Source organism: Chelonia mydas, chromosome 2, assembly GCF_015237465.2.
Source record: "Chelonia mydas isolate rCheMyd1 chromosome 2, rCheMyd1.pri.v2, whole genome shotgun sequence".
Lineage (NCBI taxonomy): Eukaryota > Metazoa > Chordata > Testudines > Cheloniidae > Chelonia > Chelonia mydas.
In genome coordinates, this window is record NC_057850.1 from 82411512 (window position 1) to 82549401 (window position 137890).

Consider the following 137890-nt stretch of genomic DNA (forward strand, 5'->3'; position numbering starts at 1 on the left):
AATGCCACAACAACACATACCTAATTACATTTTAATACAGTGTATCCCAAAGGTATTAACCCTAATTCAACAAGTTTTAACTTAATTCTATAACGTTTATCTTAATTCCATAAGGTCCATTCGGGATATTACAGAATATTGTCAGTCTGTCACAGTGACAGCCATTGAAATGATATCTTGCATGTAGGAATAGATCTAACAGTCTACAGTAAAAAGGATACATGTATAATGACAATATGTAATGCATGGCGTTAACATTCTTTTAAAATATTCCTTGTTAATGGTCTTTAATCTGTGTCTATTTAATTAGCTAAAATTCTGCTTCCTGGGTATCTGACACCGTTTCAGAAGTGAGACAAGAAAAGCAAGTGGTAGCAGGGCATTTCATCTTGATGCGTTCATGTTCTGCCTATTCAAGGGCTTGTCACTTCAAGGTCCTGAGCTGAAGTCACTGAGAGTTGAAAGACCCAGGCGTCTCTCAGTACCTTGCAGGATCAGACCCCAAATGAGCAAAAATGAATTTAGAGGAGAATAAAATAAGCAAATGCAGGTGATCTGATGTTTGAAATTCATGTCCTTTTGAAGCTCCAGTTCAACGACACACTTATAGTAATAACTTAATGTTAATCCTTTGGATTAGCTCATCTGTGCAACCAAAAAAGGGTTAGAAATAAAAATGGATTTCAGCCATTATTCCAAATGCTAACACCAAAAATGTCAGAGGTTCAAAATTCCGATATATATTCAGCCCTAGATTTTGCTGCTTGAATTACAAATAGATACTGATGTTTAGTTATAAACTGTCACTTGTAACTAGTTTATAAGTATCTACTCATTTTTCTCTAGTTGAGAGCTCTTCTTTAAAAAGTCCAAGTTAAAAGAAAAAAAATTTCTTCAGATTTCTTCTACTCTTTACAACATCAGACTTTATGGCCATTTCATTCTTTTTTCTTTTAAGCACTTTTCTGAACTTTTTTGAAAATCTTCTAAGAGGATGGAGTGCTTTTTAAAATATTTATTTGCTTCAAAGAATTCTGCTGGAAGGAATCATTGCCATTCTCATGCTGTAAATCTTTATACTTACAAGTATTTATTGGATTGTTATAGTAGTTTTATGTTTTGCAGGAAAAACTTGTGACAGAAAGAATGCCTGTATCTTTTGGATAACATGAGAAACAGGTTAGGAAGCTTAAGATTGGAAATAAAAATAAAAATCAAGCTGCTTTAAACAAAAGAAATCATAAGTAGTTGTCCACTTCTATGATAGTAATTTGTTTCCACTGTGAGAGTTAAGCAAATTGTTGTTAGTTTGCAGCACGAGGATATAATATTGAATCTGAAGGAGTGTGTCATCTGTGACGCAACATAACATTTTCAATTTCCTGGGGGACAACATTTCCTGGGGTAACTGACAGGTCCTTTGGTTCTTCATTAATGCCTGATTTTGGGGGCCCTAATCTGATTAGCACTTTTGAATGTCAGGCCATCAACTTTTTACTAAAACACTACTGGATATCTAGGTCTATCTGAACAGCTGTGTCAGTGATACAATATAATATGTCTATCTAGGGCAGTGGTTCTCAACCCATAGTCCCTGGGCCACTTGCAGCCCGATCAGCACACAGATGCAGCCCATGTGACATCCTTAGGGTCATAAACGTAGTATTTATATTGTTTGGAGGCAGCCCTCATAACACATAGAGAGCTGCATATGTGGCCTACAATGGTAAATAGGTGGAGAACCACTAACCTAGAGAGACTATAGTGTAGGCATGGGGCAATGGATAAGAGAGCCATTGTGTATACCAATTGTTAGCTGCACCCCAACCCATCATACCAACAGATCTAAGACTCCAAAAAGGTAATCCTGCTAGATAGCAACGAGACCTGATGTTGTATATATTTCTGAGAGACAGAAAGAATACATCAGGGTGGGGTATGATAGAAAGGCTTTATTGTTGTGAGTTTGGAATGGCCACTTTAGTCATGAATGGCTCCGCCATTCCTTCCTTATGCAGTCATCTCAAACAAGTACCAATAAAACAAACATACCAATAACATACCATGCATCATGGATAGGTATACATCACATATTAGTATTGTTTATATCTAATAACTTTGAAAATGTACATGGAATGCTCCACTGGTAATGTCTTAGACATAATTTCCAAATCAACATAACTTTATTAATTAACATATTTATTTAAACACTGGTGCCTTGCTAAGAACTGATCATCTTACCAAACATGGCTAGACAAAACAGGCATTTAGAGGCTAAATTTTCAAACACAAGCAAGCAAAAATGCACATGAACACAGCCATGCGCAATTAAATGCACAGTACATTTTTGTGTGCTCAAACACAGAGGTGTTTTGTTTGTCTGTTCGCAGAAGCAACTTAAGTCAAAACCATCTGATCAAATGTATTGAAGCATAAATCACGGGAGAGAGCATAGCTCTCTAGCTGGAACCAAATGTGATAGGCCACAATGAAAAATTATCTTAAAGTTCAAAAGTAAGTGATTCTTGAGGTTTGTAGTTAAAGTGCTATCATGAGCTGGAAAGGAGCACTATCCACTGGTTAAAGAACGTGACTGAGAGTCAGAATTTAGGGGTTCTATCCCTTCCTCTGCTACTAACTCATTCTGTGGCCTTATCCAAATCACTAATCTCTCTGTACCTCAGTAAACTGAGGACTTACCATGCTATTGGCAAAACTGGCATGATAATATTTGCCTCACTAGAGTGTTTAGGCTTACTACTCTAATAATATTTGTAAAACACTTTACAATCCTCGGAGGACAGGTGCTACATAAAGGTCAGGTTCTGATATTTTTATGTTGAATAGTACCTGACTGTACAAGTAGGCCCTTGAAAGTCAATGGAACTCCTAATAGAGTAAGGGTATCAAAATCTGGTGATGATTGCAAAATATTCTATAAGCAAGTTCCATTTTGATGCATGTATGTGCTTGTGATGGGGTGTGTTCCCCTCACAAGTGATGAAGAGATTAATGGCAGTCAGAGAACTTAAGTAGCCCACATGGCTGCACCTGGAGAGTGGTCCAGCCCAGCACTAATTAAAGATGAAGCCCAGATGGGGAGGAACGGGGCAGTGGTTATAAAGACAGGAAGTTTGGAGCAGAAAGAGGTGGTAGGAAGATAGGTAAGAATTCTGCAGTCACTCTCTTGTCACATTCTGGGGAACAATCCAGACCAGTGAGAGGTTGTATCACTGCCTGCCTCATAACCCGGGGTGCCTCACAATGCTTTGCTGATGTAACTCCCAACCTGGGCTGCTCACAAACAGCCCACCAGCATGCAGGTCATACCCTGAGTGTCTGTGTACAGCTGCAGCCCTGGTCTAGTAGCTCTGATCCCAGCAGCCAACTAGCAACACTCCAGCCACACTCTGGCTTCCACCAACCTTGCTTACTACTTGCAGGGTGACCCCAACACACTCCCGGTCCTGAATATTCCCAAAAATGTGTGTTCTACACTGTCCAGCCTTCTCCTGGACAGTTCAGATATTAAATGTCCATTGCCCCTGTAAAGGGTCAATATTCAACGGTTTGCCCCTTTAACTGGAGTTACCAAATAGTTCACACAACACTGGATTTGTTTAGATTAAAAATAAAATAAATTTATTTAACTACAAAGATATTTTAAGTGAATACAGTATAAGGTAGCTAAAACTTAACAAGCTAGACTTGGTTCAAGATTCCCTTACCACATGTTCCCAGCAACACAGCTGACCAAATCCTCAGGCCAGGATCTCCCCCCAAAATCAAAGGGCTGCTTCCTGTGACTTCTTAAGTGAAAGAGAGAGAGAGAACCTGGGGTATTTTTGCCGCTCACTTCTATAATCCAGTCACCCTTTGAAATACATTTTCCTGAGGGTTACCCTAGATAAAGTTCATTCCAACTGTGAGGATGGAGACATGATGTCTCATGGTGAAAGAGGTTCCATGTTGTTGTTTACTAACATGCAGATCCATCTATTCCTGCCCCCCTTTGTTGACAAAGAATGGCCACTTGATAGGTGATTAACAATCAACTTTGATGATATCTGGCTAAGATGTAAGCATGTCCTTTGTCTTTGAGAAACCAGTTTACCCCCTCCCCAGACTTGTCTGGTAAACACATTATAGTCAGAATTTCAGCTTATGTTCATAACTCTTAATACGCAGTTTGTACATACATTAAACAAGAATATTGCTGACCCTTGTGGTATTTAGTTTTTAAGTGGTACCTCACATGAGGCATATTTTGCAAAAAGAGTTTTGCAATAGCGTGTAGGTTGTGAATACAGGGGTGCTTTCAGTACAGAGTGAGAAACCTGTGGGGAAAAGGAAGGCTCCCACAGGACAAGGAGGAGCCCAGGGATAGACAATACCTGGGAGACACTGGACTGGAGTAACCTCCTATAGCTGACCCTGACACAAAGTTAGGAACTGGACTTCTGGGGAGAAGCCCTGGTTGGTATTGCTCATTACAAAGAGCCCAAGAAGGGGCTGGGGGAAAAGTCTGAGGAAAGACTATGGTAGGAAGGAGTCCAAGGAGGTAGCAGTGGCAAGGTATCTGGCAGAGCACACCTTGGCTGCTCATCCCAGAGTCCCTGGACTGGAACCCAGTGTAGAGGATGAGCTTAGGTTCCCCTACCAGAGAAGGTGGCAAGAAGCTAGGGTTGCCAGGTGTCCGGTTTTCGACCGGAACACCCAGTAGATAAGGGACCCTGGCGGCTCCTGTCAGCACTACGGACTGGGCCATTAGAAGTCCAGTTGGTGACGCAGCAGGGCTAAGGCAGGCTTCCAGCCTGCCGTGGCTCCGCACAACTCCTGGAGCAGCGGCTTGTCCACCACTCTGGCTCCTACACATAAGGGCAGCCAGGAGGGTCTGCAAACTACCACCGCCCCAAGCTCCAGCTCCACAGCTCTCAGTGGCCGGAAACCATGGCCAAAGGGAGCTGTGGGGGTGGCACCTATGGACGGGGCACTGTGCAGAGCCACCTGGCCACACTTCTGCATAGGAGTTGGAGGTGTACATGCCACTGCTTCTGAGAGCTGCTTGAGGTAAGTGCCGCCTGGAGCCTGCACTCCTCACCCCCCTTCCATGCCCAACCCCCTGCCCTAGCCCTGATCCCCCTCCCACCCTCTGAACCCCTCAGTCCCAGCCTGGAGCCCCCTCCTGCACCCCAAATTCCTCATCCCTGCCCCACCCCAGAATCTGCACTCCCAGCTGGAGCCCTCACACACCCCACACACACACCCCCTAGCCCCCTGCCACAGCCCAGAGCCCATACTCCAAACCCCTCAACCATCCCCCAGCCCAGAGCCCCCTCCCGCACTCTGAACTCTTCATTTCTGGCCCCACCCCGGATTTGGCCTGAACCCCCAGCTGGAGCCTTCACTCCCTCCTGCATCCCAACCCCCTGAGCCAGCCCAGTGAAAATGAGTGAGTGAGTTAGGATGGGGAGAGCGAGCGACAGAGAGAGGGTGGGATGGAGTGAGCCGGGGTGGGCCTTGGAGAAGGGGTGGGATGGGGGCAGGGCCTCAGAAGAGGGGCAGGGCAGCAGGTGGGGCAAGGGTGTTCGGTTTTGTGCGAGTAGAAAGTTGGCAACCCTACAAGAAGCCCCCTGACAAAGGGGTAGAAGGACAATTCAGAGTCTGAAGAGAGGGGCGTAAGGCTCACTGTCCCAGAGTCAGGCCCAAGGACATTAGACTGTTATTTGTTGGACTTTTTCTTACCCCAGAAGGGATGGACTTAAATATGACTTGGCTGGAGGGCCAAGCGATATGAAGAGAGATCACCGAAAGGCTAGCACAGTGGTTAGTAGGGGGCACTAGGTGACAAAAGAGCTGCTACACCATGCCTAGCTATGAGGGGGCATACCTGCCGTGAGTGCACTCTTTCCCAATGCTGCTTCTGGGTTATGCTCTCTGCTAGATAAGACAGGAGCTGTACAAATTAACTGTTCATATGGAAAAACAATAGAACCCTTGACATAGGAATTTGAAGATGAAACCTGGCTGTGTGACGAAAGAATCCACAAATCGTTTCTCAAGTGAGTCAATGTAGTAATGATGCAAACTTCTTATATGGCAAAAATAACTACAGTCAATGAGTTAAATGCCAACAGTCAAAAAGACTGTGCATAAGTTAATACTATATTCCTCCCTTTTTTCCATCACTTCAAAAAGACACAGCATTGCCTGATAAAATCAATGACGTGGCATTTCATGTGGTCATATAACGTGAAGCTTCATTTGACATTGCATATCATGTCACTTCCTGTCAGGTGATGAGCAAACTAATACTGAAAATTAAGAAAGAAATGTCTTTTGTTCAAATCAATCATTGTCACTTGGAGATTAATGGATTGTAACCTGACCTATTTTATAAACTGCTGTCATACCAATGGATAATGGAAACTGGTCACTGATATCTCAGAAGAAAACGGTCTCAAATGCTTATAGATCAGTGTCCTAACAGATAAAGCACAAGATGGGGTATTATTTATTGGTCTGTTCTACAGAAAACCAAATTACACTAGGGAGCAGGATATGACTGCCTTCTTACACACCTATGTATAATGTGTAGGAAAAATACACTGTGTGATCATGGGGGGCCTTCAGTTTGAGTGGCATATACTGGAGGTCTCATGCTGCCAATACTAAAACATCCTTGGAATTTCTAAATGTTGTAGATGATAATTTCTTATTTTCCTATTTTCATAGCTGCCTTTGCTTTCCTTCCATTCCACTAGTATCTCAGGAGAATGTTAAACAGCAGCTACTAAAGTTACCTTTTTAAGTCAGCAGGTCCAGATAACTTGCATCCAAGAGTTTAAAAGAGCTGGCTGAGAAGTAACCTGGATCATTACATTGATTTTTAATACATCTTTGTACACTGTTCTAGAAGACTGGAAGAAAGCTAATGTGCCAGTATTTAAAAAGGGTAAACAGCATGACTCAGGAAATTATAGGCCTCTCAATCTGATATTAATCCTGGGCAAGATAATAGAGTGGCTGATATAGGACTAGATTACTAAAGAATTAAAGGACAGTAATATAATTAATGCCAATCAACATGGGTTTATTGAAAATAGATTGTAAAATAACTTTATCTTTTTTTTATAAGATTACAAATTTGGTTAAGAACATAAAAATGGCCATACTGTGTCAGACCAAAGGTCCATCTAACCCAGTATCCTGTCTTCCAACGGTGGCCAATGCCACGTGCATCAGAAAGAATGAAAAGAACAGGGAATCAAGGGATCCATCCCCTGTTGATGGTATTTTATGACTTAATCTCATTTGTTAAGTGCAAACGGAATAAGTCTCACCCAGTAATATATATATATATACTTGGTACTTTAAAAGGGCCAATTTCACATAGTTGAAAACAATTATGAACCAGTTGATAAAGTAAATAGTGTTGATGTAATATACTTAGATTTCTGTAAAGCATTTGACTTGGAAGGGCATGGGATCCTGATCTGACCCAGAGTCAGAAGAAAACCATGGAAAAAACTGAGGGAGTACTGGGTGATGCTAGAAATGTACTGAAATAAAATAGCTGCCAATGCAGGAAAGGTGAGGGTCTATTGCACCTATCTTTAGACCCTGCATAGATTTCTGGGAATGGCAGTGACCAAAACTCTATATGAACAATCCACTTGCACACTGAGGCAATAAGGGACAGGAGCTTTTGAAGAAAAAAAGTTCCCGTCACACATTAGCTGAGCTGGTATAGCCGGTGTCAGAGGAAATACAGACCCTACAAAGGAAGTGCAGTACAAATGGGAAGTTGCAGGAGGGCATAGGCTGTAGTAGTCAGTTGGAATATTTCATCAAAGATTATTTGAGGCACCATTTGCCTGTAGGCTACAAAAAAAAGGCTAAAATAGTATGAGATCTGGAAAACTATTGGTTACTTTTTAAGGAAGGGCATTTTGCTGTAGATATTTGAAGTGCAGTTAACTATGGGTGAGTTGATTCAGTATTTCAGGGGTTCTCTTGGTAGTAGCGCTGTGTAAAATAAAAGCACTTCAGAAGCATGATTAGCATCAGGGCTTTTAGGAATAGTCTAAGTCTTCTGAAAAAAATTAAATTATAGAAAATATTAGATTGGAGACCTTTGAAAAATGTTTCTCTAAAATGGCATCTTTATTTTATTAGAGAAAGAAGATGTTGAGAGATCATCATTCTAACTTCTTCTACACATGCTTTTAAAACAAAGACAGATGTTACTGAATATCAGACACTTCAAAATGACTAATGCACCACTCGGACTTCTGTCCACACATCCTTTAGATAGAAATAAATCTATGTATTCAGCCTGTCTATCAGGCTACACTGTAGGCTGGATTTTCTGTTCAGCTGGAGAAGAACAGATCTGTACACTTGACTTTAAATAGTCAGTTAATATAAGATACTAGAATTCCAGTAGCATCCTTCTTTCAGATATAAGCCATGCTACATCCTCATTAAGACAGAGTCAGATAATGCTATATATAAAAACTGGATATTTTTCATTTATTTAAGCCTGAAAAAATGAATAATATTTTAAAGTCTACTTAGGATCACTGGCATAGGCATACCAGAATAGACCAATGATCCATAGCACCCCGGGTAATAGTGGGAAAGACTGGGACAGACAACAGTAAAAAGGAGCCGGGGGGAGAAAACATGACAAGTAAAAATAGACATAAGAAGAAAGGGCAGAAAAAGAAAAGTGACTTTGAATGGAAAGGTTTGTAGGGAAAGGGGTGAAATGAATGAGAAAAATTAGACTGTGGGAAAATAGAGACACTGAAGAAAACTGGGGAAAAATACCTCAAGACATTGTAGAGAGAGGGAAGAGGAAATAAGACAAGAGAGATAAGGAAAAATCAGCACCGAGAGTCAGATTTTACCACACTCACTCTTGTTGAGATTCACCTTGCTTCACAAGTAATTCCATTGATTTCAGTAGGACTGCTTGTGAAATAGGGTGCTAGTCCCTCTGAGTCAGGGTATCAGAATCTGGCCCTTAGATACTGTAGGACCAGAGTGTGAGCCCTATACTCCCTCTGTTGAAGAGTTACTTGCCCAGAGAGCACAACAGGAGTGACTGGGGCTAAAGCAAATAAGGGGTTCACAATCGGGTCCTATCCAACAGGCACTATAGATAAAGATAGAGAGATTGAAAACTGGGACTTGCACCCACACTATACTGTTCTTGAAGTGTAACGGGTCCTTAAGGAAGCCCTTACTATCATTGAGATTCAGGCCCATGGAGGATAAATCCCCAGGTGGACTGGTGTAAGTAACCCCATTATCCTAGTGTCATTTAACTGAGAATAGAATTCTACCCATTGTCATTTATGAAAACATTGTTTTGTACACAGGCTCATTTGCACAATATTTTGACTCTGGCTTCATGGTGTCCTGGTTATTTCTAGGGGGAGGCAAATAAAACAATTCTAAAACATTTCCCAGCTTTGTACTCATAGTGGGTGGCACTGTACAGAAGACCAAAACAAATGAGCCCTACACATGGAGTCCTCCTCAAAAGATAAAACAAATCTCTCTGTCAAAGATTTTCCTTTTCAGGCCTTCTATATTGTTGCATGGATTGGCTACATAGTTCTCCTCCTCTAAACAAAAATGTGTACATTAGACAAGTATACCAAACAAACCAGGTTATGCCCCCTTCTTCTAGGAGATAAGTGGATTCCTGAAACTCTTTTCACTTCTCAGGATAAGGAGCACTTTTCATACCCTTTCCCATTCCCAACATGCCTTGCCAGACTCTAAACTATAGTTCCTAGCTGCCCTGGGAAATACATATTAATCCTTTCACGCCCATAGTGCTTTGCAAAGAAGGGAGCTCCAACCCACCTTGAACTTTGGAACTCCAGCCTTGGGCCCTGAATAGAGACAGCAGTCTGCAGTTCTTCCTAATCTGCCAAGTGCCCTCTCAAAACCACTTCTCCCCTCTCTCAGAAACCATATTCTCTGACCACAAGTGCTTCTTCTAGAAACTCAAGTGAAAAACAGATGAAATGGAGAGCTGAATATATATATAAACTGATAGTTATGAGTCTTCCAAAAGTTCAGACATGCCATAAAACCACTTACTGGCTCAATCTGCATTCTCAGAATAAATCTGAAAAACATAACTGTTTAGTAATAACTAAATTTTGTTCAGCCCACCAAACTGCACAGTAAGAAAGCAGTCTTCTTGTTGATTTTTTTCAGCCATACAAGTCTCTGAATAGTGGTGAGAAAGCAGAGTTCCGAGCAATATACCTGGTGGTGGAGCAGTTTTTTGAAAGCACGGAGGGGGATCTTAAATAATAGAAATATATCATAGACCTTTTGTTTATTCAAATAAGCTTGTTTTCTCAAGAGGTAAGAATCCTCTCAAATGTAGCTCTATTTTGGCATTTCCCAGGCATTTGGGGAAAACCCTTTCCTTTAATCTCAAAGATGTGCAAAAGGGCTGCAGCTGACTCACTTCTGAATTTTGAACAATGCAGACTGATCAGTGTTGAACCAAAAAATGCCCACTAGTTTTGGCTGCTTATCCAAAGCAAACTTTTTCTAATTCCATATGGAACTGCCTTTTTTGAGTGAAAGATATTCTGGGGGGCAGAAGGGGAAGTTATATCAGCATCCAAAATTCTCTAGATGTTTAGTGGTATTGATATTCGGTGGTTTGTCAGCAAATGGCCTCAGGCAGTTCTCAGTTAGAAAGTAAATAATAAGACTGACATAGTCTGAGAGTTATAGGAGATGGAGCAATACCTTATGCACTTCCAGGAATAAAAAAAGTTACTATTGCACACAGCAAATTTTTAGAAAGCAGAACATACACTGTACTTCGATTTGATTTAATTGTGCAGCCTTTCTTTCAATGTGGGTTGAACAAATTCTTGCTGGGGCCCCATTTCTGTCTTTTCTTCATTATGTAACAGGCAAATCATGTTTGTTTGACCCCTTTACAATTCATTTTTCTTTCTTATTAATAACATCAAAGGAAAGAAGAAACACATCGCTGAAATATTTGTTCCATGCTGTCCAAGAAGAGGGCCTCTGCCCTCTCCTTTCAATGGAAAATGGCCTCACAAGCACACATACAATCTAGGTTTGAACTGAGTAATTTTCAGAAAGGATGATAAAGCCCTTATAGTAGACTCCAGGGATACTTCCCATGGGAAATTGTTGTGAAACTACCTGCCATTTCATGCAATCAGATTCATTCCAAAGGCAAAAAAGAGAGAGAGAGCTTTTTAAGGAGTATCTCTATCAGCTAAGTATAAAAGTCATCCTTAGTAGGGATGGTTTGACAATAGCCAGAGAGTGATATGATAGGTTAAGGGCCTTGGGGTAGTCCTATGCATATTGGTGAATTGGATCCATTGAGAGTACCCGAAAGTAAATACAAATCCTAGGAACTAATCCCTGTAAATTTCTAATAGATGTATGACATTCTGGGGTGCAATCCAGATCTGTGAGGGGCTGTTAGCCCTGCCCTGCCAGCTGTGGTGCCTCACAATGCTTTGCAGCTTTAGGTCTTGACCTGGGCTCCTCACAGACAGCCAAAGAGCCTGTAGGTTACACCTGCGTGTCTGTGTAAAATCACAGCCCTGATCCAGCAACTCTGACCCCAGTAGCCTGTTAGCAAACACCACCCACACTCTGGCTTCCAGCAACTATGGTTACTACTTGCAGGGTGACCCCAACACTCTCCCAGTCCCAGATTTTCCCAAAAAAGGGTGTTCTGAATTGTCCAGCCCTCTCTTGGACTGTCCAGATATTTTAGGTCCATTGTCCCTCTAAAGGAAACAATATACAAGAGTCTGCTACCCTAAATGGAGTTACCCACACTGTTCACGACACTGGATTAGTTTTCATTAAAGAATAAAATAAGTTTATTTAACTACTAGGAGATAGATCTTAAGTGAGTCCAAGGGATAAGGTGGCATTAAAGTCAGAAATTGCTACTAGAGAAATAAAGAGAAAACACTTTCTAAACTTAACAAACTAGACTTGGTTCAAGACTTGATTCTTCCCACATGGTCCCAGCAACAGGGCTGACCAAATTTCGGGTCAGGATCTTCTCCCAAAGTCTACAGGCTGTTTCTTTTGTCGTTTTAGGTGGAAAGGGGAGAGATAACTTGGGGTGTTTTTGCTCCTCACTTTTATATACCTTTCCCTTTCCCTGAAGGTTACCCCCAGACAGAGTTCTTTCCAGCTGTGAGTATGCAGACATAGGGGCTGGTAGTGAAAAAGATGGCACGCTGTTTCTTCTCACCTCTGTTTGCTGAATGCAGATTTTCCTTGTCTCCTGTCTTCCCCCTCTCACTGTCCAAGGACCCTGCTTACAACTTATATGTAAATTGAGGTAAACACACATTCCTTTGTTTAAGAGCTGTTTGACCAGTCCTGCCTAATCAGGGCTAAGTGAGTTTGAACATGTGCCCAACATCATTCTGATGGGAATTCATAACTTTACATACAGTGCTGTTATATACATTTCACCAGGATATTGTTGACCAGCAAGTTATTAGTTTTCAAACGATACCTCACAGGGCATGTTCTGTACACAGATTACTACAATAGTGTATAGAGTGTGGTTACAGGCCTGCATGCCATCACAAGATGTCTGGGTGCTTACTTGTCATCAGGACCATTTTATTATTATTTGTTATTATTTTGCAGAGAATTCTTAAAAGATAGATAATGTAATTTCTGATTTTTTTGTTAATGTAAATGGTCAGGCCATGTTGTGTTGTGCAGCTACACAGTTACCAATGAACAACTTCCCCTAAGAGTCTCCACATGGCAGCAGTTTACAATTTTAGTCCTTGTATCCCCTTGAGCACAAGGAATACTCTTAGAGACGGCCTCTAGTGGTATTAATTATCGCAAGGAAGCACATGATTCTGCACCCTCTCAATACTGCCTGGCTGCAGAGAGGAACTTACCTTGCATCTCCTTAAAGTAACACTTCTCCAGCAGGCGTGCTTCCCCTGGGCACCTGGCAGTTTAAGGAGCCATTGTTGTACATTGCCTCCTGAACAGTTCCACATCATCCCAAATGCAGATCAGTCCCTTATGGTATGATTAAGCTCTCATGTAGCAGAATATTCCTTTTGCCAACATGTAACAATGCTACCAGCATTTTGACCACATTGATCTTTGTCAACATGGAACAGACACAATGAAAGTCACACACTTCACTTTAAACAATACTGAAAACATTATTACCATGGAGATGAAAAATGTATCATTAGTAGTGAAGTGTCATTGAAGGTAGTATTGCTTTAATTTCTGCCTTTTAAAGTCGGCTCTTTTTCTTTATTTAAGAAAAGCATGCAAAAAGAACTGTATACACACCTACAGAAACAGTTCAGAAACATTTTTAAATGTGTGAAAGGAAGATAAAACAGAGCAGAAGTAACTTTAATCCTTGCTAATATATATGGTGTTACTCCACCATTTAACACCGCTCATAAAAAGTGTATTGTTGCCATAACAACTGCCACATCACATGCCAAACTGTCTGAGATACTGTACCCTTAACAAATAAGATGCATGCACACACACATCTTAAAGTATCTCATACACTACCAACTCTGTTTTCTGGTAAATTGTATCCCCATGTGAACTTAAATTCCCCCTGCCCCTCTTTTATAATCATTACTTTTAAAAAATGAATCTACAGTCTACATATTTTAATGATCTTTCTTTTTACTACTGGACAATTTAACAATTATACCAAAAATAACCTCAAAGAATAGAGAACTCCTTTAAGCTAAATGGGAGATCTGAGTGTATGCAATGTACATTCACTTCATTTTCATCATTTTGCTGAGGTTTAGCAAAAAGTAACAAATGGCTAGTTCCACTCATCATTTGTGTAACACTCAACACAAATCCCAGATAGTGACCCTGACTACAAACTGGATCCAGATGGGCAGGTCTCTGCACCCACACAGGGACCCACTGAAGTTGAGGGGACTACTTCTCTGAGAACTGCACACAAGTGGGAGCAAGAGGAATGCAGTCTGGCTTTATATGACAAAAGCCTTACTATAATGTTGCCACACATCCCAGTCCTGAAACACTGCTACAATGTAGGTCCCAACAGAGCTACCATTTTTTCTCTCTGTCTTTGCATGGCCATGGTGTCCAATGTCCATTGGCTCTATTTGTAACCCACTTCTTCTTGCAGTAGAGATATTGCTTTAGTACCTAGCTTCTTTTCAGTCTTTAAGATGACCACCTTGGTTTGTAACTTTCGGCAAGTCACTTAATTTTTTTTTGCTCCACTTTCCCCTTCTTATGAAAAGTGCTCTGAGATTTAGAGGTGGAAATGGTTTGTATAAACATAAAGTACGTTTCCATGTTTCATTCTCCAAAATGGAGCTTCTGATTTTGGGTGGCTTGTTTTGTTTTGCTTTAGAGAGTGGCCATATTTCTGCTTATATAATCATTCTTAGGTAGGTGTCCAAACTCATTTTTTATTTATAAGGAATGTTGATTACAATCCATTACACTGTTCAGCCTTCAGCAGAGGTCCCATTTATTTATTTTATTGATTGATTGAGATGGAATGGTCCAGAAATCTGTTCCTACTTCACCTGAAATGCCTCAGGTATTCTGCCGCTGCATACAGATATTCGTACTTCTACTGCTTATGCAAAGGCCATACCTGGAGTCTACTACAAGGTGAAGAATTTAGCAAGATTCTGAGTGGGACTGGACATTTATATGAATAACAAGAATATCCAGAATGCAAATATTTTGGAAGCGACATAAGACCTTATGCTTCGAGGTTTAAGACCATAACTAGCTATTAAGGATTAGGGTGAGACCTTCATAGGGAGCAGATTTCCTGCATCTGCTTACTGTGGGGTTTCTTGCACCTTCTTCTGAAGTGTCTGATATTGGCTACTGTTGGAGATAAGAACTGGACTAGAAGAACTACCAGTCTGATCCATTTTGATAATTCCTGTGTTGTCTGTGTTACTCTACATGAAGCACATGGGCTTGTAGTAGGACACCAACTGGAAGAGTGTTCCCTGTCCTGCTTCAGGCATTAGAGTAATCCTGTGAACCACACTCCACTCACTGATTTGACTGCATGTTTCCAGGCAGAGCAAGAAATGGAACAGAGCTGGTTATGTGGTAACTTCCTGTGCAGTGCTCCTAACAAGAGAGAGGGGATGAGAAAGGAAGGGAAAAACAAAGAATGGAATGTGGAGACGTGGTCAGAAAGGAAGAGTTGAAAGTGGTCAGAGAGGGAGTGATTCCATCATGGGTGTTTATGGAATACAAGGACACAAAACAAAAAGTGGCAAGCAAGATTCTAATTTAGCTACTAATAAACAGACTGCTTCTCTCATGAATAATTGCCAGAATACATGTCCTGTGTCACTGGTACTATAACCAATCATTATAGAGTACTGACCTGTTCTGTTTATAACCCCGGGACAGGTCTATAAAGCCACTTGTTTGTTGCTGAAAATGTTTTCAGTCATAAAGGGGGAAAATACACACACACACAATCCAGACCTCAAAAAACTCTCAAAATATAAACGGCTTCCTTCCCTTGTACTGTAAATGTTATGTGTTAAAGTCAGTGCTAATTAAAGAAAAAAATAGTGGTGTTCACCCAAAAAGAACTCCCTCGAGAGCTCTTTGATGTAAGTGTCCAGATCTTTATGCAAATGTATTTCAGATTTACACACGGGCATATTGTAGTCTCATATTTAAATTTGTTTTCCAATACAAAACCTGCTTTCTGTCTTACAGACTAAATCACCAGTTCGAACGTCCCTCCTGGCCATTTTAAAACCTTTATTATAATTCTTGATAAAACAGAGAAGTGAACATTCATTTTATTTAATCATAATCGATTAAATTAATGAGCTTCCCTGACAAGTCTATTCATTTTCCTATGGACATAACTCTGTTAGTTGATCATATATAAACAGAGTAAGAAAATTTCTTATATAAAGAAGTTTAACATTTCTAATGATAAATGTTCCAGTTACTATAGAACATATATTTTCCTGAGGAAGGTTGAGTGAGTTTGTGTACTGTTTCTTTACGTTTGTAGCTGGAGGTCAGAAAAGAGTTGGACTGGGAGAGGTTCTGTGCCAAAATTCCATAAAGAATCAGAAAGATCTAGATTAGCTTTAGCAATAACGTTGTTGTTCTCATAACATTCCTTGTTCAGCGTTAGAAGGAAGCAACTTTATGAAGGACAAATTTATGAGTGCAGTTGTCTGACAGGGTTGCTTGTGATGGAAGGGGGACAGGGCTCAACTGCCCTGGGACTCCCTTCTAGTTTATGTCTGATGTTCCTAAAGTTCATGCTTCAGGGTTCAGCCGACCAACAGCAGAATTCAGGAAGGGATTTTTCCCCCCAGTGTATTCTGGGAGAAGTTTTAAACAATCTCTTTCCTCTGAAGCCTCAGGGATGGCCACAGCTGGAGATGGGACATTGGGAGGGGTGCCAGCACGGTGAGGTGGCACTGAGCATGCGCTCTCTCTTAGGTAGTTGGCTGGCTGGTTCTTGCTCACATGTTCAGGGTCTAACTGATCTCCATATGTGGGGCCATGAAGGAATTTTCCCATAGGTCAGAGTAGCAGTGACGTTGGGGATTTTTTGCCTTCTGCAGCATGTGGGTGTGGGTCACTTGCCACAATTATCTGGGTGTATCTGACTAAATTATTTTTCTGCCATTGCAGGACCCTCAAGCACTGGTGCATGTCAATCCCTCCTTTTCTCTACCCGAGACACATCATAGTCTACTCTCCTGTGGGCTGTAATACTTTGGTCTCATTTCAGTGGTTGGGTTAGTGTGCAGGTCCTGGGTGGTGCTGATGTCCTGCAATATACAGGAGGTCAGACTAGATGATCTGAGGGGGAAGGGGTCCCTTCATTGCCTTAAACTCTGACTCTTCTTGTGATTATTGATCGTTGTCACATGACAGGATGTTCTTGTGGCTAAGGCACAGGACTGGGAGCTGGCAGATTTGGGTTCTATTCTTCACTCTTACATGGATTTTCTGTGTCACCTTCAGTGAGTAATTCAATATCTCTGTGGTTGTAAATGCACACCTAATGAAGGATTCACTGTGCACACAGGCAGGGTGGCACAGTGACAGATGTGGAGCCAGGAGACTGACCCTCACTCTGATTTACTTTGTGAGCTCCACTGCTGGGGAGAGTGCAAAGAAGTCATGGAACAAGATCATGACTTAACACTGTGGGAAGAGTAGGCTGATGGTGGAAAAGACAGCAGGTATTTGCCAATGTGAAGTGACTGTCCCAATGGGAGAGATGTGACCATTCGAGGACTGCCTCAGCCTTCAGCCAGCAGTAGGCCAAGGGAGGGACTGAAGAGGGTGAAAGAATTAAATACAAACAAGAGTTGGAGCTGCTGAGAACATGTGGAAATCCCTACACTTGGGATTCAAAACCTCCAGCAGATTTAGCTTTTCTCCTTTGCCATCTTTTCTCTCCATCCCACCATTTTCCCCCAAGCAGCTGAGTGTTCTGACTGCCCGTAGTTCTTTGCTGGGAGTTTGCCCCCTCCCCTTTGCAGACCTAAGCAGCCTAACAACATCCTTATGCTCACTATACGTTCCTGGGTTTCCATTCAGATTCACGGACCAGAGCACTTGCACTTCCATAATTCACCATTGCTGCTCTCCCTCTTCCCTCCCCACTTTATCCACCTTCAAAAACAAAAGCTTTTGGAAATAACCAGAGCAAAAGAGTGACCAGACAGTGAGAGTTACTGTGACCAACTCATTTAAGCCCAAACAAATTCCCTACCAAGTGACAGAGACAAGAATCACATCCCATCGTGACTCAGACTCAGGGTCGTGGTGGGAAGGGGAGTGGGAGGCATGCCCCCTCCAGTAATAGAAGAAGAGATTAACTGTACACTCATGCTCTCTTTGCAACTCTTAAAAAGGAAAATAAAACTGCCTGCAGCTGGGTAAGAATCACAACACCAAATCAAATGCCGCATGCACACATGCTGCTACAGATCCTGTACGCACCACATGCTAGCTTCTTCATGCTGCTTGTTGAGGCCAGTAGTTCAAAACAAGAGACCCTACAACTTCGGTTCTAAAATACCCTGGCCACTGGTGTGTTTTTAACCATTTCATTCTCAGATTCCTGCTTTGTATTAACGATTTCATCCCTGATCACATTATTAAATTCTAATCATTCATACATAGTCCAGCTCTGGCCAGTCATTTTAGACTGAATAATGCAGGTTTCAAAAATGTCATTTACATTTCTTTTCATAGGTATTTTGTGGAGCAGGCACCTCATTAGAGGAAGCAGGTAACTTTGTTTTCTACCTGCAGCCAGCAGAAGTTGTTCCAGTTCCTCATCTGTGAATTCACTCAGAGGGCTTCCTATGGCATGGCGCCATTGAAGTTTTGATGAATAAATCAACTGGATGCTAGTTTGGGAGTGGAGTCTTTCTTTATTTTTTCTTAATTTTTCTTACCTGTTGAGTTATAGGTAAAAGAAAAGTCTTTCATCCAGTAGTAAACCAAGGAACTCAGGGACTACAGTGAGTAAGAACCTAGACAGATAGGTTAGACTAGTAATATAAAAACGTGATTTTGTAGTAGTGGAGCTCAAACTATGACTATTTAAATTCATTAGGTTTCACACACCAGTTTTCTAGCTTGCTAAGCCTCTGTTCAGACTCCTATTTAAATTCTACTTGAGAGCTAGAAATGGTGTGCTATCAGTCTATTTACTGACGCCAAACACATTATCAGAAACAAAGTGTAAGTAGGGGCAATCATGTGGAAGTCAATGGTATACTCTGAATGTGGCTCATTCTGTGTTTAGTATAAGGGCTAATGCAGATTATAACTATAATTTTAAAAAAAATACAGCATTTAAAATGAACCAGTACAAGAAAAATTCCCACTAACATAACACGCATCCTGAATCCCTTTTCTTAGAGCTTTACTTTTTGATTACTGAATGAAGTAAAGTTAGCAAGAAAATAAATCATAATTGTCTCAAGTTCTGTTTAATTCTTGCTGGTAAATATTGTGCCCTTAAGATGGTTAATAATTCAACTTTAGTACTTTGAAATAATTTCATTAGTGTATAAAAGGTTACCTTCGGGGCATATTCTAACTACAGAATACATCCTGCATAAAAATATGCAGAATTATTTCAAAATGTTTACTATCCAAAGCCCCAAAGCTGTTGCTCATTTTGCAAGGATGGTTTAATTGCAACGTATTCATCTACCCTTGTTTAGTTTTCAGATGTTAACATTAGGTTATTTCATCTGTAGATTTTCTAGAAAGGAGGTCCCTACCAGGTGGCTGTTAGACTAAGTTCTGCTTGAGAGGATAGTATTAATCAGTATATTGCAAAACACTTAAGAACTGAGTCCCATTAAATCCATGCTTAGTCTCATAAGACACTAATTATGAAAATGCATTCATATATTTCAATGATATTAGTTACACATCCAAAGCTGCCTCAGACAATTGAAACATTAAAAGAAGTCTTAACTGAAAGACAATTAAAGATGCATGTTAAATCTATGGCTTCTGCTGGTTTGTGAAATAGATGCAACATTGCAGGCTTGCAATAAATATAATGGATAGTTGTAATAAAACCATAATTTTCCTGCAGCTGATCCACAAGAATGCAAACAGATACTAGCCAGGTTTCAGCAGTAGTTCTCTAGGAAAATAATCTCACTAACAGTATTTTTTCAGATGATTTTTACCCTATTTAGAGTTTTACGGTAGACCCACCATTGTCCTAGCTGCTGTTTGTTTTTGCGATTAACAGTCTAGCAAGCACAGTTCACTGGCAAAATAAAGATACTTAAAATTCAATTATAACATTCCTTTATATTATATAAGTAGGTCCTATTATATATCATTAGCATACTATAATATATCATTCTCTTTGTATAGATTTGAAATCACTTGCTGATTTAGTGAAGAATCAGGTAAGTTAATAAATTATGGCATAGTTAGTTTGATGATGATCAGCAGAATCTTCTGGAGCCCTGCCTCATCTATACATACCTTCCCTTATCATAGTCACATGTTAAAGGGTCAGTTTGATACCCAATACAGTCAGTGGAAAGACCCACATTGATTTTAATTGGTATTGGATCAGGCCCAGAAAATGAAATTCCACTCAATTAATATGCTCAGAACCCAGGGAATGCTGGCAGATCATTAGTTTAAAAGAAGAAAAATCAGCTATATTGCAGATTATTATATTGTTGCTATTATTATAGGGGGTTGATATGAACACATTTAGCACAAAATTGAGATATTCAGAAAAAAAATTAAAGAAGCAAAGAAGGTGAAGAGAAGAAAGTTTGTAATTGCCTATACACCATTGCTGGGGAGCATGGGTAACAAACAAGAGGAATTGGAATTGCTCATTTATGAGCATATATTCAATCTAGTTGGTATTACTGAAACCTGGTTGGATGAGCAGCATGACTGTAATGTTAAAATCAATAGTTATAACCTACTGTATTTAGGAAGGAAAAAGTGGGCAAAAGAGGAGCAGGAGTGCCACTCTGCCAAAAATGGTATTACTATTTCTGAGTCACTGATAAGTCACAAAAATATGGTTTTAAATGCTTATGAATCAATGTGCTAACAGGTAAAGCACAAGATGGGGTATTATTCTTTGGTGTCTAAGGAACAGGATGACCGACTCCTTAAGCCCCTATCTGTAATGTGTAGGGGGAAAAAGCTATGTGATCATGGGGGACTTCAATCGGAGTGACATATGCTGAAGGTCTCCTGCTGCCATACTAAAACGTCCTTGGAATTTCTAAATGTTGTAAATGACAATTTCCGAACTTAGAAAGCGTTGCATCCAACATGGGGGAATTCTATAGACTCTGTCTTGACAGATAAAGAGGAACTGATCACAACTAAAATGTAATGGTAGCTTAGGTACAAGTGATTCATAGATTCATAGATATTTAGGTCAGAAGGGACCATTATGATCATCTAGTCTGACCTCCTACACAACGCAGACCACAGAATTTCACCCACCACTCCTGCAAAAACCTCTCACCTATGTCTGAGCTATTGAAGTCCTCAAATCGTGGTTTAAAGACTTCAAGGAGCAGAGAATCCTCCAGCAAGTGACCCGTGCCCCATGCTACACAGGAAGGCGAAAAACCTCCAGGGCCTCTTCCAATCTGCCCTGGAGGAAAATTCCTTCCCGACCCCAAATATGGAGATCAGCTAAACCCTGAGCAAGATTCACCAGCCAGATACTACAGAAAATTCTTCCTGGGTAACTCAGATCCCACCCCATCTAATATCCCATCAGAGGCCATTGGGCCTATTTACCATGAATATTTAATTACCAAAACGATGTGACCTGATCACACTTGTTATGTGCAAACAGAATAAACTCCAACCCAGTAGTATATTTACTTGCTTTAAAAAGGCCAATTTCACAATGCTGAAAACAATTATGAACTAGAAGGAAGAATTTAATCAGAAAAATGTGAATGATAATTATAAATTGTTTAACACGTTACTGGGTGTCCAAAAAGCAACAATTGAAGAAGGACATATTGGTTAAAAAACTGACCTGGTTTAGAAGGGTAGTGATGGCACCTGTAAAAAATAATATATATATATAACAAATGAAAGAAAGGGGAATTTGATAGTAATGAATATAAATTGGAAGCTAGGAATTGTAGAAAATTAATGAGGGAAGCAAAGGGACAAAAGGAGAAATCTATGGCCAACAGTGTTAAGGACAATAAGGGATTTTAGTTAACTAATTAGGAACAAAAAGAATCCTGACAATGGTACTGGTCTATTACTACATGGAAATAATACAATTATCATTCTGGACCACGAATGTTGATTTTCAGAAAGTCTTTGGAAAACCGGAAGAAAGCTAATTTTGTGCCAATAGTTTAAAAGGATAAATGGGATGATCCGGGTAACTATAGGCCTGTCAATGTGATATTGATCCCAGGCAAAATGGGGGAGTGGCTGATAGGGGACTCGATGAATAAAGAATGAAAGGAAGGTACGATATAATGCCAACTGACGTGTTTATGGAAAATAAACCCTGTCAAACTAACTTAGTTTTTTAAATGAGATTACAAGTTCATTTGATCACAGTGATAGTGTTGATGTGCTATACTTAGACTTCTGTAAGGCATTTGAGCTTGTACTGCCCTGAAGTTTGATTAAAAAACTAGAATGATATTAATTTAATATGGCACACAAGCGGAGTAACTGATAGGTCTCAAAATGTAAATGCAAGCTTGGAATCATCGTCATCAAGCAAATGTGTTATACAGGAAATTATTAGACGAGATATTCAGTCCCTTCTGGCCTGGGAATATGTGAAAAATTGCTGAGGTGCTACAACTATCTTAAACTAAAGAGGCAATTTTTTTTTTTAATAACAAAAGTGGTTTTGTCTGTTTGTTTTTTTCTTCAGATTTCAAAATGTCTGATCCACTTTTGCTCAAACCTAAAAAAAAAAAGTAATCTTGGCTGAGATCAAGTATGTTCAACTTCAGCCTGAAAGGTGAATGTTTGACAAAGTTGTAAGCAACTGAAAAAGACCCTTTCAAATGACATCGCTATGACTGTAATTACTTTACATCCACCCAGTTGTTTAGCCTCATTAGCAGGAGTGAACTAGAGGGCTGTGGAGCATGGGCAAGGGTCCGATCTGCAGCTAATTTCAGAATTTTCAGGCCTAAAACATTTTTGTAACAAAGATAGAAGGAGTTCAAATGTATGAACTAGAATGGAATCAGCCTGTTCAACCTCACCATTGTCATGACTTTCTAATAAGACACATACTATGTCAGGAGCTGCGGAGCTTTTCCCTGGTCCAGACTGTGCCAGCACAGTGAGAGCTATTCCACCTTCATCCATCTATTGCTATGCTCTACGTCACTTCTTCTTGCCAGGCAAGTGACTCTAAAGTTGTGGTGCACAAACTGCAGCCCACTACTGTCTCCTGTGGTCTACTCATAATGACAGGTTTCAGAGTAGCAGCCGTGTTAGTCTGTATCCGCAAAAAGAACAGGAGGACTTGTGGCACCTTAGAGACTAACCAATTTATTTGAGCATAAGCTTTCGTGAGCTACAGCTCACTTCATCGGATGCATTCAGTGGAAAATGCAGTGGGGAGATTTATATACAGAGAACATGAAACAGTGGGTGTTACCATACACACTGTAACGAGAGTGATCACGTAAGGTGAGCTATTACCAGCTATTACCAGCAGGAGGGGGGCGACCTTTTGTAGTGATAATCAAGGTGGGCCATTTCCAGCAGTTGACAAGAACATCTGAGGAACAGTGGGGGTGGGGGGAAGTGGGGGAATAAGCATGGGGAAATAGTTTTACTTTGTGTAATGACCCATCCACTCCCAGTCTTTATTCAAACCTAAGTTAAATGTATCTAGCTTGCAAACTAATTCCAATTCAGCAGTGTCTTCTTGGAGTCTGTTTTTGAAATTTTTTTGTTGAAGAATTGCCACTTTTAGGTCTGTAATCAAGTGACCAAAGAGATTGAAGTGTTCTCCGACTGGTTTTTGAACCAGTTAAATTGGTTAGTCTCTAAGGTGCCACAAGTACTCCTTTTCTTTTTGCAAATACAGACTAACACGGCTGTTACTCTTAAACCTGGTTTTTGAATGTTATAATTCTTGACGTCTGATTCGTGTCCATTTATTCTTTTACATAGAGACTGTCCAGTTTGGCCAATGTACATGGCAGAGGGGCATTGCTGGTACATGATGGCATATATCACATTGGTAGATGTGCAGGTGAACGAGCCTCTGATAGTGTGGCTGATGTGACCACACACCACACAACAAAACCACTAACCCAGGAACCTATCCTTGCAACTAAGCCCGTTGCCAACTGTGTCCACCTATCTATTCAGGGGACACCATCATAGGGCCTAATCACATCAGCCACAGTATCAGAGGCTCGTTCACTCTTGTTACGGTGTGTATGGTAACACCCATTGTTTCATGTTCTCTGTGTGTATAAATCTCCCCACTGTATTTTCCACTGCATGCATCCGATGAAGTGAGCTGTAGCTCACGAAAGCTTATGCTCAGATAAATTGGTTAGTCTCTAAGGTGCCACAAGTCCTCCTTTTCTTTTTGTGGTCTACTCATGACTCCATTAGCGACACAGAATTAAGTTTTCATTTTAAAAAGAAATCGTTTCGCCTTAGCTAACCTTCCTAACATGACTTGCTGCCCCACGCCTGCCTGAGTAAAGAATACCCTTTCTCGGAGATATATTTAGGATCCAATTCTGAGCTCTTCAGAACTGAACTCAGAGAAGTTTGGGGTGGGGAAGGACAGCTCTAAATTAAGGGTTGTTCTGATCTGTGGTCACCTGTAATGGCCTGGAATAGCTTGCTTGCCGTGTGTTCTGGTCACATCTGCTCCCTCCCCGATACATCCTCTCCCTTCCTCCTTGTGATATCATTGAGGCCTAAGTGTTCTCAGCATTGCAGAAACCTGCATTGTGGCCTACATCATCACCAGCTTAAGGCCTGCCTGAGGAAATCAAGCTGAATACAGTGACTCGCTTTACTACCCTGCAGTTTAATGGCTCTGCAGATGGAACATTTTGGAAGAGATCAAGGCTTGTATGATAAAGAAGAGCCAATTTGTGCATATGCCTGAACACTGCAAGCAGCTCTGGGCTCCTTTATTTCACACTGACATGACGTTACACCTAAATGACTTGAATCTCCAACTTCAGGGCAAAAATCATCTAGTTTCTGATCTTTTTTGTCTTCCAAACAGAGCTTTAGCTTGCTCCTGGGCAGATTCAGTGTAATGAGTATTGGCAGAATAAAGGGTGTTAAACAAAGCACAAAGATGGAGATGGACATCAAGAAGAAGTCAATACACTCTTTTCCCCTCCAGCCTTTGGAACATATTTTATGTGTGTCATCTACAAAGCACATACTTCTCTGGATCGAGAGGAGCCAGTTGAGGTGGTTCAGGCACCTGATAAGGATGCCCCCTGGTAGGCTTCCTTTGGAACTCTACTGGGCACGTCCCACTGGAAGAAGGCCCTGAGGCTGACCCAGGATGTGCTGGAGGAATTATATCTCCGGCTGACCTGGGAATGCTGGGGAATCCCCCAGAAGGAGCTGGAACCTGTTGCGGAGGAAAGGGAGGTCTGGTCCTCCCTATGCTGCATGCTGCCGCCACGACCCTCACCAGGAAGAGTGGCATAAAAGAAGAAGAAGAATGCATAAATAAAGAAGAACCACATGCATTTATTGCTGATGAAATACAATGTAAATTCCTATGCAAAGTAGGAGTAACCCTCACCCCAGGTACATTCCCTGCACAGTCTTCAGTGTCTGTAAAGATTGTGTTTGAGTGTTCTAAAGAAAACTTGTCCTCATTGGCTACATCATTACGATATTCCTAGTGACCCCTTGAACTAAAGGCAGGAATGAAATTAAATGAAACAAACAAAGGCAATTTATTACAGATTCACCATATCTGTTACACCAAAACAAGAACATAAAAGCCCTCTACTAGGATGTAGTAGTTCCAGATCCCCCTCTCTAGACTGGGATTTTAGCAATTCCCAGCACATTGCTGCTCTCATTATGACTCTCTCCCTTTAAAATGTCAAGTGCAGGGAGTGCTCTTAAGACTGTAGTGTAATTATTACAGGGAGGTATTTTAAAAAATAGGTTCAGTGTGCATAATACACATGTGAGAATATTTTGTAATATTTTAATGAGGCCTATTTGTGCCTCAGTTTCCCCATATGTTGCATTGTTCCCGGGCGGGGAGGAAAGGACTGTTTGCCCTTGGGGCAGGCTAAGAGAGAGAAGTGTGGGTGTTGCCTAGCTTTCTGGGCCTTAATCCTCATGTCAGTGGAGCATCTGAGAAGATAATGGAAAATCCAATCGCCAGGACGTTGACACCTAGCAACCAGTGACCCAGAAGGATAGGGAATTCCCTGCCTCTCCTTAGGGAAGCTGAACAATAATTCCCCAGCTCGACGTCAAAGGACTGGGAATGTGGGAGTTGGGGGATAAGAGTTGGCTGCTGGAAGAAGTCAGGGCTCTCACATCGAGACAAAGGAGGTCAGATAGAGAGAGAGAGACAGAACTTTGAACCAGAGGGTTCACTGCAGCTTGGCTAGGCTATGGGTTAACCAGAATGGACAATGCTTTAACCTTCATTTCTCCAGACCACCCTAAGGACTTTGTATGCTGTGTTCCAGTTAACAAACAAACCCTACTGTTTTAACAATGCTGTGTGAGTGTCACTGCAAATGCTTGGTGAGGTGCATTGATCCCTGGAGAGTCTCCATCAGGGTTGTGTCGCAGTTGGACTCGCTGAATGCAGCTTATGGTGTGAAGGAGGAGTGCTGCAGGCCCAGAGGACAAGTCTAAGGAGGCAGTGAAGCTGCATGATTTACCCTGGAGGAAAAGTGAGACCCCAGGGCTCCGACACACACCATTCCAAAGCTTGGACTAGAGCACTAATCCTGTGGCTCTGTGACAACACATTATTTCAGATACATAAATTTCCATTGTTCTGCTGGGGTTAAATCGTGATAAAAAATATAGGGGGACAGATTCATTTTGGGGAAATCTTTTTCAATAATCCGATGTCCTAAATTCAGAAGTACCAAATATTTAGCCCCACTTATAAAGGGGTATATTTATTTCTAATTTTTATTTTGCGAAGTTTGACACAATGTTACTTTATAGGTCGGTGTCTTGCTGCCTGATGGGTACCATACGAATAATAAAATATTAATAATTATTAGTTTAAATTATATTTTATGCACATGTATGTCCCATTCTCAGGAGCCCAATTCTCCCTCACTTACAAAAGAGTTACTCCATTAACTTCAGTTGATTTATTCATAATGCTATTGTAAAGGAGTGGAGAATCAGACACAGAGATGTTTGTAAGTTTACTGTAAGCCAATTCTTTATTTCCTTATTAATATTGTAAGCAACTTGGAATGCTGGGACTTGAATTGCAGTGTCCAGACTGGTTATGTGGTGGTTTTTATCTGACAGTTTAGTCTTCACTTCGGGCATTTAATTACACCTGTCAATGGACTGGAAAAGAACTTCTCCATCCAGCCTTATCTTTTAACACAATATCAGTTTGCTTTCAACTATAGTCTGTCCATGTTCCCAGTGTCTGACCCTCATGTTCTTTCGCTCCCTATTTCTAACGTGAGCATTACTGTGGTATGTGAGCACCTTTGCCGGAGGAAAAATAACATGGTATATTTTGAACAAGAAAATACATATTACTGTTTCTTTAACCTTACATAAAATTTGTGATTCTATGGATGTTGGTAAGGGCATGGAGGCCGTGTCTTTAAAATATTCACTCTGGGCATGATCTAAAGCTCACTGAAATCAATGGAAAGACTCCCACTGACTTTCCTGGGCTTTCGATCAGGCCCTAGATTAAGGGTTGCCAACACTCCAGGATGGTATTGGAGTGTCCAGGAATTAAAGATTAATCTTTAATTAAAGATTATGTCATGTGATGAAACCTCCAGGAATAAGTCCAACCAAAATTGGCAGCCCTACCTAAATGCCTTCCAGCCATCATTTTCCATCATGTTTTTGTACTTTCATGCTAACTGAAGATGTGTGCTTACCGGAGGAATATAAGTCTGTGTCAGTGTAGAGCAGGAAAAAAAAATACATTTTCAAAGAATAGCTACTACTAAAAAAAAAAGTGCTCTATTAATATTTTACCATTAAACTGCGACACTGTAGAAAACAGCTTATGGAAACCTTGAACAGTGACGTAAGAAATCCATTAAAATTAAATTGCATTTTGCATTACAGCAAGCCTTGGTGATGGAAGTAATCTACCAAATACTATTAAATGCATTTGAGAATTGGGAGGTAAATTTGTAGTCCTTAAAAAAATCAGAATATAATTTAATTCATGAGGGAAAGAAAATTAACAGCATTTGACTCACCCAGTATTTTAAGTTTGACTGAAATTATGCATTCGTTGCATAAGCAGACGCTTACTACAATTATTATTTCTACTGTAATAGTGCCCAAAGTCTCCAATAAGGCTTGGAGCCACAGTGTGCTCAGCACTGTACAAACATATGGGAAGACATGATCCCTTCCTTGAAGAGGTTACAGTCTAAGGCCCTGAACCTCAAAGCCCAAGCCCTGGTCTACACTTGAATAACGTAGCTGAAGTTGATGTACTTAGATCAACTTACCGTGGTGTCTTCACCACAGTGAGTTGACTGCTGCTGCTCCCCCGTCAACTCTACCTGCGCCTCTCGCGGCAGTAGAGTACAGGAGTTGACAGGAGTTGATTTATCGCGTCTAGACTAGAATTAATGGGACATGTGCCTTTTAAAAAAATATATAAACTAGACCCAGTTACATTAAAAAAATTAACTAACAATAACTTAATATATGAGTATCTGCTTTTCTTTGGCTGTTTTTAAAAAACAGATTCCAAACATTACACATCTGCCTTTTTGTTTATTTTTGGAGGTTTGACAGGGTTTTTTTTTTTAATGGAAAAAATAGTAAATTTCCTTCCAATGCCAAAGTCTCCTCTCTCAAGACTCTGCTCAATGTCCACTGAAGCAGCAAATCTTCTCCTCTCTAAGGGTCGTTGATAAGCCTCCAGGTCAGCAGCAACACCATTCCCTCCACATAATGGCCTGGGCATTTCTGATGTCCAAGGGGGAACTCCGAGGATTAGGACAGCGTGTTCTTGCTCCACATCCTGCTTCTCTAGCAACCACCTGAGTCAATCTCTGGCTTGCCAGGGGGCCTGGGCTTCAGCGCAGAGGGCTGGTGGGAATTCCTAGTGCACATGGTTATCCTGGAGGAGATTGAGCATCTAAGGTCTATGTCTAGGATTCAGGAATGGCTTAGAAAACTGCTCATAACTGAGCTAGCACATCACAGTCACACATAGGCAAAAGAGAACACTGTTTACTTCTTTTTAAAAAGGGTTACTGTATCCTTGTGAAGAAACGTTATGAACAAGGAGATATGTAAGTACTCTGCCAGAGTCAACACTTGTTTCTAAATCCTGAGCCTTTGAAGATAGCAAGTGTCATAAATATAAAGGGAAGGATAACCACCTTTAATCCCTCCTGGCCAGAGGCAAAACCCTTTCACCTGTAAAGGGTTAAGAAGCTACAATAACCTCGCTGGCACCTGACCAAAATGACCAATGAGGAGACAAGATACTTTCAAAGCTGGAAGGGGAGAACAAAGGTTCTGTCTGTCTGTGTGATGCTTTTGCCAGGAGCAGATCAGGAATGCAGCTCAGAACTCCTGTAAAAAGTTAGTAATTAATCTAGCTAGAAATGCGTTAGATTTCCTTTTGTTTAATGGCTGGTAAAATAGGCTGTGCTGAATGGAATGTATATTCCTGTTTTTGTGTCTTTTTGTAACTTAAGGTTTTGCCTAGAGGGAGTCTCTATGTTTTGAATCTGATTACCCTGTAAGGTATTTACCATCCTGATTTTACAGAGGTGATTCTTTTACTTTCTCTTTAATTAAAATTCTTCTTTTAAGAACCTGATTGCTTTTTCATTGTCCTTAAGATCCAAGGGTTTGGGTCTGTGTTCACCTGTGCAAATTGGTGAGGATTTTTATCAAGCCTTCCCCAGGAAAGGGGGTGTAGGGCTTGGGGGGATATTTTGGGGGGGAAGACATCTCCAAGTGGGCTCTTTCCCTGTTCTTTGTTTAACACGCGTGGTGGTGGCAGCATAGGGTTCAAGGACAAGGGAAAGTTTGTACCTTGAGGAAGTTTTTAACCTAAGCTGGAAAGAATAAGCTTTGGGGGTCTTTCATGCAGGTCCCCACATCTGTACCCTAGAGTTCAGAATGGGGAAGGAACCTTGACAGCAAGTATGATCATAATTTTCCTTTGGCTATAAAAATCAATGCACTTAGGGGGTGGCAAGATAGCACATCATATATCACGGCTAGAGAAGAATTCCTTTATTTCAAAACATTCAGTCAAACCTTTGACAAGCTGAGAAAGAACAGCTTCCAGAAAGGCTGTGAATTCAGCAAATTACCCCGAGCCCAAGAAGAAGAGAGCTGAAAAAGACATCAGCAGGATTTCATGACAGTGCTAACTTTAAGGCCCGCGTTTTCAAAAGTTTCAATGTACATCCATAGACAGTGGCGCACAGGCTAAAATCTGCCTGTGCACCTATTAACCGATCCGGGGGGGAGGGGTTCAAAAAGTTGGAGTGTAAAAACATTTAATAGTTAGAGAAAATACAGCCATAGGAAAAATGGAAAGGCCTCCTTTTACTTGATTAAGCACCTGCCCAAGTGACATAGCTGGCCTGACACAGTCATATTTGAAAATACCCTGTGGAATTGCAAATTGTACCTTTAAATGGGTTTTCTTCTCAGACAGAAATCTGGAGGAGGGGTGCTACAGAAGCCCCTTGGGCTCAAAGTGGTTACTGACCACCATACCCCAGGTAACTTGACATGGTGGAACAAGGGAAAAGGCCATAGAAGTTTCAATTCAGAGCAGCAGAGTTAGGTTATTAAATCTTAAACTGTGGTGCTGCCAGGGGGTGTCACTGTGATGCTTTCAGATTCAACCCAGACCAGTAAGGGATACACTTCCTGTACTGTAGCTCTGGACATTTTTAATGCTCTGCTGCTGTGGTTTATAGCCTTGACACCAACAGCAAACAAGTGTGCAGATCACATCCTGCCTTCCACTGCCTAGTTACTTTATGTAGGGAAACCTCAACACTCTCTGTCCCAAGTTTCCCCCAAACTGCCTGCCTTCTCACTGAACACTTACACAAGTTATAAAGTTTGCTGCTCCCCTTAAGAGACAGTACCCAGCAGCTTATTACCGTAACTGGGGTTAACACTGGGAGTTTCTTTCAAAGCACTTAATTGGTTTACAGTAAAAGAAGAACAACTTTATTTAATAAAGAGTCACATTCTATCAAACGCTGATTTAAGAAACCAGAGTCTTTTGTTCAAAGGAGAGTTACTCACCAACTCTCTTTTCCAGCATCGCTGGCCAGGCACTCTGGCCAGGACCCTTCACAGAGCTCAAAGTGCTCCGGTCCTTTGTCTCCTCAGGTGAAGAATAATTGTGGGGTTCTCTCCCTGTAAAACTAGAAACGTATTCTTTGAAAAATAAGCCCAAAGCTTCTTTCTTTGTTTATATGATATGTAAAGTGACCTTCGTTGTCTCCACCTGAAGACCAGGCTGCTCAGAAAAGCAAATACATATTCCTTTAGCTAGGGCAGAGTGTCTTTATGCATTGTTTGCCAAACACATCAAGAACATAAATTTCAGCACATGTTTATAATTCTTTGTACACTACCCATATATACATCATGCAAGAATATTAATGATCAGTGAGTTATTAGTTTTCTAATAATATATTACATGCCACCTTTTGGGTATATATCATGACAACAGTGTGTCAGATGTAGTGAGTTTGTCAGGCCTGACAGAAGTTGCTGACACAGAATAGTGAACTATTAATGGGCCTCTGTGTTACAATCACCCCAGGCATGACCAAGTAATAATTTCCAACCAAGGTCTTATTTTCTGCTGCTTTCTTCCAAGTGTTGTCATTGGCACCTGTGCAAAGTTAGTGTAAAATGTCACCAACTCAGAATTGCTGTTGGAGACTGATTCCAGGCACCTGAACCAATCACTGAAAGGCCAACACTATCTACTGTAGACCAGCCCCTATATTAGTTTCTGGGTTAACAGGGAACTGAGTAATGTTGAAAAAAAAAAACCCACAAGAAGGTAGGATTAAATGAGGTAGGTAGATAATTTAATTAAGTGTGGACATCTTGGATTTGATATACTGTGGTCTTATTAAATAATGTATATTCGGGATCTGAACTGCTTTCTACTTTACTTTTCAGACTCTTTCTACAGATCCCAGTCTCAATTCTACTTCATGATGTAGCAACGTTTATACTGCCACCACAGAATATGCCTCTCTAAAGAAGGCTCTCTAGCCAGTGGGGAGATAGCATAATAGCTCAACATCCACCACCCTCCCAGTTTTAGGAGCCTGTGAGGACAAGCTGGAACCAGAACTGGGGGGGGACCAAGGGACCATGCCCCCCCCCCATATTTTAACATGGGTGTAGCTTGGAGGTGGTAGAGCGACACTGGGGAGAAGGGGCACAGGAGTGCAGGGGTTAGGGGAGAAGGGGCACAGGAATCCACTTTGGCCTTGGCCCTCCCCGACCCACATCTACAAAGGTTCCAGTACCCTTGAGGAAGTGTGGTCAGCTAGCAGCACGCTCCAGCTATTCTGCACCAGTATAATGCGCTATGGTGGGCTCTAAAAAGCCAGCACAATTTAGAACAGCCCCAGATATGGTGCAGAATTAGGTTTGCTCATTTTGTGGGCCTCAGTATCTTTCAAAAGATATTGGGGTGGGTTTCCTGTTAAGGTCTTTTTTTAACCATTACACAATAATCTAGCTGAAAGAGTACATGCATTTCAATACATCCTTTGGTTTTCTCCAGATGCTCTTCATACAGATGGCAATGTTTTATCTATTTTTATACATGTATTTTACTTTGAGGTGGTAAGAAATTGTCACTAATACTATAAAAAATATTTCTTTTGGTATGCAAAGTTATTTTTAATCCTCTGATTGGTTTGGATGCTTACATATGTCTTCTTAGAGCATTGTTTTTGCAGGCCTAATGGAGAAAAGATATGCATTTGGGCAAACTAATTGGATTCTAGCTAAGAAGCAACATTTCTGAATACAATCAGTAAAGATTTTTGTCATCTAATATTTTAAGTTTTGTATATTGTGCATACTGTAGGTCAGTGTACAATTATTAAAAGTTGATGGAATGCCTCTTGAATGCATTGGGATATCCTGGGATGACATGGAAGACATTGCCTAGGAAACCAGAGATGAACCTTTGAGCATCTTTTAGGTGTTTTAAATTAATAGCTATGTTCTATTGAGATTATCAGACATTGTAATACAAGAAGTTGTCATGGAAATGAAGTTCAGTAAGTAGTTAGTGAATAGCCAAGTTAGACGATTACTGGAAGTGGCAATGTCAAAATCAGTACAGAATTAAATAACCCTGAAAAATTTCAACCCAAAACTGTGTGGTGTTTTTCCCCCTATGCAAGAAGGATCACTGCATGGTAACAGACATCTTAGGAAAACAGTCAATAAGTAAATTTCTTTTTAATCTAGATGATAATTTTCCTGCACCAAAACTCCTTGACTGACATCTGGAAACTTCTCAATAGCCTGTTTTGATTATTTCAGGTTCTAAATATACCTCTGTTCTGTCATTGCTGTTATATTGAGCACAATGTTTGGTGTGTGATATTTTTAAAACTAGATTTCTTTTCTTGATTGGTCTCTTCTATCTGCCAAGGTTTGTTTTGTTGTTGTTGGGGTTTGGTAATTCCCTGTCTCCCCCTGCCCCTTAATAATGTTTTCCTGTTGCAGTTACTTTAATCCCTGTAGCTCCTGTGGCAGAGCATATTGATTGTTTCCCATCACCACCCTGCATAGAGAGTTAGCATTTTATCTCCCTTTGTTGTTATATTTGAATGCCTCCATTTTTCTTTGCATCTTTTCCTCCCTCTTTATTAGGAATCATCTGTTTCTTAGGTCTACTCACACTGCTATGAGGCTCTGTTATAACTCGATACTTTTATAATTGTAGCTATCAAATTCAAAAAATCTGCAATCTCTCTTCTTCATAATTTAAATGAATCCCTGGCATTGACACACTCAGGGAGGCTGGCTGACATAAATACCACAGCTGTAGGGGTACAGAGCACACATTAATTCTGTCAGAGACAAATAGGGTAACATTTCCACTTGGAAATTCTTTTCCCAAAGCTGCCCACGATTTACAGTAATTGTTGTTTCTCAACAAACAAAATAAATTAATCTCTTCTTTAGCCCTCTAATATTAGTCTGCTAGCAAGTTTTCCTCTCAGATCAACTGTTTCAGAAAGACACAGTATCCCAGTTTCCATAAAAATCGCTGATTGCTACCGTTTAGAATTAGCACTGTTATGTTAGTTGACAAATACAACAATTTACTGAAAAAAAATTTGTTATTTTCATGTGCCTACTAATACCAATAATTTTAATTCACTTATATTTAAAACCATACACTCTTTTCCCTTGACCTTGGAGGCTCCAGGCAAGATGCATCCCTGCACAGGGATGGAGGAGGTACAGTTTACTATATAGAGGGCTGCAAGAGACCCTATAGGGCATTAATGGGTAAAGGTTTTCCCTGACCATGCTTCCACCCCCACCACAGAACACTGCTGTGCTGCTGGAGAAACAGCTTAGAGTTGGTGGAGCTTCACCTGCACCTCTTAGGGAGCCAGACTAGGCCATCTGGCCCCTTTCCCTTTACTGCACCAGCTGAATTGATGCTTGCTGGTGCAAAGTGACCACAAAGCAGAGGTGAATTCCTCCCTCCCTGTATCCCACCTATCTGTTGCAGTCACAGCCTCCTGTAAATTCCCTCATCCTACCTTTCACTGATCAGAAGATGCGATAATGTAAAACTGGTCTATTAAAGTAGAGAATCAGGTCCAAAGGTTGCAAAGTGTTTTAACAAGACAGCGTGTGGTTCTCCAGCCATGTGTATTCTTTTACACCTGTGTAAAATGCTAGGAAATTAGTTGCAGCTTTCTATACCCTCCTCACACTCACTTTGCACAGGTGTAAAAAAGGCTACACAATTGTAAGGCATCCCCAGTGTTGGTAACTCTGGTTATATTTAGTCTTTCCTCAGCTCCTGGAATCATATTACTTCATAAGGCCTGGTCTACACTACAAATTTGTCGGATTTAGTAGGGTTCAAGCGAATTAATCCTGCACCCGTCCACACAACAAAGCTGTTTTTTTCGACATAAAGGGCTCTTAAAACTGATTTCTGTACTCCTCCCCAATGAGGGGATTAGCACTGAAATCGACATAGCCGTTTCGAATTAGGGTTAGTGTGGATGCAATTCGAAGGTATTGGCCTCCAGGAGCTATCCCACAGTGCACCATTATGACCGCTCTGGACAGCACTCTGAACTTGGATTAGCTGGCCAGGTGTACAGGAAAAGCCCCGGGAACTTTTGAATCTCATTTCCTGTTTTGCCAGGCGAGCTCATCAGCACAGGTGACCATGCAGTCCCAGAATCGAAAAAGAGCTCCAGCATGGACCAAACGGGAGGTACTGGATCTGATCACTGTATGGGGAGAGGAATCCATGCTATCAGAACTACGTTCCAAAAGACGAAATGCCAAAACATTTCAAAAAATCTCCTAGGCCATGAGGGACAGAGGCTACAGCAGGGACGCAACACAGTGCAGCATGAAACTTAAGGAGCTCAGACAAGTGTACCAGAAAACCAAAAAATCAAATGGACGCTCCGGGACAGAGCCCTAGACATGCCACTTCTACGCTGAGCTGCATGCAATTCTGGGGGGCCGCCACCACTACCCCACCCCTGTCCATGGACTCCGATGATGGGGTATTCTCCGCCATGCCTGAGGATTTTGTGGACGGGGAAGATGAGGAGGAGGATGAGCTTGAGGAGCGCACACAGCACACTGTTCTCCCCGACAGCCAGGATCTTTTTATCACCCTGACTGAAATACCCTCCCAACCCAACGAAGCCGGAGAAGGGACCTCTGGTGAGTGTACCTTTTTAAATATAATACATGTTATAAAATTAAGTGTTTTTAATGATTAAGTATCCCTGAGGACTTGGGATGCATTCGTGGCCAGTACAGCTACTGGAAAAGTCTGTTAACGTGTCTGGGGATGGAGCAGAAATCCTCTAGGGACATCTCCATGAAGCTCTCCTGGAGGTACTCTAAAAGCCTTTGCAGAAGGTTTCTGGGGAGAGCAGCCTTATTCCGTCCTCCATGGTCGGACACTTTACCATGCCATGCTAGTAGCAAGTAATCTGATATCATTGCATGACAAAGCCTGGCAGTGCATGGTCCCGGTGTTTGCTGGCATTCAAGCAACATCCGTTCTTTATCTCTCTGTGTTATCCTCAGGAGAGTGATATCGTTTATGGTAACCTGGTTGAAATAGGGGAATTTGATTCAGGGGACATTCAGAGGTGCCCGTTCCTACTGGGCTGTTTGCCTGTGGCTGAAAAGAAATCCTCCCCGCAGTTAGCCATGCGGTGGGAGGGGGGACCCATTGGTGCTGAGCTGTTCACGTTTGGCTAGCAGGGATCTTCCCTGATACTAGCCACATGGTGGGGTGAGGTGTAAAGCAATCATCCAAGAGAATTGGGTGGGGGGTGGGGGTTAGTTTGGTTTCTGCTGCTGCACGTTAATAGGAAAACCGCAGCACTAAATGGCCAACTCAACGTGCTTTGCTTGGTATGGGAGAGGAGGGCGCTGCTGTTATGAAGGTTGCAGAAGCCAAAAGACTATGGCTTACCATGGCCACCTGCAAGCCGAATTCTGTTGCCCGGCACTGCGTGTGTGATCTCTTAACACCAAAGCCGCAGGCGCTCAATATAAGATACAAAATGCGACCTTGTACCAAAATCACATGTGCTATGTAATGTGAATAGTGTTGTTCACTGTGAAAGAGTATAGCCATTGTTCTGTAAAATGTATCTTTTTAAATACTTCACTCCCTTTTTTTCCTCCTGCAGCTGCAAATGTTTCAAGCCTCCCTCCTCCGTTCCAAAGGCTATCTCAGATAAGGCGGAAAAAAAAAAAACCACACGCACAGTGGAATGTTCTCTGAGCTCATGCAGTCGTCCGGCACTGACAGAGCTCAGCAGAAAGTGTGGAGGGACACAACAGCAGCAGAGTACAGGAAAGTGGCTGATGAACATGAGGAGAGGTGTTGGCAGGAAGATCAGAGGATGCATGAGGCAATGCTGGGGCTACTGCGGGATCAAATGGACATGCTCCAGCATCTGGTGGAGGTTCATGAATGGCAGCAAGCTCACAGACTGCCACTGCAGCCCCTATTTAACCACCCTCCCTTCTCCCCAAGTTCCATAGGCTCCTCACCCAAGAACACAGGGCCGGGGGGAGGCTCCGGGCACCCAACCACTCCACCCCAGTGGACACCCCAAGCAACAGAAGGCTGTCATTCAATAAGTTTTAAGGTGGCCTTTCTTTCCCTCCTCCCCTCCTCCCACACCCCACCCAGGCTACCTTGTGAGTTATCTCCCTATTTTTATAATTAATTAATAAAGAATATATTTTTTAAAATGATAGTGACTTTATTTCCTTTGCAAGCAAGCTGTGATCGAGGGGAGAGGGCGGGTGGCTTACAGGGAATTTAGAGTCAACCAAGGGGGCGGGTTTTCATCAAGAGAAACAAACAGTGTCACACAGTACCCTGGCCAGTCATGAAACTGGTTTTAAAAGCTTCTCTGATGTGCAGCACTTCCTGCTGTGCTCTTCTAACTGCCCTTGTGTCTGGCTGCACGTATTCAGTGGCCAGGCAATTTGCCTCAGCCTCCCACCCAGCCATACACGTCTCCCCCTTACTCTCACAGAGATTGTGGCACACACAGCAAGCAACAACAATGGGAATATTGGTTTCTCTGAGGTCTGAGTCAGTCAGTAAACTGCGCCAGCAACCCTTTAAATGTCCAAATGCACACTCTACCACCATTCTGCACTTGCTCAGCCTATAGTTGAACAGCGCCTTACTACTGTCCAGGGTGCCTGTGTATGGCTTCATGAGCCAGGGCATTAAGGGATAGGCTGGGTCCCCAAGGATAACTATAGGCATTTCAACATCCCCAACAGTTATTTTCTGCTCTGGGAAGTAAATCCCTTCCTGCAGCTGTTTAAACAGAACAGAGTTCCTGAAGATGCGAGAGTCATGAACCTTTCCTGGCCATCCCATGTTGATGTTGGTGAAACATCCCTTGTGATCCACCAGTGCTTGCAGCACCGTTGAAAAGTACCCCTTGCGGTTTATGTACTGGCTGCCCTGGTGGTCTGGTCCCAAGATAGGGATATGCGTTCCGTCTATAGCCCCACCCCAGTTAGGGAATCCCATGGCAGCAAAGCCATCCACTATGACCTGCACATTTCCCAGACTCAATGATTGCGCTGGCTACTTGCATCACAGCAACCCCCACAGTAGATTTGCCCACTCAAAATTGATTACCGACTGACTGGAAGCTGTCTGGCATTGCAAGCTTCCACAGGGCTATTGCCACTCACTTGTGAACTGTGAGGGCTGCTCTCATCTTGGTATTCATGCGCTTCAGGGCAGGGGAAAACAAGTCACAAAGTTCCATGAAAGTGCCCTTATGCATGCGAAAGTTTCGGAGCCACTGGGAATCATCCCAAACCTGCAACACTTTGTGGTCCCACTACTCTGTGCTTGTTTCCTGGGCCCAGAATCAGCGTTCCACAGCATGAGCCTGCCCCAGTAACACCATGATCTCCAAATTGCTGGGGACCGCAGTTTTAGAGAAATCTGTGCTCATGTCCTCATCACAGCGCTGCTGTCGCCTCCTTGCCTGGTTTTTCAGGTGCTGGTTCTGCATAAACTGCACAATAATGCGTGAGGTGTTTACAACGGTCATAACTGCTGCGGTGAGCTGACCAGGCTCCATGCTTGCCATGCTATGGTGTCTGCTTGGGCAATCCAGGGAAAAGGGCGCAAAATGATTGTCTGCTGTTGCTTTCACGGAGGGAGCTAGGGTGGACTGACGACATTTACCCATAACCACCCACAAATTTTTGGCCCCATCAGGCATTGGGAGATCAGCCCAGAATTCCAATGGGCAGCTGGGACTGCGGGATAGCTACCCACAGTGCACCGCTTGGAATGTCGACGCTTGCCACGTTACTGTGGACACACACCGAATTAATGTGCTTAATGTGGACGCCTGCACTTGACTTTATACAATCTGTTCCCAAAAATTTACTTCTGTAAAATCGGCGTAATTTCGTAGTGTAGACATGGCCTAAGACTCTCAGCTTTCATTTCAAAAGTGTCTAGCCCACATAGTTGTGGAGAAAAGTTTAAGAACATAACCCAAATGCATCCTAAAGCTTCAAAATCCAGAAAGAAAAAAAATACAAATTGTATTATTTTAAAAAATATTTCATGATGTTGTGGGGGCCTGACTTATGATTTTTTGAATGGTTGGGTTTGGCAATTTTGAAAATCAGGCCTATAAATGTTGCACATTTTTGGCATGAATGTATGCACTTGGACAAGACACTTGACTTCCTTTTGCCTCGTTCATCCCAGCAGAAAAATGGAATAAAATGGGGACAATACTGAGTATCTGATGCCATACCTGCGCTGTGTAGGCTAAAATAAGTTAGAAAAAAAATCACTCATTGTCATTACAATGCCATGGTTAAGACTACTTTGTCATCTTGAATGTATTTTGCAACTTGCATAATTCTGTAATCGCACAGCTTTGTGTTAAGCATAATAGAACAACCTTGAATCATGATGTCTGACAACAGCCAGTTAACTATTTACATGTGGACAAATGCTTGACTATTTTCTATTGCCTCTTGATGGTACCTTAAGCTCCTTTTGCACATTGCATTCAATGAATTCAAGGCTGTTGATTGTTCCAATGCATACATGAAGTTAAAGTGCTTTTGAGGAAGGGCACTTGCCTCTTATGCATCAACATTTTCAAGCTCTCTGACCCTGAACACTGTGGAGATTTACTTTTAACTTTAACTTTTAACATCACATTTAAAGCTGAGAAGCTTGGGGTTTTTTAATGTTAAACTTTAGTTTGAGACACTGAGGAAGGGCAGCAAACCAGTGTTCAGGATTCAAGGGAGGTTCAGTCATAGCCAGACAGAGACACATAAGCCTGTGGACAAAAAAGGTTCAAATGGACTTTGAAGCTTTTTCCTGTTTGCTTTTACCTTGGAAACATCAGAACTGTTGGGTCTTCCTTGGTTTTGCTTGCATCCTTACAAATATCCATTGTGAGCTTTCCATCCCCTTTAATTAAGGTCTCAAGATGTGTGGAATCTTAAACAAAGTGAGTCTTTCTCCGCAGGGTTTCTCAGATGTTAAAATTAAATGGGTGTTAACAAAAAGCAAAAGGTCCAGTTGGGAAAACTTTATTCACGCCGGTGGTGAGCACTTACACAAGCAAGGAGTCCTAATGATATCAATGACACTACTTACATGAGTAGCTGTCACCAATGTGAGTAAAAGTAGCACAGCTTGGCCAAAGCATTCTTAACACTCTGTATGAAAACCACTTGTCCTCTTAGTTATTCAGGTTTCAGTTCCTTGGTACTCATAATGTAATTATGCTATCAGTTTCCAGTCCCTTTTAGGGTAGATAAGACCTGATTTTCTATATAAAAAGAATGGGGGGAACTTTTTAATAATAGGAAAATGGTTAGTCCTTCCTCATGTATCACACAGAGACCAAGAAGGATACACCCCATTTCTTTCATATTTGTGGGTTACATTGAGCCCAGGGTTTGAGGTGCACAGGGTCTGTACATTGGGGTGAATTTCACCTTTAAGTTGTCTCTATTTCAGCTTGCAAAGCCTGAATAAGGAGTGGTGTTGAGGAAATTCTATTCATAGAATGGCTAAAGAGCTGCCAGTTTGGTCTCAGATTAATCAGCACAGTCTTTAGCTGAGAATCAGGTTTGGGGTTTGTTTGGTTTTTAAATAAAATTCAAAGCACAATCCAAAGACACACACAGCTGCTTCTGCAACTTGAAAAATAAGCAAAGAAAACAATGCACGATCAGTTCCCCCATTCTCCACCCACCCTAAGGATATGATACATTCCATACCATACCAGTGAGCAGTGCAGAATTCACATTAATGCACTGTGTAATAATCAAAACAGACATTAAAATCATTTTGCTGTTAGCATTCCAATGGTTGCTTGCAGTAATGTGGAGGAGTTGTCCCTGTGCAGTCTGAATTTCAGAGTGAAATGAAAAGTCTCTAAGATGATTGATGTCTTGGTGACCTTTTCATAAGGATTCGTTCTTGAGAACAGATTAACAGCACCAAAGCCTGTCTTCACTGCCCTTTGCAGGGATGTGGAATGCCTAAAAGGCAGCAGAATCACCAAGGTTCAGTAGAATGAGGAAGCCCAATAGGAAGATTCTACATGTCCCTGAGCACCTGGGTCTACTGCACAGGGCAGAGGCTGTCTGCACCTGCATGCAGGAAAGTTAGAAACAGGATGAGATGGTAGAGTAGACACAGTAACACTACTCCGATGATCCTAGTTGCCAGAACTTATACTTGGCGGTTGGGAAGTTCCTCTTCACAAGAGTCCCATGGTTAGACTGTCATGAAAAACTATGGAGAGACTACTCATAATCAAGTGAAATAGTTTTAACTGTTATTGCACAGGATTTTCTCAAGTGTCACAGAGATCTGCTAATTTCTATTAGATTAACATCACAGCTAGAGCAAATACTGCAAACAAAAATTGCAGCTATTCATTTGAATTTTTAACCCAATTTGCTTTATCTTTGTTTGTATTTGTCACCGGGTAAGATGTCCCTTTAAGGTTTAGGGCTCAGCTTTACCTGTAACAGGTTTGGCCAGCCTCCCCAGGTGAAGGGAATGGCACCAAGGGTCATGTGATGGTAGCAGGTGACTAGAATCCAGGCTTTCTGGAGACTATAAGTGTGGCTTGCATTCCACTAGATAGTTTGAGGGTAGGGGCTTGGTGATAGCTCCTTAGAGCTGCCAAGCAGATTTGCAAGGAAGCCTGTTGAGTGATAAGCCTTAGCTGAATAGCCTGCAGGGTGAGAAACTACAGATAGGAGGGCTCTAAAGGACCATGCACCTGGAGGGAGGACTATAATGAAGGGGAGGACTTTATAAAGAACTGACCAGTGTTTTGAACTAGGGGAACAGCTATATGAATGCTAAAGGCAGTTGTTTCAATTTATAACAGACTGTGCTAGGGGAAGAGGTTTGGAAGGGTCTGAGTGTTCTATTATGGTAATAAACCAGACCTAGTGTTCTCCAAGTAATAGCCCCCTCCTAAGTGTAGTGGTTTGTGTAATGTAAAATGGAAGGTAAACTGAGGCAGTAGCATAGCCTAAAGCCCTGTGACAGTACCCCTCTTGTGTTCACTTTCCATAAATATTCTAAGGAACAGACTTCACTTCTGTGAATACTAAGAAAAAGTGAATTTTAAATCTAAATGGTTGAATAATCACTGAAAGCAAATATCTGATTGTATAACTAAATGGGAAGAGTTCAAATTTTACTCTTGAATATGCATTTTAGAACTGCTACTATTCTTGGTCTTTAGATAAATCATCCTGTCATGGAACTAGAAGTAATACCCCAGGCTTTTGTGTAACTAACTAATACAGTATGAATTTCAGATTTTGAATATTCACAGTGAACTGTCTGCAAACTTCTGTGGGCCAAGAATTATTCACTGAAGAAATACATGAAGAAATCTAAGAAGATTGCAACTTGTTTGTGCACAAAAAGGCAAAATTCCTCAAATTATTCATTATGAATTATCCATCCAGCTCTAATCAGGATAACTGAACATTTAAAAATATCAACAATGCAAATTTCAGTTAGCATAATTCTCCAAGTGTGATCATTCATGTGTTTTTATTCTTGACACATAGTCTGAGTGTTCAGAACAGTGCTACCTTCCCAGGAGGTATGTGTTAAATGATAAACATAAAACCAATCACTTCCAGGCTCTTCAAACCAGGAGCAAAATAGAGGAAACTTGCAGTTGTTAATCAGTACATTGGAATTGGTACTTCAGCCCATTAATATTCACTTGTGCAATTTCAGGTGTTTTGTTTTCTGTGTTATGTGTCATTCAAAGACTCCATAAAGGAGGAGAAGTCTAAAATAGTTCATATGTAACACCCCATTAGAAAGAGTATGTTTAGACAGACAGTCTTGGTAAATAAAAAAAGGAACATTGAGGTTGTGCACCAACCCATGAAAGAAAGGGAATTCTTCACAATGAAACAGGAATTTATCACACGTTTCCACAACATAGAGGCAAATCTTACCATTACTTCCATACCCCTAGAAAAGCAGTGTGATTCTGCAGCAAAAGGGAAAGGTTTAGGTTTAGTGAGTAGGCGTGCAAATTATTGTACTCCTTGCACTGTGTGGAGCCCTGCTCTGCAGGAGATCTTTCTGCAAGGGGCTAGGAGAACCAAGCCCAGCAAAAGGTCTGGGTGGGGCCAGAGGATTTGCTGATAAGAAGATTCCTCCAGTCCTCCCCTGATTCTCCCTACAGGACAGACCTGTAAGGGGTGTCATTGGCTACCCCAGCCACTGGGTTACAGTAGGCTCCATTGTCACTCTGCCCTCTGAACCTGCTTCCTACTTGTTTCCTGTCTCATCAACAAAGAAGGACATCCCCTGTGCCAGCTCAGCTGCATTGGCACAGTGGTTTGGGAGCAGGACCACAGCTCTGTACATTCCCTCACCCACTTGCTCCAGAGTTAGTAAATAGGCATGTAGTGCCCTCTATCCAGAATGCCTAGATCCGAGGTCTGAGTAGCTCATCTAGTATGTTCTTATGGCCCTGCAAGAGCATGTGATCCATGATATAGGCCTAGCCATAAGCCATTTAGCCAATGCCATCTGGTATCTAGGATTTGAAGATATAGCTTGTTTTTCACTATGTGTTGCTTACTTTTAATGGATTGCATCAATACCGTTTCTTCCAATGTAGTGTGTGTATGAATACTTTCAAGAGATAGGTCTGTATTGAATTATATGACTCGTCTGGCTCGCTGGGGCTATTTGAAAAATGTAGGCGGATGTAACGGGCCGCAGACTCACCCAGTGGCGCCTCCTGCTGGCTGGCTGGGAATTAGCTCTTTTTACCAGCTCTGGAGCACTCTCTGCCAAGGTCTTGCTGTTGCTAGCCCCTGTGTCCCTCCCAGACCCCAGTGCCCTTTTACCTGGGGTGCTGCCCCTCCAGGCAATACCCCACAGATCTGGGTCTCCCCTCCCCTCCCCTCCCCTCCCCAGGGAACCCCCCACCCTCTATCCCCACCTTGCCTCAGCCTATGGGCTACTGCCAGTCACCATCTTTCACTGGGGCTGACTGCAGTCTGTATAAGCCAGACATCATAGGCAAGGGGGGTTTGGACCTGCTGCCTCTGCCGACCCTTGGGCTGCCCTGTTGCAACCCCAGTACCCCATCTTAGGCCATCTGCCAGGCCTGCAGCCTGGGGCTTTTCCAGTCCAGAGCCTCCCAGCACCTGTAGCCTTCCCCAGCCCTGCTTCACCCCTGGTACCCTCCCCAGCACCCAAGCCCATCTCCCTCCACCACTAGAGGAGACTCTGTGTGCTCCTGGCCCACTGCCCTCTTATAAGGGCCAGATGGGCCCTGATTAAGCCAGCCACAGCCTGATTGGGGCATGGCCCCCAGCTGAGGCTGCTTCTCCCAGTCAGCCCTGCTTTTCCTTCCCTGCCACAGCCCTCTCCCTGGGCTGTTTTAACCATTTTAAGGCAGGAGCAGGTGACCAACCCGCTACAGTGGGTAACAAGGTAACTTCATCTAGCTTGTCCCTGGAAAACTGCAGGTTTAATGTGCAGCATACAAATTTGGTGTAGTACCATATTTTTATTGTTCTAATTTACAGTCGCTAGCATCAAAGGAGGGAAAGAGTGAAACAGAGAAAGGAGATGAAAAAAGAGAAATGTGCATTTTCTTTCTTCCTCCTGATAATCCTTGTGTCAAAAAACACATGATATTTTTGGAGGCTGGATCAGCAGTTCACACATGAAATACAAGGTCCCTGTTTCTTGTACATGCCATACATGTTCAAGATTGTAGTTTTCAGCTAACCAGTTGACAGTGTTGGGTGGAGGGAACAGGAAAGGGGTGTCAAAATCACCCAGTTTGTTTATGAAGGAGAAAGTACTGGCCCTGTTCAAAGTCACTAATTATAATAATAACTTAAAGCAGGCTGAGGAGTGAGCTTGAGACACTTTTCTCAATTCCCTTTCCACTCTCTTCTCATTCCTCAGTGTCAGGTTCTTTAACTTTTGCCACAACTTGCTGGTAACTAGTCTGGGCTGAAATTAGGTGTTACCATCTGCTCTGTGTCACTAGTTCTTGATGGCCCAACAAAAGTGATTTTTGAGGCTGTTTGTTAATTTCCAGGGGATGAGGATGAAGGGCCTGCCGTGCCACCATCAGTAGTTTTCAATATTTGCTACCTTTTCTTAGGTTGGCAGTGAGCATTGCCATAATGCTGTTTTTTACAAGGACAGTAGCCCAGAGATGCGCGTCTCAAGCACCAATAGTCGAAGAAGAGGCAGTAAAATACCAATCGAGTTTAGGTTTGTTTTATGACCAGTGTGTCTCCCTTCAATATAGCTGTGGATAATTTTCTCCTTTGTGATTCTTCCTTCTCTCTCTTTCATTATGTTTGGCACTTGAATCAGAGCGTGGCTGGTGAGATGAAATATCACTCAGACATGAAGCAAAAATATATGCCAGTTGCAACTACAAACTTAGGCTGACAGCAAGTTGTTGATGTATGATAGCCTAGGTAGCTTGTTGCATGCTAGAAAAGATAGCACATTCAAGCAAAATAATAGTTGTTCTGTTATATTAATTGTGAGGGTCCCTAGATCTTTTTTGTTCTGGTATTTTTATTGTTTAAATATAAAGAAATAAAATAAGTAAAGTATTCTTATTAACACAGGCTACATTTTCAAAGGAGTTTGAAGGAATTAGATGCCCAAATCCTATTGAAATTGAATGGGATTTAGACACTTAAATCCTTTATGCTCCTTTGAAAATCTCAGCCTCAGTGATTTGATCTCTAGCATGAAGTGGTAACGAGATCAGCTGCTATGCCCAGTGCAGCATGTTGCATGTTTTCGGAATGTTTCATTAATATCTAATGTAATGTAATCTCTTTCAGTTACTTTTAGGGTATCCATCATTGTAGCATCTAGGTACAATCATCCATGCTTTTTGTCATCCTCATGCTCACCAGCATTAAACTTAGGGTCACAGGATATTTTAATTGACATCTGACTTGGACGCTCTATTTTCATTCTCCCATTAAAAGCATCTCCAGTAAGGATGGAGCAGGTAAATCGTATGAGTTGCTCAGCATATCTGATTATAATCCAGCTAATTGGCTCTGATAATGTAGGAGGAATTCCTTTAAAAATGTCAGCTGGAGCCCTGAGTTACCTTTCTGACATCTTCCATCACACATGGTTGAGCATGTTCTACCACACATGATTGAGCATGCTGCCCACTTAAGCTGGTGAGACATTCATCTACAAATGAATTAAAATTGTATAAGTTAGGGTAAAATTTTCATTAGAAGTGAACCTTTTCCAGAAATGTATGAAAGGTTCACTAAGGTCAGCAATTAAACGAGTTGGAGAAAGTCTATATCTATTGTGTTACAGTCAAACTTCTAGTTATTCAACTACCATTAAATTCAGGATTCTTGTCCACACCTTGAAGCCCTACGCAAGTCTGCCCCTCTTTATATGTCTTGTCACACAGCATCCCCCACACCTTTGTTCTGTGACTGATGCCTTCTTTGATTCCTCATTGGTCTGCTCTTCCTAAACCTACCTGTCTGCATGCTTATGGTTAGAATGCTCTTCCTGGACCTATCTGTAGGGCAAATACCCTCTCCTACAAAGTTCTCCAAAAGACTTCTTCCATTGCATCTACATGAAATATGCAGCTCATAAGGGACTGGTTGCGGGGGTAGTCAAGTACAGCTGTCTACAATCTCTCCATTAATGACCCAGTGAAAAAGCTGTGCTTCTCTTGGATACTGAAGTTAACAGTGCCCTTCACAAAGAGATAAGGCATTCTAATACTATAGAGGACAACCTCCCAGAGCAGATAGCAACAACAGTAAATGTGAAAAACCAACAACACTAAAATAATAAAGATACCAAACCAGGGAGAGGCAAAAAGGAAAGAGTCAACTATTGAGTCCTCTGTTAACACCTCTGTGCAAAGGTAAATTAATATGATACTTAGAGTATTATACTAATGGCTTTCCTAGAAACACCTAAGCTAGATATGAAATATCTGCAACCACAATAAACTTGTGTTTCAGATAGATAGGTAAGACACTTTTATTTATATGGATTTCTAAAAACTATGTTCATCCTTGAAAACTAGGCATACATAAATTAAATGTGAATAAATCACATTAAGACAGATGAGAGAAAATTAAGTGGAAACCGTTCATAGGCCATACAGCTGCAGTGAGAGACAGGTGGACATGCCCAGTCTATGCTGCAATTCACAGGCCTGCGACACTGCATGCTTTAGCCTTACACAAAAGGTCATCCTTTCTCAAGAATAGACTGGCTTGCTAAGGAGCTTTCCATAGCCTTCTACAGCCTGAATAGCTCAGAAGGCCATAGAAGCACATGGAAAAGGGAAACATTAACATGTACCAAATTGGAGGCCACATCCTCAACTGGTGCAAACGAGCATAGCATTATTAATTTAAATGGAGATCCCTTGATTTAAACAAACTCAGGATCTGGCCCCAAGAACTGTTACTACATTAAACCCAGAAAGACTAAGGGTGTCACAAAAGTGTAATCTCTACATACAGTAGCTACTGAAAGAGAGGAAAATAACTACCAATATCCATCAGTCACACACACACAAAGTACGCAAAATGATAAGCTCTGTTTGCTAATCCCTGACTATTGCAAATGAAGATAAGTAATCTTCTCTAATCAGATCTGTATGAGGTTTCTATTTTTTCATAATAAAGCATTTATGTTACAGATGCCCTGACAGATTTTACCATCTTGCCATTTTATTGATTCTTAAATAGGAAAGCTATCATAGTTCTGACTGCTTCTCATGAGGAGACTAATTAGATTATTTGATTGTCTGGTTCATCAAAGCAGGAAATACTTAAGTGTCACAGCTGGTCTCAGACTAAATAGCTTGTACCAAGATTTTAAATGAAAACAATTCTATCTTCACTGGGTAAGCATTTCATAAATGACTAGACAGTAAAAATTATCAAGACAACAACAGATATCATCAGATGACTGCAAAGGAAGTCTAAACAGCACCAGAGCTCATGGATTTATTTTCACTTGCTCTTCTTATTACTATCATGCAAAAAGATTTTGTATAATAAACAGCCTTTAAAATATTCAGACAGCTATTTATATTTCCAGTAAAGACTTAAGATTAACTTTTAAAGACTCAGAAAGAGGCAATTTCTACATTTTAACTGATTCACCAACTCGTTTTACTGTTGCAACCTTTGCAAATTGTGTCTGTTACTACACAAGGCCCTGCTTTAATGAAAATGAAACAACCTCCACAGACTGAACCCAACTCCATCATCTCTGCTTCTCACCTCCCATCTTTCTCTCTCCAAATTTGCAGATCTGGATGGATCTCGTTCGCTCTTTAGCATACACACATCTCTATTGGCTCACAGTATAAAAATCAAACCATGGTGAAAAGAAGAAAAATCTAAATACTTACATTGCGCACCCTAACCCAGCTAAAACACGCCTTGTCTTACACCTACACATGTGATGCCAATGGGAAATTTGTTCATTTAAAGGAAAAGTTGATCCCATTGGCTCATCTCAGCTATCAGCTCATCTCAGCATTGGCAACTTTTCCTTTAATATGGAATGAAATGCCCTTCCTCTTCTTCCCCCAGGGCCAACACAAAGTCTGTGCACTCATGATCCACTTTAGGCCTCAAAATAGCTGTGTGACCTTGGACACATCATTTCTCATTTCTATGCCTCATTTCCCCCCACATGGGGATAATGGTTTGCATCTTCCTTTGTAAAGTACTTTGAAATCCATAGACAAAAAGTGTTATGTAAGAGCTAAGTATTATTATTATGTAATAACTATGCTATGGAATGATGATACAACCCTAGTCTTTACAGTGCTATAACATAGTTCTGTAATATGTTTACAGATGACATCAAATTATGTGGTAATGCTGTTCCCTCATAGTAATTGTTACTGTTCATATGGGCCCTGCAGCACTGCAAGAATTGAAAGGTTGCTCCATTGACCTTTTTTCTTTAACTTGTTGATTCTACCCTCTCTTAATTGTTTTGGTTTTTGTTGTTTGCCTAGAGAAGAAAATATAATAAAGGTTCACCATGCAATGCAATTTATAGCTGTATTTAGATTGGTGTTCTGTTCTTCCTCTCTTTGTCCTTATCAAAATCCAGACATCCTTGTAACTTTGCTCATCAGTTTGCAAAAATTGCCCTTTCTAATCTAATCCAATCCAATTTATTTGTCTTTAATGAGTTTGGCTATAGACCTCACAGCTTTTGGGATAGAAAGCTAGAGCTGGTCACTTTGATGTGGGAAAGTATCATTTTTTATTGCAGAATTGTCTCTTTGAAGTGAAAGGAATCAGTAGATGAGTTATGAACTATAAAAAAACAGCTACTTTCTTTCTGAATTTGGCCTAGCATCAGGAGTATTGTAGTGTAAAGCAGGGGTTCTCAAACTGGGGGTCGTGAGGTTATTACCTGGGGGTTGTGAGCTCTCAGCCTCCACCCCCAAACCCTGCTTCACCTCCAGCATTTATAATAGTGTTAAATATTTTAAAATGTGTTTTTCATTTATAAGGGGGCGAGGAGATCGCACTCAGAGGCTTGCTGTGTGAAAGGGGTCACCAATACAAAAGTTTGAGAAAGTGTGTATAGAATAACAAAGGATACAAAGTTACATAGGTAAAATGATACATGTAATACTTTGAGGGGATTAGCATTGTCATAATGTTATTTTCAATGAACTACTTCTTGCAATAATAGTAATTATTTACCCTAGTATAAATATTTACTATGTATCTATTCAGCATCTCTGAAAATAAGCCAATTCTTAGATGCTTAAATAAAGACTTAAGTGGCTACCTTTAGACACCAAACTTTGAACATTATGATCCATATGTCTGGCTGATTTTTTTTAACTAATGGTCGTTATAAACAACACTTAACATGACTATACCTGAAAGAAATTTGAGACAAAACACTTCATGATTTTGATGTCATTTATTTCCTCTACATTTGAGAGTAGTTTGTCAGTTTCCTGTTTTGGCCACAATCCTACAATCACTATGCAGTTCACATGAATAACATTACTCACACACATTAGTGTTTGCAGATCGAGGCCTTTCTTTTATGCAGGCCTTTCACTCAACCAAATATGTTTTTTTAAAAAAGGAGGGGGTGGAATATGATTGAAAAACCACACGAATTAGCAGGGGTACTCAGAGGTCAATTTGTACCTAAATCTTTTTTGACTAGATTTTCAAATTGAGGGTGTCCCTTGAATTGGCAGAATATCACAATGTGCTGGGGTGGGTTGTTGGCAGCAGTGACTGAACTTAGGATCCGTGGATCTAAAACCAGAAGCTTTTGTTAAAAGACAAGCCTCTGAAGTCTGTAATGACTCAACCCTGCATGTGGTGCAGCCATTAGTGGGGGCTGGAGAGCCACACTCGGTAAATAGGTTGCAGTAGCACTTCCTGTATTCTGAAGTGTAACCTTTGTTATTCCTCAGCATGCTGGATCTCTGCTTCCAGCTTCACCTTTTGTTTCCTGCTGTATATTCTCCTTTTCTTCTATATTCACTTTAATGGAAGAACTCCCTAGGCCAGAGGTGGGCAAACTACAGCCCATGGGACCATTCTGCCCAGCCCCTGAGCTCCTGGCCAGGGAGGCTTGCCCCTGGTCCTTCCCCTGCTGTCCCCCCTCCCCCATAGCCATGCCGCCATGCAGGAAGCATGTCTTGCACCCACCCACCTCCCAGGCTTTCCAGTAAGCCTGTCCTGCCGCTCTAAGTGGCATGGTAGGGGGAGGGAGGGTTAGATAAGGAGCAGGAGGTCCCGGGGGCAGTCAGGGGACAGGGGGCAGTTGGATGGGGCGGAGGTTCGAGTGTGATGGCATGTACAAATCATGCACTGGAAAGGGAAGAGTTAAAGAGCTATGTTGGTCCCTGGCAGCTCTCATGCTGCCACACCTGCAGGAGGAGCTTAAAAGGGAGCTGAGTAACCCAGTAATAGGCGGAAAGTGGAGATGAGTTGACCTATGCTCTGAGTTTCTGGAAAGGAGCACAGCACAGCACGAGCACCTACTGCCTGGCTGTGACAGCTTGGTCAAACTCACAGAGAAGGGACTTGAGACTCTCAGGTCTGAGATTTTACCTTTGATTTCAGTTATTTATAGTCTTTACTTTAGCCACTGGGAAAAAGAGGATACTAGCAGGAAGTGATCCAGGAGGCAGCAATATTGCACTTTGGGGCGAGGGATTTAGCTGTTTTCCACTGGACCCTGGATTGGAAAGTGGAGAAGAGGGTGGGCCAGGTTCATTTACCAACCCCTAGGCAGTGCTGGAGACAGTAGCCTGCCCCTGCTATGGGGAATCCCGTTGAGACAAGATGCTGCAGGAAGAAGTATCAAGATCATGAGCTCTTGATCCACTGGCAACCCAGAACTCCTTGCTTAACCCAGAAGCCTAAGTGCATTGCTGGACTCGTTATATTTCCCCAAAAGGGGTGGACATAAATATGCCAGATGAATGAGTCACCGAAGGGCAGACCACTGAAGGGTGCAAGTAGCTATGAACATGGGTACCAGGAAAGGCTCCGATCTTGCCTGACCAATAGGCAGTACCTGTGGTGAGTGATCTGATCCAAAGGAGATTCTTTTTGAATGTATGACACTGTCTCATAAATGGTCGGAATAGCCCATCAGTCCAGTGTGATTACAGAATTTGCCATTTCCACCAGCTTCATTGTGGTGCAAAAGAGAAATTGATTACAGCACAAAATAACTTGTCTTTCCCTCCCTCATCTGAAAATTCTCTCTCTTCTCATGAAAAAGAGCTGAAGAAAAGGTGAATTATATTTTTACCAGTGGTGTAGAAGGATTATTATTAGTTTTATATTGGTTGGTTGTGCATAAAAAAATAACTATAAGATGAGTTGCACAAAGAAAAATAAAAATATCTACTAAAAATCACTACCATGGGTCTGAGTAACAATAGCAAGTTAAACATGAAGATCATGTTCTTAGATGATTTGAAATAAATGATCTGTTTGCAGTGTCTTGCTCATCATATTCCTTGTGGTCCCTGGATGATACCTTGCTTTGTTCTTCTGTTATCACAGAGCATTGCTCCTGATATTTCATAAATTAATTCCACCTCATTGCATGCATTCATGTCCTATTTCCATTGAAGTTTTTCTACTCATGTCTTAATTACTGGTGGTACTTTTCAATTTCTATTATTTCACTCACATGGAGATGGTAATACATAGCAAAAATTCAAAGGCAGAAGAAACATATGGCTGAAGTATTATTAAGCATTGTGGTAGTATTTAGAAGCCCAGAATTGATACAGGTCCCACTGTGTTTTGGCACTGTATAGCACAGAAAGAGACAGCCCTTTACTACCATGAGTAGTCCAACTGAAATGGCAATAAAATTAATGTGGATATTTTCAGTATCCATGCCTTAATAACAGTTTGTCCTCTACAGGAGAGATTTTTACTTTCAAAGAAAGTCGGGTACCTATCTGTCCTTGGAGCCTTTGAAAATCTCCCCCAGATAAACTCTTACAATCCTTACACTCCCTCAGTAACCCCTTGGGGCCAGGATTATACCCCAACTGTGAAGTTAACAATATGTATAACTCAGTGGTTCTGAATACCTTTACAATTATTTTCTATTACACAGATAAACATTGAGTGAGAAAAACTGCAGGGGGAAGGTATTCATCTGGTTAAGGAGGAGGAAGGAATGGAGGACAATGCTTATAGAAAGCTATAATTTATTTCCAGATCAAGTCTTTTTTGCACTACTCCAGTGGTGCAAAGGGGATTTAAATCTGCCCTAATGGGATCACTGGGTATTCCTTTGATGGGGTTGGAAGGAAACCACCTGGTTGCCTAGTTACTGATATACCACCTGCTCTCCCATGGGACAAGGGGACGATGGGGACAAGGCCACATGAAGGAACCACAATGCAATGATGATGTCTGTGTTGCTCTTTACATTACAAAATATCAATACCAGACAGATTAATAAGACTGGGAATTTTCTGCTTGGAAAAGAGATGACTATGGGGGGATATGATAGAGGTCTATAAAATCATGACTGGTGTGGAGAAAGTAAATAAGGAAGAGTTATTTACTCCTTCTCATAACACAAGAACTAGGGGTCACCAAATTAAATTAATAGGCAGCAAGTTTAAAACAAACAAAAGGAAGTATTTCTTCGCACAACCTGTGGAACTCATTGCCAGAAGATGTGGTGAAGGCCAAGACTATAACAGGGTTCTAAAAAGAACTAGATAAATTCATGGAGGATAGGTCCATCAATGGCTATTAGCCAGGATGGGCAGGGAAGGTGTCCCTAGCCTTTATTTGCCAGAAACTGATAATGGGCGACAGGGAACGGATCACTTGATGACTACCTGTTCTGTTCATTCCCTCTGGGTAAGGCTGCGTGTCTGTCATGGAGGTCACGGAGTCCATGACTTTCTGCGACCTCCGTGACTTCTGCAGCAGCCAATGCGGCTAGCTCCGGGGCTGCTCAAGCAGATCAGGCAGCCCCGGGGCCAGCCGCTGCTGGGGCAGTTTGAGTGTGGGAGGGGACACAGGGCTGGGGCAGAGAGTTGGGGTGTGGTGTGGCACTTACCTGGGTGGGTCTCCCCAGAAGTGGCAGGCATGACTCTGCAGCTCACAGGTGCCACCCCACAGCTCCCCTGGGTCTCCCCAGAAGCAGCAGGCATGACCCTGCAGGGGGGCCAAAGGGCTTTGAGCGCTGCCTCTGCCCACAGGTGCCACCCCCACAGCTCCCATTGGCTATAGTTCACGGCCAATGGGAGTTGTGGAGCCAGATCTTGTGGCAGGGGCAGTGCGCAGAGCCCCCTTGGCCTTCCGTCCCGCTAGGAGCTACAGGGACATGAGGAACTGGGTAGGGAATCCGCCAGCCACACCACTCTTCCCCCATCCCCGCCCCCCCCCCGCCCCCCAGCACCAGCAAGAGACCCGGGCCACCCCACCCCATCCCCCAACCCCTGAGCACCAGTGGGGGTCCCTGGCCACGCACAGACACCTGGCCCCTCCTCTCAGCACCAGCGGAGGTCCCGGGCCACCCCCCAACACCCACAGGGCCTCTGAGTGCCGCCCCAGAGCACTTGTAGCCCCCCAGACCAAGTTTTAGTTAGGCGTATATAATACAAGTCATGGACAAGGCATGGCCCATGAATTTTTGTTTACTGCCCATGACCTTTACTAAAAATACCCGTGAGTAAAACATAGTCTTACCTCTGGGGCACCTGGCATCGGCCACTGTCGAAAGACAGTATCCTGGGCTAGATGGACCTCTCGTCTGACCCAGTATGGCCATTCTTATGTTCCCATTGGTTTAAAAAAGTACTATGTGAAACATTATACCCATATCTTATAGTCTAGTCAAGAATATAGACTAGGTTTGCTTTCAGGATACGGCTAATCAAATAAATGCTTGTTTCCTTTCAAATGTTACACATTAAAAACACTGGAAAAAACACCTTCAAAAGGATCCGATTTTAAATAGTGCAAAGCACTTTTGGCTGCACCTGATTTAAACAATGTAAACTGAACTATAATGTTCCTCTCTAAACCCAGATTTTCATGCACAAATAATTCTCTGTATGCGCAAAGCAGGGGTTGTACGCTGTCATAGATACAGGGCTAGCTAGGATCCTCCTCTGGATCCTCCAAGTGCCCCCCTCCAGATGACAGGGCCCCTGCCTTTGCCTCCCGCAGGGTGGAATCTCACAATTCGCCCACTCTTGTACAGGATTCCCAGGCTGCAGCCTCCTGCTTATTTCCTGTGATTACTCAGCAGGCCTGACTCCTGGTTTCTCCTGTGGGACTATGACCAGCTGTTAACAGGCAGTGCCCAGGCAGCCTTCTCCAAAACAAGTATTGCTTACTGATCAATAGTAGGAACACAGTTTTGCACAAGAGTGGAGTTTTATGTACTGTGCCGTACATACACACACCTAGCTTAGTCTTGCTCTCCTTCTCTCCCTGCAATCCTCCATAGCAGCCGTGAAGGCCCAAGTTAGCCAGATCCACCCACGAGATCTGTCTCTCTAGCAGGTCACTTTTTAACTGTTTAGTGTCCATTTGATCTTTAGGTTCCAGCCTTGGCAGGACATAGGGGTAGCTGTAAGTGGGCCATTTACAGTTAATTGCTCAGCCTTGTTTGTTGGAGAAGTAGTTTAGCTGCACCCATTGTCTGGCATTCTTGGTTGTTTTTTCTAACCCTCTGCTCTTAAAGTGAACTAACCTAAGTATCTAGTTTCCACTCCACCAATATAGCTACTTCCCCTACCCCCAACTGGACCATCACAGAAAATATATAGTACTTAGGGCTGTCGATTAATTGCAGTTAACTCACGCATTTAACTCAAAAAAATTTAATCGCCATTAATCACAGTTTTAATTGCACTGTTAAACAATAGAATACGAATTGAAATTTATTAAATAGTTGAGATGTTTTTCTACATTTTCATATACATTGATTTCAATTACAACATGTAATACAAAGTGTATATTATTTTTATTACAAATATTTGCACTGTAAAAATGATAGAATAGTATTTTTCAATTCACCTCATATGAGTACCGTAGTGCAATCTCTTTGTTGTGAAAGTACAATTTACAAATGCAGATTTGTTACATAACTGTACTCAAAAACAAAACAATGTAAAACTTCAGAGCCTACAAGTCCACTCAGTCCTACTTCTTATTCTGCCAATCACTAAGACAAACAAGTTTGTTTACATTTACAGGAGATAATGCTGCCCTCTTATTTACAATGTCAACAGAAAGTGAAAACGGGCATTTGCACGGCATTTTTGTAGTTGGCGCTGCAAGGTATTTACGTGCCAGATATGCTGAACAATCATATGGCACTTCATGCTTTGGCCACCATTCCAGAGGACAGCCTTCCATGCTGACGACACTCGTTTAAAAAAAAAAAAAAAGTGTTAATTAAATTTGTGACTGAACTCCTTGGGGGAGAATTGTATGTCCCCTGCTCTCTTTTACCTGCATTCTGCCATATATTTCATGTTATAGCAGTCTCGGATGATGACCCAGCACATGCTCATTTTAAGAACACTTTCACTGTAGATTTCACAAAATGCAAAGAAGGTACTAATGTGAGATTTCTAACCGACCCAAGATTTAAGAATCTGAAGTGTCTTCCAAAATCTGAGAGGGACGAAGCGTGGAGCATGCTTTCAGAAGTCTTAAAAGAGCAACACTCAGATGCAATTACAGAACCCAAACCACCAAAAAAGAAAAATTAATCTTCTGCTGGTGGGATCTGACTCAGATGATTAAAATGAACATGCATTGGTCTGCACTGCTTTGGATTGTTATGTAGCAGAACCCGTCATCAGCATGGATGCATGTCCACTGGAATGGCGGTTGAAGCATGAAGGGACATGAATCTTTAGCGCATCTAGCACATAAATATTTTGTGACGCTGGCTACAACAGTGCTATGTGAACACCTGTTCTCACTTTCAGGTGACATTGTAAACAAGAAGCAGGCAGCATTAGCTCCTGAAAATGTAAACAGACTGGTTTGTCTTAGTGATTGGCTGAATAAGAAGAAGGACTAAGTGGACTTGCAGGCTCTAAAATTTTACATTGTTTTATTTTTGAATACAGCTATTTTGTACATAATTCTACATTTGTAAGTTCAATTTTCATGATAGAGATTGCACTACAGTACTTGTATTAGGTGAATTGAAAAATACTATTTCTTTTGTTTTTTTACAGGGCAAATACTTATAATCAAAAATATAAAGTGAGCACTGTACACTTTTTGTTGTGTTGTAATTGAAATAAATATATTTGAAAATGTAGAAAACATCCAAAAATATTTAAATAAATGGTATTCTATTGTTTAACAATGTGATCAAAAATAATTTTTTAAATTGCTTGACAGTCCTAATAGTACTCACAGATTAATGCAGAGCACCTCCATATCCCATACCCACCCACTTGCAGTGGAGTTGATGTACATGGAAAGATATAAAAGTAGCTTAATTTGGGAAATTTTGGTAATCAGGGCCCAGATGTAACCTCCTGACACAAGGTCTTACAGAGAGTCAAGCAAGGCTCTGCCACTCAATAAGGATCTGCCAATTGAGTCATCATGACTCTTATAACAGCTTGGATAAATATGATCTCAGATCTTGCCCACCTCTATCAATTTAAATTCAGGTGTAAAATAGTAAGTAGTCTTAAATGATGTGTTAAGGTTGATGAACACAATACCCAGAGCATATTTGCAGCTGTCATCCTTGTATCTCCTGAATTATCACAATGTCTTGGAAGCAATTTTTCATAGCTTGTTCTTTACTGTCCTTGCCATTTACATAGACTGAAAACTTATGGAAAGAAAAGCACATTAGACTGCTACTTCACTTCTAAAGTTTTATCTTCTCATAACAGAAGCTTTGTAGTGTTAGTGGATAATTTCAAAAGGAGCTCATATCACAATCAACACCTAGAAATATAACTATTCCAGAAAGTATCCTAACAGTATAAAATATTTTTATTTATTAGATTTTAAAAATAAGTAAAGGTCATATGATAATTTGACATTTCCAAATCATACTCAACCCTTCAGCTTGATAAATTCTAAATACGAAGATAGCTTTAAACGACTTAATATTGCCTTTATGAGCTAATATTTTAATGTAATTATATAATTCTCTAAGGATCTTAAGCATTGAGCTTCTGCAATTCTTCGTCCAATAAACCTTCATATTTTGATAAAAGGATATGCCAATTTAAAAATCTCACTTGTGTCTGAAAATGACCTACCAGACTTCTAAAGACCTAATATTGCAAAAAGTGAAAATTAGAAACACTGAAGAATATTTTTCTATGTTTTGTTCATTAGACAGCACTCTGCATAAAGTCAATGTTCCTTGTTGCTGCGTTAAGAGACCCACGCAAACAACAAGAAAGAGGAAAACCTTTTAAAAATAGGAAAATGATGACAAAACAGAATTTGTCAGGAAAACTAAGGGGCACACATAATACATAGGCAGCTGCTGTGTATCACACTGATCTGAATTAAACTCATATCATCTTGTGCTCCTTTATGTATTTCCAACTGTTCTGTCATTTTATGCCTACGTTGCAAAGTCTTTGGGCCAGGGATTGTCTTTTTATTCCATGTTTGTACAGGCCCTGGCACAATAGGCTGGGGTTCCTTTCGCTATGACCACAATACATAATAAGTACCTGTAATTTTTTTTAAAGAGATTAACTAGATTTCAGGCAGAAAGGGGTCCACTTAAGTTCATTTGATTTTACTCTGCCCTGAATTTTCAATGTGCATCAGATATTTGTATGGACAACACAACTGGCATTATAGAAAGATTTGGCAGCTGGTAAGAGACAGATGGAAACTTTTTGCAGCCAGGAAAGTGTTGGAAGCAGTTTGGGATTATGGGACAGACATAATAGCTGGCTATTTCTGCTAAAATAATCACTGACAATATCAGTGTCATTAGGTTTCAGAGTTAACTGTTCATTGAAAAAATGAGGGCAACTCTTGTTAATGCCATTGTTTTAGATTGGCTGCAGACTCAGAGGACAATACATCTGTTTACACTGCTTCATGTTTGGAAGTATTTCTCCACAGTCATAAGGACCAGGAATGTAGTAGTTTTTTAAATAAATTTTTGACTCTGCCACATAAGATCTGATCATGGATAAGTCACTTAAGCCTAATCTTTCAACTTTTGGCAGACTTGGTTTTCAAAGATGAGCTCATGGTGCATCTGCTGAGTTTACCTGGAACTCTGGATCCTCATCTTCTAAAGATCAGGTCCCAACTCTCTTCAGATGGAACCTTGAAACTGAGACACCTAGAACTAGTTGACATTTTAAAAATGAAGGTGCCAACTCTATGCAGGTGGACTGTGGCACCCATGTGGACTCCACAGGTTTCAGTGGTGTCCCTGCTGGCCCAGAGCTCTGCCTGCCTGGAGCCAATAGGAGGATTAGGCCCTCAGACTGTAATCTCTATGGGTGAAAATATGTGCTGTGTCTACAAGAGGTGCAGCACAAAATTCAACCTCTGTGGGACCTATGGGGGCTTTACGCTACTTCTGACTTCTCCATATTCTGGACTGCTATGGCACCCAAAATAAGTCATACAGCCCTGGAAGGCAGCCTAAGTTATAGCAGCCGGTTGCCAGCTGCCTATGGGTGGTAGCAGCACCTCAAATCCCCAAAATACTAAGTGCTGTAGCCCTTCCCCCAACACACCCTTCTCTCTGCTAACTCCATGGCACTACACCCCCTTGCTGGCACTTGCAGTAGAGGCTTTTTAGAGCTGCACAAGATGTGTTAAAGCCCAGAATAAGTCACACAGTCCTGGTATTGTGAAGCTTATGTAATTACATGTTTATAAAAAAGTGTAGTGAGATCCTCAGTTTGGGAGCTGCTCTAGACATTCTGAGTTTTATATGGTATTTATTTTCCTCTTGCAGTCCTTGACATTCAACTATCTTAAAACCATATTCTACACTTACTCTGTAAGCAAAGCTCCCATGATATCAATAAAAGTTTTGCATAAACATTTTTCCCCTTTATGATTGTTCTGTGTTAATGTTTTTTAACTACGAGTTTAGCTTCCTAAGGGAAGCCTAAACAAACCCAGGGAAAACGTAATATATACACCCAGACATATTAAAAGCAAATTATATATATTGTACATACTTAGCTTTTCCCCCCTTACACTTTGGGCAATTCAAAAACCCATAACTGTTATTTAATACTATAGCCAACAGGAGGTTTTTGCCCACTGGTACGATTATAACAGCTTGCACTTCATTGTTGAAATATTTGTGTACATTTTTTGTTTTGAAAATGACCTATCTAGCATAAAAACAACCATTATTTCAGCTTTGCTAATTCTACTGCCCAAATAAAGAAAAAAAAGTGAAATTGAACCACAATATAAACTATAACAGAGAAATTGAAAACCCGTGCATAATACACTGACAAAAAAAATTAAATTTAAAAAATTTGTGTTAAAGTTACAAAAGAGAGAACTTGTAAACATCAGGCTTTGGTTAAAAACAATCAAAAGTTTATTTAATTTGAGGTGTATGATTTATTTTGCTTCTTGTTATCAATAATGGCAATGTATCTTCTGAAGGATCTCTTTGCCTCTAATGTTGCATACAAATAGCAATGTTTCATTAAACAGTTATCTTTTTCATAGTAAAACCTAAGGGAAGCAAAGGACATATGCAGTATATCATTCTAAAAATAATTTAATTATTGCAGAAACAGTTATCAGTTCAAAAGAAAAAAAAGACATAAAACTTTAAATAAATATTTTTCAAGAACATTACAAGAAAGAGGAGCTAAAAAAAGTAAGTCAGGTATAAATTGAAACATGAAGCATAGCTTCGTTTTTAAAATGTTTTAAAGAATGAGGAAACAGTTTATAAAATATTTATATTCTGCTAAACTTTTGCAATATATATATGCCTTAATATGCAGAATTTGTAAGATGTTGAGACCATACTCAAAGTATTAACAGCATTTAAAAAAAGACGGAATTGTTGACTCTTTTAAAAGTGTAATTTTTAGAAATATAGACTATGTACCAGTCAACGTACCTTCTTCTCAGCGGATAGAAGGGCACATGACTATGTGGTAAGATATACTGTATTTATACTTATTTACTTCAGTTTCCCTTGTTTTCTGATTTCTCACAGATCCAAAGTAGTATTTTCTTTCAGAAAAATCAATCTGATTCAGAAGCATGTACTTCAAGTGATCTGCCCTGCTTCTCAAGGGGAATCAAAATACAGGAACACCTTGTGAAACTGAAGACACCACCATAATCTAATCAGAAGGCTAAGCACTACAAGGATTGCAATTTAAGTGTCTGTTTCATTTACATTGTCTTCTGAGTGCACCCCTCATAATAAAATCGTGTTCTAGAACTATGGGGAGTGGGGCAGTTTTCAAGTTAAGCTAAAAGATCCTACTTCATTTTCGTTGTGCAGAGCAATGAAATAATCAATGTGTTGGAATTTAAGAACCTCATTTCCCCAACTGGTCCAACCAGGCTGCAGGCAGCGAGCAAACAACTCCAAACATTCCGCATCAGGTTTGATATATTCTGTCAGAATCTCTGTGCAAAAGAAAAAAAAAAAAAAAAAGAAACAAAGATGATGATAAAAAAGGAGAAAAAAAAAATCAATTTCCTCTGAGCTGTTGGGAGATGAAAAAAGGAATGTTGCATTAAAAAAAAAAAAAAAGACAGCAAATTAATTTCAAGGATTTCATCAACCAGCTTGACTATTTATAGTCAGAAAGTCATTTGAAATAAGTGCCCTTGAGATTTTGAACAATACTGTCAAAGCCTTCAATAGCCCTGATTTATTGGTTTTCATTTGGAGTCAGGGAATGAGGATTTCACTGCCTACACTGGTGACTTTTCAATTTTTCAATATTGTCATCGTAACATCTCCTGAGTACTGACTTGACTCTCTTTTTAAATACATGGACATTCAAAAAAATATATATAGTTTTCCTTCTTAAAGAGCAATTGCTTCTGATTATTTATTAGGGCTGCAGTACCCCCCACCTTTCGCAACACAAAAAGGACAGAGCAATTCGTGATGACATCCTATAAAAAGGTGAAGGAGAAACACCAGTTCAAGCATCTAGGAGGTAGTTAATACAGAGACTTCTTCATAAAACTAGAACCATTCTATCCTGGAAGCATTAGGAGAAAGATCTATTAAAGTGTTCTTTCCTTTAGTGATACAAATATAATCATATTTCTCTTACAATTTAGTATTTTTTAAATGTTTAAATCTAAATAAATAGATATTTTCTGTTAAAATACCAATTACTTCACTGATTATGAGGAATATTTGGTAAGGGGGGGCAGGTAAGGTATCCTGATTGATTGATTTTATCTGAAAGGTATTATTTCAAATATTTCTTACATTTTTGAATGGGGTACTTGTCAGACAGATCAATATAGCTCGCTGCTGGGTCAAAGGGATTCTTAATTGTTATGTTTCAGGGAGGTTTAAAGTACAAAAAAAAAGCTTACTAAGTAAAAGGTTTTAAAAAGTGACACAGTATGTAGGAGTGGGAAAGCCTGAAAAATACCTCTAGAACAAAAATATGTCCCAGCACTGTAATTTCTACTTCTAACTCTGACTAACTACAGAATTGAAAAAACTCCCCCTTTCTCAACTTTCCTCGAGAACTCATTCAGAATATTCACTATTCCTCATGAAACATGAGGTATAGAAAACAGTTCATTATTATATCAGGCATTTTGTTACCTGAACTGATCTCTCCGTCTCACTATCATTTCAGAAAGCAGAAACACATCTAATCAGCATACATCAGAGCAAGGGTGGGAACATTTATGGCTAGAATCCATTGTTTGATTTTCAGATCAGAGTTGCCCATCAAAGAATTACACTGTTCTATCTCATCTGTTCAAGCGCACATCATGAAATGCTCCTGCTGCTGGAAGATGAATATTCTCCCAAAGATCTACTGTGTGGCAATCTTACCACATGCTTTTTCTACCCAAACATTTTCCCTCCTCTGAAACCTGAAACCCACTTTAAACTCATTCTAATATTGTATTTTTAAAGTTTTTTTCCCCGTTAAAGTTTCCATACTTCTCACATTTTGGTACAAGCACAGGGCATGTAAACCTGCCCCAACTCTTTTAAAAACAAAAAAACAAAAATTCTGTAGATGATTTATTCACATTGGGTTTTTTTGCCACATAATACTGCTATTACTAATAATCTCATATCGGAAAATCTATTCCTTTTAATAAGCAGGCTAGAAAACCTAATCCAATCTAACATTTGCATAAGCGTCTGGCAGGTTTAGAACAAAATGTGCATTCTGACAGCAAGCCTGCTACACTGAACAGTGCTTTTTGGTCTCTCAAGAATTTCCCTCCCTCCACCTAATTAGACAGCTAGATAGTACTCCTTGAAAAATGTGCCTGTACCATTTTGCAAAGCCATCACCTAACAAAACAAAAAAACAAACAAAAAAAGTAAAACCTGTCATTCTTTTCCATGGTTTCTTTAGTTAATGATTGTTTGTGTACAGATATGTTGTCAGTATTTTAACAAACATCTCCCAAAAAATCTATTCCCCCAATGTAAGAAAGCCCATCTAGTAGGGGTATGTGCCCTTCCAAAAGAGGGAAACTCTAAAGCCTCAAGCTTTCAATAAATTTGCCTGGGAAGAATTCTGCTCTTTTGACTTCAACAGGGACCAGCACATGCAGCGCTTATTGAAACATCAGAGCTTTAGTTTCTTTTCCCCATTTAGAAATAAAACCCACTTTTCATAACCAAAAAATCCAAATAAGGAGACAATACCATTTGACCAACAAGGTTTTATTAAATATAAATTTTGGAGTACTTGTATTTTGTTTATATATATAATATGTATATATAGAAATGAGAGAGAGAGAGAATGAATATTGTTGCCGCAACAGGAAGTCCAGCGGCACTAGTATTACTAATTATTGAGCACCAAAACTTCCATCTTCTGAAAATAATTTTAAAATACCTACTATCTGACACAGCACAAGGGAGAAATTACTTCTGATAGGGATTACTTAGCTGTAACCAGAGGTGTGATGCCAACCTTTCCCTCAATTTTGGTGACAGAATTTAACCAGGGGTTCCTAAGAGTCTCTCCCACTTTCCCTTCCCCTACAGACCCTAAAGATCCCACTCTAGTACATGATGACTGTATGCACAGATGCAGCCAGATTATATTTACAATAATTCAAGCTATCACAATATAATTTTTCATAGCTTGGATTGGGTATTTACATAATCACATCAGGCAGTAACCCTCAGTGCAATGAAAATTAACATATATAGAGGGCAATAACATGGCCATATTTTGTTGGTATAAAATCTAATGCCACCAGTTTACTTGAACATTAACTTATAGCTTAAAATAGAATGTTATAGTAGTATCTTTGTTAGGGTCCTATGGCATTCCTACCTTCACAAGTATATGTTAACATACACTTGGGGACTGATCTTCAGACGTTAAGCAAAACTAAGTTTTTCAACTAAGTAAGGACTGAAGGGTCAGGCCTTTGATACCAAAAGATAAAAATATTATTTTCTCTAACAGCCACACATTAAAAATACTTTTACTTTTTCAGTTCTATTCACTATAAACACAAATGTCACTGAAAATCAATATTATTTTAACTTAAAAAGCCACTATCAACTTGCACATTTTGGGCCAAGTGTATTTTAGAACAACACTTATTTTAAATAAGAATTCAAAGAAAGGGTCGGTTTTGAAACAAGCAACCATTCCCCTGTAGTGTTTGAAACTCAAATACTGAAGTAGTAGGAACCTAGACAGGAAATGGTCTATATAAATGCAAGTGAAAAAACTTCATTGATTCATGGTCTGAAATGTAAACATAAAACAAACAGTGAAAGGAAATCAAATGACTGAAATTCTCTCATGTTTAGTAATATATTAGGAATATTGTTCACAACATGTGGGCCAGATTATCTGTGCAGACTGATTTGTGCTTAGCACAGGACCAGAAAAGGGTGGCAAGGGAGTGTTAGAGGTTGGGCAAAGATGGCATTATGCCACCTAGCCTTTGTCTAAGCCTCCAGTTGGCTGAGTTCCAATTTATGCCGGGCTGCCAACAGCCCCACAGACTACTGCATAGCACGGTACCACATGGGACATAAGGACTCCCTGTACATGCCTTCTTTAATTCCCTCTCAGACATGTCTCTACAACATGGCTCAAGGGGCACAGAGCTGCTACAGGAAGCAGGTTTTCTCTGGGCTTCCAACTGTTTTGCTCTGCTAGAGCAGGGTAAAGTGGCTGGGGCAGACCCAAGAATAAGGCCCAGGATTTTTAAGTTGGCTGTCTCTTCATAATTAATAGCTTCTTTACAAACTGAGGAAGAAATATGAAATCTCAAGAGCCAGTATATGAACCCGTACAGAACAGTTAAAAAAAAAATCACATTATTTGAAATTCAACATTGCTCAGTGTCCTCCACGTAAGAGAGCCACCCTTTACATATCCTAGCAGCAACAATGAATTGGACTAGAAGGAAAACCTGCTGTTATTTGAATCAAAATCATAAGTGATAAAATTTCATTTTAAAGTATTTGCATAAAGCAGTTTAAGTACATTTATAATGACATATTAAAACTGTGAGCACTAAACACAGAACATGTATCACCAGAAACCCCTACAGTCATGATTTCATAGTTAAATGCACTGCAGGAACCTGAATGTCTCCTTTTGATGGCTTGCTTTAATTTGCATCTTCCTCTTCCCCCAGAGAAATAAATTGTTATAATCAGTCATTAAATGGCTACATATGTACCAACATAAAACTTTACAATAGTAACAAGAAATCAAGTGCCAGACAGTAGCAATAAATACTAATATTTTTGGCTTTGTTGCTACTTAAACAAAAACACAAAGAATGTGTGTGTGAGTCATCAAGTTTCCTTCTCCCCATCCCCAAACTTCAGCTTCTGTTCATGTTGTTCTAAATAATCTAGGAATGTGGATCAGCTGCTCTCTACTGGCAAATCTAGAATACTGCCTTTAAAAAAAAACAAAAAAAAAACACAACCACCACCCTGGGTAATACTACTACTAAGAACATTTGCAATATCTTTAGACAGAGGCAACACCTTTATTCTTTAATTTTTGCTGTTCTAAGAGTAACCTTTACTTATTGAAAATATACATGTACATTAGAAAAAAAAAGTGTAAATCACTGGCCAGATGATCTGTACTCAATGGCAAATTTCTTCTTTCAGCAATAAAAATGAATAAAGTACAACAGGCATGCAGCAATTCTCCAAAAGAATTTTTGGCATGTAATGTACACACATCTACATCAGATATTATGTGAAAGCTTATTTTATGTACCTTTATAGGAATATGATGTGGAGCTGTCAAGTGGTGCGGTAAGGCTGAAGGACACAGTGAAGCAATGGTATCCAAAATGAGTGTGTCTTTTTTTTGCAGTTCTGGAAACACTACAATATGACTGACTATAGTTTTTACTGTTCATGTTAATGTCAACACCTTAATGTGGTGTTTTATTGGTCAAAACTACCAAACATCAATGTATTAAAGTATTTTTAATGGTTCTGCATGGGCAAATATTTTTTCCAGCAATGATTAAGCTATTTCGCACCTGGCAAAAATGGTAAATATCAACATTTTGCAATATACTAACGTGAAATGTTTTCACATCATTCTTCATTGTCAAAGTATCTCATGAGTGATAACAGTTTTCTATACTTTCAGTTGAAATTTGCTAAACTGATCAGTCTCACACTGAAGATTGTGCACTGGTAACAGTAGATTGTGTGCCTATAGTTTGTACTACATAGTGGGCAGATATAAATGTACATGAATTTTTAACATAATACTTCTCCATTTGTAAGCTTTTGTACATACAATGTAGCCTCTAGTCTGCCTGGTAGACTGTTTTAATTTGTAATTGCCTATGCATGCAGTACTAACCTTTGAAATACACTAGAAACTAGCTTTTTAATTCAGTGACACACATGCACAAGTGAGTGTTAGTGATCATAATACACAGCTTCATATTATGAAAATGCAAAAGCTATGAGAGAAAGCAGCGGCCTAATGAAATAGTGAAGACAAAGTCCACAAACAAGTCCTTGCCTCTAAACTGCAGATAAAGAGCATCATACAAGAGTCTCAACTGAAAACAGCAGATGCTGAAGTATAAATGGAAAGATCTCTGTAAGGTGCATTTGATTTTCATGGGACATGTAGCTTCTTCAGCCCTGTCAAGAAATTTGCCATCAAAACATATGCTGACATGATGAAAAAGACCAAATTTAAGTCTGGCAAGGGAGGGACAATCACAGCAGCTATCAGTCTTGAAATTGTTTTCTGCAGAGCCCAATCCTTAGCAAGATACAGAGATGATGTTTCAATACCAGCTATTCTTAGTCTCCCATGGGTACCTGAGTCTATGTCCCTCTTACATGCTGATGTAACAATAAGAAGCACAGACAAAGCTGAATTAGGGAAGCTGAAAGAATCCATGAGCTAAGAGCATGCAACAAAGAAATGACAGTGTATAGCAAAGACACCATGGCTGTCATACAAATAATGGCTGGACACAAATTCCAAACATTTGATGAACTGGCTCCTGAGTACTTCAGGCAGGTCCTAAAAGCTAATTCTATATCTGAAGTCTTTGACAGAAAACTGCAGAAAGACAGCATCAGACAGGATCTAAGGTTAGATGCAAGAAATACCAGGGGACTGGTGGACACTCCATGCTTCCATGGAAAGAGTTTTTAAACATGGCATCCAAGAAGCAGTCACTTGTAAAATTTCTCTGTGAATATACAGTTCAAAATGCACCTGAGTGCGTAGGAGCACGCCAGCACAAACACTCCTTCTTGCTCGATGCATTTTCAATAATGAAGTAACAAAGTCCATCACCACTAAGTGTGTTGAAGAAGTCCAATGGCAGGTCTACACTATGGGAGAAAGTCGATCTAAGCTACACAATTTGAGTTACATTTGTAGCATAACTCAAGTCAACATAGTTTAGATTTACTTACAGTGGGGTCAACACTACGCAATGTCGATGGGAGATGCTCTCCCGTCAACTCCCCTTATTCTTCTCGTTCCAGTGGAGTATCAGAGTTGACAGGAGAGCGATCTACAGTCAACTTAGCGGCTCTTCACTAAACCTGCTAAATTGACCCCTGGTGGATCGACAGCCGCAGTATCAATCCACTTGTAAGTGAAGACAAGCCCCAACACTTGAACAGTACTCAAAAGGAAGTGGACACAAAGATGCTTCTGCACGCTGTATGTGCCAGAGTGGCTTTTGGGTTTCTTGGGTGTCAAAGGAACTATAACAATTAGGTCATCTGACACACATGCTTTGGATGTGCTGTTCACTACTTTCCAAAAATGGAATATGCAGATAACATGTGGCCTAAAACAGGCACCACTACAAGCACAACTAACAAGCATTGTTTCATACTTGTAAAAACAATTTGTGGCACACTCACTCCTGACTTCTGCAACATACCTCTTGCTATACATGCATTAAGAGATATAACTGTCTCATCCCTATTTGATACTGGGGGGAAAAATCTGTGTTTAATGTTGTCAAAACAAAGGGAGCTTACCACTTCAGAGATCTTGCCAAGTTTGAAGAGTCTGACAGACAAGCTTCAATTTCTGGAGCAAAGCAGTACTCTATGACCAGAGCAAGAAAAGGAAACCCACAGAGACCTGAATTGTTTGCACCTCAATCTATTCATCAAAAAAGACAAGTCACTGGCCAAATTCCCCTCACATGAGGACAGTTTTGAATAGCATGTCAAAAGAGAATCTTGCCAAACAAAGATTTGGATGTCTTTGCATATAGGTAAACCAGATATTGGATCACCATTGCAACATATATGGAAAAATGTGTATGATCTACTTCCTATATTCTTCACGGGACCAATGGCATCTCAGCTCCTGGCAAGACCATTTTTATGCCTGTACCAGTAGGCACTGCTCTACAGTTAACTGCGTCTATAGTCAGAACAATCTTTACTTCATAGAACTATGGACATGCCAAGGCAAGGAAGACCGTGGTAACGCACACTCTCAATAGAGATCAGGAAGATGATGATAATTATGTTGACTAGAAATGTCACCAGTCATGTTTCAATGATACCAGTACAAAATGTATTAGATTTTGTTTTACCCTTTAGATTGTTGCTGTGATGCTTTAAAGTCACAAAGAAATTCAATTTTGTTTCTTGAAATAATACATAGAGCAATTACACTAACAAACAAAGGCAAATATTTCAAAGTGGTCATTTTAATGTGTTGATAGTGTCACTATTTATTCCTGTTTCTATGGTAATAGCACCACTTGACAGCTCTACATCATCTCTCATCTTAAAGTAGACATAATAAGCTTTCAAAATGACGTATGTGTGCATGCACATAGTGAGGGTACATTAAGTCTACCAAATCGTGGTGCCTACCACTCGCCTACAATGGCATTAGTACCAGATATTTGAGTGACAAGCAAGAAGCACACAAATGAAAGATGAATTCTGATCATATTTACTTGACTATAATTAATTTTGCCAAATCCCTGGCTTTAAATACTTTTGCTAATCCACAAAGTACAATATTTTGTTTTTAAGCCAGTTTCAGACCTGAATTCATATACAAGAATTCACTGTCATTTCTATAGTTTGTATCAGACACATACAGTATGAAGGAACTACTCTAGTACAGGATTCCTATACTAATCTATACATAATAGTGTCACCATCCTGCGCAGTGTGGATATAAGGCACTAATGCAGTGGTTCTCAAACTTTTGTACTGGTGAGCCCTTTCACACAGCAAGTTTCTTGAGTGCGGCCCCCTTCCCTTATTAATTAAAAAAAACAACACAAATTTTTATATTAAAAACTATTATAAATGCTGGAGATAAAGTAGGATTTGGGGGTGGAGGCTGAGAGCTCACAACCCCCCATGTAATAACCTCGCGACCTCCCTGAGGGGTCACAACCCCCAGTCTGAGAACCCCTGTACTAAGGGAAATCAGACATTTTGAGATGCAAGATCACCAGTGACCTAAGTCACTTTTGTCAGAATTGGATGGCAGTCTCCCTAGTACCTGACCAATGTCCAACACGGATGCAAGATAGTTGGCTGAAGTTCAATCCAAATAAGAAACTGGTAGGTAGGGAGAAGCCTCTGGAGGGTCTGGTAGTGGTGGGGGTTGCAGCTATTCCCTTGGGGGTTCTGTCTGCTCCCCTGATTCCCACATCACCCATTTCAAGATGGCCTACTCTCCCTCCACAATACTAGGGGCTTTGTGCATCCATTTTCCCATGCCAGGGTCTCTGCCCCCCATTTCCCCTTCAGCACTGTCTCTGTCTTCCCTCCATCCCCCACCCCTCCAAGCAGGATCTCCCATTCTCAGCACAAGGCCAGGGGCTCTGTTCCCCTATTCCTCTCTTCCCCCACTATATGGGTCCTGTTCCAACCCATTCCTCCTATGCCACAGGCTGTGTGACTCCCCTCCCACAAATCATACTCACAGAATCATACAATGTCAGGCTGGAAGGGACCTCGAGAGGCCAAGTCCAGCCCCCTGCACTGAGGCAGGAGCAAGTAAATCTAGACCATCCCTGACAGGTTTTTGTCCATCCTGTTCTTAACCTCCAGCCTCCTTTGGATACCTATTCCAGAGTTTAACTACTCTTAGAGTTAGAAAATAGTTCCTAAAAATCTAACCTAAATCTCCTCTACTTCAGATTAAGTCCATTACTTCTTGTCTGACCTTCGATGGACATGGAGAACAATTGATCACCATCTTCTTTATACCAGCCCCTAACATGTTTGAAGACTTTTTTTAACCTTTCATCTTTGGCCAGCTTTTCTATACGATTTGCTATTTTTGTCGCTCTCCTCTAGACTATGTCCAGAATACCTTTTTCCCCCCAGGATTGAAAGGAAGGGGAGCACTTCTGCCTCCCTCCCCACCACAGAGCAGGAGTTGTGGAGGCAGGACACTAGAAGGGAGGAATGAAGCCTTCTTCTCTCCCTCTGTCTGCCCCTACTGGCTGAGCATCTATAACACAGCTTTCATCAGGAAGAGAAATTATTTCTCTTCTGTCTGTCTGGAAGATAAATCAGTCAGGGTGTCAACCACATTAAATTCTATTGGGAGGATGAGCAGGGGTTATGCTGGAAGGCATTAAGGGGTACCATCAACAAGTTGCAAAAAGAAAAGGAGTACTTGTGGCACCTTAGAGACTAACCAATTTATTTGAGCGTAAGCTTTCGTGAACTACAGCTCACTTCATCGGATGCTCAAATAAATTGGTTAGTCTCTAAGATGCCACAAGTACTCCTTTTCTTTTTGCGAATACAGACTAACACGGCTGTTACTCTGAAACTCATCAACAAGTTGTTTGAACTGCAAACAAAGTGCAGAGGTACATGAAACTGTGGCTGCACTGAACAGATGACAGCAACTCCATATATTCCCCATTTCCCCCCGTCAATAGGATTCTGCCCACTGATAACTAGATCACTTCCTGAAATTTTGGAATTGATCTAATGTACCATTCAAAAGTTATCACATTACATACACTCAACTCGACTGCATTTCTGTTTGTCTGTAAAGCCGTTCCAAACTTGGCCAGTAAAGTCTTAAGAGGTCTGAGCCCCAGCTGCCTCAGTGACCACGAATCTTGCAATCATATAGATCAGTCTAGGCACTCCCATTAATCAACCAGAAAGACTTAAATTCTACAGCTTATTGCAGGACATTGCTGATAGATGGTCAAGGATTCAAGCTTGCTTATATTTCAGATTACTAAATTGTGCCCAATTACTTGTCTCCAGACACATGTATATTAACACCCACTATTAACAAAACAAAAAAACCCCCAAAAATAAACACTTCAAAAACTCCCTCTCAGACAAGAGTGAAAAGGAGTTGAGACTAGTACCCTATCCACAGACAACTCTGCTCCTCGGACACAATGCAACTTTCTACCATAAGAGTAAATCTTGTCAGTGCAGGAGACAGAGCTTCTTGGGGGTTGGACCAAGAATGTGGAACAGGAACCAAGAATCACCTCCAATCTCATCACCTTCTACTCCAAGTGCAAGGCACACTTCTTCAACCTGACTTCTACACCAGAAATACATAGCATTATATGCATATGATTTTTAAACCTGCAATAACCAACACTACACTGCACACACAATTTCCCCCCTTGGGAGAGGATGACCTGAAGAACGAACCACACATGACAAATGTTAGTCATGTCATTTAATGGACCACTGGAAGGCGCTCAGATACTACAGTGATGAGGTCAGTATAATTACCTATATAGAAGAGTAATCAAACTAGGATTTTGTCAGAAGTGTGTATGGAGAGAAGCGTGGGCTACATTAAAGTTGAAAGACTTCTACTTTGCACACCCTGTCCCCAAGCTCTCACACATTTAAATCCAGTAATTTAACTCAAACTGATCTCATTTATGGTAGTTCAAGATGAGAGACGCAGTCTCTTCAACAGCCAAGACCCAAACCAGTTAGAGCTTTATAAAAGTCAGTCAGTGCCTGGATTTACACCCAAAACCTAATATGGATTCGGTGCAGTGGCCAGAGAACAAGTCTAACAGGTTCCCTGTGGTTACTGGCACCTTCTGCAGATGGAACATGAAGAGTCTTCAAGTATAGCATATTTCAATGATACAATCTATAAGTTCATAGATTCCAAGGCCAGAAGGGCCACTGTGATCACCTAGTGCAGTAATATAGGTCAACATTAGATTTGGGTGAACCACAGTTTTAAATTAAGTTGGGATATTAGCATGAGCAATGGGCTCAAAGCATGTGACCAAAAAGAATCAGTTCATGTGAAAGAAGAGTTGTGTTAAACTTGTAGTGACCCTTCAAAATATCAGTGTTATCTTGAAGTATGGGCTGAAGTAAGAGAAATAAAACACAGTTAATTGGATACCAAGTGCAGTAAGTAATTTGCTATATAAGAAACTGTTTCATCTGGCCTTAACTGAGGTCTGATAATTGGCAATGCCATCGCTTGTTTGTTAAAAAGAGTATAAAGTCAACTCTTAAAGCGTTCACGGTTAATACCTGCCTGACCAAGCTGAAGCCAACCAATATGGGTCTAAGCACTCCTGGAGTTTAGCCTATTTATAAGTATCTTGATCAAATGCTTAGAAGTGTTTTGTTACTGTTTGGATGTACTAAATTGCTTATTATTTAGGCAGGTTTAGAGCAATTATAAATAGCATTTGGCCTTTCATTTTACCCAGCATAAATAATAATACTTCCAAAACACTTAGTGTGACCTCCTGTATAACACAGGCCACAGAACTTCCAAAAAATAAATTCCTAGAGCATATCTTTTTGAAAAAATCCAATCTTGATTTGAAAATTCATCATTGATCCGCCAGAGCCCCAGTTTGCAGACCCTCATGGCACTGTGCACAGGTCAAGAAATTCTTCAGACCTAGCATGAGCAAGGGCTTGGATGAGAGGCACCTTTAGTCTAACTGATTGGCTGGAGATCAACTCCTGTAATGTATAATGGTTATTGGTAATTAATATGGGTATGGTCTACTTGCTGTCAATTACTGTCATTTTGTTAAAAGTTATTTTAATTAAATCTGTGGTTTTAAAAAGATATATAACATACCCAAGGTTTTGTGCTATATGTGCATATTCTGTGTATGAAAAAATAAATAAATCTCTTCCACAATTAGGTGTCCCAGAAAGAAGACACTGGTGGTTTTAATTAAGTAAGCAATAATCAGTCTATTTTATGTATTCCCAGCCAGGGAAATGCTGCTCACCACACAAAGGAAAGAACTCAGGTCATCTGGAACTATTTCATACAGAATGCAGGAACAGAGCAATTTTGAAGTAGTTATAAAACTAGAAAACAAATGCAACAATTTTTTTTTATTTAAATTTAAGACCTCTGTCCAAAAATTTCAAACAGAGATGCCCAAACTTTGGTGCCTAACACCCATATTTAAGGAACTAAACGTGGCAGGATTTTCAGAGGTGTTGAACACTTGTCATTCCTATTGACTGCATTTGCTTGACATCTCTGAAAATCAGGCCACTTATTTGGCACCTATATATGGATTTAGGTGCCTAACTTCAGACATTCAAGTTTGAAAAATCCTGGTCTATACAAACACTATATTGTAGAGAGGTGTTCAAAGAACATACCAGTAAGAGGAGGTTTGTGTGAATGAAGAGTGCAGGGTACGCTGACAATTAATTTGTGGTCTGGAATTGGAAGTACTTCCACGTCTGATTTCCTGTTGTATAAAATCAGAAGAAAATAAATGAGATTGCTCAATCAATACTGTGATACAGGTACGCGTTTTCATGGGGTTTTGTCCCCAATGGGATATAAAAAATACAGAATACTCATTCACTATCAGACTTCACCGCAAGCCTTGGGGAAGCTAAATGTCTAAATGTTGAGTATATTTGTTTTCCTGAAAGATAAAGGGCAGTTTATGACATTTCAGAGGCTTTGGAGAAAATATAGGTAATAAAGGGATAAAACAAGAGGGGGAAAAAATCCAAACTAATCAATAGCTCTGTCACTTTTCAACTGCAGAATATCACCGACTTTAATCAAAAGAACCCAAACCACACCCCTACATTATGTGCATACACAAATACATACACACTGGCCCTCTGCTATGGTGAGGAATGCACAGCACAACCCCACCCACTTGTTCCTCCTGATTGGGGCCACCTGTTCATTTGACTGGTCCCCCAGTGAGAGAGAGAACAGACAAAAGACTGCTCTAACTTCTGATGGCAGTCAACAGCCCCCAGGCAGGTAGGACTGCAGCTGAGAAGTGTCAGCAAGGGGAAGCCATGTCCCCTTTCCCAGAGCCATGCACCATACACTGGCAGCTGGGAGAGACAGGAGTTGCTTTGGTCACTCTGTGCCACTGGAGAATTCCCCTTTCACTGGGATGATGCTCCCAAGGGTGACTGTGCCAACTTTAGGAGCAGTTTGCACCAGGTGAGGGGCAAAAAGTGACTGGTATGGCATAGATACATGCCTTAGTGTACAGGTACAGTATCACAAGTGTAATTTGTAGAGTCAAAATGACTAAGAACTTAAAAACTGGATTGTAACACATCACAAATCCCACTGATGATTACACCTGGTGATATTCTGAACAAAAAAGAGCTCTCAACCTTGCTTATAGCTGTTTCCATCGCTTCACACTGACTAAACAGAGATTCTAGGCTCCAGAGTGACACATAGTGACAACCCTGAAAGCTTATTATATAGCTTATATAAGAATGACACATGCAAAAAGAACAACCACTTAGAAAAATACTTACTAAAAATAGTCTCTCCTACCTTAATGGAAAATCTGTAATTCCTTGAACTCTCCCCAACACAAGGACTTCATAGGGTTTCTTATGGGAAGAATCTAATGGAAATACAAATTCTCCAGATCTGGTAATCTGACAAAAAGAAATGAGAAATAAATTTTGCATGCGACTTGGTATACAACAGGTATATTTTTTTCTATTAGTAATTATTAATCTCTTTCCCCCCTCCCCAAAATGAAGATATAAAATTTCTGCCTGCCAGTGAAGAAATAATGACCTTTAAATACAAAAACCACTAAGGGACAGAAAAATTATAGAAATATGCAGAAAAGCACCATGTTGCTTGCCCCACCCACCAAAAGCAAACAGATTCAGAACTTACTTTCACCCAGTGCCACTCAGCAAGAGTCTTCACAGACCAATGAGGATAAAGTTCATCCCTAACAAAACGTAGGTGCTTCTGTCTATTGGTCACCCATGTGACCACAAGACAATTTGGAGCAGCTAGTGATGGTATGGGAATTTGCTTGATTTGCCAGGAAGACAAGTGGTTGTATCTGTACCTCGGTATATTTCAGAAAGTGTATTAGCAAATACAAAACTAGTATAAAAAACAACAGTGAAAGGTGCTATATAAAGCCCCAACTCTGACATTCTTCTTTAAGAAACATTTCCTGAATACAAATAAAACCCCACAGTTAAATAAACTTAAATACGAGTCAAGAGTGACATCCAGTGGCCAAATATTTTATATATATATATATATATAGGTTGTAATTTTTATCTAAATATTTCTCCCATTCCCAAAATAGATCAGCTCTGTAAGAATTCTACTTTTGAAAAAGGCTGAGTTCCAGTCTTAATTTTGATAAAGATTACTGCTTTTAATCCAATACTCTCATTTGTACACCAGAATAAACTATTTGATGACACAATAGTTTCTGTTTATATTGTCGTTTCCACTCAAGTCAATACCATTCACTCTCGAATAAGAAATCTCCCATCTGAATGAAAAGCAAACGGAGTAACTTACAAGCGCAACAGTAAGACTGTTACAGTAATCCAGGAGTTCATACTTGTTACTGGGTTGGTGAAATCTAATTATAGAACATATTGCCAGTTTGGGGCGTCTGCCATGAGGCACTCATGGTTGTGAGCCACTCCAGACAACGTGACATTACATACAATTTTTTTTTTTTTTTTTTTTTAAAAAGAGAGTAGCTCCTGTTTCCCTCCATTTCCCAATGTCGTACAACCTTAACTGACTACACCAACATGTCTTACTGACAGACATACTTCACTTTAAAAGTCTATAATGTGTTATTACTATTTAAGAACACATGAAGAGAGTTAATGTTGTGCATATGAGTGTGACTTTCAGGATTGCATTGGTATGTATTGTCTGTGGCTGAATGCTAAAGCAGTTTATTTCAGAAGAGGCGTCTGGAACTCTATTTGGATTTTATGATTAAGAGACAAGGCATGGGGTGTGGATATTAATGTTTTAAGTAACAAATTATTTTAAAAAAAAATTGCAGACAGGATAGAATTGAAGTTAAGTATTTCCTGAGTTGGCAATTTTTTTGGTCTGGGTTTCAAAATTAAAAAGACCAGACTAATCCTGTGACATTAGAAGTCTGATTTTTTTTTTAATTGCAAGCTTCCAGAACTACAGGAGAGAAACTATATCAATACTCACTTTGGAAAGTTATAGGTCCAAATTCTCCACCATTTTCACCACTTCTACATGGTGGTGAGTATATGTAACAAACTGAGTCCTGGTGGAATAAAATTTATGTAGCTCACTTAAGAAATAGGGCCATAAATTCTAATGTAATGACTTTGCAAACTAGAGTTCTCAGTAGCTGACCCCATTATGCCTGAGAATTTCAGTACTGTATTATTAAATTTTCTACTTCTACCAATCAAGCAGAAAATCAAACCCACAACAAAAAAATTCTGAAGTTTCTAAATTAGGCCCCAGTCCCACAAACACTTATGTAATGCACTTAACTTTGAAATCAACAGTAGTACTCAGGGTAATAAAACTGAGCACATGCGTAAGTATTTGCAGGATTGGGGTTTTGCTATAAAATTGGCTTCAAGTTCTCCTGGAAAGTAATTTAAGTGCCAGTACTGTCAACCCTTTGGCACATGCTTAATTTGAAGCATTTGACTAGTCTCAATGAAATCCATGAGATTACTCACATGCTTCAAGTTAGGCAGATGTCAAAAAAAGTGTTTGATAACTGCTAGCTTAGGCCCTGATCTTGCAATGTTTTGGATTGCATTATCATATTATAATCAACTGTATCTGTGTGGAGGTAAAAAACCAAAAATAAAACACATAATCAGAACTTTGCAGGAACACTGCAATAGCACATGAACAAAATCAAAATGTGGGGTTTGGTGGGGGTTTTTTTTTGTTTTTAAAAAAAACAGTATATATATACATATAAATTTACAAAAAAGTTACCGGTTACTTCTTTTAACAGACTTGTTCTGCCATGGTGGATCTATCACAATTACATCATATTTATTCTTATCTAGAAAGAAAGTAAAATTGAAAGACTAGTTTTAAAACAAAAGCTAAAATTGTTCCCCAAAGTTTAAGCAACCTAATTACAAAGACCAGAAGACTAGACTGTGCAGAAGAGGGGCCATATCCTATTTTGCTTTTAAAAATAAAAAAAATGCTTCTAACTACTTTAACTTACTGCACTATAATTATCATTTTGAGGACATTGTGTCAGACTAAGATATTTTTCTGTTTTGATGGGTCACTGGGTCAGATATTAATGATTTTTAAATGGCTGATCAGTTAGAGCTATGGTTTTAGGCCACACAGACTCTGCTATGTTTTGTCACGTTGACTACTTATGTATTAATGTTTCAGCTATTATCCTGCCAGTACTGCAACCACCACTTTAATGGTCATAAGAGGAAAAAACCCTTAAAATTCTTTATCTAAATTCAGATTTCTGACAGAATTTGGCTTAGATTACAATTTTATTCAGTTAAAAATACTGACTGAGATACCCAGTGTATTTAAAAGGCACAAACATTAATTATTCACCGTGGAAGAGTATGTGTAAAGAATGATGCAACAACCCGTCATTCTAAGTTTTTAAGAACAGATTAGACCAGGCATGGGCAAACTATGGCCAGTGAGCCTTGTATGGCCTTTCAGACCTTTCAGTCCAGCCCTCGAGCTCCCAGTTATCTTGCCCCACTCCGATGCTCCAGCCGGGGAGTGGGATCCGGAGTTTGCCCCGCTCCGCGCCATGACTTCCAGAAGCAGCGACATGTCCCCCCACTCCAGCTCCTACATGCAGGGGCAGCCAAAGGGCTCTTGCACGTCTTTATCAAAACATGGGTGATTTCTTTTTAATTTTAAGATGGAATATTGGAGAGTGGGAAATAAAAGTAACTACCAAGTCACAGGTTATTGGTTACAGCCTAAGTAATTTATTCTTTTGGTAGTACACATGAAGGAATTAATGCTGGGGGGAAAAAATTCTCTCTCTTCTTAAATACCTTGTCATATTGTAGTTATAAATTATTCAAATGAGTAAACACCACATTCACTTAATGGATTATTGGGGGAAGCACAGAAATAAAGTGCTTAGCTAATTAAAGGAGCATTAGTCTGTTGAGTTTCACACAATACACTGCAGATGAGATTTTCAAAGGAGCCTAAGGGATTTAGACACCTTTCAAAAAGTTGGGCAACTAACTCCCATATGCATCTTTGAAAATCCCAGCCAATCTGCATGAAGATTAGCTCATTCTCAAACTTCCAATGGTAGCAGCTTGCTAATGTGTTCCCTACTACCAATACTTCAATCCACATTGAAGTCTAATGTCAAGATGATTACTTGAGAAGTGGCTCTGTGGCTTAACAGACAACATATTCCAACAGTGAGCAGATTGATGGGCTACTGACAAAAAGAGAAAATTTTAATGAGTAAAGATACTTACAATTCATAAGTGGTTGCATGCAGGAAATATCAGATAAAAGGAAACTGCTTTTTGGCGGCACCAGGTACTTCTGCCCCATTAAATTTATTATCTTTGCATAGTCTGTATCGTTCTCTGTAACGCATGAAAGCAGATCCTGCTCTGGAATGGATGTTTCCTCATCTATAATTTGTGCAGATCTATGGTCATTTTCATGCACAGAAGGAAAATCTTTTGCCATTTCACATAATTCAGCCATCCCACAGCCAACATGTCCTGTAACAACATTCTTGATGCTACTTTGTTTTGCAGAAATGGGGTGAAGAAAACCACTTTTGAATCCTTCTTCGATTAAACACCTGGTTCCTTCCAATAACAGCCCCCTAATCTGTACAGTAATAAGAGATACAAAGCAGAGGGAAAGGATCTTTGAAATGTCTGGTTGATATCTCTGGAGAATTAAACAGAAATTTCATACCATATTTGCTACATTGCAAATCTGCAGATCATCATCAGGACCCGTACTGAGACAAACAAATTTACAATCAGGAAAACTGAGGATGTCAGTATCCAGAAATTTTAATATGATATCTTTCCAGAACCTTAAACTCACTTTAAACACAACAGGTTTTATGCATTAAACTAAGAATGATAAAAAAAAAAAGAGTTAGTGAGTCAAATTATTATAACTTGTTTTTAGTGACCATCTAAATGACACCCTCTTAGGCCCTGATCCTGAAAGTCATTCATGCAGGCAGATCCTTGAACTTGCACAGAATCCCAGTGACTTTAATTGAGAATCTGGTTATGCACCTCTCATTGACGATTCCGAGCCTCAAATTACTACCTGCATCCATCATCATCAAGACCCCAATATTTTTAATTACAGTATATACTCGTTCATTAGCCCATTTGTTTATAAGCCGACCCAAGATGGATAGGTAAAAACCGTAAAAACTGTATGACTCTTTCATAAGTCGACCCTATATTTCAGAGGTTGGCAAATTTTGGCTCCCAGCCTGTCAGAGTAAGCCACTGGTGGGTTGGGACGTTTTGTTTACCTGGAGCGTTCACAGGCACGGAGCCCCTCAGCTCCCTGTGGCTGCTGTTCACCGCTCCCATGGGCTGGGAACGGCGAACTGCGGCCACAGGGAACTGAGGTGCTCTATGCCTGCAGACGCTCCAGGTAAACAAAACGAAAATGTATTAGATATTCAATTCAATGATTTCACAGAGTTTAAAATCATCAAATTTTGGTGTAGACCGTTTATAAGCCGACCCCCGCTCTTTGATGAGTCACTTTTTTACCAAAAATATTTGGCTTCTGAACAAGTATATACGGTATAAACCAAAGAATACTGTCCATTTATCAGTGTTGCCAACTATCATGAATCTTACAATATTTATTATTGTTTTAAAGTCCCAGCTCCTGGAATCATGAGATTATGTGGGAATCTTAACTTTTAAGTAAATTTCTAGCCTTTATGGTTACAATGAACTTTTAAAGGATCAAACATGAGAAGGCAAATAACAAGAACCCCATATTTATTACTTTTAAAGTCTCACAAGTAAGCCAATCTGAATATTTTTGAATACTTGGGGTTGGCAATATTGGAATATAATTATAGTCTTAGCATACACACACATTCAGGAATACCAATGAATGAATAAGGGGTCCCTAAAAAAAAAACCAACCAAACAAAAAAACACCTTAAAAAAATGCAGTTGCTCTGTTCCTACAACAGCTATTAATAAATGCTAAAACAATTTGAACTTACTTATCCTACGGAGAGGAACAACCTGGGGAGGTTAGCTTTTACTGCTCTAAATGCAAAGTTTAATTTTCTAATGGTTTAAAAAGAGGCTAGTAGAGATGACTAGTGTTTCATTAATGGCTACTGTTTGATTACACCTTCATTAAAAAAAAAACCAAAGTTGTGCACATAGCTAGTATCGGCAACCAAGAGATTTTTATCACTTGTCCGTCTTTCTCACTCCCTCATGCACTGTTTTTATTTTGCCCCAATTTTGCAAAGTGCTAAGCACACATTTAACTTCACAAACAGTGATCTCATTGGATTCAGTTCATGAAGTATGTGCATAAGTCTTTTCAGAATCAGGGTCTTAAACTGTAAGCAATTTGGAGCAATGCAGTTGTATAGCACCTACCATACTGAACCCCTAATTGGACTCAGACCCCTGGATCACATTATATTATAAATAATTTTAAGTTTAAAGCATTTTGAGATCTGTAGATAAGTGATGTTACCTGCATAAACAGATCACAATGTTTGGTTGGAGTATACAATGGGGATCCTATACATATATTGTGATGTAATATAAAAATTATGTATCTTAATATTTTAAAATACAATTTCAAGAGAAAAATAAAAATTAATATAGTGATCATCACCAATTTCAGGAGAAAGGAATGCAAATACGCCTTTCAACTGAGGAAAGTATTACTATTCAGGAAACACATAAGCATGTGCATAAGTGCTTTCCTGAATTGATGCCTTAAAAATCTATTGCTTTATGCATCTGGCTTATTTTTTTTTTTAATTATGTCATATGAAAGCGCCAATGTTTAACCACAGAATCAGTGTATACTCGTTACAAATATAATCTAAAAAAAACCATGTATTTCTAGTAACATGATCATGTATAAGAAATATGTCACAACGGTGTTAATGAATCCATCTGACACCAAATATTAATGTCTTCACCCCATCAAAACTGTGTTTGATAATTCTTTCAATATATTTTATCTATTTTTAAAAACTACACAAACTAATGTTCTACAACTTTGATGTATTTTTTTTGTTAGTAATAAATTATTTTGACAGTCTATATGTGATATAGATCTTGTTTGCAATCAAACAGAACTGAGGAAACTACCATTTATATAACATTTTCTTGCTTTTTACAATCAAATTTTTACATGAATTAGATTCAGTGTTGGACAGAACACAAATCATCACTTTACTGTGCATTTCTACTCTTATAAATGAAATGTCAAGACTAAAGATTCCTACTCAAAAAAGAAATTAAACTCTCACACACCCTCCCAAGTCAACTCACCTTCAAAGATGAGCACAACTTTTTTTTTTTTTTTTTAATAAGCCACATTTAAGTAACTTCACATTTCTACAATTATAATTTTCCATTTACCTGACTGACATGTTTAAGCGCAAATCATTTTACAAATGTTAAAAAAATTAAATACAAACTATAAAGCTTCAAAAACTAAAAGGAAGGAAAATTTTGGAAACATCATGGGCCAAACAGGATACTATATAAGATGTTAAAGAATGGGTAATTCTGCCCCTCTCCAGTGGATGTGACACATCAGAGCATCTTTGTACGGAGTTGGGGAATAATCTCAGTTCAGCATCCAATATACACATCATTAGAACTGTTTATACTGCCCAGGCTCAAAACCAGCATCTGTAGCATTTTCTTGCGGACATTACCTAGCTAGCTAACTCAGTGCTTACTCCAGGAGGTTCAGCGACCTAGAATATCAAAGGTGTTATGTGAAACCAGTTTCTAGCTCTTTGAAATTTCTCAGCTGCAGTTTGATTTTTATACAAACACACACACACACACACACACACACACACACACACTTAAAATAGTCCCAGTATTGAGTTCTCCACTTGGGGACTGGTGAGACCAAATATTGCTTTAGCTGTAACAAACTGAAATTACAAGACTCATGCTCCATATATTTTGGAATAGTTTCAGAGGGTTTATATTCAATAAATTACCTATAGATACATACTGTACACTTGTCATTGTTACTATTGCTCAGGCTTACCTTTGTATGGTATTCTAAAGCATCCAGTTCACCTTGATTGAACACACTAATCTTTCTTTTATGTTTCTGCAGTGAAAAAAATATGGCAAAAAGAAAAAAAAAGAGTCAGCTGTACTACTACATGGCAAAAATGCTAGAGAAACACACACATGCCTTCAGAGCTTGTAACAATTTGCCATACCCTTCTTTATTATGAACTTAAGTCCTTTATCAAAGTCATCTTCTGTTGGTGCAAGAGTAATTTTAAAATCTAGGCTGATACAGATACAGTAATAAAATAATCTTACCTCACATGTTTGCCAATGCTATTCAATGATAACTATGCCACCTCACAGCTCATATTAACTCCAATCTTCACTGCTTAGTTTTTCTGTCTCCCTTGGGATAATGCTATGAAATCTTTGTTTGGTTGCCAAGCCCAGGGTATTGGCAACAAGAAAGTGTAACCTAACTCCAGAAAGCTACAATTATTGATTTACCCCAGATATCATATACGCAAAATTTAAAGGGAACAGACACACCTCATATTTCTGTATTTCAATGAACACTACATGAAGCACGTCAGCAAAACTGTCAAAAAAACTTCAAGCCCATGCACAAAATATATTTATCCACCCTTACCATGTTAATTAAAAAAAAATAACCCTCAAAACGACTTAATCATCCTTGGCAAATAAATTTTCTTTAAATACAGCCTTGCGAAAAGTGTAAGTATAGTCCTGCAGTTGTAAAACAGTATTTGCAATTAAAGTAAAAAGAAAAAAAAAAGTTGGGTTTTGTTTGGTCAATAAATGAAGTGCAATAACAATTGGCAAAGTCCAGAGATCCATCATTTTGCCCATCTTCATTAAATTTTCAATAATACAGCATGAAGGGTATTTAATATACACAGTAGAACCTCAGAGTTATGAATACCTCGGGAATGGAGGTTGGTCGTAACTCTGAAATGTTCGTAACTCTGAACAAAATGTTAAAGGTTGTTCTTTCAAAAGCTTACAACTGAACATTGACTTAATACAGCTTTGAAACTTTACTATGCAGGAAAAAATTCTGGTTTTAACCATCTTAATTTAAATGAAAAACAGAACTTTCCCTTTTTTTTTTTAAGTCGTTTACGTTTAACACAGTACGGTACTGTTTTTGCCTTTTGTTTTTGGTCTCTGCTGCTGCCTGATTGCACACTTCTAGTTCCAAGCGAGGTGTGTAGTTGACTGGTCAGTTCATAACTCTAGTGTTCATAACTCAGATTCTACTGTATACACCCTAAACCTATTCAGTTACTCCAATGGACATACACTCTTCTGAGTGTGCCTGGATATGCAGTAACAGCTTCAATATAGAATAGCAAACATGCCAACAAATGCTGTAAAAGTTGTAGTAGGGTCAGAAAACAGTGTGTAAATGAAAGGTGCTTTCTTAACAACATATCTGCACCAACAGCATTTTCAGAGATATAGCTGTTTCTTTGACTAACAATGAGTTGTTATTAATTTAAAATCAGTAGTGAGTTGCATTCTTTTCAGTCTTACATATAAATCAACAAAATTGCGAAGTTTCATTTGCAGCTTTGTTACTGATGGTTAGGCGTTAGCCAAAACACAAACAAACAAACCCCCAACAACTTGACTCTCAGATCTGAGACTGAGTTTGTAAAAAATAGTTGTTAAAAAAAATATATATGCCAGTTATTTATAAATTGAGCAAGTTTAACCAAGGAGTCATTCAAAGTTACTTTTTACAAAATATAACTACTGTAAGGTTATCTAAGCATCTGAAGTTCCATTACAAATCTTTGTTTTCAGTCTTTCCTTCCTAACATTGCTCTTTTGGGCTGAAATGGCTGACGATGGATTTCAGCCAAAGGTACTCTTTTTAAAAAGTTTGAGTAGAAACTACCCAGCCATTTTAGAAATGCTATTTACAAGAAAAAAAATAGATGAGCATATCCTCAGATATCAACAGAGCTCCACTGAAATCAGTGAATTTACACCATCTAAACACCTGGCCACAGATTTATTTTAGAACGGAATAATTATGGGGGGGAGGGGAGGGTTAAAATAATTTTAAAATAGCAGAACACAAAAATTCAAGCTCTTCTTGACCTGCTGCTCACAAACCGGGAAGAATTAGTAGGGGAAGCAAAAGTGGATGGGAACCTGGGAGGCAGTGACCATGAGATGGTCGAGTTCAGGATCCTGAGACAAGGAGGAAAGGAAAGGAGCAGAATATAGACCCTGGACTTCAGAAAAGCAGACTCTGACTCCCTCAGAGAACTGACGGGCAAGATCCCCTGGGGGAATAACATGAGGCGGAAAGGAGTCCAGGAGAGCTGGCTGTATTTTAAAGAATCCTTATTGAGGCTACAGGGACAAACCATCCCGATGTGTAGAAAGAATAGTAAATATGGCAGGCGACCAGCTTGGCTTAACAGTGAAATCCTTGCTGATCTTAAACACAAAAAAGAAGCTTACAAGAAGTAGAAGATTGGACAAATGACTAGGGAGGAGTATAAAAATATTGCTCGGGCATGCAGGAGTGAAATCAGGAAGGCCAAATCACACCTGGAGTTGCAGCTAGCAAGAGATGTTAAGAGTAACAAGAAGGGTTTCTTCAGGTATGTTGGCAACAAGAAGAAAGTCAAGGAAAGTGTGGGCCCCTTACTGAATGAGGGAGGCAACCTAGTGACAGAGGATGTGGAAAAAGCTAATGTGCTCAATACTTTTTTTGCCTCTGTCTTCACGAACAAGGTCAGCTCCCAGACTACTGCACTGGGCAGCACAGCATGGAGAGGAGGTGACCAGCCCTCTGTGAAGAAAGAAGTGGTTCGGGACTATTTAGAAAAGCTGGACGTACACAAGTCCATGGGGCCGGATGCATTGCATCAGAGAGTGCTAAAGGAGTTGGCGGATGTGATTGCGGAGCCATTGTCCATTATCTTTGAAAACTCATGGCGATCGGGGGAAGTCCGGACAACTGGAAAAAGGCTAATGTAGTGGCCATCTTTAAAAAAGGGAAGGAGGAGGATCCTGGGAACTACAGGCCAGTCAGCCTCACCTCAGTCCCTAGAAAAATCATGGAGCAGGTCCTCAAGGAATCATTTCTGAAGCACTTAGAGGAGAGGAAAGCGATCAGGAACAGTCAGCATGGATTCACCAAGGACAAGTCATGCCTGACTAATCTAATTGCCTTCTATGACGAGATAACTGGTTCTGTGGATGAGGGGAAAGCAGTGGATGTGTTGTTCCTTGACTTTAGCAAAGCTTTTGACACTGTCTCCCACAGTATTCTTGTCAGCAAGTTAAAGAAGTATGGGCTGGATGAATGCACTATAAGGTGGATAGAAAGTTGGCTAGATTGTCAGGCTCTATGGGTAGTGATCAATGGCTCCATGTCTAGTTGGCAGCCAGTATCAAGCGGAGTGCCCCAAGGGTCGGTCCTGGGGCCGGTTTTGTTCAATATCTTCATAAATGATCTGGAGGATGGTGTGGATTGCACCCTCAGCAAGTTTGCAGATGACACTAAACTGGGAGGAGTGGTAGATACGCTGGAGGGTAGGGATAGGATACAGAAGGACCTAGACAAACTGGAGGATTGGGCCAAAAGAAATCTGATAAGGTTCAACAAGGACAAGTGCAGAGTCCTGCACTTAGGACGGAAGAATCCAATGCACCGCTACAGATTAGGGACCGAATGGCTAGGCAGCAGTTCTGCAGAAAAGGACCTAGGGGTTACAGTGGACGAGAAGCTGGATATAAGTCAACAGTGTGCCCTTGTTGCCAAGAAGACCAATGGCATTTTGGGATGTATAAGTAGGGGCACTGCCAGCAGATCGAGGGACGTGATCGTTCCCCTCTATTCGACATTGGTGAGGCCTCATCTGGAGTACTGTGTCCAGTTTTGGGCCCCACACTACAAGAAGGATGTGGAAAAATTGGGGAGAGTCCAGCGGAGGGCAACAAAAATGGTTAGGGGACTGGAACACATGACTTATGAGGAGAGACTGAGGGAACTGGGATTGTTTAGTCTACAGAAGAGAAGAATGAGGGGGGGATTTGATAGCTGCTTTCACCTACCCGAAAGGTGGTTCCAAAGAGGATGGATCTAGACTGTTCTCAGTGGTAGCAGATGACAGGACAAGAAGTAATGGTCTCAAGTTGCAGTGGGGGAGATTTAGATTGGATATTAGGAAAAACTTTTTCACTAGGAGGGTGGTGAAACACTGGAATGCATTACCTAGGGAGGTGGTGGAATCTCCTTCCTTAGAAGTTTTTAAGGTCAGGCTTGACAAACCCCTGGCTGGGATGATTTAATTGGGGATCGGTCCTGCTTTGAGCAGGGGGTTGGACTAGATGACCTCCTGAGGTCCCTTCCTAACCTGATATTCTATGATTCTATGATTCCAACTTTGTATGTGGATAGTTCTCCCTCAAGAAGTTAGAAAATATTAGAAATCAAAAACAAGCAATTCATTTCTAAGCTTGCTGGGTAGGCATCTGCTAAGCAGATTTTCAGAGGGACTGAGCAACTCACACTCAAGTCAGCTCACCACTTCTGAAAATTCAAACTGTAAGTGTTTAGCAGATGCATGCTAAATGATACAGGACCAATGGCTTGAAAATGGGGTCATGAGCTACAAGGCCCTGACATCATCTTGTTAAGGAGCTGGGTAAATCCCTATGAATATCTAGCAAAGGCTTCAGTTTCACACAATTTTTAAGTGCAGACCTCTTTCACATTTTGAAACCTGCTGTGGATCTACATCTCCCTCCTGCCCCCTAACAATTTGTGCTTTAAATTATTTCAGGAAGCAGCAAGACAATTTGCAAGAAGTTGTAATGGTAGACTGTTCAATGCATAGTTATTTTATTAATTGTTTGATTTTTCTATAGACCATACCTTCCTAGCACTGGCAATGGAATCCCCATCACTGTTCTTTGCTCCTTCGTGCTGCTCTGTTCCATTGCCACTGTCTTTCCCCTCCCTTGGGCCAGCATCAGAGTTTCCTTGCTGGGGCTTCTGTTGGGAAGCTGAAACTATATGGGGCTTAAAAACATGAAAGAACTCTTCCCGAAACGCATATTTTTTCTTTAGCGTTGCTTCTGCTCTCTGTACTGCAGCTCCAGCAGAGTAAGTAATATCAACGGTTGAAGGAGCAACAAGATCCTCCGTAGAAGGGGCAGAAGAAACAGGAGCAACACGAGAAGCCGAGGGAGCAGGGTATTGGTGAGAGGGGCAAAGTTGGTATCCAGCCTTGTTGATGAAGGAAAGATGATCCAGTAGCCACCCAACTGACAGCTGATGCACCACAGACATCACATTCTCTCCTTTTCAAGGACAGTCTCTGAGAAATTGGAACTGAAATTCACACTGGCTTTCTACTTTAGATGTTTCCTATAATTAATACAAAAGCAGACTTAATAGAATTATTAAAGTGTATTAAAACAATGCCTAAAGTGTGCTAGGCATTTCAAATATACAGTCTGTTGCTGACCTCTACCATGCACTGTTAATAATTCTGCAGAAACTCCAGTGCTTTAAACTCCCTGGCCATAGTACTGTAACTATATGTCTATTTCTCAAGTGTCTCTATAAAATACAGACTAACTGCCTGTTGTAACATGCCACAATTCCCTACTCCATGATTATCCCTTTAGCTTAGCAGCTCTGACCGTTTTAGTTAAATTAGAGCTTGGGCTAGACAACCCCGGAGACAGGAATGCGCAAGTCTCCCTTTGAAAATAACGTGCCACGAATTCACACACAGCTTGGACAGACTTCTGCAACTTGCTGCGCGGGCTGGGGAGGGGGCTGATCCTGCAGCCCCCAGAGAGGGTGTCGGGTCACCTCCCACCTCGAAGGGTCAGGCGGGGCTGGTCCTGGGCAGCAGCGCCAATCACAGCCCGCTCGACACACACCCAGATTTTGTCCCGGCTCTTGCTAGGGCCTCGGCCCTCCAGCCACCCCGGGCCCGGCGGCACCTGCCCGTTTCTCCAGCCCGTGACCGAGGCAAGGCGCCGCGACAGCGCTTCCGGCCGTAGCTCGCAGCCCGCCCGGCGCCACCTCACGGCGGCACCGTGACTAGGGCGTGCGCAGCTCGGGGCCGGGCAGCGCCTTCTGGGGTGAGAGCGAGGCAGCTAGCGGGACCCCTGCTCAGGTCCCAGAGAAGCCCCATGGGGCCTGCCTGCGCGAGCCCCTCTTACTGGCCCCTCATTCTCGGACACTGACAGGCGAACATCCGGTTGTGCGAGGAGAAGCTCTACTCACCTGAGCGATTAGAGCCCACACTGAGCGCAGCCATCTTGTTGTACGGACACAGCGGCTGTGTCAGGCGGGCGTTCCCTAACTTCCGCTGAAGCGCCACAGCTAGGACTGCTAGTAAACCCGATGCTAATGAGGGATTTTTTTTTTAACTGCCGTAGCTATTAGAACAAATACCGTCCGGAGGAGAACGGAAGTGAGGTCACCTCCGTGAGACGGCGCTCGTAGCCACTGGCAGAGTCTCCCAGCTCGCCTGACGTAAGACGCTCGGCTGCGCGCATTGGGTAGGAGGCCGAGAGACGCCGGTGGCGGGTGGATTTGAAATTGGGACGGGAGGAAGAAAAAGTTGCGGCGGCCGTAACGACAACAGTGAGTGGGGGTGGCTCCGGCGCGTGCGCCCCCGGCCAACGGGTGGGAGGGAGCCTCTAGGGATGGCGGGGCGGTCTGGCTAGGGCCAGGGCCGGAGCCTCTCGCTCAAGTTCCCTCCCGCTCTGCAGGCGTCGTTGCTGGTAGCTCCCGCTCCCTGGCGGGGCCAGGGCAGAGTCCCTAGGGGCGGCCCGGTTCCTCAGGACTAGGGTTGCCAACCCTCCAGGATTGGCATCGAACTGCTGGTGACTATTGAAAGCAAGCCAGGAGACTTAAGAGGATATTTTAAGAAAATAGCATTGCGTCGGGTTGGGGGGACCTCCCGGAATAGCTTCGGTCAGAGTTGGCAACCCTACTCAGGACCCCTCTGCCTGTGAGAGAAGGAGGTGGGGGCGTGTGTCACGTGGAGCCCCCGCCCTGCCTGCCAGGGGCACGGACAGACCTTACTGCCAACTAGCTAGTCCGAAGGCACCACTGTACTCCTCCCCCCATACACACGCACACACCCCAGTAGGGCAGGCCTGCCCTGCACTAGCTATGCAGGCCTTGTGGGGCTGGGGAGGGTGTTGCGGGTAAAACCAACAGGTGCCTGGTTTGGCCTGGATTTTGCAGCTGTCTCTGTCCAAAGCGCACCTGCTGCAGCAAAGAGATCGCCCGGGGAAAGGGTTAATCTCAGTGCAATATATTAAAGTGGGGTACACGTCCTCCACTGAGCCAAAAGGCTGGTGTGTACACTGTCTCTTTGGCGATAGCGGACTTGGTAATTTCTGGAAGTGTCCAATGACAGGGTCTGGATATTGCAAGGGAATGCTCTTTGAGGGGGGCTTGAAGGTTGGGGTGCACCTAATGTTAAAGTAAGAATAGGATTACCAGAGTGCACCTCTAAAGTAAGGATAGGATTACCAGAGTCCTGAGAAGAGTGCCTGAGTTGTTGAAAGGCTGGTGTTGCAGTGGAGCTGCTGCCCATCTATAATCTCATCCACTCACAAACCCACCCCAGGGAACTTCTACATGCTTCCCAAGATGCATCTGCCTGGGTTTCCTGCTTGTATATCATTTGTGGGTGTGGTATTCCTTCTGAAGCAATATCAGGACTCCTAGAACCTGTCTTTAAACCATACAAAGGGCAAGTTTCCTCCAAGATTCAATGGACTTTCTCCAGGAACTTTGAAACTTTAACAGTTTCCCTCAGAACGCTATGTTTACCACCATGGATGTCACCTCCCTATACACCAACATCCCTCACCATGATGGCATTGCTGCCTGCCTCAAATATCTAAAAGACAGATGGCAAAACACACACATCCATCCCATGGCAAAACACACACATCCATTTCATTCTCCATAACAACATTACATTCGATGACACACACTTTGTCCAAACCATGGGAACAGACAGTGGCTCCCCAATATGTCACCCTCTTCATGGGCCACCTCAAGGAAGAATTTCTGGAAAAATGCATCATGAAATCAATGGTATACCTGAGATGCATCAATGATGTTTTCATCATCTAGACAGACAACCTAAATTCCCTCATAGATTTCTACCACAACTTCAACAGCCACTTCCCATACATCACTCTCTCTCTACAACACTCACATATCAGCATCAACTTGCTGGACATCATGGTTAGCTCCATCAATGGAACCCTACAGATAACTATATATAAGAAATCCATGGATCACCAGATTTAACTTCACAGATCCAGTAGCTACTCCAGATGTGCCAAAAAATCTTGTATCTACACCTAAGCAAGAATATGCTGGGGGGGGCGGGGCGGGAACTGGGATACACACCTTAACCCACTTAAAATCTCCTTCACCAAACAAAGACACTGCACCAGAGAAGTAGATCACACCATGGAATGGGCCATCCAAATAGCCTGAGAGAACCTGCTTCAATTCAAAAATAATAACCCCACTGACCGCACATGCCTAGTTGTCACCTAGCACCCCTTACTGGAACCTCTATGAAACATCATCAAACAACTATAACCCATACTTGATGGGGACCACATCCTGAACGATTTCTTTCTGGAACTCCCTTTTCTGGTCTGCGAACACTCTCCCCAACCTTGCCATGCTCATGAGAAGCAACCTCCCTACAGACTAGGACATACCAAGTCAAAGCAACCCAGACCCTGCCAGAATAACAGATAAAAAACTTGCAGACATACCTCCCCTACTACAATGATCAATCATCATTCTCACCCATAACATATCTTTCAAGATCCATATGTCCTACAAAAAGAAAAGGAGTACTTTTCGAATGCATCCGATGAAGTGAGCTGTAGCTCACGAAAGCTTATGCTCAAATAAATGTGTTAGTCTCTAAGGTGCCACAAGTACTCCTTTTCTTTTTGCGAATACAGACTAACACGGCTGCTACTCTGAAATATGTCCTACAGATGCCTATCACAATATGTGGTGTACTTCATCCAGTGCATCAAATGCCCCAACAACAACAATGTGGGTGAAACTAGGCAATCACTACACTCTCAAATTAACTCTCTCAGAAAAATAAGAGAAAAATACCCTATCACCCATAGGTCAACACTTTTCACAAAGCAGTTAATCCATATCTGATCTCTTAGTCCTCATCCTCAGAGGAAACCTGCACAACACCTTGAAAAGATGAGCTTGGGAGTTTAAATTCATAACTCTGCTAGATACCAAAAAAATCATAGATTCATTAGATACTGGTTTTATGTTTCATTACAACATTCCGTAATCCAATAAACCTCTTTTGACTTATGGCTGCAGAAGTGTTAACTGTCCACTTCATTTTAAATGGTCTCTTGCAACATGTGTTAACTCCTCATGCTAAACAATCTATTCCTCTTTATATTCTGCTGTGACACTCAGATTAATTTTCCCTGACCTGAAGAAGAGCTCTGGGTAGCTCAAAAACTTTTCTCTTTCACCAGCGGAAGTTCGTCTAATAAAAGATATTACCTCACCCGCCTTGTCTCTCTAATATCCTGAAACTAAAACTGCATATAACACTGGTGAAATAGTTCCTTTAAATGTTTAATGCTGTAATTAGTGGCCTTCAGAGTTAGAGCGTCACTAAGGTGAATCGGGCAGGTCATCCCTTTCATAAAGCTTTTGTTTCAGTCTCTAGCTGCAGTTCTCAGACAGTATACATTTGGGAGGTTTACTTACTATTTTTTTTATTATACAAAACTTCAATTTCTTCGGGAATGATAGGGCCATCAGATAATTGCTGGTCCAAGATACCAACCCACCCTAGTTCAATCCAGCCTCTGCACATATTGGCTGTGATGTTACAAGAAGGATGATGTTCCTTGACACTGTGACTTTCCTCTAATACCAACATAATTTGCCTTGTAGTTTAATCACAATGCGGCGCAGCTCGAGTACCACTGGTAGCAGTGGTCGACAATCCATGATGCCTCTGAGAGTGCAGGATACCAACAAGATGGGTCTTCAGACACCACAGGCGTAAGTGTCACTGATCAAGTCATTCAGAGTGGATTTTCACAAAGTTAATTGTTAATCCCATTGGGTTAAGCATGTCTAAGTCTCTGTAGGGTCAGATCCATAAACAACAAGTTGTGTGATGGTGTTAACTTTAATGCCATAATTTATGTGTGCATGCAAATATAGTCAATGTATGACACTTTGGGAGCTAAAACTTTAATTTCCTGGCTTTCATGTGACTAAAATGTCATATTTTAACTTTTTTTGTTGTTGTTGTTGCATTATCAAGTACAGAACATCTGGCAGCAGTGGTTTTATACAAGTGGCAGTCTCCAAAGAATATATTTAATTGGTCAGCAGCACCAAGAAGCTGTAATTCTAAAATGCTTAGTCTAGCTCAGGGTGGATAAAAATTGGTGCTTTTAAAAAAAAAAAAATCTGATTTTTTAAAATTTAAGTACAGGTTTATTTTTTAAAAATCAATTTAAAATTGTCAATCTGTGCTAATGCCTTAATTTATTATACTCTATTACAGTCATTTAAATTAAATGCAAAAAATAATTCTAAGCAATATGTGTTTGTTGCCAGTTGTTTTTAAAGAATGTTCCACCAGTTCTGTGGTTTGTCACTGGGTAAGTACGCGGAACCAGTGCTTGTTGAAGTAGCAGTTGCCTTTTCTGCAGGTGCACTGTAGAGAGAATGTTTTCTTCATTTCAGTTTATTCAGCTAGTTCAGCATTAAGAAACCAGATGGGCACTGAACCCAGAAAGCTTGTCTTCCTTTCCCAATCTAAAAATAAAAGCTTGGCGTGAGAGGATATCTTAAGTGAGCATAAAGCATGAACTTATTGTAATATCAGTAACTTACACAAACCTTTTTTTTTTTTTAAGGCAAGACAGAACAACCTTTGGGAAGCTGAGTATGAGTAAACCTGCATCTGGTACCTCAGAAAGAAAAGTCAGCTTCTTTGGTAAAAGGTATTGATGACAGGGCTCTGTGCAGTAAATTTAAAAAGCTGTTCAATTACTTTTTAAAGATTTCTGCAATTTATGTTTTCCCTAGAAAGATTTCTATGGGGGGAAGAATGGATTTGGGGCACTTTGGAGCAGGAGCAGCTTCATAGCTCTATCTCTCCTCACAAGGGTTGAGCAATACAGAGATCATGCACCTGTGCAGATCACTGACCTCCCCTCAGAAGCCACAGCAAGGGGAGAGGCAATGGGAAAAGTCTTTAGTGGGCTGTACTGCTCTGCTCCCCCATGAATTTTTTTCTCAGTTAGACCTGAGTTGGGGATAATAAGGTAGAGCAGGGGTCAGCAACCTTTTAGAAGTGGTGTGCCAAGTCTTCATTTATTCACTTTAGTTTAAGGTTTCGCGCGCCAATAATACATTTTAACGTTTTTTAGAAGGTCTCTCTCTATGTCTATATATTATATAACTAAACTATTGTCATATGTAAACAAGGTTTTCAAAATGTTTAAGAAGCTTCATTTAAAATTAAATGTAAAATGCTGATCTTACACCGCTGGCCCGCTCAGCCCCCTGCCGGCCTGGGGTTCCGTTCACCGAGGCTGGCAACAGGCTGAGTAGGGCCTGCGGCCAGGACCCCAGACCAGCAGTAGGCTGAGCGGCTCAGCCCGCTGCCAGTCTGAGGTACCGTCCACCGGCTCCTGCCAACCAAGATCCCGGCTGCCAGCCCCGCTCTGCCCGCTGCCGGTCTGGGGTCCCGGAACTGTCCACATAGAGTAGGTGCGTGGCAGACAGCAGAGTGCCATTAAAAATTGCTCATGTGCCGTCTTTGGCACACGTGCCATAGGTTGCCGACCCCTGAGCTAGAGGATGGGGACCACCAAAAACTTCCGTGATAGGATGAAGGTAAGGAAGATAAGAATTTATATTTTAAAGCTAAGGATAAGGTTTATATCTGTTTGTTTTGGCTATTAGTCCAATTAACTGTTGTTATTCAACTAGTATTAAAACTAAGGCTTTGTCTAAATGGAGACATTGACTAACATAGATAATGCAGAATAACTTATTCTGCAATAACTATTTCGGAATAACTCCCTGTGTGGATAACCTGTTCCAGAATACAAATGACATAGCAGAGTAATTATTCTTTAATAAAAGTGATTAAGTGAATAAAATTAAATAAGCTTAAGAACACTACGGTTATGGTCTACAGGTATCTAAACTTTTTGTTTCTAGAACTAGTGGTCCTGGAGGTTCACGTAACAGTCAGTATGGTGTGTTTGGTACAGAAAAGATCAAGGATCCCAGGCCACTTCATGACAAGGCATTCATCCAGCAGTGTATCCGACAACTCTGTGAGGTATTTTGCTATTTTCTTTAAATGTTTGGTTTAAATCATAAATGGGGCTAATCAAAATCTACCTTTTTCCTTTGCCTCAAACCTAGCTTTTGTCTAGAATCTACCTACACACACTAGTAATATGCATGTGTCTTTTCTCAGTTTCTTGTAGAGAATGGTTATGCCCATAATGTCTCCATGAAATCACTCCAGTCTCCATCTGTTAAGGACTTTTTAAAGATCTTCACTTTTATCTATGGCTTCCTGTGCCCTTACGAGCTTCCTGATTCTAAGTTTGAAGAGGAAATCCCCAGAATCTTTAAAGAGCTTGGGTATGCATCAGGAATTCATTCTTTTCAATTTCTTAATGTAAAAGGGCATGGTAAAACTTAAAATTGTGTAGTTTAAACTCCCTCCCCAGTATTGTTGTTGGTCCTGTTTGTTTTGTTTAGGAGGTGGCTTGTTGAATGTAGAGGGTTTTTTGGGGTGCGTTTCACTCAAACTGGACAATTAGCTGTTGTAATAGTAATCTTAGGTGTTGCTTGGAAATAGCAGTAGGTCCAACATTTTCAAAAAATCTTAAATGTTGGTAGTCTCCAAATTTCCAACTTCATGAGGAAGTGTGAATTGCATTTAACTCATCCTGTGAGGTGCCTTGTGCTGGTAGCAAGGTGATGATTACCCTCAGCTCATATTGATATCTTTGAGTCAAGCATGCTCACCATGTCAAATACGCGAGGTTTTTGGTTTCTGTTATCTAGTGGAAATTTTGAAAAGAAGGGTGCTCTCTAATGGCCTTTCTGTGTGATACTGAGAAACTGACTATTTTACTAGAGACCAGGTAACCAGAATACAATCCTGGGTAGCTGTCAAAACATGGTAACGATTCTTGTAATGAAAAGACTGTTTAAGAAACTTGTCTCCAGAGCTGGAAGATGGATTTAAATAATTCATTTTTTAAAAAACTGAATCTGGGTGTTTAAAGAACATTTGCATTTAAAACACTTTGGCACACTTTACCAGCAAAACGTTTTTAGCTCATTGCCCTATAAATCTAAACTAATTTTGCGTACTGCAATCCAAAATCAGAAGAAAATGTGCACTTTTCCACACATTGAATTTCAGAAGATTTCCAAACTGTGTCTGTAGTTAGCAATGCAACATCCAGGTGTTATATATTTATGAACTTTCTCAGTAACTTGCATGTCAAATTTGGTCAGATTACAGATGTTGTTTTATTTAGCTCCCAGCACTGTAAGTTCAACCTAGGATCTGAAAACTATGCTATTTCTGCCTCATAATATGATCTTAAGTTCACAACCACCTTTGAAAGCCAGTCTTGCATTTAGAGAGCCCCAGAAGTGAGAATTTCATTTAGTGGGGACTTGGGTGCTCTTCCTCTGTTTCTCTTGGCCAGTTGGTTAGGAGTGGATGGGCTTCAGACTTGCCTGCACCATTACCACATCCCACAGTGAGGGAGAAGATAGGTCAGTACTTCACATGTTGGAATTCTTTTTTCCTTCCTCACCTCATCACCCTCCCTTCCAGGCCTCTCTGTCTCCTTTCCTAGCACCTGTTTAAATAGTTCCCTCTCCTGCCTTCTAGTACTGATGTGCATGTCTCTCTCCTCAAAATAGCCTAAAAAGGAGAAAGGGGAGAATCATTCCGAGTGAGGAGATGTCAGGTGGGGAGGCAGAGCAGCAGAGGAGAGTCAAGATCAAGAGTTGCCCCCAGCACCAGACTAAAAAGAGGGAAAAAGGGAGGGATGTGTCTTGCAATCTGGTGAGCAAATGGGAGTTGTGGGAATAGTCTGAAGACATCCCTTCTGGCTCCAGTACTACCCTTGTCTATGCAACAAACCACCACCTCCTCACTCCAAGAAGACATTAAACTTCTGTCATCACCAGCTGAAATATTCTGCTATTGGAACTTAGCTGTTTTTTTTTTTTTATGCATGATGTAAAATAGAATCTATTTTGCTCTTCTGTAGCTGCTCTGTAGAAGCACATCCTTGCTTTTATTGGTAAGGTTCGCCTCAAGGTGTATGTAAGAATGCCATTTTGTGTAGTCAGGGTATTTTTACCAGAACAAAACTTTTATTTGAGAAATGCTCTGATTCTTTTTCATTGTAGGTATCCCTTTGCATTGTCAAAAAGCTCTATATACACAGTGGGGGCTCCACACACCTGGCCTCAGATTGTAGCAGCTTTGGTTTGGCTAATCGATTGTGTCAAGGTACTATCTGACTTCACTGAGCAGAATAACTTTGTTTTCATGTATGGAGTGTTGTTGTAGGGTAGAATGTTAGAGGTATCTTAAGTGACTTTTGAAGTAGCCTAAACACTACAATAAGAAAGCAAAAAAAAAAAAAATTGCCAGATGACATTTTTAGTGATGATGTAACATAAGAGCTAGACTTTAGCCTTATTTTTATAATGCTATATCAGATGACTTGATTTTAATTTTATATTTACACTTCTTGTTAAGCTAACTTGTGATGTTGATTAATACCTACACTAAAACAAGGTACCTACATGTAAGTAAAAATGAAATATATGAACACTTAAAAAAATCTGGACTAAATTCAAAGCGGGTATGTAAGATAGGGCTTGAAAAATCCACTTGCTTCTGAGGAACTTCCCTTTTGCTCCTGTTGACCTTGGCCATCTACTTCAGTTTATTAAATTTAAACTGTAAGGGTGGGATTTTCAATATGCAGGACACCTGTCCCACAATGGGATGTGTATGCCTGTGTCTTGAGCACTCTTGAAAAGCCAACCCTAAAACTTCCAGTATTTATGGCTGCAAAGATACATTTGGCTTACATTCAGAAGGTTAAATGATACAATTTTTTATATGGAGTCTCCAGACAGTTCTTTTGCCTCTCTTGCGAGACTTAGCTTGGCAACATAACAGCAGAATTAAACTAACAAAACTTGGTATTTTCACTGCTGCTATTTAGAAACCACCTCCAAAAAAAGGAGATACTGGTCCAGTGATGCTAATTCTGCATCCATGGACTTTTTCTTAAAATTAATGTGATACTGTAATCCAGCAACTGGTAGAGGTCTTCACAGACTGCATTCTCTGGAGTACTATTAACTTCATATGCCATTAATTCCCCTTCTAGTTGTATTCTGCCATGAGGGAAAACACACCCTTTGATGAAGGACAGACCTGGGAAGGAGAAACAGAAGATGGAATTGTACATCATAAGGTACCAAAATAATTTACCAGTGACTATAGTAACTGATCATCTAGAGCAGTGGTCCCCACAATTTTCAGGGTCGTGTCTCCCCTACCCGCTACCCCCTCGAGCCAGGGCTGGCATGGCTGTGGTTCCGGGGGGGCAACAGGGGTAAAAGGGGCTGAGGCTGGAGGCAGGTCTGGGGCCAGGAACAGGACTGAGGCTGGGGGCAAGAGTGAGGACTGGGGCCGAGTGCAGAGGTGCAGCTGGACTACGGTTGAGGGCCGAGGCTTGGGATGGGGCTGGAAGCCGGGATCCTGGCTGGGGGCAGGGCCAGAGCAGAGCTAGAGTGGAGCTGGACGGGGTGGCGCTCCCTCTCTTCCCCCCTGGCCCCACTACGCCCCGCTGAATGTTTTTCCACCCCTAAGGGGGCACGCCCCACAGTTTGGGGACCTCTGACCTAGATTCTGAAATATACTGTCATAAGACAACGTGTATAACTTAAGCTAGTTTAATTCGGCTTTCAGTTTTCTTGGTCAGTCTTACATCTTTAATGCTATTTTCACAAAATCATGAATACAATGTAAATTAGCTTAAGAAAGTAACAGTTTGTACTACTGTCTCATTTTTTTAAAATTGTAAGATTGTACTATGTTATGTTTGCAGCATAAGCTTTATTGTATTTTCTCGATTATTGGCTGGACTGTTTACCTCAACCCAAATTAATTTTTAAAATAAAATAAATTTCTTAGGAAAGGCACTCATCCTCCTTTTGTCTGGGCACTGGTAAATTACAGCTAAAACTACTTCCCTGAATGTGGATTAACACCAGATTAATAGTCTAAGTGTTCCACTTCAGGATGGAAACTGTTTGTTAAATTAAAATAGGAATCCTTTGTTTTTATGATTCTGTCACACAGTGCTTCTGCTCCTCAGGAGGGGTGGGGAGGAGAGAAGAGAGGATTGTCATCCTGCTTTTCATTTTCCTCTCTTGGCAAGGTCTAAAAGATTTCTTCTATTTGGAACTTGATTCTTTTCTTATTAAATTGCAATACTGTTATGAACAGTAACTCCATTTAAAAAAGGTAGGGTTTCTTTCTTATGGGGGTGACGTTTCACAGGATTGTGCGGCACCTCACCACCATCTGCCCTTAGCATGAAGTAGTCTTGTCTGTGCCTTATGTAGATCGGTTCCCTGACTCCATCATCCTCTGGCAACACAAGCACTGCTTTCCAGGCCTCCCTAGGCCTCAATTTCTTTGCATAGGTTAGCAATAGGCACATGCTAACCCCCAAGTCTTCTAAGCATCCCTCTGGAGTGTCCAGCCCCTGTTCCACTGAACACTCACAGAACTCTGAGATTCACTGCTCCCAAGGGAATAGTACACACCATTTTATTAGTTTTAATTCAGGATTACCTGCCTTCCCACTTAACCCACAGCACTCAGATATATGTATAGGAAAAACCAGAATAAGTTTGTTCTCTGATCATAAAGATTCAAATGATAGTAAGAATATTGGAAATATGGTTACACACAAAACAAAATCATAACAGGCTTTCTAGACCTAAACCTAATTCACAAGAGGGTCTCTTTCTGCTGTGGGAGAGCTTACCCTAAGTCCTTTTTAAGAATTTTCAGCCGGGATGGCTGAGATCTCCCTTTTATAAAATCAAGCCCACTGGCAGCTTGACTTCACAGATTAAAAGATGCCAGGGTGTGTCTCTGCATCCCCAAATATACCAGACCAAACCTTTGATTTTTTTTCACCTGAAAATAGGGTTCCTCATCCACCCTGCTTCTCCACTCCCCACAACTGTCCATCCCCATTAGGGTTGCCAACCCTTCAGGGTTGTCCTGGAGACTTCAGGAATTAAAGATTAATCTTTAATTAAAGATTGTCATGTGATGAAACCTCCCGGAATACATCCAATCAAAATTGGCAACCCTAATCCTCATTTACCTCTTCCTGTTAATTCTCTTCTAAAGTCTCCATAAGTTCTTCATTAGCATTTGAATCAGTATGCTAATAGACTTCTATTGTGAGATACTGGATACTGAATGGTCCACCAGGGAGATAAGTGTCTCCCATCTTCTATCTGGAGAAGTTTGTCTCCAGGTACTATATCCTTGAGTGATCTGCCTTTAACTACCAGACCTATACAACATAATTTTCAGCATATATTCATAATTCCTCACATATTTCCTGTACGTACATCTGTCAATGATTATGATGACCAGTGGACTGGCTTTCATTAGAGACCTTAACATGAAATTCTTTTGGTGAACCTAGGGGATCCCTTTATCCCGGGCCCTCTGCCAGTTGGCATCAAGAGGTCCTTTAGTCACAAATGTTTCCAGTTCAGATCTTCATTTTTACATTAAAACTGAGTAAAACTTTTTTCTAGCTGCTAGTCCTGCAACCTAACCCCAGATCTAAAAGCCAAGCTTCATTCTTTCCTCCTCTTATCAGTAATAAAAGTTCTGCCCTGAGTTAAAGCTATGCAGTACTTTTCAGTGGGGTTGCACAGTTTGACAGAGGGCATAATTGGACCTATAGAATTGTTATTAGCAGTGATGTACAAGCAAGAAAGAATGTTGGATGAATTTTGGATCCTGGGGTGAGATTGCAGGGCTGGCAGTTGCAATTGAAAAAACTGTTTTAAAAAAAAAAAAACCTTTGTAAACTGAACAAATATGAGCTGGAGTTAATGTACAAACAAAAGACACACAATACCACTTTCAGTTGCTCTTGAGAGAACTGCAGTTTAAAATTGCTAACAGATTACAATCTTTGGGGATTCCTGGATTACATGGACACCCTCCCCAACAATATAGGCTACATCATCTGTCAGGGGACTATATCAGATCATCCTCATACATCTTATTTTTAAAACAAACAAAACCACAAAAAAACAGACTTTTTTGACCACACGTACCTCTGCAAATACCACGTCAGCTTCCTCCCTTCTCTTTTGCATCTAAATTCAATTGAATACACAATCTATTCTTTCTGTCTTTAATTCCCTTAAATCCAGTTCTGCTGCACCATTTAAATGTCTTATCAAGGTCACCAAAGACCTCATAGCCACACCAAAAAGCTGCTTGCCTAGACTCCTCTTTTGTTAATGTGGTTGATTACTCCTCCCACTTGGATTCACTCTTATATGGGTTTTCTCTTCATGCTTTGCTCTCCATGCTCACTTCTTGTTTTTTCCCAAATTTCTTGAGCATTTTGGTTGATGACTATTACTCCTGCTCCTCTCCCTCTTCAGCTCAAACTGAACTCATCCTTTTGCCTCTAATTTTTCCTCTTCCCCATTATGTACCATTGAATCCTCATCCATTCTGCCTCATTTACTGTACACCTTGCTGGTTTCTCTCTTTGCTCTCCTCCAGGCCATGCAGAATGCTGCTTCAAAAAAATTTCCCCTCATGCCTCTTATGTACCATATAAGTCCCTATTTAAATCCTTTCATTTGCTATATGAAAGTCAAGTTTTTGGACCTTGCCTTCAAACTTCTGAACTCTACTCCGGCTTACATCACTTTATTTTCATCCTGTTCTTGTTTTCACTCCACTGCCTCTCACCATGCTTTTTGTATTCTTCTGCATTCTCATCTTTGCACCTTCTTTTTTATACTTAGAATAGTCTCTTTCCTATGCACCATATAGTTATGCTATCTTCATTCAAACTATTTAAAAATATCCTAACAGGATTAAAACAAACAGTTCTAAGAGTTAATGGTCACCTGATCAGTTGGTGTATAGTAAGTATGAACTGTATTCTGTTTTTTAATTTAGAATGTAAATCCCTTGGGACAGACCCCATCTGTCTGTATTGTAAAGAGTTGAGCACATGGACAGTGCTTAGTAAATAAACTGATAACAGATCTTTTTGATTAAGATGTTCAGTTTAATTCCACTTGCGGGATGGAACTGGATATCCAGATGCTTAGAAGCTTTTGGCTTTCCTTTATGCAAGTTTTTTAAATTGTATTTTCAGCTCTTTATGGACTACACTGTAAAGTGCTATGAGCACTTCATGAAGGGTGGAGACACTTTTGAGGAGTTTGATGCAGAAGTGCAGTCAAAGCTAAGTAAGTTTTGTGTGTGTGTGTGTGTGTGTCGGGGGGCGGGGGGGGAAGGAGTTAGTCTATATTTGGCCATAAATTGTTTCAAAAGTGAAATTCTTCTCTGTAAAGTGCCTAGTTGTAACTAAAAGGTTGATTCCCTATTTCTCTCTTGTTTGCAAATTTGATATGAAAATAAAAGGATGGATTTGTTTCCCCCCTCCAAACTGCCAACCATGCAAACTCAGCCTGGGCTCTGAGAGTCAGATGACGTTGTCTTCATCTTGTGTATCATTCCCAGTAATACAGGCTGGTCACCCTATGCCCTCAGCAATACTCGTGCAATCCTATGTTATCAGTGATGTTGTATGGGTGTAACTTATTGGAATGCATTATGCAATGCTGTTGATGCACAGATGAAATAACGTTTGCTGCTCATTCTTACCCCTGGCTCAGCAGGGCTGACAAATAAAAGGCAATACAAATTTCCTTTTCTCACTAAAAGATGCAGATGTGACTGAATACATATAGACAGCAGATCAGATGAGTAAGAAGGTTCCACTTCTGCAGTCTCTTTTCAGGGCCTGTATGGTTCCACACTGTATTGCAGAGCTTCTCAAACTGACCTGTGAAGTACTTGCTGATGGTCTGCAGAGTGTTGGCAAGTTGTATGGTGCAGGTCCTTGTTTTCACCTGCTTCTACAGGCATCCAACAGAGAGCCTGTCGAAACAGCTGAAAACAAGGACACAACCTCACTCAGTCCCTCAGTGGCTGCTGTTTACATAGGAGCCACTCTCAGACTAGAGCCACCAATAGGACTGGAGTTGCCTGCTAATGGAGCCATTAGTAGGAGAGGAGACATGAGTTATCAGTGAGAGGGGAAAGTTCAAAAGTAAAGAGAACCAGGCAGCTGTCCAGCATGTGCAAGGAGCAAGGGAAGGGACAAATCAAATTGTTGGGAGGCACCTGGGAGGAAAAGAAGAGAATCATTGTTAGAGGAGCAGAGTGAGTAAGTGACCATTTCCCCCCACATTTATCACAGTTTTTACATAAGTTAACATGTTGCACAGTCACAAATGGGGCTATACTTGAGAAGTTTTGAGGGACTTGGTTCATGAGGTGAACATTCTACTACAATTATGTGACCCACATATCAAAAAGTTTGAGAATCCCTGTTTACTGGAACTCGCCACATGGTAGAGCTTCTGCATATATCTGACATAGGCAAGAACTCACTTGGGTTAATTTTATATTTATTTTTTTGTCTGTGTTCTAGATTGTGTGATGAGAATTAAATAAAAATTATAACCTTTCGATAAGTGTGTCTATTCAAAGCCTGGGTGTCTGGTGTGCTATAATAAAAGCAACTGCTTTGGTATTATGCAGTATGGATGTTGATGTTTTACGAGAGCAGTCTAACCTTTTTTTGTTTCCTTTCAGAGGATTTATTTAATGTAGATGAATTCCAGGTGGAGGCTCTAGCAGCAGAAAATAAAAGGTTGCAAGAAGAGATTGCAAGACTAGAAAAAGAAAGGGAAAGTGAGCCGGTTAGTAAATATACCCAAATAAGTGAAGGGGAGCTGTTTTTTAACTTGATTTATATTGATATTCCGGGTCTCCTCTCGCATTCCTTGGAAATAATATTTCCATAGCAAGCGTTGATAACACAACAGTAAGACGGGCAAACTGATGTGGCTATTTCATGCTAGAATAAAATGTAAATATTCCTTCAGATGTTCCAAGTGACTCACGCTGGCCCTGGATATCATTTGCTCTATATCAATGCAATATAAAACATTTTTTTGGGAAGGCTTGAGTCACAGTTGGGTATTGTGTAGATACTTTCAAATAATGGAAGACTTTGCAATTTTCGCAGTTTAGCCAATGTAATTCTAAGCACTGTTTATCCAACAGGATTTCTCTCCAAGGACTTAATATCCAGAGGGTTTTGGTGGGAGAAGAGTATGGGACAAGTGGCAGCAACTTATCAAAATGTTTGTTTTGTAAGAAAGCATTACGTATTTGAAAAGTCAGTTTAAGTATTTTAAATATATATATATATATATATATATATATACTGAAATATAAATTGGCTCAGTAGCTAGGTAACTGGCAAACTGAGACTACAGTAACTCCTCACTTAATGTTGTATCAGAGGGATAGCAGTGTTAGTCTGGATCTGTAAAAGCAGCAAAGAGTCCTGTGGCACCTTATAGACTAACAGACATATTGGAGCATAAGCTTTCGTGGGTGAATACCCACTTTGTCGGATGCATGTAGTAGAAATTTTCAGAGGCAGGTATAAATATGCAAGCAAGAATCAGGCTAGGGATAACGAAATTAGTTCAATCAGGGAGGATGAGGCCCTCTTCTAGCAGTTGAGGTGTGAACACCAAGGGAGGAGAAACTGCTTTTGTAGTTGGCTAGCCATTCACAGTTTTTGTTTAACCCTGAGCTGATTGTGTCAAATTTGCAAACGAACTGAAGCTCAGCAATTTTTCTTTGAAGTCTGGTCCTGAAGTTTTTTTGCTGCAGGATGGCTACCTTTAAATCTGCTACTGTGCGTCCAGGGAGATTGACGTGTTCTCCTATGTTAGAGAGCTTATTCCTTCACCCACGTACTTCCCTGGTCCTTCTCGCATGAACAGAGAGCAACAATACCCGAAGTCCAAAGGTGCAAACAATTCGATGTTTATTGGGGTGAACTTCCAGCAAGCATGATTCCAGTTTTCCTCCTTAGTATCCTCCTTCCCAGCTCTGACACCACAGAGCCTTATACCTGTGTCCCTGTTCCCATTTCCCCCTTTAGCCAAACAGGATTCCAGTTTCCCCACCCCCATTTCCTGTTCCCATCTCCCCCTTTAGCAAAACATGATTCCAATTTCCTTACCCCCATTCCCTGTTCCCATCTCCCCCACACACACCCACCACCTCCCACCCTCGCCCCCTCACTTCCTCATTGACTACAGATTATATAGTAAAACTTGAGTTCTGCTTAGCTATACCTTAACCAATCATTTTCCTGAAATTTAACTAACCAATCCTAACATATTGTAACATGATTATGTAACCAATTATATCCCACCACCTTAATTAGTTTACACCCAGCAAAATTAATTATACAGCAGACAGGAACAATCACAGAACCAGACAGAGATTATACAGACAAACAATAGCAAAGTGGGAACTCTAATGACAAAACAATATAGAAGTGAGGATTTCACATCCCAGTATTGATAAGTGAGTTCTTGCCAGACAGGATGCTGTTTCCTTTTACATTTTCTAGGCACTTCCCTTTCTCTGGAGGTGACAGGCATTATCAGGACAGGATTGTATTCCTAACAGCCCAGTAGCAACTTCTTTCAATGTGACTAGTTTGGAATGTGAGGATGTGACCGGTCGCTTCCTAGCTTATGGCTGCCTCTGCTGCTTAGCCAAAGGCCTTAGCCTAAGAACAGGGCCTCAGACTGTCACAGTAAGAGAAGGCCCTTACACCAGCAGACAGTGATTTTGATTCTCTCTTTTATACCTCTAGAACTAGCCAAGTGATAAGAATACACCTAAATTCTTAAAGTACAGGCCTTTGCAGACAGGCCTGAATATCTATATCCTAACACTCTACAGGTTTTTATATATTGCCATTCCTAATCTCTGATTTGTGTCCATTTATCCTTTTATGTAGGGACTGTCCAGTTTGGCCGATGTACATAGCAGAGGGACATTGCTGGCACATGACGGCGTAGATTACGTTGGTGGACGTGCAGGTGAATGAACCAGTGATGGTGTGGCTGATCTGGTTAGGTCCTGTGATGGTGTCACTGGTGTAGATATGTGGGCAGAGTTGGCATCGAGCTTTGTTGCATGGATTGGTTCCTGAGTTAGAGTTAATATGGTGTGGTGTGTAGTTGCTGGTGAGAATATGGTTCAGGTTGGCAGGTTGTCTGTGGGCGAGGCCTGGCCTGCCTCCCAAGGCCTGTGAAAGTGGGGGATCATTGTCCAGGATGGGTTGTAGATCCAGGAACCAATCCATGCAACAAACCTCGATGCCAACTCTGCCCACATATCTACACCAGCGACACCATCACAGGACCTAACCAGATCAGCCACACCATCACCGGTTCATTCACCAGCACGTCCACCAATGTAATCTACGCCATCATGTGCCAGCCATGCCCCTCTGCTATGTACATCGGCCAAACTGGGCAGTCCCTACGTAAAAGGATAAATGGACACAAATCAGAGATTAGGAATGGCAATGTACAAAAACCTGTAGCAGAACGTTTCAATCTCCCTGGACACACAATAGCAGATTTAAAGGTAGCCATCCTGCAGCAAAAAAACTTCAGGACCAGACTTCAAAGAGAAACTGCTGAGCTTCAGTTCGTTTGCAAATTTGACACAATCAGCTCAGGATTAAACAAAGACTGTCAATGGCTAGCCAACTACAAAAGCAGTTTCTCCTCCCTTGGTGTTCACACCTCAACTGCTAGAAGAGGGCTTCATCCTCCCTGATTTAACTAACCTCGTTATCCCTAGCCTGATTCTTGCTTGCATATTTATACCTGCCTCTGGAAATTTCCACGACATGCATCTGACGAAGTGGGTATTCACTCACGAAAGCTTATGCTCCCATACGTCTGTTAGTCTATAAGGTGCCACAGGACTCTTTGCCGCTTTAACGTTGTAATTATGTTCCTGAAAAATGCTACTTTAAGCGAAACAATGTTAAGCGAATCCAATTTCCCCATAAGAATTATTGTAAATAGGTTCCAGGGAAATTTTTTCCGCTAGACAAAAGATTATATTTTATATTTTTATGTAATATATATATATACACACACACACAATATAAGTTTTAAACAATTTAATACAGAACACAGCAATGATGATTGTGAAGCTTGGTTGAGGTGGTGGAGTCAAAAGGTGGAAGAGGAATATTTCCCAAGGAACGCCTTACTGCTAAATGATGAACTAGCATTAGGCTGAGCCCTCAAGGGTTAACACGTTGTTGTTAATGTAGCCTTACACTCTACAAGGCAGCACAAATGGAGGGAGGGGTGACAGCATGGCAGACAGAGACACACACCATGTATGAGAGAGAGACGTGTATTGCCCCTTTAAGTATGCTGACTCCACTCTAAGTACATTGCCTTTTTAAGTAGATCAGCAAGTTGAGACAGCAGCTGCTGCCAGCAAGCTCCCTGACCCCTGTCCTGTCGTGTCCCATCCCTTCACCCCCCCTCCCCCACCGCACGCTCTGTGTGGATGGCCCAATGGTATCCCCCTCCTCCCCGCTCCTTTACCCCTGACATTAGCACACCCCCTCACCCCCCCGCACAGCAAGCAGCAGGCTCCTGGGAGCAGCTCCAAGACAGAGGGCAGGAGCAGCACATGGCAGTGGGGGGAGGGACAGTTGAACTGCCTGGCGATTGATAGCCTGCTGGGTGGCTGCTATAAAAGGAATTTAGGGGGGTTGCCGATCCACCCTGGTTCCAAGCCCCTGTCCCCCCCCCACCCCCCCGCGGCTAGCTCCAACGGGCTACTCTTTCTGCAAGCAGTGGACAAAGCAGGTGGCTGCCAAACAACGTTATAAGGGAGCACTGCGCAACTTTAAATGAGCATGTTCCCTAATTGATGGGCAACGTAATAAGGAAACAACGTTAACCGGGAGGACTTTAAGTGAGGAGTTTCTGTACTTCTCCTGTTCAAAATGTGCTTGTTTTACTGTTGTCCCCTCTCCCCTGTTTCCACCATCTGTTGTGTCTTGTCATAACCCTAAATTGCAAGTTCTCTGAGGTGGAACTAGCTTATTGCTTGTTGTTCAGTGCCTAGCACTACTGGGCCCTTATCCTTGATACAGGCGTCTAAGTGTTATTGTGATTCAAACAAAAGTATCAGAGGCTTTTGGATTGAAATGTTTGAGGTTAATAAAGCTGTTGGGAATGCCTAAGGCTTTAGACAAGTTAAGTCAACTGCTAAAAAGAGGGAGCGAGTATAAAGGAAAACTTGATCAGCCTAACAAAGCTTCTTGTCGTCGCGGCACAGTCCTGCATAGAAAGTAAAAATGATTTTATTTCTACAAATTCTCTAAGTGAGAGGTTGGTGTTTTTTTTTTCCCCCCCTTCTCCTCCCCACAAAAGGATCGTTTAGTGTCATTGAAAAAACTGAAATCTTCTTTGCAAGCAGATGTTCAGAAATATCAGGCTTACATGGTTAATCTGGAGTCTCATGCAACCATCCTTGACCAGAAAGTGAAAGGAATTAATGGGGAACTTGAAACAGCAGGTGAGGAAGAAGCACTGTTCACAAATGGTCGACCATGCTAAAAACAACTTAGTTCAGCTTTAAGAGTGTGAAATATTTATTGTGCATATCATGATCCTACAGAGAAACTTTCCTATATAGATTCCTAACAAAACAGATTTTATTAGATTTGTAGCCACTCTATAGGCTCTGAAGAGGGTGTGGTGAGGAAATGGCAAGTGAGGTGATTATTTCCCAGACCAATGTATACATCACTTTTAAAAAATGCATAGGCTGATAATTAAGAACCTATTAGTTGATCCTGATTTTTTTATTTATTTTAACATCTAGAACACAGGTTCTCAAATTGGCGGTCATGAAGTTATTACACACTTTTAATTTATAAGGATAGCTGCACTCAGAGGCTTGTTTTGTGAAAGGAGACACCAGTAAAAAAGCTTGAGAACACTGGTCTAGAGCTAGGTTTACTTCAAAACTGAGTGAAAGCATCCCTATGTTGTTTGTAAAGCATTTGGGGATCCTTTTTATACAAAAATAATCTTTCTAAATGTAAGATTCTATTATTAATTTTAGTGTATATTTAGTGATTTCCTTTCCATATTAATATTTAATTGGCAAAACATCTGATTCTAACTTGTTTTAACTAGAAATTGCCCAAACTTCTGAAACAATCACCTTTTCTTTTGCTAAAAGTTATAGTATTGCTGATTTAAGTCACATTAGAGATGTTAACTCCAGGGCTCAGAAATATACGTCAGGTATTAAATTAGGAAACTTTTAAGACAGCAGAGTATGAACTAATATGGAGTAGTTATAATGCTTACACAGCCATTAACTAGTCTGAGTTTCTAATAGATCTAAAAAAACTTTTTGTAAATTCAGAAATGGAAGTTGAAGCGATGAAGCAGGAGAATGCACGCCTCCAGCACATCTTTGATAACCAGAAGTACTCAGTTGCAGACATTGAGAGAATAAATCATGAAAGGGATGAACTGCAGCAAACCATCAACAAGCTGACCAAGGAACTGGAGGCAGAAGAACACCAATTATGGAACGAAGAGATGAAATATGCTAAAGGGAAAGAGGCGGTATGTGAAAGCTCTACTATCTGTGAGAGGCAATTGTCAGTTTGCATCCTTAAAACTTAATTCAAGATTAGTCAAAAACTGAAATTTAAGACACTACTGCCATTTAGTTTCCTAAATTAATTTAACAATAGCAGTAATGTCTTATCATTTTTAATCTGTTAAAAGTGTCTGTATTTATTCTTATCTTGAACAAACACTTTTGTTCTTGCCCACCTCTCCTTTCAAGTGGAGTGGAAATGTCTTTGTGATGCATAATGATTTGTGCATCATCTATGGGATAGCACGTATGCACCGCTGTCAACCACTGATGTTGATGCAGAAAGGGAGTTTTCAAAGTTGCTGGCTGTCTAAATCACTTTCTTGGAATTAAATATCCCTAATGTAATTTATGCCATTTTAGCACTTTAATTTGCATCAATATTTCCCTGAGCTTTTAAGACCAAACTCGTCCCTCAATTCCATTGAATTCAGCCCTGCTGAAAGTATGAGTTTGGCCCTTAGTATTCTAATTTAAAATGGCAGTTTTTTAAAGTTGCTGCTTGTTGGGCAAAGCACACCAAAAAAAAAATAATTCTGCTCAAACACTGTATAACTTTACATGGCACTTGCTTATAGCTGTAAAAGTCAGAGCTAATGCGAAATAAAAACAAAACAGATGTTGCACTGTTGCTAAGTAACACCTGGGGATCAGGAAACAGGCCAATTTTGAAACTCTCTAGGTAAGTAATCATTAAAATAACTTGCTAGGCCATACAATTGTGTATGTGCAGTGTCCATAACTCTTGCTCCCTACATTAGAAGCATTGCAGTTATGACAGATGTTTGCCTTTTTTTGGAGCCTTACAAACTACTCATAAGTATCCATCTCCTAGCTTTGAGAGTCAGTACCCAAGTGAAAACTGGAGAGTAGTTATACTTCATGATGAGAAAATACAATAAGTCAAATAAGGAAACTGTTCAATCTCACTTGTATACATTATGAAACTTCTGAGAGCCAATCTACAGGACTCGCAGTGGTTAAACCAAAAACGCTAATTGGTAAATTAACAAAACCTAGAACTCTTGCATTTCCAAGAAGTGTGTGCGCTCATGGAGCAATTGGGCACTCTTTTACTCATAGTAAGAACAATGAGCTTGCTGCAAGGCTTTGGAGTTGGATGCATGCTTGGAATTTCTGTTAATTTTTGGCTTTTCCCCCTCCACTTTCCCCCCGCAACCGAACAGATCGAAACACAACTGGCAGAGTATCACAAACTGGCTCGAAAGCTGAAACTAATCCCAATAAGTGCAGAGAATTCTAAAGGCCATGACTTTGAGATTAAGTTTAATCCTGAAGCAGGACCAAACTGTCTAGTCAAATACAGAACTCATATTCATGTAAGTGGACACCATTGTGTTTAAAAGACTGGTAATTTTATTGCTGCTTCACTCCTAGGAACAGAGTTAGTATTTCATTTATAAGCAACTTTGTTAGGAAGTTTTAAACTACCCTATGTAACGTCAGTACAGTGCTTTGAGATGTACTGACGGGAATGGCAAAAGGAAATAAATGGTAAAGTATAGATGGTCTAAGTTTAAAAAAAAAAAAAAAAAAAAGTATAAGGGATGGTGGGAGTGGTAAGTCATTTTGGGAGGGAGGGGAGAAACGGACATCACTTTCAGGGTCTTTTTTCTTTTTTTCTTTTTTTTTTTTTTTTTTTTGTCTCACGCACCACCCCAAGTCATCTTTTTTGCTTATAAAGTGGCCTGGTTGAAAGCTTGAGTCTTGCTGAAGAGGTTCCAGATGCCCATCCTTTGAAGTTTTAAATTGTGGTGGGGCTTTTCTCTGAGCAATAATGGTTTTGTTCAATTCTAAATTATTGTAAATTCTGGAGGTTTCTGGGACAATTTCCTTATTGCAACATGCACCGCTTCTTAAATGGCTATTTCTTTTGTATGTGCATTTCAGGCTCCCCTTATGGAGCTCATAAATAGGACAGAAGAAGAAATTAGAAAAGCTACCCACAAGAAAATGGGTTTAGAGGATACATTGGAACAGGTGAGCTACACATGCTTATGGTGTCTCGATATTAAGCTTTGCTAGACCATTACCAACACTTGACCACTTACATATTATAAAAACATTTTATTTTTATTTTTTTTATTCTGGTAGTGCCCAAAGGCCTTTGCCAGGGTCAGTCCATCCCCCCCACCCCATATTGTACTAGGCACAGTACGAAACAAAGGTACCTATGGTCCATGCCTCAAAGATGCAAAAGTGATTAACAGAAGAGAAAGTTGGGTGGTCAAGGGTAACAAAAATAAGATGCAGTCAGATAAGTTTGCGGAAATATTGGAAAGCTTTTTCTTTTTAGACAAACAAATAAGTAAAATGAGCTTTCTCAGACTTCTGCCCAACCTAGCCATCACTAACTGGCTGATATCTTGTAGGTTTCAGAGTAGAACTGGGCCTAGCAGGTACCTGAAGATGGATTAGTTTGGGGAAGGTGTTACATGTTTAGAGGTTGTTGATTAATATTATAGCCAATTGATTTTGACTATATTTGCAGTTGGATATTAAAAATGCTCAAGAGCCCAAATAACTAAGCTCAGCCAATTTGTCTATATACAAAACAGTGTGCTACAATACAAAAGGAAGACATACATACACCTCCTGAGAACAACTCTTTTTTTCTCTCAGCATGATTATCACACAATAGGTGTGCTTCAAAGATACAGCCCCAAGACCACTTACATTTATATCATGGCTGTTTACCAGTTAAAAAGTACTTTATACATCACCTAAGATCCAACCCACCAGTTCCTTAACTTCTTGTCCTATACCTTTCCTTATCTTTGTTTTGGATACTATATTCCAAGCCAGTTGCCTGTGAAAGTACCTCTATTGGGACCTAGAACAAATGATCTTGACTTTGACAGGCTTCCTATTTTCTAATGAGTTTCTGAACTCAGCTTTGCAAAGTGTTATGGGATACTTGACATGGGTGAACAGAATTGTGGAAAGAATAGTATAATACATTCAGTTACTATAACTTCCCAACACACATATATATATAATGTATATGAATACTGAAGGCATAATATCCATTAATGTGGTGTATACTACACATAATATATATGTATTAGCTAACAGGAGCAGCTTTTTAAAAAAAAAAGTGTAGACATGTCTGTAGGAGGAGCCAACAAATGAGCATTCAAAACTGGTACTGCATCAGATAGAAGAATTGTTCTTGAAATTTCTGATGAAATAACATACTGCTAAGTTTGCTGCCACTTTAAAAAGCACTTTTAATAGGACACCTATTACAAAATTCTCTTGTTCAGGAAATGTTTTGTACACAGAAAATATGGCTTGTCAAAGTTTATATTAGTTTTCTAATAGTTATTCATATTAAGAATATTAAGACCTGTTTTTGAAGTAGCTTATTTTCACCTCTTCCCCCAACCTCCATCCCCACTTAATCAGAGGTAATACTGAAGGCAAAGGGTACAATTCTCTCTGTATACATAGTTTGTGTCACTAACAATTATTCCTTACACTGGTACATAATAGGAGTTGATCTAAGTATTCATCTTTGGGAGTTGAAATAAGAATCATGGGGGGATGTGGCTTCTATGTATATATTTTCTGTGAAAGTGGAAAGTACTCAAAATTGCAGATTGGAATTTTTGAAGGACTACCGTTGGACTTTTTTAACCGTGTACTTTCAGGTGAACACAATGGTATTAGAAAAGAAAAGCAGTGTTAAAATGCTTAAGGAAGAGGCCCAAAAGCTGGATGACCTTCACCACCAGAAGCTTAAGGTAGGCACTGTTTATAAAGTGAGACAAATTAAATGAAGGATTTGGATAGTGAGAATCCAAAGTTGTGTTCTGACTGGCCATTTGAGTCTTACTGATGCTGTCACAGTCATAAACAAACTGATACATAATTGAGACTTCAGCGCTGAAGAAAGTCTTGATCTAACATCCAGTAGAACATGTTTGGTAACAAAAAAGAGCCCTCCTGTTGACTGAGTGGTCCCCTTAACATCCCTATTACTGCTTTGGCACCTGTCACCTTGCATAGCAACCCCTTCTCTTATGTTTGTTCTTGCCCTGAGAACTATATTTCTGAGAAAGAGTGATGCACAGGAAAAAATGCTACTTCAAAATAAGCTAGTGTTAATGTTAGAGGTGTAGGTTTGAAAGAGTTAGTAGAGCTGTAAACCACAAAAAGGGTCTGCATTACTTGGCTACTGATGCACTAATTAGGAGTTGAAGGCAGCTGACCATCACACTCTTGCCTCACAACACACCTAAACTCGGCTGTTGATACTGTGCTATTAGAGTAAGCCCTGGTCTACACTGGGGGGGGGAATCGATCTAAGTTATGCAACTTCAGCTACGTGAATAACGTAGCTGAAGTCGACTTACTTAGATCGACTTACCGTGGTGTCTTCACCGCGTTGAGTCGACTGCTGCTGCTCCCCCATCAACTCTGCCTGCACCTCTCACGGCGATGGAGTACAGGAGTCAACGGGAGAGCGCTCGGCGGTCAACTTATTGCCCCAGATAAATCGACCCCTGCTGGATCGATCACTACCCGCCAATCTGGCGGGTGGTGTAGACATACCCCCAGTCTACAAAATATTTAACAGCTGTGATATTGGTAATAATACTTATTCATATAACTTTCAAAACACTATACAAACATTAGAAAGACTATCAACAATTTTTTAGCAGAAGTATGACTTATCTGCTCTTATGAGTAACATTTAAGTTTACTAGAACTGAAAGCTCTGGAGTGTGGGAATTCTTTTTGTTGGTTTTGTGCATTTGATAGCACTATGTGTATTGCCAACTTCACTCTTTCCCTGCATATAGTCAGTCTTTCGCCTGTTTTGTTTGAGCCTTTCACAGAGGAACAGGGGAAAGAAAAACTTAAAAATGGATATTCTTGTAAAATCACAAAAATGTGCAGGAGTAATCAGGATCCCAGAGTACTCCCACTGTGAGAGAGGTGAATACTATTGCCTATCTTAATTCTTCAAATAACTTGGGGGGGGCGAGAGGGCGGGCTGGCTGTTAGACTTGGAAGGGAAGGCTGGAGCAACGCAAGCCTTGAAGGGTGGAGTGGGGGTTGTACTCCAGAGCTCCCTTGAACTCTCTCATTTGGTTTCCAAATAAGCTGCAGCATGGCATTACAAGTGTGTTGATTTACTAATTCTAATATGAGTAGTGGTAGGAAATTGAGAGAGAACAATTTATCTCTTAAAAATAAAAAACAGAAATACTAATTTATGTGTTACCATTACAGGAAGCAGAAGAGAAAGAGAGAAAATGTGCAACTGAGCTGGAATTACTGGAGAAGCATAAACACTTACTTGAGAGTGGAATCAATGAAGGCTTCAGTGAAGCTATGAACGAGTTGCATGATGTTCAGCGGCAGTAAGTCCAACAACAGCTAGGGATTGGTTTTTGAGATATATTGCACAGGTCATTCAGTGTTAAGTTTTAACATGTCTAGCATTATATGATGATATTTTTATAGTTCCTTAAGTGAGTAAGTACCCATTTCAGTTATTTTTCATGAGACTCAATATCATTATCCTCCTTCTGCAAGCTTAGAGCTATAAAATATTTTCCCTCCACAGTAAATGTGCTTTGCCAGGATATTTAACCAGTCTGCCCAATAGTTGTGTTCAGTTGTCTTCCAGTGTACCTTCATATGATGTATTTGGTTATAGTGAGAGTGTAAATCCATCAGAGTTCAGTAAAGACATACCTGAGTGCAGTAATTCATCCAGAAAAATCCAAGAAAGCTGTATTTTGATCCTGATAGACAGGATTTTCTCAGTTGTTCTTCTTTTCCTTGTGATCCTCTACTTTTTATTGAGCAGCATAAAAATTATCCTTGTTTTTCAAAGTTAAGTTTAAGAAAACAAGTCTGATCTAATTCAAATAAATTATCCCATAAAAAGTTGTATTACTCTGATGAACCATCAGCCAGAGTAAAGTGATTCTGTTTCCACTGTTATTCAACTTGTATAATTAAGGAAAGGGTTTTTTATTCTTTAGATACCAGGTTGTTATGCAGATGACAACAGAAGAGAGTAGGAAAGTGGGTGATAATTTGAACCGACTGTTGGAAGTGATTGCTACTCATGTAGTATCAGTAGAGGTAAGTCAAACTTGTTGCTGTCTAAAATGAAATCCTTCTGAACGTGGGACTTTCCGAAGGATAACTGCATCTGTATTAAAGAGTTTGCTCCTTTGAATAAAATACCAATCATAGCATCTATAGTCCTGTTAAAAAGAGCTTGGAGCTTCTGATAATAAAGTTGATAAGTTTAATCCTTTGTTCAGTAGAAGTCAGGAATGGCAGCTGAAATTTAGTAGTCCTTCCTTGTCCATTTTAATCTTCCTCCCTCCTCCTCCTGTGTCTCCCTCAAGAATAGGATGACTTAAAATATTTCACATTTAGAAGTTGAGATTACTCAAAACACATGCAGCTCGCAAATCCCAAATACTTAAGAAGAAACCATCGTTCAACATTATTAGAGAAAGCAATAGTTTAACTAGTTTGCTGTAACTCTCTTTCAGAAATACCTGGGTGAGCAGAATGTAAAGGTTGATAGAGACTTTGAAGAATTCATGTCAGAAGATTTATTGGCAAACTTAAGAGAGATCCTAGACAACTATAAAAAGAAGGCTGATGCAGTGTAATTCTCAAAAAGGATGAAGATAAAAATTTTGAATTTGCAGAGCTCTAGAGGCATCCGTCCTTCAATGTAGGCATCACCCGTCATAGATTTCCTTGTTAGCTGAATTGCTGTTATGTTTCATAGACTCTTTTACAAATGTACATAGCTTCCTTTTAGTTTTTAGTATCTGCAGCATTCTATAAAACAAATTAAGAGGTTAATCAAATTATTTGCAAATAAAGTAATGGATTTGTTTTTACTTTCTTTGTTATCCATTTATGCAACTATGGCAAGACACAGCCCAGAGAACAAATTTAATTTTAATCCCTCTGTAACTAGTAGGAGGTGTTCACGTTACTTGTGCTTCTCCTAGAAATATTTAATGGGTTTAAGATACAGCGCTACCAGTCTGAAAAATGGCCTGGAATGGATTTATAGATGGGACATCAAGTCCCAGTGCTTAAAGGGACATTGCCACTTGAAAATCTGCCATCTGAAAACTTTGTATTGACTAATGTTGCAATAAACCTATAAGATTACTAATAACTGAGATGAAAGGGTTTTTTTTCCCATTTTTGTGTTTACTGTGCATTTGACAGTATATAGCAAATTTAACTGTGTGTATTGATGGTGCACATCCTTCCCCACGCCCTGCAAGAGACAGTGTTTTTGGTTTTTTAACCAGTGGCAGCAGCAACACCAAAAGAGAACAGGCAGTAGACAGGGGAGGAGGACTGTGCTTGAGCATGTTTGGTATTGCTCATAGACCTGCTGACACACAGAGGAAGCCACCTGGCAAAGGCTTCACTGTACTTTACAAGCAACTCCTGTCTCAGACCTGACAAACTGATTACACCAGTACCCCTCTTTCATGGTATTTATTCATAAAGGATAGCATGTAAGGTCTCTACTGAAAGCCTGTAATTTATCAATACTCATAATCATTGTGAGATGTGTGCACAGGTAATAATTAAGGAAAAATGTAATTATATTGAAAATTATGCCTGCTGGTCTTGAATTGGAAATTAGTCACTAGGGAATCATCTGTCTCAGTGATGGCCTGTTCAATCAGGAAAGAGTTGTCACCACACCCTGGTTAGCTGGTGATATAATGCCAGGCTCAATAGTCTACCGTGGCCCCATCTCTTAACAGTCAAAACCATCAAAGTCCATTGCAAACATTCAAAACCACATGGAGATAAAAAGGGAACATTATTCACAGAAATGGCGATCTCCAGTCTGTTATAAAGACAAAAGACTAATTCAGTATGTCACAGGGTGGAGAAAGACACTCTGCATCCATTCACTGAGGAGACATCTTGTTGAGTGGAGGTATTTCATAAAAGATTGGTTCCTGGAAAACCAGCCAGCTCCCTATCAGACTGACCTTTTTAGGGGGACTACTTTATTAAATAGGAAGGGTATCTATTAAGTGTAGGTCCTAGTTTGTGTTTTATTATTTTGTTTTATAGTGTAACCATTTGTTTCTATGACTCTTGTTTCTCATTAACTATCCATTCTTGCTTAAAGAAAACCTTTTTGTTTTATTATAAGTGCTGTGTGTTACATATCGGGCCCTACCAAATTCAAGTTCCATTCTGGTCAATTTCATGACCATAGGATATGAAAAATTAGCCAATTGCACATTTACAGCTGAAATTTCACAGTGGGGGTCTCAACCCAAAAGCGGGTCATGGGGGGGTTGCAGAGCTGTTGTGGGCTGTTGCCACCCTCACTTCCGTGCTGCCCACAGAGCTGGGCTCTGAAGGCAGCAACCACAGAGCTTCCTGTAGCTGAAGGAGGCTTCCGGAGGTAGAGGTGAGTCTGATCTCCCCGGTGCTGCTGGGAGCACCCCAGCCGGCGTCTTCTAACTGCTAGTCCCAGTCAGTGGCAAATTAATGTGTGGGCCCACAGGGCTCATGCCCAGGACTCCCAGCCAATTTGGGGGCACCCTGGAGAAATTGGTGCCCTGAGCCCTGGAAGACACCGCAGGGGCAGAAGCCCCAAGCCTGACTCCTGACTGGGGAGTGACAGAACTTGCTCTTCCCCTGCACGGCTAGTCTCGTGGGGAGATCAGACCCATGTCCAAGTACCTTCCTTGGCTGCAGGAAGTTCCGGGGCTCCTGCAGTGCAGAAGTGAGGGTGTACTGCCCTCACTTCTGCGTTGCCTCTGAAAGTTGGTCTGATCTCCCCACTGAAAGCGACTGCTGGGGAAGAACAAGTCCTGTGCTTCCCCAGCCTGGCTGGGTCTAGCAGCGAGGAGCCTCCTACTGGAGCGCTCCCGGCAGCACAGCGGAGATTGGATTTCACGGGGAAGGACTTGTTTCACAGTCTGTGAAATTGGTAGGGTCTTAGTTATATAGGTGCGATGATTCAAAGTAAAACTGTTAAACTTGGATACACTTAGGAGCAGAAAATCTGGGATTTCTGTGAGTAGCCAGTATAAGGGGCTGGATATAACAGGGGAACGATTCAAGAGGACTTGGGCACTTGTTAATCTGCAAGGTAAAGACAGGGATGAAATAGCCCAGAGTAGAGTGCTGGAGGGGCTGGCTGGTCGGTGGTGTTATAGAGCTAACACCCAGCTACCTCAGGGGATAGCGAAATAACTCCAATCTGGGTACCCCAAGAACGGTCACATCTGCCCAAAGACCCCTCTCAACATAAACCAGAGTAGAAAAACCCTTAACAATTTTTAAAGTAGGTTTTTTGGGGGGAAATAAGGACAATATTGAACCTTGTTAAGTAGTATAGAAAAAGTGAGCTTAGTCTATTAAAAAGTCACGTTGTGTCCCTTTAAGTGGTCCACATTCCCAGAAAACAACCTTATCTTGCTACCCAGATATGTCTGAACTAGAGACAGATGTAGGCAAGGCATGTTATCCTCTCTGGCAACATGGAAGCTACTGTTAGATATACTATTATTTTTACAGAAAGCTATTGGGTTGTTAAGCAAAGGCTCTCATTATAGCTTACTTTAGCACCTCTTCATCCTGTCTTCCTTAGAGGGGTTAAAATTAGTGTCTATAAGAGAGTCTCAAGCCTAATAAACAGGAGAACATAGGTAGCTATCTTTTAAATCAGTCTTGTTTCTCTTTTTTGTTTCCTACTTTGTACAGCGGACATGGATTTTTTTAAAAATCAACATTTATTGCCCTTAGTAATTAAATGTACCACAGTATCTCCCAGCTAGCTAACAGAAAATACTTCAGTCAATATTTGGATTTTTTGATGTATCAACTGTGTATAGTAATAAATAATAAAATATCATTGATGCTAATGAATAAGTATCTATAATAAAAACTAATTACCCCATTGTGTTTTAGAGTTGCTGCTTATGCTTTCATCAAGTCTCTAGAAGGCAGATGACAAAACACAGTCCAATGTGTAAATCTACCTGCAGCTAGGTAGTGTTTGAAACACAGACCCACACAATAAAACAAAACCTGAGCTCAAATCATCTCTCAACAAAGATTATGCACAGCTCTGAGCTGGATGTCTCTTTAATATCTTATATATGGCTTATATTGTGCTTTCAGATTATAGAAAATAGCCTGGAATTAATGTGGTATGTGTGAGATCTTCTGGCTCACAAATGGGTATTCTGCTTCAAACATTGTCATTGGGATGGTAGCTTTAAATATTAGGTTCCTAATTATCCATTCTCCCACTTTACACTCCAATAAGTTATCCCGACCATACAGACTGTTACAAAAGTTTACAAGTAGCTAATACTCCCATTTCTCCTCTTCCCCACTCTCTCGCTTGCCATTTTTAAGCTGTCCCCTTCTGCTTGAACAACCTCCCTCTTCCTGTGAGCCAGACAAATTTTCTTCTTTTCAGAATGCATTTATTTTGGTTCATTTTCTACCACTTATATGCTCGCCAGAGCCATATACTCCTACTCTAATTATAAGGAAGTAACAAACAAATATACACAACAAAGCTCCTCATATGACCTGCTATTATTAGATTTTAAAAAAGCTCTCCCAAGGGCCATGTTCTCTTTCATTGCTTACGTCTCTGTCCTCCCCTGCTTCCCTAACCAACTTGTCAATAATTTCGGGCACAACTTGCAGTCTTACTCTTAGGAGTTGTCTACTGATTATAGTGAATAAAATCAGAATAAGATTACATGAGTAAATCTCATTTCAGTGGAACTACTCACGGGTAATGGGTGAGGAGTTGGAGAATCCAGGCCAGAATGTCTTGCTCTCAAGTATTCTGTACATTTCCTGCTCAAATATTAAAGCTGCTTGAATAATGGAAAAATTTCTACATTTGAAATTAATATTATTTGCAACAAATTATTTAATCAGCTATGATTTTTGGGCTAGATCACCAGCATGTAAATTATATATATACATATTTTAAGTTAATGGAGCTGCACTGACTTCTACACCAGTAGAAGATTTGGCCCTCTGTAATGTGCTATCTACACCCATGCCACAATGATTACCAGCTGAAGTTAGTAAAACAGGTTGCAATTTAGCTAATCCTTCTAGTTTCTTCAAACTTCCAGACTTTTTGGAGTGTGGGTGCTCCTCGTCTTTTTCTGAAAACCCAGCTTCTTTAAGGTGTCTGGAGTTGGGCACTCAAAAATTGAAGCACTCATAATTAGTCATTTCTGAATATCTTGCTCACGGAATGAGGCTTCTTCCCCAACATGAGTTTGTAATCTAATGGGTAATTTTTCTGTTATTCCAGAGGAAAAATAGGCCTTCTTGAAATGGAATGTTGCTCTTAAACTGCTGCACCAAAGACAACAGAACATTACTACTTTGAATCTATTTTGCTACTAAAGTACATTGTCTTAGTTGGAAACAAATGTATCTGCTACTGGTTATCAGTATGTAGCAATTTGTAATTGGTTCTTTGGCTTTTGTTTGGATACAGTATACTGGTCTACTAGTTTATCACAGGTATAGTTATTGTACAGAATGTGATTGCTTAGAAGTTCCTTATAGATTTTGGGGGTATTTTATATTGAATAAAATGTTAAATACCTCGTTTTCCTAAATGATTCTATTATGAGAAGGGTGGGATAAACCACATAAAGAATGCACATAACACTGGAGTGTGGCTGGAGAAACTTTCTGGTAGATAAGGAGTGTCTCTTTCAACAAAAACTAAATGAATTCCCTGACTTATGTTTTGGAGCTGTATTTGTCTCTAGGAAATGCACGTTTTGAATGTGAAAATATTTTCAAAAAATGGATAGATTTCTTAAGCTGTTTAAGACAGAAAAAATAATAATAATCCAGGAAAGTATAAACTGACTTTAAGGGGGGGTTTTAAAAGCACCACAAGGGTGTAGATGCGCACATCCAATTGACCTTAAATAGGACTTGTGTGCCTAAATCTCTTAGGTGCTTTTGAAAATCTCTCTCACTAGGTTTCCTGACCTCTTGTTATAGTTGAAGCATTAGAGGTCCACCTAACTTAAATCACACTTCAGTCTGAAAGTTTGTAACCTAATATAGTTACAAGTAACACCTCTGGCTACTGAACTGAAAAATTACAATATTTTTTCCCAATGTACTTTGTGCGTTTGACAGCACTTTACAATTTTATTCTTTCCCCTATGTTGTCAGTCATTTCCCCCTGTTTGTGTGGCCAAAAACCCAGCAGGGAGTCTTTGGGACTAGACTGAAATCTGATCTACTTTTTATAAGTAGAGTAAGTTTCAAGTTGACTGTCTCCTTTTATGGGCATTTAAAATTTAAAATTACACCAATTATGTATGTATAGCCGTTATTTCATATGTGCATTCTTTCTGCAGGTGAACGATCACTTCCTTTTTAAGAACTGACATTAAACATAGATTTTTACTTTCCATATACATAATGTATCTCACAAATTAAAAATATTTTTTAAAAATGTGGTTGTAAAACCACAAAAATTAGTAGGGGCAATATAAGGGCAAGGTGAATAAGCAGAAACTTTTTTAAAAAAGCATCACTGGGATATCTAACATCCAGACAGCCATGTTTTAAGGCCCTATCTAAAGGATTCATATCTAGTAAATTTCATGGTTCTCCCTTTGTCTCCCTTGGAGGGAAGAAGGGCCAAATCCAAACTGCTGGAATATAGTGGTTCTAGGTAGATGAGTGTTTCCCAAACATTTAAAAATGAAAGGGTTTTGTGATCCAACTTCTTTCCCATTCACAATCATGTAACATCTCTTGGTCGTTTACAGCAATTACTTGGAAAAGTAAAATGGGTAAGTGTACATTTATCTGTATTGTAATGCAGTTTAACAGCTGGAAACAAGAAGAACCAACACTGGATGAAATCCTGACCCACTGATTAATGATAACACTCCCATTGACTTCATTTGAATCAAGATTTCACCTATGTGATCAACTTGCTCTCCAAGGACCACCCATTGCCCATATACTGTAGTTTGGGAAACTGGTCTAGATAGTCTAAAATGCCAGTGAGGCCGCTAACTCATCCCATTTACTCAATTCAAAACAGAACACAGTGTTAATAGGATCATCCATTTGACAACTCATGATTATCTAAAGCACTGAACGGCTATATGCACCAGCCATCCTGAATTTGTATTAAAAAAATTAAAATAAACACCTTGGTCTTCCTCCAGCTGCATACACAGAACAATACTATAATTGAACACTTTACATATTAGACATGTATTACCAAGCTAAAGCAGGAAAAAATGTAATGCAAAGAAAAGCAACAAAAAAGGCCTCTCATCTTTTAATCAGATTCTGCTCTACAGCTGTGTGCAGTGTCACTGGGGTACCGGGCCTGCTGAAAAGAACGGCACCATAATACCTCTCCTTATGTACCAGCCAGAGAGACTCAGCAAGCTACAGATCAGGATGGCCTGATATTCTCTTCCTGGGTATTGGATGTTGATGGGTATATTGCTTTGTAACTGTTGGTGAAAATCTTAATGATATTAACAAATATTTTGAAAAAAACATGAGTAGTAGTTACATTGGGCACAATCTTGTCAACTTTTTTCTGATAGGGCAGTAAATTGATTTCATTTAATGAAGTTATTTTATTAATTTATGAGTGCCTTTAACACCTTTTTATTCAGAGAAGATTTTTTGCCAATTAATTGTTCTCAGCTATGGGCTATATTATACAATGATGCCCAGGTTCTTGTTGTTGATATGAATGTGATTTCTGTCTCTTTATAATATGCCTTATTTCTGCTACATTGTCAACCAGTTCTTGCTGGTTGATCTGAAGTGATCATGAGAAAACACTTCTGAAATTATTTCTTCTTCCTTTTTGATTTTATACATGTTCAAAAATTATTTATATAGCACTTTTCCTTCTGAAGATTCCAAAAGTAAGATCACTTCACCTACAACTGAATGCAGCCACCTCCACACTGAAAATGTGGTAGCAATTCTTTGCCAGAAACATAACACCAGTTTTATTTGTTTTTAAGGGGAAGTGATTAATAGTTGACTTTGAAGCTACAGTGAGAGTTTTATGTAAGTAGCATGTAAATGTCCAAGTTGGAATTCCGTTCCCTTGATACTCATGTTTAAAAAAGTAAATACTGGTTCTCTAAATATTCAATCATGCATACACCAGTATCTTCTTTCTTAGGAGTAATTTTGTTGAATTTGTGTATGGAAACTGCTGCATAATAACACACATCATAATTGTGTATGGAAACTAACATTAACAATTCTACTTGTATTTGCTGATGACCATTTTGTGTAGTGGAATTCTGCTAACCATGTCTACAATTCAGATTTGCCCTCTGTTGACTTTACTGAGGTAGAATTAAGGTTATGGTTGATAATTGAGTGTGAGCTTTGTTTGAGAAATGCAACTTTAACTCTGCACGTTCAACAGTTGGTAGCTGATGGTAGTTTTTTTTAGTTATTTTTCAAATCCTGAAAGATAATATGCACTCACACCACTAACAACTTTCTCCAAACTAAGTTTTTTGTGTCCCGTGTTACAGATTTGCCCTTCAAAGACTAACTTAGTCAGAAACAGTAAGCAAAATTAAGGAGACCAAATCTGCTCCCTAGGCCTGATGTAGCTTAGCTCCAGAAGACACAAGAAGCCCTTCTGTTTTAATGGAACTTTTTCAGTCCTGTAAAAAAATAATTAGTCTGTTTCTTGCCCCAACCAAACAGCCTTCAGGAATTCTGTGCTTAAAAGCAAAAACAGTTAACTAGCCACTCAGGCTTTGCTTCACTACCCTCCAGACAGCAACTTCAATCCTGCATCTGAGAACTTCACTTGCCAAATATATCTTTTATTTCCCCTTTATCTTCCCATCCTCCTACCTTGTCCTGTGCCCTTTAAGGAATATCTATCTGTCACTTCTTAGTGGCATGGAGGAGAATTATTTCAGACAAAGTGCTAGAAGTGATTGAAAAAAAGCATGCTTTCAAATGCCACTTCATGCTGCCCTCCTATCCTTTTTTCTCCATCTCTTTTGAGGAATCCTTCAAATGAGAAAACTGTTGACAATTATTGTAATGTCATAGAAAAAGTTCCATACAGAATTGAGGGAAGGGATTCCCACTGTTTTCTTAACCCAAAAAGGAAGGGAAGCTACATCCCATAATGGGCTTGAGAGATTTGAACGTTCATCAAGAAATTCTGTTTGATGAGATTAACATCTATCATCCCTTCTTTGCCTTCAGATGACTGGTTTAAAGATCTTGATCTGAAAGATGTCTGTTTACACATCTCAATCAGACAGTGTCATCAGAAACACCTTCAGCTGCATGTAGACCATGACCACTTACCAATACAAGAGCCTTCCGTGTGGACTAGCAACAGCAGCATATATCCACAGAATTCCTAGCTGCAGCCCATCTTAGGTATCAGAACATTGATCTACCCTTATCTTCAAATATATCAAGGCTTAAGCTTATCTCTGAAAATGAATTGTCAGTTATCTGAGAACTGGGGCTGCAGATTAACTAAAAATTCCACCTTAGCGGAACACGGAAACTGATACCTGATAATGTTTTTGTTTTGTTTTGTTTTTACTTTGATACAAAATATAGATTACATATGTTCAACAAAGAAATTACACTAGTCAGAGAGATGGATTCAGGTGCAGAACCAACTTTAATGGAAATACATTCACCCTCAAAAAGAACTACATCACAACTAACAACATGGCATTTCTTTTGCAATCTAGCTATACTTTAAACAAAACTTGTTAGACTGAAGAATCACTATCTAGTGATTTTTAGGAGCAGTATTAAATGTTTCCAAATAAAAGCCCTCCTGGCCTAAAGAAGAGGTTTCACAACATTCCAGACTATTAATTATTAATCCTGTTTATTATGGTAGTACATAAGTACCAACCAAGAATGCCTCTCACATCTGCTCTCATCTAGAATCCAATAGCTCCAAATTAGAACATTTTTACATCTGTTGGGGCTCCAGGTGTCCCCAGGAGGTCTCTTTTTACTTCACATAACACACAGTCAATCTATAGAACTCATTGCCAGTGGATGTTGTGAAGGCCAAAATTATAACTAGGTTCAAAAAAGAATTGGATAAGTTCATGGAGGATAGGTCCATCAATTACTATTAACCAAGATGGTCAGAAATGCAACCCCATGCTCTGGGTGTTCCTAAGCCTCTGACTGCCAGATGCTGGGACTGGATGACAGGGGATGGATCACTTGATGATTGCCCTGCTCTGTTCATTCCCTTTGAAGCATCTGACATTGGCCAATGTCAGAAGACAGGATACTGGGCCAGATGGAGCATTGGTCTGACCCACTATGGCCATTCTTACGTTCTTATATTCTTATTACCTCAAGCACTCAGGTGACATCTCATACCAGGATTACAAATGAGAATCTTCTTGAATTTAAATGAATGCACATTACAAAGCAAATAGCAACATTATTTAAAAAGTTGACCAAGCATCCAGAGATATTGGACTCATTTCTGTGGCGGACAATGCCTCAGTCATAATGCCTCAGTACAGCATTCCATTCCTCCCTCCTTTGGTATCCAAAGTCATGATATGCACAAATACCTCTTTCAGAGTAGCAGCCGTGTTAGTCTGTATCCGCAAAAAGAACAGGAGTACTTGTGGCACCTTAGAGACTAACAAATTTATTTGAGCATAAGCTTTCGTGAGCTACAGCTCACTTCATCGGAGGCATGCAGTAGAAAATACAGTGGGGAGATTTTATATACACAGAGAACATGAAACAGTGAGGGTTACCATACACACTGTAATGAGAGTGATCAGATAAGGTGAGCTATTACCAGCAGGAGAGAAAAAAAAACCTTTTGTAGTGATAATCAAGGTGGGTTATTTCCAGCAGTTGACAAGAACGTCTGAGGAACGGGGCGGGGAGAGGGGAATAAACATGGGGAAATAGTTTTACTCTGTGTAATGACACAGCCACTCCCAGTCTTTATTCAAGCCTAAGTTAATTGTGTCCAGTTTGCAAATTAATTCCAATTCAGCAGTCTCTCGTTGGAGTCTGTTTTTGAAGTTTTTTTGTTGAAGAATTGCCACTTTTAGGGCTGTAATCGAGTGACCAAAGAGACTGAAGTGTTCTCCGACTGGTTTTTGAATGTTATAATTCTTGACATCTGATTTGTGTTCATTTATTCTTTTACGTAGAGACTGTCCAGTTTGGCCAATGTACATGGCAGAGGGGCATTGCTGGCACATGATGACATATATCACATTGGTAGATGTGCAGGTGAACGAGCCTCTGATAGTGTGGCTGATGTGATTAGGCCCTATGATGGTGTCCCCTGAATAGATATGTGGACACAGTTAGCAGTTAACAGTGTTTTTGTTGTGTGGTGTGTGGTTGCTGGTGAGTATTTGCTTCAGATTGGGGGGCTGTCTGTAAGCAAGGACTGGCCTGTCTCCCAAGATCTGTGAGAGTGATGGGTCATCCTTCAGGATAGGTTGTAGATCCTTGATGATGCGTTGGAGAGGTTTTAGTTGGGGGCTGAAGGTGATGGCTAGTGGCGTTCTGTTATTTTCTTTGTTGGGCCTGTCCTGTAGTAGGTAACTTCTGGGTACTCTTCTGGCTTTGTCAATCTGTTTCTTCACTTCAGCAGGTGGTTATTGTAGTTGTAAGAACCCTTGATAGAGATCTTGTAGGTGTTTGTCTCTGTCTGAGGGGTTGGAGCAAATGCAGTTGTATCGTAGAGCTTGGCTGTAGACAATGGGGTCAGATTCTGTATCTGAACTGAGACTCCCCACAGTTAGAGCATGGAAGCTGACACTCTCGTATATGGATGGACTTACATAGCTCACCATAAGTGCAAGAAATACATCTCATAAGAGCTAATCACACAATACTTATATGCAGATATTTGTCATTACATGAATTTCATGCATTCCATATCTACTGCTGACATTATTTGTCAGATACATCCACTTGTCACCCACTCATTCAAGGGTAATTTATGCTTCCTCATCCTAATATGAAAGGTTTGGACCATACATATTCCCCAAAAAGACAATCACTTCCTACTTGAGACCTTAATTTGGTACTCACAACAAAAATCGACACTCTGAACCACTGCCAGACTGTTCTTTATTTCATCTGTGCATTAAAACAGCATTTCTGATTGCTATCACTTGAATGTGTTGACTGAATTGCAGGCACTTATGGCTGATCCACCCTTCATCATAGGATAAGGGGGTTCTTCACCACAACCCAGTTTTTCCTGAAAGTGGTTACAAGACAATTGTAGGGACATAAAATTGCCATACTGAATCAGAGCGCTGGTCCATCTAGTCTAATATTCTGTTTCCAACAGTGGCCCACCAGAGGCTTCAGAGGAAGGAGTAAGAAATCCCATCATAGGCAGATGTGGATTCAGCCCTCAATGCTGCCAACAAGTTGCCACTGTCAGGACCATCTCCACAGCTGTGGTGTTACGACAGGCATCATGGCTTCACCTCTCGAAGGAGGTGTAGATCACTGTGGAGGACATCCCCTTTCAGGGGGTGAAGCTCTTCACCGAGAAGAGCGATGCCTCTCTCCACTCCTTGAAGGATTCCAGGGCCACTCTCAGAGTCACTGGGAATCTACACGCCGGGGTAAAAGAGATGTTTTGGCCTTCAGTACCAACAAAGGCCTTATTCATCCCAATTCCTGTGACAACGGCACTATGAGCCTCAAAGGAAAAAGGTGAAATTCTCAAAATGGAAGCCTTCCAGCTCTCAATCCTTGACCCAACCACCTGGCCCTAAGCACCACTTTTGATGGGCAGGTCAAGGTGCTGCAAGACCTCTCCCCACTACTACCAGTGCCTATGCACCTATCTGGCCACCCTTTGGCAGCATTCCACAGTGCCTGGGAGTGCATAACGTTGGACAGATGGGTCCTAGAGATCATCAGATCTGGTTACTCCATCCACTTCACCCTCCCTATCCCTCCCACAACACCCTTCCCTGTCCCTCTTCAGGTACCCTTCTCACAAAAGTCTACTAAAGCAGAAAATAAATTGCCTCCTGCAGTTAGAAGCCATAGAACCAGTACCTCAACATCTCTGAGGCAATGAGTTCTACTCTTGTTACTTCCTAATACGCAAAAGAAGGGAGAGTGGAGATTCATTCTGGACCTCACAACTCTCAACAAGTTTGTCAGTGCTCAGAAGTTCAAGATGGTCATCTTGTCAACAACCATTCCATCACTGGAACAGGGAGACTGGTTTTTGGCTCTCGACCTACAGGACTTTTCACATTTCAATACTACCAGCTCACAGACCTTTTCTCAGGTTCTCTGGGACACGACCACTCTCAATACAGAGTCCTCCCCTTCGTTCTTTCATCGGTCCTGAGAGCATTTTCCAAATTTCTCTCAGTGGGGCCGCCCATCAACGATCACATGAGATAATGATCTATCCTTACCTAGATGATTGTCTCCTCAGAGCCCGATCACTTCAGGGGGCTTGTTGAGCCACCAAAGCCACAATATGCTTGTTCATGGAACTGGGCCCACACATCAATTCCCAGGAATTCATAGGGGCCAATCTAGATATGGTACAGGCCAAAGCCTTCCTACCTCAACACTGGTTTCTATCCCTGGTCTCACTTATAGGCACAGTTCAATGCAGCCTTCAAGTGCCAGCCAGAATCTTCCTCCAACTCCTGGGGCATATAGCAGCAAGCACAGAGGTGATTCCACATGCCAGACTCCACATGTGATGCCTACTGCTGTGGTTCAGCTCAGTTTACAGACCGAACAGAGACAAACTGGACATACCCCTGTTACTGCCCACCAGGATCAAGAACTCCCTGGACTGGTGGAAGAACCCAGCCAATGCATACAAAGGGATCCCCTTCTTACAGGTTCCACCTTCGTCGCTCCTTACCACAAACGCATCCCATAGGATGGGGCATGCATTTAAACAGTCTCACAATGCAAGGCAAATGGTCACCTGTGGAGATATCCCTGCAAATCAATCTCCTCAAGTTGAGAGTGGTCAGGAATGCCTGTGCCACTGATAACAGGATCATTTACGAAAATCCTAAGAGACAACATATCCCACATGTATTATATCAACCATCAGTCAGGAGCAGATCGTCCTCCCTATGCATGGAGGCAATGAAACTATGGAACTGGTGCAAATCTCACAACATTACCTTGTCTGTGGCTTACTGCCCAGACATGCAAAACTCAAGAGCAGACAAGCTCAGTCTTAAATTCCCACATGAGTGGGAGATGCACCCATGAGTACGTCACAACTTGTTCATATGGAAGGGAACACCATCCACAGATCGCCACTTTACCACTCCTCCCCCTGTGGGAAAAGGAACTTCTTTTTGCCTTCCCTCCATTTCCTCTTTTGCTGAAGGTCTTGATAAAGATAAAGATGGATGGAGCTCATGTAATTTTAATTGCTCCCATGTGGCTGGGACAGACCTTGTACCGTTACCTGACGCACTTCGTGATGTGCCACCAATCTCCCTTCTGGCCATCCTGCACCATCTCTTTTAGGACAAAGGGCATACCATACATCCCAAATTGGGGGTCCTCTGCCTCAAAACATGGCTCCTACATGGCTCCAGCACCTAGAAAACTCATGCTCAAAGGAAGTGCAAGAGGTTCTACTACATAGTAGAAAATCCTCTTCATGATGCACTTACCAGCAGAAATGGTACAGGTTCTAGATTTGGTGCATGCCCCAATAAATTTCTCCAGTGTCAGCAAGTCTTCCACATATTCTGAAATATGCCCTAATCCTTAAAAGATTGGGGTTATCCCTGAGCAATCTCAGGGTCCACCTGGCAACTATTATCGCATTTCACCAATCCATAGAGGGGTACTCAGTATTTTCGTACCCAACCACTAAAAGGTTCCTTAAGGGAATAACAAACCTCTTCCCTCAACCTCAGCTTCCTTACCCCCTCATGTGACCTAAACCTAGTGCTGAAAGGACGGACCAGGCTCCACTTTGAACCTATGGCCACCCGTTCGTTAGCATTCCTATCGATGAAAAAGGTTTTTCTGATAGCAATTACCTCAGCTAGAAAAATTGGGGAAATAGCAGCTCTGATGATCTATCCCCCATACACAGTATTCTTCCCAGATAAGATTACACTCAGGCTGCATCCAAGGTTCATCCCTAAAGGGACCGCCTCGTTTCATATGAATCACTCGATTCACCTTCCCGCCTTCTACCCCAAACCTCACTGAGACAATAGGGAGGCCATACTACATGCCCTAGATGTTAGAAGAGCCCTTGCATTCTACCTTAATAGGACAAAAGCCTTCAGGAAGTCCCCTAGACTATTCCTCTCTATGGCAGAAAGATCTAAGGGCTCAGAGATATCAGTCCAAAAACTCTCTAAGTGGGTCTCAAATTGCATCAGACAGTGCTACCAAATTCATAACATGATCTCTCTAGATTCGATTCATACACATTCCACGAGATCACTTCCTAATCTGTTGCCTTCTTTAAAGATGTCCCCGTCTTAGAGATATGCAGAGCGACGATGTGGGCGTCAGTCCACACCTTCACAGAACTTTATGTGATCACTGGGGACACTGCTTCTGACGCCATCTTTGGCTCCACAGTACTATCACGTATGACTAACTCAACTCCAAAGTCCCAGCCCTCCAAGTGGGGTACTGCTTGGGAGTCACCTACAGTGAAGCACCCATATGGACACTACTCGAAGAAGAAGAAGAAGTTATTCATCTTGTGCAGTAACAATGATTCTTTGAGATGTGTATCCCTATGGGTGCTCCATTATCCTCCCTCCTCCCCTCAACTTCGGAATTCTCGCTTATGATTCTGTGGTGGAGAAGGAACTGAGGACCGTTAGCCCACGCATATGGCCCAGCATGAGGAGAGACACTGCATGTGCAGGCCAAAGGGACACTGCTACTGAAGTTCACCGATCAGCAGCGCACAGACGCAGTTACACCTAGAGTGGAGCACCCATAGGGGGACACATCTCGAAAGGTGTGTGACTTCTTTTAAGGCCTAACATCTATATAACTAAAATCTATTATTTTTATGCTCTCTTAACTTTTTATTTTTCTATCAGCGTCCTCTTTCCATGAGGATTTAAAATAAGTATCCAATTTATATTTAAATATAACAGAATTATAAATCATGCTGAAAAATTAAATACCTGGCAATTACAGTAACTCTTTTAACAGGCTTGGGGACAAAGTGAATAATGAGGGCCTAATTTTAATGCAAATAAAAGTGCCTGAGCTGTAGGTTGTTATATAATTTTTCTTTCCCTCCTGGCATATTTATTCTGAAGCCACCTGAAAGAAGTCAGGAGGTTCTCAAATAAGTAATTAATGATGGTGAAAGTGGAATTGCTCTGTTTCACATTTAGGAAAACTTCTAGTCTAAACAACTGTTGAATAGCAAAGATTATGCTACAGGAGACTGAAAGACTCATCTTTGATATAGCTGAAGCTAAAGAAATGTCAAGCTCTATTGTAGAGGAATGTTTAAAAATCTGTGCCTTTTCATAAACTGTGAATGTGTACTGGGCAGCCTGGAGGGCCAGACAGCCTAGTGGTTAGCGCATGTGGCTGCAAGCCCCCTACTTGGTTGTGGGGCCTCAGTCTTTAAGGACTGGGTTCTCCCTCTCCACTAGGCCCTGTGTTTGTCAAACCCTGAACAGGGGCAATCCTCCCAACAGGGAGTCTAAATTTACTGTTCTGGGCTACTTCCTACCAATCTGTTCAGTTTGGGGCATGGACCCTCTAATTCACTTAGTTGGGCGGCCTGCTTCTTGTAGGGTCTTTCTCATGGATCTTGAGCGGTGGCTCATCATGGTCCCATGCTCCTTTGGGTAGGCAGCTGCAAGCTAGGGAGACCAGACCCACAATGTCCCTGGGCTTCGCCCACTCAGTTGCCTCCAGAGCTGGAAGCTCAAAGGTCTCCTCCAGAGTCTCCTGCAGCTGGTGGGGAGCGAGTTCTTCCTCTCAGGTGACTGCCTTGGTGAGCAGGTTAGTAGTCCTTCCCTTCAGTTAGAGAGGCGACTAGCTCTTGCCCCTTTGCCAGTCAGCCTCAAACTGAGCCAAGTTGTTTCCTTTTCTCCTCCCTTCAGGCCTGGCATTGCTGTAGATATAATGGGGCTGTGCTAGCTGGGCTGGGCTCTCTTTAACCCTTGATGTGCTGGCTGGCAGTTGCTCTGCTTCATCACATATTTCCCCCCCTCCATGACCCCATTTGGGGTCCAACCCCAACCCCCATCATCTCTCCTCATTCCATGAAAACAAGTCAACATTCAGGTGGTCTTTTCCAGATCATTGTTGAATGTGGAAGGAAAAGGGCTGGAGGGAGAGGTACCATCTCATAATTCGGGGGTTAGTATCTTTCATGGCATGTAGCCATCATAGGGGGGCCATGGTTTGTGACTAATGTGAAGTACATGCCCAGAAGGTAGTAGCAGAGCGAGTCCATACCGCACTTTACTATAAATGCCTCCTTTTCAGTTATGGAGTAGGCCTTCTCCCTTGGAAACAGCTTGCAGCTAATGTACCAGATCGTGTGTTCATCACTACCCACTACCTGGGACAAAACGGCTTTTAGGCCTACATCCAATGCATCGGTATATAGCAAGAACTTTTTGGTGAAGTCAGGGCTGCACAAAACGGGTCCTCAGCAGAGCTGGGCCTTCAGGGCTTGAAAAACCTCCTCACAAACTTTGGTCCACTGGATCATCTTTGGGCTACCATTCTTGAGAAGATCAATCAGAGGGACTGCAACGATTGCGAAACCAGGAATAAACTGGTGGTTGTACCTGAAAAATTGATGTACCTGTTTCCTTAAAGAAGGTGTGGGGAACATTTGGAGGGCTTGGGCTTTATTAACCAAGGTCACACTGTGCCTTTTCCTAAAGTGTATCTGAGATAGATTGTTTCATCCTTGTCCAGGTGGCATTTAGCAGGATTTGCAATCAGGCTGACCTCGTAAAGGGATTATAGCATGGCCATCCCATGTTTTAGGTGGTCCTGCCAGTTTCAGCTGTAGACTATGATGTCATCTAGGTACATGGCAGCATACTGGCTATGGAGTTGGCGGATCCAATCCATTGGCCACTGGAATGTACCCAGGGCTCCATGCAGCCTGAAGGGCATTGTCCAGAATTGAAAGAGCCCAAAGGGAGTGGGAAAAGCTATTTTTTCGATGGACTGTGGTGTGAGGGGTATCTGCCAATATGCCTTTGTCAGACCCAGAGTGGTGATGTACTCTGCTTTCTCCAGCTTGTTGAACAGTTCATCCATGCAAGTTCACATCAAATTTTGAGACCACACTGACTTTCGGAAATTGATGCAAAACTGGGTGGTCCCGTCAGGCTCAGGGACCAACACTACAGGGCTTCTCCAGTCACTGTATGATTCTTTGATTACTCCTAGTTTAAGTATTGATTAGAGTTCTCACTTCATGGTTTCCTGCAACTTCTGGGGAAGGGGTCGAGGATTTTATCTGACTTTAAGCCCAAGTTCCATCTGGATGTTGTGTCTTATTAAATGGATCCATCCAAGTTGGGTAGAAAATACAGAGAAGAAGGTGGCAATCACCTGTCGAGTCCATGTCCTCTGGTCTAGGGGTAGGCTATTTCCAGTTTTGACCAGCCCCAGCTCTGAGGCCTCAGCAACCTGCTGGCCTAACTCAGGTTCAGGGGTGCTAGGGAGCTATTAGTGGGCTTTCTCAGTTTTTCCACAATTTTAAAAGATTCAAATGGTATATTTGCAGTACCTTCCACTTGTCCAGCTGTGGGATTTCGTAATTCACCTGTTCCACTCACCGCACCACTTCATAAGGCCTTTGCCATTAGGCTGGGAGTTTTGATTCGGAGCTGGGTAGTAACGAGAGAACCCGATCAGTGGATTGGATCTCTCAGAGGTAAGCCCTTTTATTATAGGCTGCTTCCTATGTGCTCTGGGCGTGTAGGAGGTTTTCTCTGGCAAACAAGCCAAGAGGGTCAAGCTTCTCTCCAGGACATATTGAACAATGTTATAGGCCTGAGAGGGTTGGTCCTCCCACATCTCTCAAAAGAGGTCTAAGATCCCTCGGGGTTGCCTTCCATATAACAGCTTGAATGGCAACAAGCCAGTGGAAGACCTCAGGAGTTCTTGCATGCTGAACAGAAGAGGAGGGAGTAACTGGTCCCAATGTCGAGCATCCATGATGATAAATTTTCGGAGCATTATTTTCAGTGTTCTGTTAAACCATCCCACCAGACCATCTGTTTGGGGATGGTGAACAGATGTCCTGAGAGCCTTGAATTTCAGCAAACTGCACAATTGTTTGATCATCTGGGACATGAAGTTTATTCTCTGATCTGTTTAGATCTCCCATGGCATCCTGACCCGAGCAAAGATTTTCATGAGTTTAGCAGCCACTGCTGTGGCATTCATTGTTTAAGGGTACTGCTTCAGCCTACCTGGTTGCACAGTCTACTATCACTAAAATGAACTAGTAGCCTACCTCGCTCTTTTCCAGGGATCCGACAATGTCCATTCCAATCCACTTGAAGGGCATGCCAACCAACGGGAGTGGGACCAAGGGAGCTCTCTCTGTTGGCCAGGGAGATGTATGATGACACTCTGGGCATAAATCATAGAAATCCTGAACATCTTTGTATACCCCAAACAAAAAAAAAAAAGAGCAAGAATCTGGACTAATGTCTTCTCCTTTCCGAGGTGTTCTGAGAAGGGTATGGCATGGGCAAGCTGCATCACCTCCCTCCAGTAGAATCGGGGTACCAGAAGCTGACTCTGGACTTCCCCAGTCTGTTGGTCCTTCTTGATGTGGATATATGCAGTCACTCTGAATTCCAAAGTGTGGGAATGTTTCCACTTGCAAGGGCTTGACTGTCTCCCCATTTACTACCACCATTTGGGTGTACACTCAGCTCAGCATGTTGTCTGCCTATTGTTCCTCTACAAAGTTGGAGAATTGGGTCAGTATTCCCAGTCCAGACCATCACTGGGCCCCATCTTGGTAAGCCTAATCAGGGCAACAGTTACAGCTGGAGTAGGGTTCTTTGCCTGTACTGGAGCGGATGGCTACAGGATCGCAAGCACCTGACGAACCAACTGTTACAGCTGGGCCATTAGCTCATGGATCAACTGCTGCTGGTGGTTAGCCATCTGCCAAAGCAGTTGTTGCTGTTGCTGCTGGGGTGGGGTTTGGTTTGGTCATCCATTTTAATAGCTGCTCCATTTCCATTTAGTGGATGGGGTTTGGGTGCTGGCTGTTTGGGTTCCCCGCTCCCCGCCTTCAGTTCCCTTATCCAGTGACTAGGGCATCTGCTCACATTCTCCACTAAATTTGTAATGGGAGTCTGGAGGGCCAATGACCTAGTGGTTAGAAGGAATGGCTCCCTGCTTGGTTACAGTGTCTCAGTCTTTAAGCACGGGGGAGTAGTAGGGGGATCTGGGACCTCCCGCTCCACTGGGTCCCAGCCCAGGGCCCTGTGTTTGTCAACCCTTGAGAACAGGGACAGCCCTCCCATCAGGGAATCATAGAACTGGAAGGGATCTCAAGAGGTCATCTAGTCCAGTCCCCTGCACTCATGGCAGGACTAAGTATTATGCAGACCATTCCTGACAGGTGTTTGTCTAACCTGCTCTTAAAAATCTCCAATGATGGATATTCCACCACCTCCCTAGGCAATTTAATCCAGTGCTTAACCACCCTGACAGTTAGGAAGTTTTTCCTAATGTCCAACCTAAACCTCCCTTGATGCAATTTAAGCCCATTGCTTCTTGTCCTATCCTCGAGATTAACCAGAACAATTTTTCTCCCTCCTCCTTTTAACAACCTTTTATGTACTTGAAAATGGTTATCATGTCCCCTCTGTCCCCTCAGTCTTCTCGTTTACAGACTAAACCCAATCTTTTCAATCTTCCCTCATAGGTCATGTTTTCTAGACCTTTAATCATTTTTGTTGCTCTTCTCTGGACTTTCTCCAATTTGTCCACATCTTTCCTGAAACGTGGCGCCCAGAATTCGACGCAATACTCCAGTTGAGGCCTAATCAGCGCAGAGTAGAGCGGAAGAATTACTTCTCGTATCTTATTTACAATACTCCTGCTAATACATCCCAGAATGATGTTTGCTTTTTTTGCAACAGTGTTACACTGTTGAATCATATTTAGCTTATGGTCCACTATAACCCCCAGATCCTTTTCCGCAGTACTCCTTCCTAGGCAGTCATTTCCCATTTTGTGTGTTTGCAACTGATTGTTTCTTCCTAAATGGAGTACTTTACATTTGTCCTTATTGAATTTCATCCTATTTACTTCAGACCAGTTCTTCATTTTGTCCAGATCACTTTGAATTTTAATCCTATCCTCCAAAGCACTTGCAGCTTGGTATTGTCCGCAAACTTTATAAGTGTACTCGCTATGCCATTATCTAAATCGTTGATGAAGATATAGAACAGAACTGGACCCAGAACTGATCCCTGACTGCGGGACCCCACTTGTAATGCCCTTCCAGCATGACTGTGAACCACTAATAACTACTCTCTGGGAACAGTTTTCCAACCAGTTTTACACCCACCTTATAGTAGCTCCATCAAGATTGCATTTCCCTAGTTTGTTTATGAAAAGGTCATGTGAGACGGTATCAAAAGTCCAATAAACAGCCTATGAAAAGAATTGTCTGGGTTGGGCTGGAGAAGAAGCTCCCTAAAAGTGCAAAACTGGCTCCAGGGAGCACAGAGAAATGTGTCCCAGAGGAGAGCCCAGAGAAGGGGCAGGGAATCTCAGAAACCACTAAGGTGGGTGAGGATTCCTGTGACTCTGTAACACAGGGGAGCAGGGTGCTTCCAAGTATGGGAGG

General features: G+C 40.9%; 2 protein-coding genes across 9 annotated transcripts; one reads left to right on the forward strand and one right to left on the reverse strand.

Moving 5' to 3' along the window:
* Positions 1–60236: 60236 nt before the first annotated feature.
* Positions 60237–89406, reverse strand: METTL4 (methyltransferase 4, N6-adenosine). Of its 6 annotated transcripts, none has more exons than XM_043538791.1 (9): positions 89358–89406; positions 87819–88313; positions 82923–82988; positions 79124–79490; positions 77619–77688; positions 75525–75699; positions 75168–75274; positions 74003–74094; positions 60237–61317 (listed from the first exon to the last, which is right to left on the reverse strand). In XM_043538791.1, the coding sequence occupies exons 2-9, from the start codon at positions 88233–88235 to the stop codon at positions 61148–61150; spliced, it is 1464 nt and encodes a 487-aa protein (XP_043394726.1). In that variant the 5' UTR covers positions 88236–88313; positions 89358–89406; the 3' UTR covers positions 60237–61147. The 6 variants fall into 6 exon arrangements, with proteins under 6 accessions (XP_043394726.1, XP_007064951.2, XP_043394724.1 ...); XM_007064889.3 differs by lacking the exon at positions 89358–89406 and adding an exon at positions 89187–89324; XM_043538789.1 differs by lacking the exon at positions 89358–89406 and adding an exon at positions 89148–89283.
* NDC80 (NDC80 kinetochore complex component) lies at positions 89305–117142 on the forward strand. Of its 3 annotated transcripts, none has more exons than XM_037892788.2 (17): positions 89305–89438; positions 92901–93011; positions 93881–93967; positions 95196–95319; positions 95461–95630; positions 97431–97533; positions 98429–98515; positions 102491–102584; positions 103999–104105; positions 108699–108843; positions 109705–109910; positions 111135–111287; positions 111859–111948; positions 113622–113714; positions 115210–115340; positions 115971–116073; positions 116496–117142. In XM_037892788.2, the coding sequence occupies exons 2-17, from the start codon at positions 92911–92913 to the stop codon at positions 116616–116618; spliced, it is 1917 nt and encodes a 638-aa protein (XP_037748716.1). In that variant the 5' UTR covers positions 89305–89438; positions 92901–92910; the 3' UTR covers positions 116619–117142. The 3 variants fall into 3 exon arrangements, with proteins under 3 accessions (XP_037748716.1, XP_037748715.1, XP_037748717.1); XM_037892787.2 differs by having other exon boundaries at positions 89327–89464; XM_037892789.2 differs by having other exon boundaries at positions 89351–89549.
* The last annotated feature ends 20748 nt before the right edge of the window (positions 117143–137890 follow it).

Bases quoted from the DNA above. Each gene is read 5' to 3' on its own strand.
- METTL4 (XM_043538791.1), bottom strand. From the start codon at position 88,235: ATGTCTGTGGTGCATCAGCTGTCAGTTGGGTGGCTACTGGATCATCTT. The intron at 79,491-82,922 runs GTAAGCCTGAGC...ATTACTGTACAG, and splicing joins CTTTAGAATACCATACAAAG to ATTAGGGGGCTGTTATTGGA. The intron at 74,095-75,167 runs GTAGGAGAGACT...TTTATACAACAG, and splicing joins ATTACAGATTTTCCATTAAG to GAAATCAGACGTGGAAGTAC.
- NDC80 (XM_037892788.2), top strand. From the start codon at position 92,911: ATGCGGCGCAGCTCGAGTACCACTGGTAGCAGTGGTCGACAATCCATG. The intron at 98,516-102,490 runs GTACCAAAATAA...TTGTATTTTCAG, and splicing joins ATGGAATTGTACATCATAAG to CTCTTTATGGACTACACTGT. The intron at 111,949-113,621 runs GTGAGCTACACA...GTGTACTTTCAG, and splicing joins TAGAGGATACATTGGAACAG to GTGAACACAATGGTATTAGA.